General features: G+C 40.9%; 5 protein-coding genes across 9 annotated transcripts in view; 4 read left to right on the forward strand and 1 right to left on the reverse strand.

Annotated features, from left to right (window-relative positions):
* The window catches only part of smpx (small muscle protein X-linked), a 13,830-nt gene extending 11,370 nt beyond the window's left edge, over positions 1-2,460 (reverse strand). The window contains exon 1 of one of the 4 annotated variants that reach the window (XM_070853217.1): positions 2,348-2,460. The gene's annotated coding sequence lies outside the window, so the exon portion shown is untranslated. Of the gene's footprint in view, positions 1-1,459; positions 1,629-2,347 lie in introns of those variants that run through there. The other 3 variants (XM_070853214.1, XM_070853215.1, XM_070853216.1) reach the window with 3 other exon arrangements.
* A 2,674-nt stretch (positions 2,461-5,134) lies between these two features.
* mbtps2 (membrane-bound transcription factor peptidase, site 2) lies at positions 5,135-19,289 on the forward strand. 2 transcript variants are annotated; one of them, XM_070853212.1, is made up of 11 exons: positions 5,135-5,416; positions 7,054-7,202; positions 7,783-7,921; positions 9,473-9,576; positions 10,398-10,525; positions 14,023-14,141; positions 14,576-14,756; positions 15,743-15,849; positions 16,780-16,984; positions 17,378-17,453; positions 18,251-19,289. In XM_070853212.1, exons 1-11 carry the CDS (start codon positions 5,342-5,344, stop codon positions 18,471-18,473), a joined length of 1,506 nt encoding a protein of 501 aa, XP_070709313.1. In that variant the 5' UTR covers positions 5,135-5,341; the 3' UTR covers positions 18,474-19,289. The 2 variants fall into 2 exon arrangements, with proteins under 2 accessions (XP_070709313.1, XP_070709314.1); XM_070853213.1 differs by having other exon boundaries at positions 16,786-16,984.
* Positions 19,290-22,990: 3,701 nt separating this feature from the next.
* Positions 22,991-39,722, forward strand: phex (phosphate regulating endopeptidase homolog, X-linked). Its single transcript, XM_070853308.1, has 22 exons — positions 22,991-23,332; positions 27,011-27,067; positions 27,220-27,381; positions 28,032-28,115; positions 29,341-29,567; positions 31,020-31,088; positions 32,101-32,217; positions 32,418-32,501; positions 33,237-33,379; positions 33,564-33,657; positions 34,839-34,967; positions 35,275-35,376; positions 35,974-36,051; positions 36,206-36,309; positions 36,386-36,444; positions 36,875-36,929; positions 37,813-37,880; positions 37,968-38,098; positions 38,320-38,385; positions 38,615-38,719; positions 38,978-39,054; positions 39,235-39,722. Exons 1-22 carry the CDS (start codon positions 23,209-23,211, stop codon positions 39,335-39,337), a joined length of 2,238 nt encoding a protein of 745 aa, XP_070709409.1. The 5' UTR covers positions 22,991-23,208; the 3' UTR covers positions 39,338-39,722.
* A 9,030-nt stretch (positions 39,723-48,752) lies between these two features.
* ptchd1 (patched domain containing 1) lies at positions 48,753-60,229 on the forward strand. Its single transcript, XM_070853307.1, has 4 exons — positions 48,753-49,166; positions 51,903-52,617; positions 57,707-58,431; positions 58,972-60,229. The coding sequence occupies exons 1-4, from the start codon at positions 48,753-48,755 to the stop codon at positions 60,070-60,072; spliced, it is 2,955 nt and encodes a 984-aa protein (XP_070709408.1). The 3' UTR covers positions 60,073-60,229.
* A 4,427-nt stretch (positions 60,230-64,656) lies between these two features.
* adgrg2a (adhesion G protein-coupled receptor G2a) lies at positions 64,657-85,567 on the forward strand. The gene is made up of 41 exons (XM_070853357.1): positions 64,657-64,692; positions 64,852-64,931; positions 66,857-66,954; positions 67,192-67,517; positions 68,247-68,505; positions 68,843-68,893; positions 69,249-69,290; positions 69,412-69,495; positions 69,786-69,833; positions 69,917-69,990; positions 71,963-72,000; positions 72,083-72,222; positions 73,271-73,382; positions 73,463-73,521; positions 73,603-73,650; positions 73,826-73,893; positions 74,367-74,401; positions 74,685-74,803; positions 74,903-75,020; positions 75,518-76,146; positions 76,591-76,821; positions 76,936-77,033; positions 77,268-77,417; positions 77,562-77,621; positions 77,730-77,900; positions 78,045-78,104; positions 78,357-79,843; positions 80,187-80,262; positions 80,616-80,752; positions 80,850-81,006; positions 81,605-81,760; positions 82,000-82,128; positions 82,398-82,440; positions 82,520-82,623; positions 82,820-82,944; positions 83,039-83,307; positions 83,472-83,571; positions 84,042-84,328; positions 84,435-84,536; positions 84,835-84,954; positions 85,038-85,567. Exons 1-41 carry the CDS (start codon positions 64,657-64,659, stop codon positions 85,124-85,126), a joined length of 6,615 nt encoding a protein of 2,204 aa, XP_070709458.1. The 3' UTR covers positions 85,127-85,567.
* The last annotated feature ends 58,612 nt before the right edge of the window (positions 85,568-144,179 follow it).

A 144,179-nucleotide genomic window follows, 5' to 3' on the forward strand; every position in this document is an offset into this window, starting at 1 on the left:
CAACCACCAACCAACCAACCATTATTTCCTCTATATAAATTGATAAATAAATACATTCAAATCTCCAAACATTGAAACCCTGTAAACAAAAAGGCTCTTTGAGGTGTGTAAGATGTTATCACTGTACCTCTGGAATAACAATAGGGCTTATTTAGAGAGCAGCACGAACAGCAGCATGAATGAATGACTTATGACTTATTGTCTCATATGACTTTTCTTTTCTTTATCAGTAATGATAAGGTTGGCAATATTTTGTATTTACTGTATTTTACACTAGTGGCACAGCTCTAAGGATGTCAGCCTGACGGTCGGCCCATCACTTTGACCCAGACTGAAATATCTAAAATTATTTAGACTTTCATGGTCCACAGAGGATGAAGTCGGCTTACTGACTCTGGTGATCCCATATGTGTAGTGCAGAGTGAAGTATTGCAGTGAAATTTACTACAGACATTTACAGTCCCCAGAGGATTGATTGTAATGACTTTGAACTATAAACGTTTCATTTACAACAACCATCAGTTCAAAGTTTCAGTTATGTTAACCTATACATTAACTGTACTGCTTATCCTCAGAGGATCAGGGTGTTGGAGCCAGCCCCAGCTGACACTAGGTGAGAGGCGGAGTTCATCACAGGGCTGACACATGTAGGCAGACAGCCATCCCACGCACACATTTAGAGTAACCAAATAACCTAACTGGACTGTGAGAGAAGGTCGGAGTACCTGAAGAGAACCCACACAAGACTTGACCTGCCCAGCATCACCAGTACTATTTAGGTTTTAGTGCTAATTAGCAAATGTTGATGATGAAAAGATTGATAACAATGTCAGATCTGTATGGTAAAAATGTAGCTACAGCCAGCAGGCGATTAGCCTAGCTTAGCAGAAAGACTGGGATCAGGGGAAACAGCAAGCTGGGCTCTGACCAAAGGTAACAAGATCGGACCAACCAGCTCCTCTAAGTATTAAGTTCGCTAACTAACATATTATAATCCTTTGTTGGTTCTATTCAAACGTTTTACACTAAAGTGTAAAACCAAGTTAGCTAAGCTAAGCTAAGCTAAGCTAATCATCTCCAAGCTCTAGCTTCATATTTAAACTACTAACAAGAAAGCACATGAGCGTTAAACTTTTCCTTTAAAGCTGTACACTTAAGTAGGAACCAATGAGCATTGGGCCTGAATGCCACAGTCAGGGAATGTAAAAGAACTGAAAGTCAAAATAAGAGTTGTTGGCAATAAGGAAAATATAGAACATTGTGAACTATACAAAGTTACATTTTGCACAAATAAGACCAAATCAATGCTTTTTTTTTTGTTAAATCAGACCTAAATAATGAGTTCAACCGCTAAACACTGAGCGTTCCTGCAGGTTCATGGAAATTTCAAGGCTACCCCTTTAAGTACAGTGATCTGTTATTCAAACACACTCATATAAACACAGCAGTTGTAACTTACCTGCCGATGACGCAACACAGAACTGTGTAATGCTTGGTTTTATTCACGCTTGGACTTCTCTCACGTTACTGACACTTTCTAGCCATCCCTCACACACACGCTTCTTCTCTGATCTCCATCTCTTTTTCTTTCTCTTTTCTTCCTCTCTCCACCCTCTCTTTTTCTCTCTCGCTCTCTCTCTCTCTCGCCTCGTAAGTGGTAGAAGGATTCCTCTCATATCTGGGATTTGTTCTCACTATAAATAGAAGAGTGATACACAGAAGGGACCTGCTTTCTATCCACACACACACACACACACACACTCTTAGACACACATGGACACACACAGTGACGGACCAAAACATTGTCAAACAGCAGCACAGAGCACTAGACTTCTTTAATTTCAACATCTTTAAGTTTTTTTTAACTATAATTACAGTAAAATGTTTCTATGTCACTTGCTGGACGAAACTTTATTCAAAAAAATTAGCATTTAAGCATGAAACACCACATAACTGTCCAGTTAAATGGAACATATACAAAATGGAACATATAAGCATGAAACACTCAAACACAAAAATGTCTGCTTATATGGAAGTCACAAATGTTTATAGTGTCAAGCATGGTCATTTTTTGTTGCATCCTCCTCAAACCTGACACTTGAGTCCTCAAAACACTCCTCCTAATCTTAGTGACTAAAATGGCATTGCCCTATTTCTGCTCTGACACTCACTCAAACACACTCATACACACACACACACAGAAGTTGTTATGCTGGTATATCTACATTTTTAGCTGATGCACATCCACAGAGGGAAACTGCAATCCAACAGTTAAAGGTGTGTGTGTGTCTGTGTGTGTGTGTGTGTGTGTGTGTGTGTGTGTGTGAATGTGTGTGTGCTCTCTTACCTCCTGCCGTGCGTGGCTGCTCTACCCTGCCTGCGCTCTCTCTGAGGTCCTCTTCGGCTACCTGACCTGTTTCCGCTCGTCCTGATTGGCTCAGAGACACATCAAACTCCTCCCCAAGCGGAACCCGACCCATCATGAGAGAAGTAGAATGAGTTTTCAGCCTGCGTGTGTGTTTCTGTCTTTTGATGTATTTCCTCATTTACATACGACATTACGTGTGTGTGTATGTGTGTGTGTGTGTGTGTGTGTGTTTCCACCCACCGTTCTCTAAGGCAAGTAGTCTGGTTTTCCTCATATAAAGTTATCCACCATCATTGCATCAAACGACTGTGGTGCTCTTCAGCCTCACCTGTGAAACTAATCCACTGTGTTCCCAGGTAGTAAAATGAAGAGGCTTAGACTGTAGGCATGCTATACACTTTAGACTATGCAAATACATCCCCCCCACAGACACACACACACCGGCCCTACCTGTTGGTAAGGACAGCCCTTACCTGTTACCGATGAACCTTCATCACTGAATCTTTTTAATCTATTTAAAGTGTTACAGCTGCTATTGCAGGAGTTGAAGCAGTAAACTGGACCAATCTTCATTAAGAAAATATCAACATATGAAGGCAGAGGGTGCTTTTAAAGTGCAGCAGTCTAAAGCTGCTCTGTGAGCAGTTCTGTGGGTCTTCTAGCTTGAGATAAAATGGGGGATCTTTTATTGCACATTTCTTCAAAATGCACCAGTATGGACGGTGTTTTCACATCTTTTGGTTTATACAGAAGACGAACAGCAAACCTAGAGGAGGATAAATATAATAGGCAAAATATAATGAAGCTCGTATGTGCAGTCTGTACACTGTACATGATGGGGTACATCTGCAATTCTCAGAGGCTGAGAGAAAAGGGGAGGTAGGAGGGTGAGGATGAAAAAAATTATAATTTTAATCAGAAAATTATCAATAATTATGTCAATTATCTAAAAATGTCCACTGTTTGTTTTTATTTCTATTTTTTTTTCTAATTGTTTATCAAATTTATTTCTATTTTATTTTTTATATTTTTACTCTATTTTATTATTTCTTCTCTTCATTTCTCTTTTTTTTCACAATTTCTTTTATTTATTTATTTTCTACATTTTATACCGTCCTTCTACAATACAAGCACAGCTACTGATTTATTGTATTTGACTGTTCTGTTTCTCTGTATTCTTGTTTTATGCTGCAGCAGTTCAAATGGTATGAAGAACAGTTGCATGCACCCCCTCTACAGGCTACATGTGAGTGTAGATTTTTGTGAGCCAGGCTCCACTTTTTTAAACAGCTTTTAAGCTTTAAGTCGGAGACTTCAGTTGAAGTTTGGAGCAGCTCAATTAGGGTTTGAGGAAATTTAATTAGAATTTAATTGATGATAGTCAAGGTTAAATTGCAGCCAGCTGAATGGTCTGATGTGTGACTGTTTTCATCAGAGATTAGATAATAGTTTTCACTGTCTGACACTTCGTCCCTGTTGTCCGCAGTCAGCTGTTTAGTTGGCAGGAAATGTGGACGTTTGAGGCCACGTGTACATGAGGGCATCTGTCCTGTTCGTCTGGTCGAGCTGCCCATGTTGTTCCAACGGCACCAGAGAAAAGCCACAAATATTTCACTTTCATTGTGAACAACTGACAGTGAGTTAGCAGGTGTTTCGTCACGTCTACATTCTGACAAGCTGGAGGTTCTGTGTGACACTGGACTGTGCTAATATCAATGTTAAAGGCATCAACACACCAGGTTATAGCCACGAGCAGTTTTATGTTCCCTTGGTCGCATTTATGGTTTAATGAGTCAGACAGGGAGCTTGTTTCCTCGTCGCATCTGAGTCAGACCATTAACATTTATTGGTGTCCTTTTACCCCCCCTCCCCTGACCTTTGAGTAAGATGAAATCCAATATCCGGACTCACACTTTCATTTTTTATTGCTGCAGCTCAGCCAAAGTAACTCCAAAAACCCTGATTGATTATTCTGTGCTCCACTTTTAGGAGCTAGTGCTGCCCTCAGGTGCCTTTGGTAAAGTCAAGTTGCAAAGATATGTCCTTTCTTTCTTTCGTTCTTTCTTTCTTTCTCCTAAATTTGACATTTCTCTTATTTTAGAAACAAAACATACAGCAAGGCTGCAGCAAGGTGAAAATATGCCTTAGTCAGCAACAAAAAACAACAATGCATTCAAAGGAAGCATAAACAGAGAGCAATTAAATGAATATACTTTAAAATAAAACATATCAAACACTAACATTAAAATACATCATTTACCGTTTCCTTTTAGTATTAATATTTGACACAGCTTGCTGGTTGAAACAGATAAAAAAGTGCTGTTACCAATTATACTGGACATCTAATGCTGTACAGAGGACATTATAATGTAGAAGAATACAAAATAAAGAAATAACCTCACATTTTTCAGTTTTCATAATTTTCATATTGATCAGATTTGGCCAACTGAATACATAATTATTTGGCTTGCAGATAATAATGGCACATTTCCCATTGCACTTAAAAGCAGCTTATTTCACAGCTCCTCTATAGCTGAATATGCATAACATGTAACATAAAAGTGGGACAAGTAAGAATTTATATTTATAAGATGGGAAAGCAGCCCAGGGAGTGTCATTTTTAAACATTTTCTTTATATAAAGGCAGTTCTCAGGTATAACACGTGGTGGCGGTAGTGCCCCATTTAGTTGATCTTCAAAAAATAAGAAGAAGAAGGAGAAGAAGAAGAACCAGAAGAAGAAGAAGAGGCACAACCCGGAAGTTTGTCGCACAGTGCTGACGGTTCGTTGCATCCAGAGCATCTCTGAAACAACCCTGTCCTCCCTTTATATTTCATACTATAATGTTAAGAGTTTTATGCCGTGTTAAACATGTGTAACCGCGGATAGCTGCACGATAAAGAGCGGGCGGACTGAGTGATGGAGACGGCGCAGTTTGGCTTAATCTATCCTCGGAGAGTCCTCTGATGCACCATGATCCCTGTGTCTCTGCTGGTGTGTGTGATGGCAGGCTGGTGTGCTGTCTATCTCGCCGACACACTGCTGAAGGTGAGCTTATGTTTATGTTGTGTCTTTTGGTGTTAAATGAGATGTCAGCTAGCTTACAGCGAGAAATTAGGCCGTCAACATTAGCTAACGCTTGTCTTAACGTACCACAATACATCTATATTTGTTTTGATTGAGGAGCTGTGACTTCCATGTTTTCTAGCCAGGAGGAACAATTTTCTCCTATTATTATGGTTCTTTTCATCATAGTGACCCTTTTGAATGTAGTAATAAATGTGGTTAGTGACAGCCACAGAAGTAGACAAAAAACCATTATGTTGATTTCAAAACATGGGATATTATAAACAAAAGTTAGACATAATGTATTGTAGTATAAACCATTAACCTATTGTAGTATAAACCATTAACCTATTGTAGTATAAACTATTAACTACAAATGGCCAATTTGTCACACTGACCAACATTACAGACGAAATACAAGAAGATACCCCAAGAAGTATCACCAGTGAAAGATTACATTTTAAAAATCCAATTAACATACACCTCTAGTCCATAAAAACAAAGCCTTAATGATTACTAACAATGTTGTGTTAGCAACACAGTAGCCTCAAACAGCTAGCATAAATGCTATCATGGTTAGCAAAAACACTAAATTAAATTAAATTCAATTAAATTAATAGATAAAAATGTTAAACCCAAAACAGCTGCGCTAAAACAGTACTCACAGGTGACGGTCTGAAAGGATATTAGGAGCAGATAAAAGATTTCTGTCCATGTTTGCTTGGCCACATATTTGACAAAATGCTAGATGTGCCGTTATCGCCGTCAGTTAGAACTCCAGTGGAACGTTGCCAGGGGTGGTTGCCACAGCAACAGAACGTTCCGGCGCGGGTTCCAGCTGAAACTTCCTCCATTCTGATGCTGATGTCATCAGTGAAATTCATTAGACTGAAAACTCTTCAGCTAACTCGTGAATTTGTGTTGTGTAATGGACAATAACCCATTTTGGGATTGCAGAAATATTCCCAAGTGTGTGCTGGTCTTTAAATACCAAAACAATTCTTACTGCATCATTATGTAATGTAGTAACAGTGAGTGGGTGGGAGTCCCCTTCCATTGGCTGTTGTCTATTTTTTGTTGCCCTTTGGTGATGTAGCCGCTACATTAAAGGCTTTTTAGCTACTACAATCAAGGTTTTTATTAATCCCTTCCTTGTTTTTAGATTTTTATATTTGGAGCATCTGGATTGTCTACTTGTTTGTAGCACTTTTCCCTGTTTTTTTTTTTTTATCTTTGTTTGATGACACAGCACCCAGTCATCTCCTTTTCCTATATATTTGAGGTAATTTGAATCACTCAGTTTATAGAGAAGACTGACAGACTTATTTTTTCAATTGTAAAAATGTCCCACTCATTATATATCTGGGTAACGATTCATCAGTGACTGAATTTAAAGGATCCCTCACCAAAAATGTGTGCTCATATAAAAAATGGATATTGGACAATATATCATTAACTACCCTACCAAATAGCAATACTATATTGTATTTGCATCAAAAATCCAGTATTGGCTGGGCTCTCATCCCATCACTTATGACAAATGAAAACTTCAGGACTGCACTGAGTGAGTTATTGCACTCTTTGATAACTTTTTCCACTTTTCCATCGACTCCCACCAGTCGTCAGTGACACATCGGATCAGCTACGAGTCATGGCTGGCGAGTCGAGGGCTGATGTTGTCTCCTTTCCATGTGAGATGGCAAACCACCATGTTCAACCGGCTGTTTGCGTACTGCGCTCGCATCAACCCCCGAGCCCTCTACCTGTGGTGAGAACTACTGTTTATTTAATAAACTACACTTAACTGGAACGCTCCCTGCTTTTGTACTTTTTATGATACACTTTTACTAACAGAAATGAAACCATTACAGACGTCAAACAGATCTGACTTTCTGCATTGACATAAGAAAAGGTTATTGATGTAAGTACATGTTTTGGAACCAGTATGACTGCCAAAGTAGATGTATTTGCATTATTTGATTGGTACCCAGCCATATATAAATTAATTTCCATGTCAAAGCTACAACACTTGCTGAAGTATCACTCAGGGTTGCTTACCATTTGCCTACAGAGCTGCTAAAAACTGCAATCTTCTTACTCATGACATTGTTAGTGTCCAACTGTCACCATCACTCAACATAAGTGCTACAGTGACGATTTTCTCATTAGTTAAGGAACAAGTGGGCCAGTCTGCTAAAATCTTGATATTGCCTTTTCTGGACTTGCTTGCCAGCTTATATTTTATTTTCAGATGGATCTGTCACAATTATAGGGTTACACAAAAATTCAATCAAATTGCATCACTTGAAGAGACTGTTGTGTTGTGTTTATATTTTTACCACTCCCAGGTTCAACAGTGGTCTGGTGTTTGGTATAGTTGCCATGCTGGGATCAGTGGTGCTGCTGACAAAGACGCTGCAACAGACGCTGGCTCAGATGACCACAGACAACCCTCGGATAGGAGGTCAGCAAGCCCTGCAGGTGGTGGTAGGTACACACTGAACTGGATCTTTACAAGCTTTTATAAGTAAGTCACAATATGTGAATTAAGGAATAACTCTGGCTACTGACAGGCTCAGATTGTTATTTGAAGTGTCTGGCAACATTACAGAAAGGATGTGTACCAGTAAGATCCTTTTTGCTTAACCAGAAACAGCCATTTATCTCGATGATTAAAACCCACCAGATTCCATTTATTAAAAACTGTAATTTTATCTCGCAGAGCACAGGAGTTGCTGCGCCAATGGTGCCTTGATCTGCATGTTTGTTTGTGTTATTCTCTGTTACACAAACATTGTGTTTGATCCGAACTAACCCTTTAAAACACCAAAGGCACACAATTGCGAAAACAAAGTAGCCAATCGAGACAGTGGTTGACCAGCAGCTCCTGTGTAAAATGACTGTTTTTGTCAATGGAGTCTGGTGGCTTTGAATCGAGCAATAAACAGCTATTTCTGGTCAGACAAAAAACAATCTTACAGGTCTATAAATGCAGGGATCCATTCTGTAATGTTGTCAGACACTTTGAATAACAATGTTAGGTTGTCAGAGGCAAACAAGCTCTTTTAGTGGACATACTCTGATCTGGTGCAATTGCCCTAAAGGATTACATTATAGCCATTGTAGCTCAGTTGCCACCCATTCTCATTTGTCAGCTGAAATGATCTACTGGACCTATTCCAAAAGTTTCTATACCTAGTAGTCATTTCTAACCCAAAATATGTTAGAATACGGCCCAGGTTTATAAATAACAGAGCTATCCTTCGTTAAGTTTAAATACAGTAAACAGAAATATGATGAATTGTCTGCAAGTTTCAGTGTCTTTAAACAACATGAAAATGTTCCAGGCTGCTGTTGTGAAACATCGAGACAGCCATGATTTTCTTTCGAGATTTGTAAAACATTGTGTGTTTTTTCAGCGTACATGGTCGGAGATTTACTGGAGTTCGGAGCATAAATGTCCTTGAACTTCATACAAAGCCTGTAATATTCAAATGAGGAGGCGAGAAGTGCCCCCAATAATGAGAAGGGCTTTTATTTAGCATTTTCCTCCTCTTCACTTTCTATTCATTTAGGTGTCAAATAGCCATGCATTAATGTGAGCGCTATCCCCAGTGGACCACTGCAGATGATTCATGGGAAGCTATTAGTGGGCCATTTATAAGTATTCAGTGCGCGGCACAAAAAGCACCGCACAGCCAGTGGAGGAGGAAAATGCTGACCACACAGAAAACCACAGCATCAGCAAAACATAGGACAATTAATTTGAGGAAGGGAGCAAAAAAGAGTGGGATGGAAGTTTTAAATACACCTTGGTAATACAAATGTTGTGTTTATCTGCTAAATGTCCAGTGCAAATATATTATTTCGTAGTTTAGTAAAATTTTCTCCAACAAATACTCATAAAAATCATGGCAAAGAGGAAAAAAAACATCCATGAAACAAGTTGATATTTCACCCCGCAGATGACTGATGTTGTGTTTCGGTATCTCACTTGTGTGTTGCTCTTCTTCTTTTTTTGGTCTCGGGTGTCTTTAGGTCCCTGGTGTCAATCTGCCCACCAGTCAGCTGGCCTACTTCTTCATCGCCCTGCTGCTCAGCGGAGTTATACATGAGCTGGGCCATGCCGTGGCAGCATTGAGGTAGAACACACACACACGCGTTTTCACTACATATCTATTACCATGACAACCAGCAGAGAGAAGAGCTCCCAAAGGCCATTAAGACTGGGAGGTGACCAATGTGACTAATCTCTACATCTCATCCCACCCCTCCTATTCACTTGTGCTTAGGCTCATTATTTTCTGATTTTACTCGTCAAAACTACATCATTGTGTTAAAAAAAATCACAGAATTGACAAAAACAGTGGATTGAACAATGTCAGCTGCTATTCATCTTATGCATTTCACGACAAGGAAGAGCTTTTTGTCTTTTAACTTAATGTTTTAGCGTGTCTTAGCGTTTTGGAGTTATACAAATGCTGCTTGTGATCACCATGCGTCTTGGCAAATATTTGCCCGGTCTTAGTCTTATAATGTAAAGTACAGCATTAAGGGCTGCCTGACAAGTTGTTGACTGAGTAGTACATTTTAGTACTGCGCATGACGTATTATATAGATGGGTGAAAAGTTATATTTATATACATAATTCATATTCATAAATCATCGTCCAGACCAGGTTTAGTGATCATTTGTGGCTTCAGTTTACTGTTGCCAAACGGGAGCAACAGGAAGTTAAAAGACAAAACAAGTTTTCTTGTAAATTGTGATCTTTTTCAAGCTGGTTTGGTGTGATCCTGTTCTGTTCATGTTGTGCTCTGAACACTTGCAGCAGAGAATAGTGTGCTGGTGTTGGATCCTATGACTCATATTAAGTGGCTGATTTAGAAAATAAGTTTTCAAGGCCTTTTTAATATGCTCTCTTATTCTTTTGTGCCTCTTTTGATTTTTCTTCCTGCGGCAGGGAGCAAGTCCGAGTGAATGGCTTCGGCATGTTTATGTTTGTGGTGTATCCCGGTGCGTTTGTGGACCTCTTCACCACCCACCTCAACCTCATATCACCCACCCAGCAGCTCCGCATCTTCTGTGCCGGTAAGTTTTTCTTTTCTTTTTTTTTTTTTACCCAGCGATCACTTCCGCTGGCAGAGATGATAATCCTGATTATTTTTCCAGCTAATGTGATCACAGCTATTAATCACAATTATTTCAAGCATTTGGTTAAATACTCATTTCTGTTTTGCTAGTGAAGGTCACTCTGAGGTCTTTCATTTCTGAACACCAGACAGCTGCTTCACATCAAATCATTTTCACTCTGCAATTAAGAAAATTAGATTTTAATGAATGGATTGGTACAGCTGGCAATTATTCACGCATGAATGCGACAGATCTTCCCCATAGGCCACCGTAAGGGACGTCAGTGGGAGCCACTTAAAGAGTGATTATTTTCAATGCAGTTTGGTCAAGAAGAATATTTAAGTTTTTTGATTAGACAGCAGCCAAGAGGGCAACTTCAAGCAGCAGAAAATGATTATATGATACAAATTGCTGCCAAAACAACATTATATGAACCCAACAATCAAGAGTGAAAAGATCAGCTAGAGAAAAGGGACAGTTCCCTCTTTTTCTGACAGATTCTTGCAAAAGAATAGAACTAGGTGCCGTAGAAATCCAATATATCCGATCCATAGTCTCACTTTGAACCACATAGTCTGTCGTCATTATGAATTGTTCTGTAGGTTTGTTGATTAAGTATAGTTGATAATTAAACATATGATTAATGTTTACAATTTGAATATCTCTTTAATATTGTGAGTTGTGTTTGCTGTGTTAGCTCATATGAAGGTTTATAAAGGTTTTGTGCAGATTTCTGTCAGTTTTACTGTTGCTGATGACTTAAAGTGCTGAGAGCAGGATCCAATGCACATTTCATGGGAGCAGGCGGTTTGAATTTTGCTGCCGGCAGCAGTGGGTGGTCAAGAAATAAGCAGGATTAAGCAGACTGCAGGATGTCTGCAGGATGAAAATTACAGAAATGAGTTATTTTATGTGGATGGATTCAATGATCTTGAAATAACCCCTGGTTAATTAAGAGTAAACACCACAAGAACAGATTGGATATTAAACAAGTCCCCTTACATGACTGTGAACAAGACTGAACCTGAGTGCGTTCAATGATGTTGCCGTGGATACACATAGAAGGTACGGTGGCTCATAATGACCAAACAGGGCAAGTGGGTGGTTTGTCTGTCTTTGGAGCAGTTTAGCTGACTGATTGTTTGGGTTGGCTGATGCTCTCTGGGTTACCAAGGTCACTGTAGATAGAAGATAGCTGTGCTGTGCTACAGACGTCACAAGATAGACTGTCACGAGTTGATGGTGACCTGGAGATCCATATAACGTGATCAGGGGTGACGTGAATGGACATAGTTCATAGAGAGCCATTGGAGTAGTCACATATATTTGTGGTGCATGTAGAATGACCACATTTGGGTATGGAGTAATTTTGACATGCTGAGCAGGGGCTAAAAGGACGATCACCTGAAGCAGCCTCCAGAACTGAGGTGGCATCATTTGATGTTCATACTCTGTTGCTACTGTTTCTGTTCTCCTCCGCGGAGCATCAATAAACATTGCTGCGTAAGATATCAAGGTCTCCTCACAGTCAGAGCTAACCAGGGTCAGACTCCATCACATGTCTCACTAACCAGAGAATAACTATAAATGAGCTTTCATCTATTCAGGAACAGTCATCATTTCACTTAATGTGACCTTCTCTAAACCTTTGAATGCACATGTCCAACTGTTCAGTGTCTCAGTACTTTCTGCACCAGCTGCTGTTCTCTAACAAGAAGCTTAACAGCAACATTCACAACAGGTTTGATCCATGAATCCACCAATACATTTCCTGCTTCAGTTAGAATTGGTATTTAAACAGTCCTCCTCATCCTGCTGTTCACATTCTGACATCATGAGACCAAGACGACACCTAACAGTTGATCAGCAGCACCTCAACACTGGAGGCTTCAAACAGGAAGTCCTCAGACGGAGGTGTTCACTGAGCTTAGAGGGTCACAGAGTGTCATCAGGAGGTTGGAACAGTGATACAGAGACTGGAAGAGTCACAGAAAGGAGAGGAGTGGACGTCCTTTGGCCACATCCCAATTTATTGAGACACTGAACATGTTTTGTTGTGGTATACCTACCACTGTTGGTAGATTTTCTTCAAATAAATTGTTTAAGATGAATAAAACTACGATTGCATGCTTCTACTTAAATGCCCTACTTTCATGATATAATATCACTGTAGCATTCACTTTTTACATTTTCCATATATTTCACCTGAAAGTCGAATATCCCTAACTTTTTGTGAGTAGTGTATATGTTTTAAGCTGCATGTTCTCTGTCTGTCTCTCTGTCAGAGAAATGCATTGGTTATCCTGCAAAAACAGGGAAATGGATGGCGGGATGATTTGGTGGTTTGAGACTCTAAGTGAGAGCATGCCTCTTAATAACAATGCAGAGTTACTAACTGGCACTTCCTCTGTGCTGTGAGGAGCCTTTAGAGGGCAGCGAAGAGCTTCTGCAAAATCATCTGTCTTTTACCAGATCGGAGCTCCTCCAGGCTTATCCTCTGCCTAATGTGACGTGAAAATAACTGGGGTGGTTTACTGCAGGCACCACACCGAGACGTCCACTCCGGTCATATGACAAACCAGAGAGAGAGGGAGAGAAAGATGCTGTTCCCATCAGGGAGTGGTGACATAACAGCATGCTGTGTTTATTTATCTGCGTCTGTCTCACCTCACAGCAGAGATTGCTCTGTACGCAGGGGGGGGCTTTCTCACATAACATGTTTATTATTTAGTCCTGCACAGATTGGTGACGCAACTTTAATAGTTTGTTTATTGTATAGAGTCAATATTTAGGCCTGAATTTAAAATCTTCTGAAGCATCTGAGATTTTTCCACTGTAGATTTTTTTTCCACTGTAATTTGGATGTGGAAAGCAGCGATTCTTGCATATTTCCGAGATGTTTTTTTCCCAGGAGAAAAGAATTTCCTCAAACTACCTTCAGCTGTTCATTTCCTCCTGCTGCTCGATGCTGCTGCCACCACAGTTTGAAGGATGGCTTTGCATGTTTTTGATGTTTGAGGAAAATACGACTCCAAACTTGTGCCTTCACCTCAGCCCCTTGTGTGGTTTTGGCAGACTGTGGCGTCTTGCATAATTAAGATAGTATAGAGGGTTATTTTTAGTGGGCAGTGGTTTCTGCTTTGCCGCGACATCCTACAGTCTGAATATATCTGAGAACATGGTTGTTACAACAGCGTACATACAGTAGAGTATCCAGGGCCTAGTATTCAATTCTGGTATTACTGTTTCCTTCCCAGTAGCTTAAATCTTCTTCTTATTTGTTATATTCATTTGATGCATCCAAGTCATTCATATCAATTTGAAATCAAATTTTTCAAAGTTGATTTCAGATCTTAAGCATAAAACTAAACTCACCTGAGCCCAAACTAAGAAAATGTATAAATCTAAACTAGAACGGACAATTTAGAGTAAATGTTTCTGTTTTCTTTCTCCAGGAGTGTGGCACAACTTTGTTCTGTGTGTGGCAGCGTTAGCCTTCCTCTTCCTGTTGCCCCTCTTTCTGTTCCCCATGTACTTCACCGGAGCCGGGGCACTGGTCACCGAGGTTGTCCAGGTCAGTGAAGCAGCTTTCCCCATGTGAATCATTATCTTATTTACTTCTGCCTAAATATTTACCCTAGTAAGGTACACTGTGAGGAGGAGTTTGTTTCCAGGCTAACCTTTATGCAACAATATGATGTAATAACCCTTGATGTGTAGCATCACCATCAAAGGTGTCGCTGGTTTACCACTGCAGAATGTTTTCCAATGTGACAGTCATCAATAACCTTTATTTATCTGTGTCAGGTTGGTGGGGCGTGGATTATTCTTTCCATTATTGCCCCCTGCACATTCACACAGAGAGTAACTCACACAGCCACAGTTGGTCGCTCAAGTAGTTTGACGTATTGGCAATAGTTGTCAGGGGAAAGTGTATTTGTTAATCCCTGTCCGATTCCTCCCTAAAGCTGCAGGATTCAATCTTTCACGTGACTTTCTTTGGAGCAGGGCTCTGCGGCTGACGGTCCCAGGGGTCTGTCAGTCGGGGACATAGTGACGGGGCTGGAGGACTGTCCTGTCAGGGGAGTGGAGGAGTGGAGCAGCTGCCTGTCTCACCTCTCTCACACCCCGCAGACTGGATACTGTGTCCCTGTCGCCAGCCTGCAGCCCAGCTGGGCCCACGGACGACGTGAGTGCGCCGCTCTTACGGTGTGATTATAAACAAGTGGAAACAAAACCTTAGTTATAGTGCTAGTACTACCAGTAAGAGAGAAGTTAGTTTCATTGTAGTAGCAAATTTTTCCTTTTGTACTTTTTTTTACTGTTCAATTATAATCAGTTCATATCAATCCAAATGTTTTTTATTGTGTGATCACTTCAGCGTGAGGTCAAACCCACAGAGCAGCAGTGGGGGCTGTGATTGGCCAGCTGTAAGTCATGTGTGTGAGGTCAGAGAGCAACAGTTGGCCAGTCACAGATCCTGTTGCTCCTCTGTAGTCTTACAGTATTACAGACAAAATCAGACCTCATAGTTAAAGGATCATTTCTTTATCAAAATGCCGTAATATCCCCCAGAGCAGTGATGAGCGGACGAGCCAGTCCTCAGAACATTAGTGTAAAATGACTTCCAGCTTCTCACAAGTGAGGATTTACTGTTTTTCTTTTACATATATAACAATGAATTAAACATCTTTAGGTGTTGTTTGGTTAATCTGACAAGACAAGCAAATTAAATGAATCACTGTGGACGTAAAGGTATTTGTCACTATTATTTAACATAGAATAACTCATAAGAAGATGATTTTGGTTGAAGCCCTGATTTCATTTTATCCTAAAGATCTTCCCTCCATTGTGCCATCGTATGAAACATTTTCTTTTTCACCACAGGAAGTGTTAAATTTACATCCTTTCTGTTTCTACGTTTTGAATCTGCTGCTGTGTGATGATGAAGATGATGAAGATTCAGGATTTGCTGCAGACTGACTGTATTTGTGTATGAGAAAAAAAACAAAAAACCTCAGTGACATCTATTTTTGTGTGTGTTATGATGTGATGTGTTTTTTTTCAGCCTAACACACACACACACACACACACACACACACACACACACACACACACACAAATCTAATCAGTCTGTCCGTCTCTCCCCCACTTATTTCTTTTCTTCTCTCTCAGCTTACAAGCGTCTGGATGGAACGATGGACTGCTGCAGCAACAACAGCCTGACAGACCTCTGTTTCTCATACATGAAAACACCGGGCAGGAACAGCAGAGAGAGAGAGGTGACACACACACACACACACACACACACTTTTTATGACTTGCTTCATCATATGAGCAGGTTTCCAACCCTTTTAGACAGTCAGTAGTATTTATATTTCTTCCTTTATTAGATTCAGTTCCCCTTTATTCCCATTCCGTGCTACTTGCAGCTGCATGAGTTCAGAACAGCTATGAATGTAAAATAAACTCATTCAACAATATTTCCTCTTGATTTACTTACGTTTTGCTGTATGTTGGCTGCAAAATATCACACATTTTGTGTGGCGGTGTTGCAAACGTGCTTTAAAAAAGGGCAGACCAGTGCCATAAATGAACATATGACTAGGAAGTACAAGATTAAAAGTGGTCTGTCTATATGAAGATACTGTGGTGTGCAATTATCTTTATTATTTTGAAACTGTAACAAATTTGAATAAAGAGTAATCTTTGCTTTAAATTTAAAGAAATGTGTCATTTTTAACTTTGTCTTGTGTAGAGGTAAATTAGTTTAGGTTTATAAAATGTCAGAAAACGGTGGAAAATCAGATCGGTGTTTCCCAAAGCCAAAGATGACGTCCCAAAGACAATCAGTCTACTGTCATAGAGGAGAAAATAAACCAGGAATATTCACATTTAAGAAGCTGGAATCAGTGAATTTAAGTTTATTTCTTTAAAAAAATCACTCAAACTGATAAATCGATTATCAAAACAGTTGGCGATTATCGTAATAGTTGACAAATGCAGCTCACTGAGGGGTGTTCAAACTGTGCACACCACTGTATATGAAAAGGAAAACAATGCAGCTCACATTGCCCACGGCGATGTATGCACAAGAAAGCCAGCATCAGGAAAAGTTCAACTCTTTAAGTCAAAAATCGTGCTCTCCTTCCTGTTAATTCCCGCTGACTCGTCATATTTCTTGTATTTGCATTCCCTCTGTAACCCTGCAGCTGCAGTATGCCTGCATGCCGGTACGTAAGATGGTGACGGGGACGCGAGTGTGTCGCACCGACGACGACTGCACCGCACACTCCCACACCGCCAGCGTTTGCGTCACTCCCTCTCTGGAGAACCAGACTCGCTTCATCCGTGTCACACATCCGCCCAACACGCACATGCTGTTCGTGGGGTATCCGCCGCACCTCCAGTACTCTGGTACGTACAGTGTGTTCCCCTCCCTTCTTCCTGTTTAGTTAATGATTTCACACACGAGTTTAAACGCCCAGAGAGCATCTTAAACTTCTCATTTGTAACTTTACAGGAAAAAGTTATTCCTCTTTTTTACATATTGAAGCAAAATGTGTTTGTAATTTGAGTGCAGACATTGAGACGAGGTGGGAGGAGTTTGTACCTGTGATATTCATATAATTGGTGTTTATGAAGTAGCTGTAGAGCTGACTCTCCTCAGCCCTAAATGAGCCCCAATGAGTGTCAATAGAGGCTTGTTGTCTCGCCTCATCTAACGTGTTGAAAACTGTACAGCCACAGTGTTTGTATAGAGTCCTGCAGAGTGATTTGTCACTCCTCCCGTGTCCTGTCTTTCCCCAGTGAGTCTGACCAACTTCGTCCCCCGCTTTGGTTTCCTCCACCTGGATCTGCCCGTCTTCTTGGAGACCTTCTGCAAGTATCCTCTCATGTTTAAAAAAACCAGCGGTCGTATTTAGATGATAGATGTATGAGGAGCTGACTTCAGAAAGGTGAACTCCACCTCTTTTAAAAGATAGACGGATGATATAAGTCTTTGTTTGACAAAGCACTGTCTGCCCTCTCAAATGGTTCTATATTTGCAAGACTGAGTGGCCTGTAGTAATATTCAAAGTTCTAACATTTTCCTCCACAATCAAGAGGCCTGATGCACTTCACATGTCTGACGCCTGCTAGTCGGAGCATGAATGGCTGATTCAGGTTTAATTTAAATCTTTCTCTGTGAACAAAAGAAGTGCTTGAAAGGTCAAAATTTTGAAATTGTTGTCGTAATCACTTGTAATTTTTCTGCTCTGTACAGCGAAAATGTTTCACTCTAGATGTTTTAAAATGACTGATTTAGCTTTGAAGCTGCTGTAATTTATGATTTTCTCACTTATTTCTGTTCACATTCTGTGACTCAGCTCAGAGCATGCAGTTGGCAGCAAGTGTCAGAGTGGGTAATATACCTGTGAAACATCAGTGTCTCACCACTGGGTCTGTTCAGAAGCTGCTTTAGGTCCTATCACATCATCTTCAAACTAACATCGACTACAAATCCTTTCAGTCCCCAGAAAGTAAGTGAAATTCGAATGTCTGCTATTCTACAACAACAGGTCAAGCTCCGCTTGCTGATGAAGAAAATGTGAAGTGACTGAAAGCTCAAGAACAGGTAGTAAACAGCAGGCAGAGTGTATTTAGCACAGTCGTATTATCCTTAACCCTCCTGTCTCTCAGATATGTGGTGTCCCTCTCTGGTGCGTTAGCAGTAGTAAACTCTGTGCCGTGCTTCGCTCTCGACGGTCAGTGGATGCTGAACGCCCTGCTGGAGGCCACGCTGGTAACTGTGGTAACAGACCATCAAAAGCGCGAGCTGATTGGTTTCTTCCTGCTGCTGGCGGGCAGCGCCCTGCTGGCAGCCAACGTGGCTCTGGGCCTGTGGATGGTCACGGCGCGGTAGCCACAGCGGTTAGCCACACCAGGCAAGACAAGAACTAAACGAATAAATCCTCATGTGGACTGAGAGTTGTTCTCTCAGGATGCATTTCGACACGTGTGGACCATTAAACTGTGAACATACAGGGAACAGGCTGCATTACCCAGCAGTGCTGCCCAGTTTCTGGAGACTGTTGATTATTACACTGCCTTTAAGGCTTTACTGGACCGCCAGGGAAAACAATAACTTCCACCTTGTTGCCACCATATACACAAAAGCACATTTACAAATGCATAATGCACTTGCTGAGAAGCACTGTCCCATGTGACTGTTTACAAAGACTGCACAATCTTTCCACATGTTAATACCTGTAATGTGTCTGAAGTTTTGAGAGAAAACAGTTTTTGAAGGGTTTGATTCCAAAATGCCATATTTGCCATATGTGAAACAACAGGGAGGTTTGTCGTCTTGGCTTCATTTTGTTGCAGAGAACAAAATTATTCCGAGACAAAAGAAGTTAGACTTTTATCAGCAAATGCATGGCAGTACCTTAAGTTTTGACTGCATATCACTGTTGGAAGAACTTAGCTACCTAATACTCATGTTTTAAAAGAACTGCCTCCTCACAGGAAAATACAAGGATTAGTTAATTCAATGTAAGGACTCCTATACAAGGTGCGTACAAGTGTCTTTCTCCTCCTTGGGCATTGCGGTGGAAAAACGTTTTTCTCAATGAACTTTTTTTTCCCCACTTCTTCTGGAAGTTTCATTTTTATTCTCTTGGCCTGTCACTGTCTGTGCTCTGCTTTGTGAAAACTGTGGAATAAAAGACTAATTTTATTTAAGAGCTTTTTTTTTTTTTACAAGCTGTCACTTGATTTAATAAGATGATTTGTTCTGTTTCAGCAACTGCATTTTCATATTTTGGTATTTTATGCCACTCTACTGAAGTACTGTCTTTGTCAAATGTGCCATTGGTGTGATTTGGAGGAAACCCTTTGGCAGACTCTTTACACCTGACGTAAACGTTTGTTCACCCATATATCCATCTGACTTACAGCTATGTGAGCCTGTGTTCAATCAGTGGGGCACACTGAAGTTGGGAAGTGTTAAGTATTGGAAGGAAAGTTGAAATGCTATTTCTTCAGAGTCATTTAAAAGTTGGAGCTTTTGTATTTGACAAGATTAGATCAGATTCGGCTTTAATTTGTCATTAAACGAGTGCAGTGTAACCTGACGCACCAGATGGTTTGTTGCAGAGAACTGTCTGTAGAAACAGTTTGTATAAAGAGGCAGGCACGCTTAAAAAAAAAACAAAAAAAAACTGGCAGGTGATTGTCTACCTACCTATCTACCTCTCAAACATCAACCAATCACAACGTGATATAATGTAGTAAAAAGCCAATTGAGACGAAGAAGTGCTGTTCTTTGCTTTTCTTTCAATGAAGAAATCCTCTCCAGTCCAGAAACAACTGATAGTTTAGCAGCATCTGTGCAAACCTACTTAGGCCTGAGCGAGCGAACAGATTTAAACCCTGCTTGTAGCTTAACGCCGATTGGTCTGAACCACTGCGGTTCGGCCACAAGCAAATAACTTGGAGCCTGGCAAGACGGATAGTGACGTGATCTTGTGAAAGGATCTTGTAGCATCTAACCAGAAAGACAAAACAGTCGAAAGTTCCTCAAACGGTTCTTAGTGATAATTTGTTTTTGTAAAGTGTGAAGTTAAATCTTTCTTTATGTCACATAGTTAATCCGTATTAACTTCATGGCCCTTATTAGTTTACTTGTCCTTTTTTATATTGCCCATTAACAGTAACAGTAACTGTTTCACTTGAAGAACGTCTCAATAAGGTCTTAAAATTGCCTCTGAAACATGCAGGTAGCCTGATGTGCCTCTCAGCAGACCACACCTTTCTAATTTTGTTCCCAACGTATTCTCAGCATGTTGGCTCATTGACTTCCTCAGACACTGAAACAAAAGCACACATGCTCCACATTTAGTAACAGCTCCAGACAGCAGTGTTAATTTAGTGTTTTCAGGGAGTCATGCAGTGATCATGTTTCCAGAGTGTGTGAGCGTGAGAGATGACACATGGCAATTTGGATGGGTGTTTCCCACAGACACATAAACACTGAACAGCCTTCAGCGTAGCCACTGAGGTGTGTTTACCAAAGATGAGCAGACACCCCTGTCAGCACGTTCAAAATTGGTGCCTTTTGGAGACCTTATCATTGAATAATTGGGGAAGTACATGGGAGGACTGGACCCTGTTGCGTGGAGGAGTTGGCACCCTTTGTGTGTGCATGTTTGTGTAGAGATAAGACGAGTCAAAAGCTGATTTTCTTCACTTTATCTATGTGAAAACATTGCTAATGGGTCTTGTGCAATCTTGTGCATATGGAGGGGTGTTTGGGTCAACAGACATGGGAGGATGATGAAGAGGCGGGGGTCTGTCTGCTTCATATTGAGGGATGGCCCCTTGAAGTAACTCTGACCTCCTCCATGTTCACAGGACTAAGAGTCGACAGACATACCAGTGGCCCTGTGTGGCTGTAAAGGTCACACAGGCTCTCTGACATGTTGAACGTTGACCATGTTCACCTTCTTATTTTACAAGGTTAGCATGCTGCCATTGGCTAACTAGCCGTAACCGCAAATTGTAGCTGAGGCTGATGGGAATAACAATTATTTGGTTGTAAGCCGAAGTTAATTGAAAAGTCAGAGGCTTAAAGTGATTGCAATTAATCCTCTGGGGACCATGAATGTCTGTAGGGAATTTCATGGCAATCCAACCAATATTTGTAGAGAGATTTCAATATAAATAGTAATAGGTAGATAGTTCTTCCTCATTAAATTGGTCCTTTAGTCATTGTTCGACTTGTTCAAGTGATTGGATAATGCTAACACTAAATCTAGGAAAACATCCCTTAGTTTTTGTGCTGCATACACTTGGAGCAGGCCCTGTGGTTGACCGGCGACCGGTCCAGGGTGTCAGCTGTGATTGGCTCCAGCCCCCCATGACCCTTAAGTATAAGATAGTGGATACACACACTACATTTTATAATGCGCGTTAAAACTTAAAATTGCACCCATTGGTCAATTTAAAACCTAATTACAAACTAGTTTGCTCTTCAATGTAACTGTTTTAACTGTGTCCTGTTGTCTGTTTTCTCATTAATTTTGTGTGAATTCATTCTGTTTTGATTGTGCTCTGGACATCTTTGAAAATGAGGGCATTCTCTCAATGGTTCATTGAGATTTAAATAAAAGTTGAATGAATTAATGAAAAAGATAAATGTTAACTTTATGTTGGCATGAAAGGAAAAGTCAAGGGCTCACCAAAGACAGCAGGAGTTATCCTAGAATTCCTACTTAAGGAAGAGTCATCATCTGGGAACCATGAATGCTACTACAAACGTTCTAGCCAATCCATGCAGTGAAAGACGAGATATTTCTCTGAATATCTGATCAATTTGACCTGCCGGCGGCTCTAGAGGCAAAGTCAGGGGATCACCATAGACAGGAGGATTCATCCTCTGGAAACCATGAATGTCTGTACAAGTTTATTACAATCCATTCAGCAGATGTTGAGATATTTCAGTTTGGATTTAAGTGGTGGACCTTTCCGTACTTGGAGCCATACTAAAAATTAGATGCTAAAAGAGGAGCAGAGTAAATCAAGACGAGAGCGAAGGGTCTCAGTTGAGATGTTAAACAATAAGGAAAAAACAGGACACAAGTGATTGCGATTCACAATAGTGAACAATAGCTCTGTGGTTGATGTGTCCGCTTGATGAATGGGTGTTTCTAACAGCACAGGAAGTCACGTCTATATAGGGACGCTGTGCCCAGCGCCCCAAACCCTAATGAGCACGTGTGGGAAGCGTTCTCACCACAGTGTGAGGGGTGAGGGGGGGTGGTGGTGGCTGAGGACCAACCAGGAGCGGTGGTGTCATTGTCATCACCGCCTCTGTCTGTCTGCTCGAAGAAACTATTGATGCCTTCTGACAAAAAACACTGATGTGTTTTTACAGGCGCCGACGTCACTATCATCATCAGATTAATCGATTGTAATCAGAGTCCAGTGTGTGCGTGTGGGAGTCTAATTTTGTTCTGGTCTACTGACTGTCTGATCTGATAAGTGTTTCGAGCAGAGCACCCTGCTGTTTTGCACATTAAATTAGACTCACACACACACACACACACACACACACATGTATATGTGTACATGTAAGGGTAACAGGGTCTGCACCCTCTAAATGCTACCCAGTAACACACAGATAATAATGTTCTGGCTTTAGTTAATGATTTTATTAAATGATGTGCGTTAATCAGTGGGAAGCCTGGTCCCCTCTGTCCTGAAGGGAGGGAGGGATGGGAGGAGAGGAGAGGAGAGGAGGAGTGATGAAGGGAGGGAGGAAGGGAGGGACAGTTTGAAGAACCAGGGTGAAGTTAGAGTAGGTACAGATAGACAGACAGCAGCAGAGAGAGACAGAAAGTAAATAAAGTCTGTGTTGTTCAATTGGGAAAGAGAACAGAAGACATAGAGAAAGTCTGTCAATTCAGAAAGATGTTACTATAACATTTTGGATTTAATTTACCCTTAAACTAGATTTTTTTTTTTTTTAATTCCGCCAGAGATTTTTGCTTTCTGGTGTGTTTTTACTTATTTGTCCACTCATTGCTTCATTGCTTTGAAAGTTGGCAAACGTGGGCGTGAGTGTGTATTTTTATGTGTGTGTGATATAGCAAGAAATGGAGCTGGAGCGTTTAGGTGGTGGCGGGGTTAAACCCGAGAGGGGCAACAGTCAACTCTACAGGATAGCTCTGGCCATGTGTGTGTGTGTCTGTGCCGCTCTGCTGCTTGCACTCATACTGGGTAAGTCCAAAACACACACACACACACACACAAAGAGATCACACACATTTTTCTTCAACCTGCACTTTAATTAGTAAGGAATTCAGTGGAAATGTATCATACAGTGCGCACGCTGTCCTCAGATTATAGTACATGCAGACTGTAAACAACACACACAAGCGCACTGGTGGGAGCAAAGGTCTTTGTGCAGCGCTCACGGGTAACTCGTGTCAAACTATATTTGGTTCATATAAGGTTTCAAACACGCCCACATGCACATGCAAAACCTCAGGCTGCAAAATGCACTGTGGGAGTCAAATTGGGCTCTGGGTAAGAGGAAAGAATGTGTATGTTGACACTTTGTGGGAAATGTTTCCTGCAGAATGTGAAATTAATTAACAGGGAATTGTGTGGCAGAGTGATGTGTAGGGTGTGTATGTGTTTATTTACAGGGAGCCGTGCACATTAATAAACAGTGATGAGAGAAACCAGTGATTTCCAGCTAAGAACAGGTGAAAAAATATGAAGTTATGGTAAAACTGATGACTGGCTTCAACAGGGACGACATATATTAAACACCATAGGAAAACAATGTGGAACGAAGCACATTTTAGGGATTTAACCATAATTCAAGTTTGGCTTGTCAAGTGCTACATAGTGCAGTGTAGTTAAGTACTTCCATAGGTGGACAATTCAGATGTTTGCTGCTGTCATAGGAAAGGCAGATTTCTCCATCTTACTGCCTCTGAATGGAACAGTGCAGTAGCTGCTGGCAGCAAAGAGCATAACACCCAAAGTATTAACAGAAAGATGCATGTGTAATTTTGACTGAGAGCGCAAATGTGACACTTTTAACAAGTTTTACAACATAAAAGTTACAAAAACAATTAAATTACAACTAGACTTATGGTTCAGGACAACTAGAAATAAGTGAAAACAGCTACTCTAGTTCTTTCAAAAGGTAACACACACACACACACAAACAGCCTACCAGCACCACTAAAGCTCACTAACTGACATGTCTTAAGTTTAAAAGTTACAATATGTGGTTTTACAGGGGTTATATATGGTGTCACTGTCAATCACAACCTCCAGATAAACCACAGCTTGTCATTTTTTATACAGATTAAACAAACAAGCTCTAACTTGTAGTTGAGTGATCTTTAGTGGTGCTGGTAGGTGTTTTTTTGGACTAAACTATTTCCGCCCTGTGTCTTTGTGCTTAGAGCAGCTAACCAGCCTCTGGCTGCAGCATCATCTAACGGACAGATGTGAGAGTGGCGTTGATCTGATTATCTAACTACAGCAAGAAAGCTAATAAAGGTGTTTCCCAAAATGTCGAACTCTTCCTTTAGTTTTCAGTCTGTATGTCGACTGTTTTAGTAGTGAAGTGGTTTCAGTAGTATGTGGTTGTGAGGATGGTCGTGGTTGGGAGGGGTGCATGTGTGTCTCTGGGGGTGGGGTAAGTATTGTTTTTTTTATTATTGAGGGAAGCCAACATTCTTGTGGTGGTACTGAAGTGTAATTATGTTATGTGCCTATGTATGCAGTGTACCACACACCCACTCTAATGGAAGCCCTCCTCTGCTCTCCAGCCATGCGAATGTCCAGACACAGGAATGTCAAGTGGTCGTTTGATGTTTAACTTTTCATTTCTAATGAAAATGCTTGTTTGTGTTGGCGGCCTGTTTGGTGACTCAGTTATGAGCATGAGTTTGGTATTAGCAGTGACACTGGAGACATCTGTGTGTATGTTTAAACCCCTGTGTGCGTGTTTCTGACGGAGCGGTCAGAGGGGGTTGTCGAGGTTGTTCCAGGCCGGCCGGGTCGTGCAGGGTTGAAGTTGTGAGTGTGCGCATTTCTGCTAGAAGAAGGCGCGACATTAAGCAGCTCTCACAAGCAGCTCTAACCAGACAACAAGACCCACCGACCGCAGAGGTCAGACATTGTGGCGCAGCTCCGTAACGCTCCACTCATCCGTTCACAATGGGGATTTGGTTTCTAAATCTGTCTGCTCAGTTCATGGGCTTGTCCTGCCTCTATTTGCCCTCAGAGCCACATCACATAACAGTGGTTTCTGCCAAGAGGTCAGAGAAGCAGGCTTTCATTCACCTTCTAGGAAGGGAAGTGGATGGGTAAACCTGTGGGCGCGCTGAGAGGAGCGTAAACAATGAGAGGCTCTCTTCTGTCTTCTTGTGGCATTCTGACTGCCCTCATTAGAAATAATTACAGCTGACAGTCAAGTTTAAATTAAAAATCTGATTTGAGGTATGACTGTATAAAGAAGGATGATGCGGCAGGGTCGTGTGATATCACACAGCTAGGAGTTGCGTGGCTTTTGTTGGTGGTGACTTTCCGTGGTGCAGGCGGGCACAAGGTTAAAAATTGCAACCACAAATTGTTTACTCTGTCTTACTGCTCTCCAGCTGTATCAACAGCACCATACAGGTCTGTATTTGTCCCATTTTGATAAAGAGTGGATTGTGGGAATGTTTCTTATTGACTTCCCCCTGATAACCAATAGAAATGTTCAGCTGTATGTAAGTAAGCTGACACTTTCAGTTCTCTCGTATTATAATGAGAGATGGAAAATTACCGATGTTTCGGCCTTTTCAAGAATACTACTAATACAAGAATTAAATATTGTTCAGCAAAGCTCCTTGATAAAAGTACAATTCAACACTTCTTACATCTCATATTGTAAAAGTCTGTTGATACGCAGTCACATCTTATTGCTGATTTATTTTACACTTGAAGGTAAGTTTGTTTCCATTTTGTTCTTTCCACGCTAAACTGTAATTCATTAAACATAATCTCATCGTTTTGTCAAAGGAAAACTTAACGTGAGGCCCATTCTCTTTTTCCTGAGCTTTCAGCTGCATTTCATGGCCTTCATCAAAGGCACACTGGCAGCCATTATCAATATATCAAATGTAAAATTCCCTGACTTTACCGTGACTAAAAAAAACCCCACTGTAAACACTCTTTAGATGAGGGATCTCAGACTCCTTAGCAAACCTGTTGTCTGCTCGTCCTTGTTATTATTATCACTTTGTAACCAAAGCTTCTGATTCACACTTTCCTGGCATGTTTGTAGACTTTGACCTCCGTCAAAGGCCTCGGTTTTTCATTGATTCGATGGGCAGAAGACAGCCAGTGAGTGAGGAGGAGAAATGAGAGCTAAACTTTTGTATAACCATAACCATCAGAATGAGTGTAACAACCTGAAGAAGAAAATCACTAATAGTAAAAATATATATTGGTTTGGTGAATAAACAGCTTTATTAATTTATGCAATTACTTCTCTTTAAATTAGACTGACAAAATTCCCTGATTTTCCATGACCACCCCTGTCCGGAATAAACTTTTCTTATTGAGCACCCTGGAGAAAACTTTTTTTTGGTGATGTGGTTTGTTTACCTCCACATCAAGCTTCTCAGCTCTACTAATGCATTCACAATTCTGGTAATTTATTAATTATGTCAGTGTTTACTCAAAAACTACTTGGATGTTCTATTGAGTGAAGCAATTGAGATTCCAGCGCTGCTCAACGGTCACAGAGCAGTAGGGGACTATTTGTATACAGATGTGAAGTGGGTCAGGACTGAAAAAGAGCATGGATGCAACTAAAATGTCTCAGAGTGCGATTTTACATGTCAGTTGTCCAGCTTCATCCTTAACTTTTTTCTTCTCCTTCAGTCTCTCAAAAATCTAGTCAGGAGGAGTTCTGTCTGAACCCAGAATGCATTGAAGCAGGTGAGGAGTCACTTTACCCACATTTGCTCTGAGAATCCACTATTGTTTGCATGATAACAGGCCGACCATGAGATATTTTAGCTGTAACTTGAATGTCCGATGCTCAAACGTCATTATTTGGACTCACTTGGTTATGTTTCTATCTTTTGCAGCGGGGTCTGTTCTGAGTAAAATGGATCAGTCTGTTAATCCCTGTGAAGACTTCTATACTTACGCCTGTGGTGGTTGGTTAAAGGACAACCCCATCCCTGAGGACTCTTCCTCGTATGGCATCTACCCCTGGCTGCGGCAGCACGTAGACATCCGACTCAAAGGTCCCGTCCACCTTCATGAAAGTACATTTGACTTAATAAGGCATTGAAAGTTGTATCAAAAGTAGGTAAGAACTCGTTTAGTACACACACGAGAAGAAAGTGAGCTCTTTGGAAATAGAAATGTCACTATATTCTTTATTTTAAACAGAAATATCTATAAAATGTATAAATATAAACAGACACATCCTCTTTTTTATTCCATGCATTTTTCCTCTTTCCTGCCTTACTTGTCAAAACCTAGTGCCTACATTACCCACAATGCAAGTCGGGCGTTGGTGGTTGGGTTGGAGACTTGGATGTGTTGTGCCAATAGCAGCTAATGAAGCCTCAAGCAGAGATGAGAAGTGGGCAACAGAGACTAGTCGACTTGTAGTCTTTAATTGATGCAGTTTATCGCACTTCAAGTAGCTCCCTCTGGAGCCACAACAGGCGTTCTACAACTTTTATTTACACATGCAGGAGTACTGCTTAACGCACGTGAACAGACTTTTATAAAATCAGTGGAGTTCCCCTTTAAAGTTACTCCTAAATTATCATTATCACTCACTCACAAGGTAAGACTGAACTGTGACCAGTTTATTACCAAAAAACAGGTTTTAGGTTAATTGCTGGAGCTGTGAGTTATGACACAGATTGTTTTTCTCTGTCAGAGTTACTAGAAGCCCCTCCGGACCGTGATGAACTGGAGGCAGTGACCAAGGCTAAGATCCTCTACCGCTCCTGTATGAATGAGAGTGAGTCTGACACACACACACACACTTAACAGAACGTTGAATTACCATACACGTCTACATGCCTAACACCAACTCTTACCCTTATCCTGAACTATAACCTAACCCAAAATGGGAAGTGAATCCCCATGATGTGATGTTTTATGTTTTTTTACATAATGCCGTCTTAAGGCCCTAACCCAGTCTCAAAGCAGAACACTGGTATTTTTAAACCTGTGCCCCATTTGTAAATATTTTGGTGTCTAAATGACTAGTAGGTATAAAAAGTTTTGGAATAGATCCAGCAGCCAGCTGCTGCGAAACTGGCTGCAGTGACTGCAGTGTAATCCTTTGGGGCAACTGCACCCAGTCAAAGTAAGTATGTTTTTGCTACTGACAGGCTCAGATTGTTATTTAAAGTCTGTGACAACATAGTTGAAAAGATCCCTACAGAGACGGGCTTGTTTAACCAGAAACAGCTGTTGTAATGCTCTCTTCAAATCCACCAGACTCCATTGCCAAAATTTTTTAATTTGACCTCACGTGAGAGTTGCTGCCGCAGGTGCTTACTTTCTTTGTGTTGTAGACAATGACAAACCCACACACATAAAGTCACAACGTCTTGTGTTCTTCAGGGTAAAATTACTGTTTCAGTGGAATCTGGTGGCTTCGAAGAGCAATACACAAAGAGGACTGAGACCAAAATGACGGTCTGTCTCTGTAGGGGTCCTTTCCATAATGTTGCCAGATGCTTAGAATAACAATCTGAGCCTGTCAGTGGTAAAAACAGTCACTTTTAATGTTCCAGCCATTGCAGCCCGTTTCGCTGCTGTCAGGCGAGGCTGTTAGTCTTGTTCACACCGAAATATATACAATTATGGTTCAGGTTTAAGAATTCTGGAGATCTCCTTGAATTAACCCAACTACATGCCTGACCCCAAGCTAGTTTCAATCTTAACCCAATTCTAACATTACCAGTAAAACTAAATCTTGCCAAAATGTCCTCACAATTCAAAAATGTCCCCATCCCCCATGTCTACAGACAGATCCTAACAAGTCAAGAGTACACACACACAGTGAGTGTGTAAAATAGGACAAGATGATCTTTTATTGATCCCCATGGCTGATCTAGGCCAATGTGAGAGCAAAAGCTATATCAGATGAAAAAATGAAATAGCATCTCAAGACAATGGCAGCAATACTTTTCTTAAGTTTTCTTAAGTTTCTTAATTTCTCTGCGCTTACACAGCTATTCTGGAACAGATGGACACCAAACCAATGCTGAAAACACTTAAGCAGCCTGAGTTTCGGTGGCCTGTGGTGGGGGATGGGCTCGGCGGGGAGTACCAGTGGTCAGAGGGGCAGTGGAACCTCCTGAAGACTCTGGCTCAGATGAGGAACCAGCACAGTAAGAGCGTCCTGATTCGCCTGTACGTCTCCCCGGATGACAAAAACTCCTCACACTACATCATCAAGGTCAGACATCCACAGTTCACCGCTGTCACCTTTTATGCATGAATGTTTTTCAGTGTGACGTTTAGGAAAAGTTGTCAATTTGTCCAACACACAACATTTTTACACTTTGATGTATATATAGATGAAACAAAATACAATGTATTGTGTTGACTAGTGAGATTTAGATGTGCTGTTCGATATGGTGGCTGTGCCCCGTTTCCAGTTTTTACAATATGTTTGTCCCAAGCGAAGGACTGATGGTTGTAACTTTATATTCAACTGACCATAGGCAAGATATATGATAAGATGATATGATAGGTTGGTGGATTTTTAGCCACCGCAGTACATATTGTGAATACCAGCAGACCACTATCTAAAACACCTTGCTGACAGCTGCTGGTTTGTGTTGATGCCAGATGTGATCCATCACAGTAAGCATTTGCTGCCTTCATTTTTATTGATTACATTAATTAATTGTATGACAATCCAGCCTCGGCCTGGGGAACCCGGGTTCGACTCCCTCCAGGTCCCGGCTACCAAAACTGGGCGAGGGTTGCATCAGGAAGGGCATCCGGTGTAAAAAACTAACGCCAAAATCTATGAGCGGACTGAGCCAGAAAAAGGGCAACAACAACATTGTATGACAATGCAGGTGCAAGAAGGGACTATTGAAACTTGTCCTATTAGTGCTTTCAATGAAATAATAAACAATAAAAACAATTTCTTTGAGAAAGTATGAAAATACTGTGATGTATTATTTGCTTCTAACGTCCACATCTTATATCAGTGCATGGTATCACCATCAGCGTACGATTGTTTTCTTTATAAAATGTCAGAAAATGGTGAAAATCAGTGTGTCAAAGCCCAAGGTCTCATTCTCAAAAGTATTGTTTTGTCCAGAACCCAAAGAACCCAAGTATTAATATCTAAGGGGATAAGAGAATTTTTACTTTTATGCTTCAGAAATTACTCAAACCAATTAACTGTTTATAAAATAGCTAACAATGAATTTAATAGCTGACAATTAATCAGCTAATCGTTTTATCGTTACAGCTCTAGTGCCATTTCCAACATGTAGTTGAAAGAACAATCCAGTTTTGGTACTAAGTGTACTCATACATACACTTGATACTAATTCAAATCTATGATCTCAGGGCCATTTTAAACACACAAGGAAAAGTTTCAAAACAAAGAGAACTTCCCTGGGATGGATTTCTTAATATATATCTATCTTTAAATAATGTGATTTTCATACCGTAGTGGAAATGATGTCATGGTTGCCTGTGTGGAGAAAAGCATCTCTAACGTAACACAATCAGTCTTAAAAAGATGCAAAAGCCCGAGCCTGGACATGGAGGCTGGTACAGATTGAGTGCCTTGCTCAGTTAGTTTTATTGCTGCGGCAAAAGTTACAAGATAAACGAGCCCGAAAAACCCAGCAGAGACTAACCTGTGCTCTGCGTCTCTCTGTAGCTCGATCAGGCGTCCTTGTCTCTGCCCTCCAGGGAAGACTACATCACCAACACTTCCTCTGCTCGGGCGGTGAGTCTCTGCTTCATCTTTCACCTCTTTTTACCTGTCATCTAAAAACTCCTCTTCCTGCAGGAGCTATTTCCTTCCTGCTTGAGTGATGAATTGTAGCAGAAAAGAATTTCAACCACTTGAAGTTTCAGCGGCTAATGTTGGGTTTTTATATCAGCAAGCTTCCTTCCAGACGCAACATATTCACAAATGCCAGACAGTCATAATGAAGAAAATGAATTGTAGACGGGGGCCCGCTGATATTGATTGCCCCACTAATAGCTGCCTCATTTGGCCAGAATAAAAAAAAATATGCAGTGAGTAATTTTTCTCTACTGGAAAAACTCCCAGTCTTGTTATTACATCATACACACTGTCATTATCAGTAGTGAAAACATACTTTAATTTGAATTTATTAAAATATATATTTAACAATCTGTAGAGCTGTTTTATATTACTGTTTTCATTTTATAATGTATTGCCTACTGTGTTGTTCTCATGTTCTTAAACTTAAGAAAACCAAATATATTTAAATATTACGAAGTAAAATTCACTCCTTTTTGAAATTTCTGATTTTTACCTACCATAATGGCACTTTTATTACTATTCATTACTTTATATAATTTCATACTTTTTATTCTATGTATTTTTGTATAGTTGTATGAATGTATTTTCATATTAGATTTACCTGTACAATATTTATATTTCTCCTACGTCCATTTGGACATAAGTGTTTGAACTTAGCTTAGGCTACAAATGGTATTGGACATGATTTTATTCTAATGATTATTTTCTGCTGTTGTGTATCTGTCCCTTAAAACAGATAATGATAAAAAAAATAAATAAATGTAACTGAAAAACCACTGATATACAGCAGTACAATAGCATGTGAGTGTGGAAGTAGTCCTTGATTGATGTCTTATGGCGCCTGATGTTTGGTAGTATTAGTGGTAGTGACAGCAGCTTTCAGCAATGAAAGAATAAATGACGTGTGCCTTTTTCTGCCTCTCTCTCTCCGTCCCTCTCTCCCCAGTATCGAGCGGCCCTGCTGAGTTTGATGGTAGATACAGCCGTCATGCTGGGCGCTCCAGAGAAAGCAGCACTGACCCAGATGGAAAAGGCTCTGGCCTTTGAGACCAAAGTGGCTCATGTAAAGACATCATGTCGCATGAATATAATCCCACTTAATGTATGGGAGGGATTTGATCGCCCTCAGTGGCTCTGGAGCTAATTAAAAACTCAGCAGCATTAACTGTAAAATATGTACATGGTTCACAGACTTCCCCAGCAGTGTAATGTGGAATTATTCTATGTTTAAATGTATGATCAGTCATGTCACTGTGTCCTCAGATCCTGATTCCCTATGAAAACCGCATCAGTGAGAACATGTACAACAAACAGACACTCTCTCGTCTGCAGCGCTCCATACCACAGGTACTAAGAATACTCACCAAATAACAATCACCAAATCCATGAATATCTCCCCTCAAAACCATAGCACCTCTTCATGCTTTCTCATGCATGTTCATTTTTGTAACGTGGCCTGCAGACAAGCCGCCAGAAGTCTTATACTTCTCTGTCTTGTCTTACACTTATAGACATATCAAGCTAAATGCTAATGCTAGAATGCTAACATGGTCACACTCTGGCTTATGTTCACCAACCCAGTTTAACGTGTTAGCATGCTAACATCAGTTCAGGATTCTGGTTATAACCTAAAGTATTGGTCTAATCTTGACCTGATGAAGGCACTAGAGGAAAGTTTCATCCTGCAGGGTGCATGGATGTCTATACTACACATATTATTAAAGTAATTCTGATTCTGATTCTGATAATCTGATAATGGCAATCCATCCAACATTTGTGGAGATGTTTCTGTTTGACCACAAGTACGAAATCAACCTCACAGGCGGCTCGAGGAAAAGCCTGGATTCCTGTACCAAATCTCATGGTAATCCATCCAAACCCATCTGGACCAAAGCGAGTCAACTGCATAAAGATATTTTTAATTTTAAACCCCAAATCCAGATTAGATATATCCTTTAAAACAATATGTTTTTGTTAAAAATCCCAAATATCAACACATTTGCTCGTAACTACAGTTTTTTATTTCTACTTAATACATAAAAAACCTCTACGGTGCGTATGTCCTCGTCCATGTGTCTGCAGTTTGATTGGCTGAGTTTTGTTAAAGCTGTTGTGGAGTCTAAAGTCGACCCGGTTCGGTCCATCTCCTCCTCTGAGCACGTCATCGTACGAGCGCCGCAGTACTTCAAGGACCTTGTCAAGCTCATTAATGCCACAGATCCCAGGTACACACACACACACACACACACACACACACACACATGAACAGCCAGACAGAAAACACACACAGACTGATGATCACACACTGGGGCTGGAGGGCTTCTGCCTCTCATTATAAGTATATTATAGAGCATAATGAGATTATATGTAGACATTTTATTAATGTCCCTCCTCTCTCTCTCTCTCCAGGACTGTAGCTAACTACGTACAATGGAGGACAGTTTTTTCCAGGATCACCACTCTGAGCCGCCGTTTCCTTTACAGATACCTGGACTTTGCTCGGGTTCGTACAGAAAGAATCTTCCCAAATGTATTGGTCCATATTTGGTGATTTTTAAGTTCTTGATAATTAAACGCCCCTTTATGGGTTGAGGGGCAAAAACACTCTCCATTGAAACCTGATATTTTGTACATTCATGTTTTTATATGATTTAAAAGTGGTTTAAATTACACAAATACCTGCTGTCAGATGAATATATTTCTTGCTTATTATGACTCCAATTTTAACTCTCACACTGCAAGATTTACATTTAATTAATCCTGAAATCCTCGGTTATTTAACAAAGTATAAATCAAACCCATAATTAAACATTTCCTAAATGTAACCACAGACGACTCTCATGAACCGAAGCCAACTAATATAATGCAACAGTAGTAACTGAGTATACTGATTTTCAGATTATTGTGCTTTTTTCAGTTATTATACAAGAAATTCATGTACTTGCATGTAAGCTTGTATGACCAACCTGGAGGAGTTTGATGGATGTTTTATAGGCTGATCCCAGTATTTCTTTCACTTGGTGTGTTGTAATTTGCCACGACTCATAAGCCAAACTTTTCAAACCCAAAGTGTTTTACAGTTACGAAAAAGAAGATAAAGAGAGTTTGAATAAATATATAAATGAAAGAGTGAATATATAGAATAAGAACAAATCGTGGCAAGGTGGCTTTTGAGAATAAACACGTCTTGAGATGAGATTTAAAACACCCGAGCTCTTATAGCCAGGCCATTTTTTATGCAACTAGTGTGCATATTGTGTCACTTCAACTACTTTAACCTCATATATTTACATACTGTTTTTTCATCCTTGTCAATATTAAAACTTTTAAGGAGTAAAGCCCAAAAACTTTCAAAGTAGAAGTAGCAAGCTCACACTGAGGTTTCTTAACTTGTGTCAATCTGTGTTTTTATGTCAGTTTTCATGACAGTAATTAGAGAGCTGAGAGAGTTATGTGATTTTGAGTACTATGTTTTTCTATTTTTGAGACCTTAAGCGAGCTCAATATGGACTTTATGGGATGTCATAAACACAAATGATGATATATTTAAAAGAATTTGTTATACTTGAAGATCCCAGTGTGTCAGTTCCTAAGATTTCCCAGGTTGAGAAACGGTGTAAGCTGATACCATGTGGAGTAAAAGGCAAAGTCACCTTGCATCTCTGTTTCTCACACCCCCACCAGGTAACCACGGGAACCACCTCTCTGACTCCGCGCTGGGATAAGTGTGTAAACTACGTTGAAAACTCGCTTGTTTATGCCACCGGGCGCCTCTTTGTCAACACACACTTCCAGGAGGACAAGAAACACATGGTGCGTCTGTGTTTTATGTGTGTGTGTTGATGTAGCAGTTACATCACGTCCTGAATTATGGATCAAGTGTCTGTATATGTTTAGGTGTGTAACGGATTGTGTGTATTGAGTGTGTTTGGTCTGTGTGTCACCTGGAGATGATGTCAGACATTTCCTGATGTGCCTTTTGCGTCAGTGTGGGCGTGTGTGTTTATGTGGCAACGATTTGATATCATTTTGTAATCTTCCTGTGGAAGTTACATCACACATTTAATCCTTTGTCAGCTACCTATTAATTTGAGTGTGTGTGTGTGTGTGTGTTTCTCAGATGGAGGAGCTGATCGAGGGCGTTCGCTGGGCGTTCATCGACATGCTAGAGAAGGAGAATGACTGGATGGATGAACCAACGAAGAAGAGAGCCATAGAGAAGGTTGCATGCTTGTCCACATTTCAAGATTCAAGAGGCTTAATGTCACTCCAGTTGTACCAGTACACTTGTGTGAAACTCTGTTACAGTATAAAAATTAGAATATAAAATGAATCATTTTTGCAGCTTTAAACCAGAATATTGACCGACTTGTAATGAGGATCTAACTTTGACATCTGTGGATTCTGCTTCATCTCATTTCTCCATGAGTACTCATACATGTCTGGTTTCCTTTGACAAAGCACCTGCTGTCCTTGAGTTTACCGTCTTTGTAAGAGGAGGACCGTTGACTTTTAAAATGTTCTTTGTTCTTTTCATGGATTTTTTTTTTTCTCCTTGAACCAAACTATTCATCATCCACCATCTTTGCTACGACACCAATATTGAAAACATTCTTTATTTCCTAGGTAGCATTAATAAAACCATTGTTGGGTCTCTGGAACAGTTTTTCATCAGGGCACCTTGACTCAAAACCCTCAAAAGAGTTTAATCTCATTCAGTGTTTGCACTCACTGTCAGCTGCTCCAAAGAGTGTCTGATAAAACTATTTGTGATTACGTGAAAACCTCTTTGAACTCTTGTTTTTCTCACTCTCTCAAGGCTCATGCAGTCCTGGCAAAGGTTGGATACCCAGAGTTTATTCTGAATGACACCTACCTCAATGAGGACTTAATGCAGGTTTGTACAGCACTATTATACACTAGTGCTTTAGCGTAGCAGTGGTGCAACATGGGATCAGAAATTAGCAATGGCTCATCACTTTAAGATAAAAAATAACACATACTGAAAAGTGCAGTATTTAACAGTGTATTTGCATTTGTGTGCATTTCAGCTAGAGTTCAGTGAGAAAGACTACTACGGGAATGTGTTGCAGACGTTGAAGTACATCGCCCAGTCTGATATCGCCTGGCTCCGAAAGAGCGTCCCACGTACAGAGTGAGTGACAGGACGACTTGTGCTTGTGTTTTACTTCTCGTTGATGTGCCATAATGTGTGTGTGTTTGTGTTGCAGGTGGTTTACAAACCCTACAACTGTCAACGCCTTCTACAGCTCATCCACAAATCAAATCAGTAAGATATAATATATGATTGATTACTGAAACACTTTGTAGTTAATTATTCAGAAGTTCTTGGGGTCTGAAGGTCTGTCCAGACAGGATCACGCTACACTGCACCTCAGTGATTTCAGTTAAGTAACTGAATTAGATAATTATTCCCCTAAAATGGCTGAGCAGGCATTTTAGTGTCAGAAATAATTTGGACTTTGCATTAAAAACCAACTAAAACTGACAGGGAAGACATGAGTGCTTTATAAAACAGGTAAAAATGTGATCTGTGTTTATAATAGTTACCCCTAATAGAAATCACAAATATCTACTTCACACAGGCTGAAAAAGAAAAAAAGTCTTTTAAATCTTATGAGACCTTCTGCAGGAAATGAATCCTGTTTCTCCACAGCGAAAGACACACAAACAAAGATTCTTTCGGTTTTCTCATTTAGGATTTCCTGCGGGAGAACTTCAAAAACCCTTCTTTTGGGGAGGAGAGTATCCAAGGTGAGATTAAAGAAATGTGACGCGCTCTACTAACAGACCAAAGCAATGCTTTACCCAGGAGCAGCACAGAGATCTGAAGTCATTTTTCTGACATGAACCTCCTAACTCAAAACTACAGAGAACTGTGGTGGTGAGGCCTGTGGATAAACAGCATAATTCAGCACATGGTGCTGCAAACATCATGAAAACAAAGGGTGTTAGCACCTTTGTAATATGCGGTTATAGAAACTGGGTGACTTATAGACTTAAAGAGAGTTACCAGTGACAAACACATGCTACAATGACGTCATAGATTAATTGTGGACATTTATTGCTATTTGTAAATAGAAGTACTAACCGGGAAACTGTTGAAATACTGTTAAAAGGCAAATTTGTATTCGCCACATGTCCTTTATCTTTTATTTTCAAAACACTCGATACCTGGAGAGAACATGTTAGCAGTAACATGCGTTAGCCCTGCGTTTGTTCTCAGTATAGCAGATAATTTCATTCAATAAAGAAAGAAATAGCGAGCTAGCTAACTGTTAGAATGTTTGTTAGCTTGGCTGCTAACAGAAGGTCGCGAGGTTTATTCAAAAGATGAATTCGTACCATCGACTCCCTAATCCCTGAAGCCTAACCCTCTCTGACAACCATTTCATTCATCCCGCAGGGAGATCTTTTAAATTAAATGATTGTGTCATGAAATTTCACTATGCCATTGTTCAGGTGACCTATTATTCCGAAAAGCAACAGTCTGGAAAATGGCATTTTTAGGACCGTTGGGGTTTCGTAATTATGGGTGATCGGAACAATGAGCAGTCCCCGTGAGCGAGGTGTAACTCGTTCTACTCAGAGAGGGAACCGCATGACCAGACTTCATCTCCTTGATGTCTGTTTCCAGATCTTTGAGTTATGGCGCCATCGGGGTGATCGTAGGACATGAGTTAACGCACGGCTTTGACAATAACGGTAAAGACTGATCACCACGAATGACCTCCACAACACATCCACAATGTCACAGGAAGAGATTTCTGACACAGTGGATTTTTTCCACAGGTCGCAAGTATGACAAAAACGGCAACCTTGACCAGTGGTGGAGCAACTTGTCTGTAACAGCCTTCAATGAGAAGACCCAGTGTATGATTGACCAGTACAATGGCTACCTCTGGCAGCAGGCGGGCCTAAATGTAAGAACATTCCTACATAAAGTCAGGTTGACACTTTAAAGGATGTTCTGAGGATGAAAACAAGTGATGTGCATGTAGTCTTTAACTTTAATGTGCGTCCATAGTAAGAGGTGTGAAGCTCAGAGCCAGTACGCCCTGAACCAGAATGAACTGTGATGATCATCAGCTTTGTTAATACTTGCTGAAGGAATAACGTGCTTTGTGGATGTTTTGTTCTGCAGGTGCGGGGCAAGAGGACTCTGGCAGAGAACATAGCAGACAATGGAGGAATAAGAGAGGCTTTTAGGGTACGATCTGTTTTTTCCACATGATAATACTCTCTTGGATTGTAGAAGAAACAACATTTTAGCCTGTCGAATGGAAAATTACAGGTTTAACTAACAGTGATTTTATCATTAGCTTCTTGTATTTCACAACTCAAAATGTCTTTTGTGTGAAAGGAGTATTTATAAAACTTCCAAGATGCCATGTTAAGAAATCCAGGTGAGAGAACCCTGTCTTTATATTTGTGTGCAGGCGTACAGGCGGTGGGTGGATGAGAGCAGAGGTGGTGTGGAGGAGCCTCGGCTGCCTGGAATCGGACTGAACAACAACCAACTGTTCTTCTTGAGCTATGCACATGTGAGGACAAGCATACACAACTATTTCTGACAGCACTTCATCCAGTTAAGAGCATTTCTGTGCATTTCTGTTCTCCTGCTGGGATTCAGTAGCTACTTAGCAAACACTGATTGTTGTTGAAGTGTAGGTCTTGAATTGGTGATTAGCTAAAGACTTTAAAACAGTTAAAACAGTGCCGGTGTAGTTGAAATATACATGTTTAGTAACGTTACGCACAGACAATGAAATCATCCGTTGCAATGTGCTTGCACTCTGCAGGTGAGGTGTAACTCATACAGACCAGAAGCAGCCAGAGATCAGATCCAGAGCGGAGCTCACAGTCCACCGAAATACAGGCGAGCACGCACACACACACACACACACACACACACACACACACACACACACACACACACACACACACACACACACACACACGCACACGCGCACACACACACACACACACACACACGTACACTGATGAGGGTACACACGATCCTTACGACCTGACCTTTACCATCACTGTTGCCCTGCAGAGTTATCGGAGCGATGAGTAACTATGAAGAGTTTCGGAAAGTGTTCGGCTGCCCGGAGGCGTCGGTTATGAACCGAGGCACGAAGTCCTGCCGGGTGTGGTGACCTTAGACCTCAGCGTGACCCCAAAACAGGCCGTAGCTGTCAGCAGGATATCTGTTCAAAAGATAACGCTGGACTTAGCCAATTGCATCACGTGGGAACAAAAGAAGAGGCGTTCTCACCCTCACGCATAAACATGTTGAGGGTAGGAGTGGATGATTTTATAGACTGAAGCTGTTTTTAATGGGCTGTTGTATTTTGTTCCTGCAACAAATCTCTAACTTCTTCCACTGGTATATTTAATGCACATGTTGCAGGTGCAGTGCAAATTATAACTAAAGCCATTTGTTAAGGACCACAGTTTATGGATTATAGAAATGAAAGACGACAACAGATCTAAATGTACTGTAAGTGTGACTTAATTAAGCTAGACCTATTCTTATGTGAATAAAAAATGTATATATTAAAGTAAAGGTACGAGGACTATTTTTATTTCTTTTGCACAAACCTATATAACAAATATTTCATTAACTGTCAGTAGAAATATATCACATTAATATCTGCATATATTCATTAGTCGCCTTGTTGATGAATTCCCCAACACTCCAAACCAAGGATTAATTCATTTGAGCAAAACAGAATTCAAAAAATATTCAGGTTAGATATTTACAGTCCAGTTATTTCCACATTAAGTCTAAAACCTTATTTTTCTTTTTAAATAATTGTTAAAGTTTGTATTATCATTTTGTACCTACAGAGCTATGTAGAACTACGTAAGATGGAGTGTGTGTGTGTGTGTGTGTGTGTGTGTGTGTGTGGGCTTTCCTTTGATAAGTCTCAGTTGAGTTTTTGTTTCTTTTTTGGTCTTCAATCTTTGTGTCAGACATTTATCTTCATTCTGCTGCAGCGCAGCCTGAGGCAAATGAACTCACAGAATTACAAGCACTCAAACTACAAGATGCCCTCTCTCCATTTGTCTTTCTGTCTCCGTTCCTGAGCTGCACGGCTGACGTGCACTCACTCATCAGCTCCATTGTAGTATTAGGAGTTGCTCCCGAATGAGGGGAGTATTTTTACACGGCAGGTCTCACAAATGTAGTCAGAAAATGTGAAGGATATATCACCTAAAACTACCGTTTATCACAAGTTATCATTAAAAGACAGGACTGTTATTCCTAAATGTCCAGGTTTTGTTTTATAGATTAAAATAACTGTCACCAAAAATGCTCATTGAATCTGTTTCACTTTTTTTCCCCACTTTTATCAGACTGACTCTTATTCTGCTTTTTCACATACTCTCCTACTGTTGACACAAACTGATTCCTTTCATGTTTTATTAAAATTAGGAGGACATTTCTGAAATAATATCCTACACAGACAATAAATATTAAATCGAACACAATGTCAACACTATTGACGGATAATTTTTGAGAGTCATGATTGCGTTTCATGAGCTATTGACAAAGTAACAGTTATTTTCATCAATGATTGAGCTTTCAGTACAATTAACGTCAGAATATACAGAAAATAGACCTTCATAATTTGCTAGACCCCTTTGTGATCCAAAGATATTAAATTCACAATGATAAAAACAGCAAATCTGGCATTTTTAGAAGCTGAAAATATGGTGAATATTGGTGAGCTGCACCCTCATAGATGACTTTAACCAATTAACTAAATAATGAGAATAAGAATTAAGTGTATTACCAAATAGGTTTTTACATTACAAGGATATGGAAAGGGTATATTGGTGTATGAAACACAATTATAAAATATGAAACAGGGATAATTACAATACAGATTATGAGAAAAACATTATAAAGATGTGCACTACATGAACTGAAACCCCTGTATGTAATGAAATTATATGTTATTTAGTTATGTTTTAATATCAGCATCTTACTGCTTTCCATCGGTGTAGTAAATATGTAAATATGTGTCTGTGGTTCACTGTGTTCGGTGGTGCTCCTGTCTGTCAGCCTCTAATAAAACTCTGAGACTTTTCACTGTTTCTTCACCTTGTAACTTTGCTGTGATTGATTAGGTGTGTCGGGAAATGTGTGTGTGTGGATGGAGGGTGCTGATGGATGGAGGACAAAAGACATAAAGAGATTGGGATTGCATCTGAAAGCATGTCCATTTATTGATCTTCCTCCAGACCTGCTATTACACACACACACACACACACACACCATCTGCATCGTCATATCTCATTCATTTCTGTCAGCTGTTCCCATGGCAACTTATTCTGTGTTCTTACAGGAGGATGTTGAGTCTGTCACTGTGTGTATGTGTGTGTGTGTGTGTGTTTCTTTCAGTGCCAGGCGGGGGGTAACATTAATGACTTGTATCAGCGGCAACACCGGCGGCAGTCTCATTAATACACACCAATTATTAGTGTGTGTGTTGCAGTGATTAAGAGACAAAGAGAGAGTCAGTGAGATGGATGATAATGAGCAGAGATCCCCTTTGTGTAAGCAGCATCATGCATCAGGCCTATGGCAGCCATTGTTGCGCTCATTTCATTACCAATGGCAGACTGGACTACTAAATGCACATAACTAATAGATGAGACACTGTTGATCCCCTCTTTTCTTTGGTTACTTTGATTTCTCTCACTGTCACTCTACTACACTTTCCTCCGACACTCAGGCTAAACATTTGAGTCTGAACTGTTCATTTTGTAAATTACATGTTTGGTCGTAACAGCATTCAGAATAGTGACTTATAATCTAAAAAAAATATGAATACAGGGAAAAGATGAATTAGCACGATAAAATAAAATTTCGCACAAAATTACATCACAAAATATTGTAAAATAAAGTTTAATAACAAAAAAAGTTGGCCCCGCTGATCAGAGACCAGCGTGAGGCCCTACAGCTACCTCGATCCTCCGTGTTAGTGGAGCACTTAACAATGAGCTACTGCCTGACTTTGTGCCATGACTTCATTGAATTGTCATAAATCTGCTTTAGTGGCCAGAGTAAAAATGGCAGCTAAGGTGATTAAAGCACTGATTTGTCAGCTGGGTCCAGCCCTGTTGAACAAAGCCACACCAATCAGCACACATTAGTAAATCATTCCATACAAGGGCAAGGATGGACCCAACAATCACTAAACAAAATGTGCTGGAGGCGATTAGTGGCGTCTGGAAACAGACTACTGTAGAAGATTTTCATCTTCAGCTACTGAGTCTTGCAGATATAAGGATTGTTATCACACAGTTTGTGTATTTTGGGTATTTAGCATGCATAATCCCCAAGGGGGGGTAACAGCTTGTCATAATAGCTCACTAGGCTTCCTACAGCCCTCGAGTGTTGTAGAAACTGCACTTTTTTACGGTTTTCCCAATGTTTGTGCAGTATTTCCTTCCTTTTCATTACTTCTGGTACTGATATCCTGTTTGCCGTTGAATCATCCTCAGTTTTGGGGGTACATTATATCTGCAGAGTTTCCTGTGTATTTTGGACCAGATGTGCTCTATTTGATGTCATTATAACATGTGGGACTTCCCTTTGTCAAACATTTGCCCCCATGAAGGTCAACTAACCGAAAGCTGGGCTTTATTATTTTATACTTGCATTGGATGTTGGTGTGCAAAGACTTTTTTTTTGCCATATTTGATTAGTCTTGAATCAAAATCCCAATTCTTTCTCATAAAACATCTAGTCACCGACTCACCCTGCACTCAGAGGTGTGACACAAACAATCTGTCCAACACAATGCAACCCTATGAGAGCCAATTATTCCCATCTATGGCTGGAAATTAGGACGATATAGTAACTTCAAGAGTATTTGATTTATTATGTACTATCCCACTAGATTAGCCAAAATACACAAATAAATCTGGTTATTCTATCTAAAAGCTGTTTAGATGATGTGATATGAGAGGATTATATCGATGGTGGCCAGCCCTATCCCTCAAAATATAAAAATCTGCAGGTTTGTTAAATTTAGCGGTAAGTGGCTGATGATTGGATGTCAGTTTGATACATCAGCTCAAAAAGCAGCAGCTATTTCTGCTGTCAGGGACTTGAAAAGCAAAAAATGCAGAATCTTTTGTGTCCTCCAAGTTCTCCTTAAGTGGAGGTGATGGCATGAATGAATGATCCCAACAGTAGCTGCCAGTGGCCAGAAACGCATCAAATCACCGTGTCTTTAAGACTTGCTGTCAAGGAAACTACACTCAATACACACATACACACACACACACACACACACACACACACACACACACACACACACACACACACACTAGTCATGAAGTTCAGTTTCTGTCCAATAGGGGGCAGGGAACACATGCCTTCAGGGGCCTTTTTGAGGTGGCGCAAAGATTACAGATGGGCCCTGGAATCACACAGATTAAATTTAGCTTTCTGAGAGGTGAAGATGGCTCTTCTCAGATGTCACACTCTGACCCTTCAGCAAATAGGGTTTTCCCCAGGCACCGCTGAGGTCAGCGGGCCTCTCCCAGTTTTCTTTGTCAAGCTTGTGTCTCTCAGCCGCCTCACTCTTTATCTTTTTCTGGCTCCTTCTCCTGCGATTGTGCACGTGGAGGAGAAGCGGAGTGAGCATGTGAAAGGCTTTTTATCTGCATCCGTCTGCATCTATCTTCTCTGTTTCTGGCCTGTAACTGTAATCAGATCTCTGAGTCTCCGAGAGGCCATGAAGACGACTTTACCGTATTTCTCATCCCATGCCCCTCCTCGTGACCTCCCTCTTCCATCACCCCCCACTAACAGCATCCTTCCTGGCCTCATGAGCTAATGTACAAATGACATTTAGAAATTATGAATGCTGCTGACCACCAGGGCGACGCAGAGAACAGATAGACGGAAATAGCAGAGGAAAATAAAGATGGATAAATGGATAGATAAGAGGAGGTGGACATGCTCAAACTTTGTGGGAATAATTCTGGGCTAAGAGCAGACAAGACTGTCTTTGATAGGCACTCAGTGAACTTTTGATAATAATAATAATAATAATACATTTTATTTTTAGGGCGCCTTTCAAAGCTCACAAGGTCGCCGTACAGAATACAAATAAAACATACAATATAATAGATAAAACAGGTGTCTTTTATGTTTTCCAGGTCAGGAATATGCTTGAATTCAAATACATTCCTTGAAAATGTTTGATTTTTCATCATAGTTCGGTCTTTGGTCTTCATCTACACAATCACAGATGTAAACCAGGAGTATTTAAAATGAAATGGTCCCGTCTCACACCAGATTATAATCATGATCAAAACATATAATCAAACTGCCCCAAAGCCCCAAAGTGGTCAAAACAATCAACAGTTGGACTTATTTGATAATGTTTGATTTGATTAATATAATATCTTTCCAATCAAGCTTTAAACTTACCAGTTCTGTGAGGTTGTACATCCTAAACCAAACTAAGAGTGGAAAAGGGGAATGACATAAAAATCAACTATGTTTGGCCCATTTTAATGAACAATATTTGGGCTAAATGTCTGAAAGGTAGAGATTTGCCACTTAAATGGGCTCTATTATTGTAGCACTTACTCAAATATCTGTGAAGATGCTTCTTGAAATTTTAATGTGATAAATTAATTACAGCAAATTCACTTAATTTACATTAGAGGAGCTGCCAGGCAGGGTCCGTCACAGCTGTTAATGTGGTATTTTAAGTGGTTTACATAAAGTTTCCAGTATTCTGGTTGAGATTTAGCTCATATTCAATGATGAACTTCAGAGGGTTCATTCGTTTTCATATTAGGAACAGAATTTGTGGGTATGAGGTTTGGATAAAATGAAGTTTTCATCAAGTTTTTCTCAGTTTTGATCCTTGAAGAAGGTGGATCTTCAACCATATATGCTCCCCATAACTGTGGATAGATGGGTAAATAAATAATACAGAAGGAGGGGAAATAGAAATGAGAGGACAGACTCTTTATTAATGGATGGCCTCCACCAAAACAGATGGACTGGGGGATGGGAGGGGTGGAAGACAAGGAGGATGGGCGGGTTCTGAAGAGTAGGAGCCATAAGAGAGGAGCCTTATTTATGAATATCGGATCTGTCCATATAGCTGAAGTATTAATAATGGAGGGAAGATGTCCCGCTGGTGGACAAACACGACAGCAATTGAAATATGGAGCCCAGATATGGACTCTGACAAAATGACAGCCTGTCGAAAAGTAAAGTCGTAAGGGGTGTTGTGGTCTTTGCTGCCTATGCTATTTCCTCTCATCTGTCCATCTTGTACGTGTGTGTGTGTGTGTGTGTGTGTGTGTGTGTGGGTGAAAGTGTGTAAGTGTATTTGTTGGCTGCAGTTTTCAACCCCTGGAGGATTTTCCTTCTCTTTTTGCCCTCCCTCGACTCTGTAGGTGCAGAAAATAGCCTGGCATGCCTTCAAAGGGCTCCATTCATTCTCTCCACCCTCTTCACACATACACACACACACACACACACACTATTCTGATTTCTATAAATCCTTTAGCGACACTAATTAGTACTTTTGTTATCAGAAACTGCCCCGAGCCCCCCTATATCTCTGCAGTCTTTCATTTTCTATTCTGCTCTTCCTTCCTCCCCAGGGAGACACTTACTCATTCATTCCTTCAGCACTCGTCTCTCACTGGACTGGTAATGGGGATTAAAGGCTAATTGAGGCTTAATTGAATAATGGATTAGAACATGCATAAGCACATGCGCGCAGGTTTTTTTTTCAGTCTTTATCTAACTTTGTCGAGGAAGTATTCGTCATGTTGTTTGTCCCAGCAGGCTGATTAGCCCTCTGTTGAATGTTCACACCTTGGCTGAGCATTTGTGGGTCAAGCGCTTTGCTTCTCGACAGTATTTCTTATGAGCACAACTTGCTTCTTTTCCACCCTTTGAGCGGTCTGTTGTTTGGACTGAACGGCGATATGCTCTTTGGAGTGAGGAGTGAAATGTGTTGACCATTTGTTTTCCATTTAACATCTCGGTTTTCATGATTCTGCTTTCAAATAGAAAGTAGCACATGCTGTCTGTGCTTTTATCTGCCAGTGGGAGAGTCTGACGTCCAGGACTTCCATCTTGGCTGCTGGAAAATGTCACATTGACTATACCATCACCAGTAAATCAAAAATTCTCAGCAGCCCGGGAAGAAAACAACAAAGGCAAGCAGACATCTTGCTACATGACAAGATAATTAAATTATCTTTATTAAATAGGTTTGTTTTATTGGCTAATTTGCAGCGGATAATAAAGATGCATGACTCAAAACCTGTATTTTTCTGTCATGTTCAGAACATTTAAGCTTCTTGCTGCTTAAATGGCTCTAAAACTGAAGAAAAACCAAGTTTTTTATTGACTTATTGCTTTAAAAGTTAAATTAAAATGTCATGGGAAATGTCTAAATGCATTTTTTTTTTTTTAAATGGTAGCATGTGGGTGGGTTGTTAGTCCTCACAGGCAAAACAGATGGACAAAGAAATATTTTCTAACACACAGTTACATTAACCTGCTGAGATAAAACTATTTTTCAGTCTTTCATTGTGTACGACGCTGACTGGTTTAAAAGAGACGACAGCTTAACTGTGAAACATTTTCTTTTTTATGAATCTGCTTGTACTGTCATGCAGAGGGAATAAGGGGAAAGTTTGTGTGTGTCTTAAGTCCAAACAGCCTTTAATGCATAATATCTGGGGAGAGGACGGAGCCATTAGTTGGTCCAGTGCAGACAGACCAAAGGCTGTTTTGTTATTTGATTTCATGGGTCTAAATACACACACACAGACAGGCAGTCAGACAGACAGACAGGTAGACAGGCAGACAGACAGACAGGGAGTGTGATCTCGGTCTGTCTGCACTCATTATCATCTCCACATCTCTCTCTCTGTCTCTGTCTCTTTTGCTTTTAATGCCACTGTGTCAAACACCTCCACACCATAAGCAGATTGGGAGTCAGCAGGTGTGTGTTTGTTTGTGTGCGAGTGTGTGTGACAGATCTTTTTGTGTGTGCGTGCGTGCGTGTGCATGCGCGTGCGGAGGGTGGGGGGGTGGCATCACCATTGCCATGGGAACCAGGGCTTGTAAAAAAAAGAGAAGTAATTTGTCTGGTTTCCATGACAACGCGCTACACAACAGCAGACCTTAAGAGATGCTCAACGCATTTGCAACGAGGCTGAGGGACACTTCATATTATGAAACAACTGCACGGAAGATGTCACAGAATAAAACATATTTATCCTGCAGGAAAAAGGCACGAATACGTTTTTATAGTGCCATCTGGTTTTCATATATAAACTCTAATATGAGCTGTTATTTAAAAAATCTAACTTTTTAGTGTCTTTAAACACTAAATATAGGCTTCACACACCTACAACCCTGATCCAGTGAGTTAATTCAGATTAAACAGATCATTCTTTACTGAGACGTCATTGAGAATTTGCTTAAAGCAGCATCAGTGTTAGATTAATGCTAAATCACACACTCGCTGCCACTCACTCAGGATGGACCGATGACTGTTTGTTTCTCTGCATTGGAGCGGCGCGGAGCGGCGAGAGGCGGGGCAGAGAAGGGGGCTGAGAGCGGGTCGTGAGGGCGGTGCAAGAGGAAAAAAAAAAAAAGGTAGAGAGAGAGAAATGGTCCCCGGTTTGAAAGCCGGTAATTAGTGACGTGCCTTCCCACCGAGGAGAGCAGCCGCTGCTGGGAGAGCAGCCCGGTGGAGGACGATCCGGGGCTCCGTCAAACCACCGGGGCGATGAGGAGAGGAGAGGACGGACGACAGGGAGCCTTCTGCCGCAGAGGAAACCCACATTAGGCTGATCTGACAAACAGCTCCACCGGCATCCCCGGTGCGTGCACACCGCGTCACCTATCCTGCGACTCCCACCTATAAGCCACCCTGCCACCCACCACATCGACCACCCATCGGTTTGTGCGGTGACTCGGTGATGAAGGGTGGAGCTGGACGCGCGGACAACCGGCAGGATAACATCTCGCTCTGAATGCGTCTCAGATGATCTCCGTCATCACCTTCCCCTGTTAAGGTATGTACAGCCTGGCTTCACTTCAACTACGGCGGCTCTTCCCTGCAACCTGTCCGAGTGCACAAACACAACTACTGAAATCATTAGTCAGTTTCAGGAGGAAGCTTCACACAAGTGTAATTATCAGACCACTTTGGCGCTGCGATTTTTCTGTTGCGCACAGAGCCATGCAGCTCGCAGGAGGCACTCAACGCAGCAGGGTTGTGGCTATTAAATGTAAAGTAGGCTATCAATATGCTTTGTAACCGCACAGCAGAGAAACGCTGGCTCATTTGGCAGCTTTTTGTGCTTTGAGCTATTCCAGCGGATGAGCGTGCCCCGGGGAAAGCAGCGCACCTGTGACCGGAGGAGGGTTGGATTGTCCCCGGCTGGTGACCTCTTGCTCCGGGGGACAAATCCTCCCACCACCCGGCGGCGTCTCCTCTCCTCCACCGGACCGAGAGCGACGGAGCCCACCGATGCGTCCGGCAGCCCCTGATGCTCGGCAGTGCTCCGGGGCTTTCCGGTCGGTGGGAGAGGCTCGAGCCGCGGCCGCGCGCTAGGATGCTGCGCCAGGTGTTGCACGCGGGCCTGAGGACCTCCTTCCACGCGCTGGGCCGGTTCGTGGCGAGCCACCCGGTGTTCTTCGCCTCGGCGCCCGTGCTCCTCTCCATCCTGCTGGGGGCCAGCTTCAGCCGGTACCGCGTGGAGGAGGACGTGGAGAGCCTGCTCGCGCCCAAGCACAGCCTGGCCAAGATCGAGGGCAACCTGGTGGACAGCCTGTTCCCCGTCAACCGCTCCAAGCACGCGCTCTACTCGGACCTGCAAACGCCGGGCCGCTACGGGCGCGTGATCGTCACCACCCGAAAGGGGAGCGTGCTGGACCCGGTTCACCTGGACACCATACTAAAGGTACGCACGCGCACGCGCACACGCACTCTAAACACATTTGTAAAAAGTCAGTTTATTCCAACGGGCGCTGGTCCTCACAAACACACTGATACTAAGAAAGTGCTTTTAAATAGCACCACGAATGTGAAGCACAGTTTATAAAGATGATGGTTAAAAATGTGCACACAGAAAGAAAAATGGCCCTCAAACAGGATAAATTCTCATCATAATGGACACAACTTGAACATCTTTCACAGCTCTCTCATAAGCGTCTTGGCACACATCAATATTTGACAATTTAGCCTCTGCTCCTTTTAATTTAGGGCACATGCGTTGTAAAATGAGGCTGCAATGCTTCTCCAGAGTCCAAGTTAAAAAAAAAACAACCAAATCCCTTCAGCGGTCACACTCAGAAACACACAGATGTAAAGGTCAGTGTCTGCAGGAAGGAGCATAAATGCAAGCTGTCTTCTTCCCCACTTTCACTGATTGATAGTCATTAAACAGCACAACACAGTCCCATTTAAAAAAAAAAAAAAAAAAAAAACCTCGTCAACCTTTGCAGTTCTGAAGCAGAGCCGTTTAATTACAAAGTGGAGTTAGCTGGAGCTCCGAGGCCTCTGTCTCTGAGTTGGTATTCCTAAATGGATTTATGAGTATTAGCCTGACACCCCCTGGAGCAATTAGCCAAATGATTTCATGAAGTTATGCGGTTGTAACTAGAGCTTACAGACTAATAGGCCTGAGGCACCGAGCTCTGTTGTGTAGGCATGTGTTTGTGTGTGTGTGTTAGTACATACCCCTTCCATGCATGCCTCTGTGTATCTGTTTGTCAAATATGGTTATTGTGACCCACTTTACATATACTCAGAACACGCCGTTGGTCCGCAGAGGACTGCCACAGTTACAGACAGGCTAGTTTAGAGCCGTGCATCATTTACGGCAAACAGGCTGCGAGGGAGACACATGTTTGCTCGTAACAGAGTGCTGTGAAAGGAGAAGAAAAATCACTGTTACATAATCTTACACCATATCATCTGTGAGGTTTAAAACTGTCATCTTTCCTCTTTTGTGTCTCAGCCTGCTCCCAGCCTGCCCCACCTACTTGTGCGTCGTTTTGTGAGCTCTTAAGTTGCCTGAAATGCACTTGAACCACTCTGTGAGAATGGGTCTGAATTTGTTGCATGGGAGAGTGACAGCCAGTAACAGACAGGATCTCCACCTGCAGCAACAGTGAGAGTTGTTAGTCACACCCAGTGGCTGGAATGAGTCCAGGTCTATTTAAACTTCTGTCAGAGAAGGAATCGTTAACGCGTCCTTTTCTGTGATGGATAGCCTTCTTCATAAAATTAAGTAGTGTGTGTCCAAAACATGCTCTTGCTGTCTCTGTGGATGACTCTCGGCCCGTCGGTCGGTCGGTCAGTACTGAAACATCTCAACAACATTAGATGGATTATCATTAAGTTTTGTACAAACATTCATGGTCCCCAGAGGAGGAAGCTTATTGACTTTCATGAGCGACTGACTTTTCTAGCGCCACCAGCGGGTCAAAGGTTTCCCCGTAAAATGCCACATAGATTGGCTCAAAACATGCAACAGAGATTCATGGTCCCCAGACGATTAACACTGACCTTTTATCACAGCTACATTTTTACGTGTAACCAAATACCTGCGAAACTAAGAGCATTCCCATCCACCTCAGCTGTTACCATCGGACCTGGTAAACATCAGCATGTTAATGCTGTCATTGTGACAATGTTAGCATGCCGCTGGGATCCAAATATCAACAATGGGGCTGTTTCAACAATGAAATTAAAAACGCATAATTAAAACCCTCATAAGACATGAATTAACCCTCTAAACATGAAGTGAATCTATGATATCAGTCTTTTCTGATTAATAAATCAGAACATTATCTTCAATTATAATCAGTTAAGAATCACAAAATGCTTGTGCATGTAATTAGAAATCTAGATTCAATTATGTATGCAAGTATATCTGCAATTTATGTGCTCCAAAAATGACTGATAAAGGGCCTATAAAGTTAATGTAGTGATTGGAAACGCTTAGATTAGAATCTTAATAACAACAGGAAATAGCTAATATAATAATGACAGATTGGCATAGCCATAAAAACTGACAATAATCAAATGGAGACTTTCCTAAATCTCACAGCATGATGTTGATGGAAAGGAACTTTCAAAACAAAATCAATTTTCAAGAGACATTCCTACACACACACACACACACACACACACACACACACACACACCCTCCCTCCCTCTCTGAAGTCAATGCAGCCCTCTGAGGCGGGGGACAGCTCTCACCATATTCGCTGTGGCAGAGACTGGCATCAGGCCTGTTGCTTAGTAACCAGCACCAAGGATGCTGGCACTGTTGTTCTCTCGCCATAGAAACGGAGGAGGATTCAGGGACCACTATTGTTACTCTGTCGAGTAAGACACACACACGCACGCGCACACACACACACACACACACACACACACACACTCCTCCACAAATCTCTTCTTCTTGTTATTCACACAAACAAACAGCTTTAAGTAGAAGCACACAAGGCAGGTGAAGGAGCCACACTTTTGACTTTTGTTTTGCTGCACAGCAGAAAACTTTGATGGACTTTCTTTTACTCCTGCCACAGTTTATTCCAGCAAAAATGGGCCAATGGAGAGCTTACTTCTCTTGTGTGTGTGTGTGTGTGTGTGTGTGTGTGTGTGTGTGTGTGTGTTTTCTTTGTAGCTCCACAGGCGGATCTACCAGATGCAGGTGACGGTCCCCGCCACAGGCTTCAACAGCTTCAACTACTCCTTCTCTTACCTCTGTCTCCCTGATGACAAGAACGTCTGCATCATCGATGACATCATCCGCGCCATGGAGGAGATCCAGTCAGCTCGCACCACCAACCGTTCCGTCCCAATCCTGCGGTACCCGATCACGCAGCTGGCAGATGGACGGCAGGCGTACATCGGCCACCAGCTGGGCGGCGTGCAGGGCTGGGGTCCCAGTGGGGCGGTGCGTGGTCCGGGGACAGGAGCCAGGGGAGAGGGTGTACGTTCAGCCAGGGCATTGCAGCTCACCTACTACCTCCAAGCCCGCGGCGGCCTGATGGACCGGGTGGCCAGCCAATGGGAAAAGGCCTTCTGTGCTGAGTTACAGCACTTTGCAGCGTTGCACCCTAAGCTGGGGCTGTACCCTTCCACCTCCTCTTCCCTCAGGACAGACTTCCAGTTCTCTTCGGTTCTGGCACGTCGCCCCTTGTTGGCCAGCTTGGGGGCTTGCAGTGTGCTGGCTGTCCTCTGCTGCTCTATGAGGGACTGTGTGAGGTCTAAACCTTGGTTGGGACTGTTGGCTCTGCTGTCAATCACACTGTCAGGCCTCACTGCTGCTGGGATACTCAACCTGACAGGGGCAACATACAACTCAACGTACCTGGGCATCCCTTTCGTCATGCTTGGTAGGTTTGAATCTAATACTTTTGATGGTATAAAAACACGTAAGATGCATTTGACCTTTTGAGTCTTTATAATTCTCTATGTCATGTCTTCATCCCCCATTTGTCTGGACATTTTTTGATGTTCACCTTTTGAGAATGCCGGGAAGTCTTAGCAGAAAACCCCAGCAAAACACAGCGGATTAAAGCACAGAGAAATCAAAGAAAAGTGAAGCTAACACATGGCAAGTGGGAGCCACTGTGAATGTTGCTTTTATATCACAGGCTGCCTGTGTTCACCGTCTGCTTCTTCAGTACCTGTGACAGGTTCTGCAGATGCCAGCCTCAGGCTGACTGCCATTTGAAAGGAGACAGATCATCAAAATGACTGACAAGTGGCAGGGCATGAACTTGACTCGCTGAGGGGGAGGATGACGGTACTAACAATACGTTTTTTCTGACTGCGGGCAGATACTTTATCCAAAGGTTCTGAGAAAGTAAGTTGCTAAGTTCAAGTTCTTGAACTGAAGTCTGGATCAAACCTGGAGCTGGAACCAGAAGGTTTCACTCTATTTTACATGTAGAAGTGCCCAAACTGAGGCGCCAGCAAGAAGGTTCCAGGTTCGATTCTGCCAGCAGGCTGGTTTGCAGCATGTCAATGTGCATGAGTGGGTTTTCTCTGGGCACTTCCTCCCACAGTCCAAAGATATGCAGGTTAATTGGTGATTGCCCGTAGTTGTGAGTGTGAGCTGGTGACCAGTCCAGGATGTACGCCATCTTTTGCCCAATGGGATTGGCACGAGCCCCCCCGCAACCCCTTAAGGATAGGCGATATAGACAATGGATGGATGGATGAATGGAAGTGCCCAAATTGGATTCTAGACTATTCGAATAAAAGGACACTTTTAAGGGATTGGTATGCTTTAAACTGAACCGCTCCCCCTGCACATTTCCAACGTCAAGATTTAGGGGCTGCATTTCACAATATTAATAATTTTTCCGAAACCAGCAGTCTGACAGTTACGCTCACTTCATACAGTGATCAGGTGTGCAGAGGTTTAGAGAGGAGACGGGGCTTGAACTCTCTCAAACTCTTTTGTTTTCTTTACACAGTTACTCAAATTAGCGCAATGACATGAACTTCTTTGGGGAAAGACTGTCTGAAAATGGGCCTATTTCCAGACATGGTCGGACAACACACCATATGAACCGTGAACCACGCTTCATAACAGTAGTGCTGACTTGAGACACGACACAAAGTGTATGACCAAAGTAGGGATGATCCAGTCCAACTAATTCTCTCCCCACACTAAGTCTAATGCCTCAGTACAGTGTATTTGCTGATACCAAGTTCCAATCTTTTTCTCGAATTTAAAACGTATATACCTTACTGTGTGAAACTTAATGGATTCATTTCTCTGTAATGTAGCATAAGGCCATGGATTGATGTGGCATTAAAACTCGCTTCAGTGGGCCAAAAATGACTCAAAGGATGTAAATTATAGCAGAAACACGGAATTTTATTTAGCAATGAAGAAACTTCATTTAATGTGGATCCATCACATCATGGCCCAGTGCCCTGTCTGCTCAATAAGGCCAGTGTCCTCAGTTCACATGGGATGCAGACTTCAGCGGACCATAAGTCAAAGGAACATTGCAGACGTGATGTCACAGCACTAATGACCAAAGTCCTTAAGGTGCTGCAAATCTGTAGTTTGGATGTTTTCAGTTTATTGTAGGGAATGAAATACTTTGATGAGGAAGTCATACAGACCGCAGCAGTGTTGTAAAAGAACAGATACACATTCATTGGTGATGAAAGGCAGACATTATGTCTTTTTGTTTTCAGAGACATTGACTGTGGTTTGGGAATGAACTTAGCTGTTGTCAGAAATCTGCTTACAGCAAGACAGCAGGTTAACAAACCAGCTCTGCTTTTGAAGCTACGGTGATTGTTTCAGCAGTTCAGTGTGACTGACTCTGCAATCCTAATTACGCAGCAGCTTGCATGTCGAATTAGTTTATTTTGTTAAGTCATAATATAAAGACAAGGGAACAGAAAGAGCAATAATATGTTTACAGTAAACATAGTAAATAAGGAAAGTAAAATGGAGTCAAATGAAAATGCATGCCGTGTGTGTGAAGGCGTACTTGCAGGTTTTACAGACTAAATACCGTAGGCTGTACTGTACATAACCACTCACACACATGTAGTCTATACCATCATTACTGTAATGTGGAGGAGGAAAGGCTGCTGTTAGCTGTCGTGTGCTTAAAATAACTGTTGAGAGAGCAGAAGAGATGGGGGAATAGAGACTGAGAGGGGGCACGATGAAATATAACTCCAGATGGGGGTCGAGGGAAGGGTTCTCTTAGCAGACAATGAAGTTAAAGTGTGGTTATGCAGAAGGAAGGCAGGCAGGGAGGGTTTTTCAGAATCAAGTGGGCAGACAGGAAAAGGTGGGAGGAAGTGTGAGGAGAGAAAGGAGGATGTGATTACACAGTAGAGAGAGAGATTTAGTTTTTGGGGTTTTTTTCCTAAGTTTTGGGACAAAATTTTGTATTTAATCTCATTTTTTCTCACATTTGTGCATTCATTTAGTTACAATTTTCACAATATTTAGATTGACAGAGATCCAAGTTTTGTGGTAATGAGCCACAAAACCTCCATCAAGTGTGGAAAACTGGCATCAAATACTGGTTGAAATAATAAAACAATCGATTAGTCTATTGACAGAAATTTACTCTGCAACTTTTCATGGTTTTCTAGTGTTGTCAGTTGATCATCTTTGGGTTTTGGACTGTTGGTTGGACAAAACAAGACATTTGATGATGACTCCTTTAGAAATTATAGTTGATATTTTTCATTTCTTTTTGACATCTTATAAAACAAAGGATTCACCATTTAAAGCTTAGCTCACTTTACAACTGTATTTCTCTCGGTCAAGTTCCTTTACAGCCCCTGAAGTGAACTGTGTATGCATTTGAGAAAAGAGAGCTTTAGCTCACTTTGTTGAATAGAAAAAGATTTATAAAATGTTTCTATTCCTCCATGTGAGGTGCTGAAAAATACTAATGTTTTGGTCTTGGTACACAAACATTCATCATAGTGGTATCGTACAGTATTGAAACTATACTGAGTCCCTGTCTTTGCACGTCTGCACGTCTGTTTGTGAGTTTTCAGTACTTGAAATCCATTTCATGACTCAACAGTAATATTAAGGGACTGAAAGAGCTCTGGCAAAAGAACACATCCTCATCTAGTGGATATTTTCTTAAGTATTAGTACCTGAATGTGTGTGTGTGTGTCCTCGTGTGTGTGTGTGTGTGTCAATGAATGCAGATTAGCTTTTCTCAAGCTCTGAAAAATATCAGGATCCTTGGGCAAGTGCTGTCCTCATCCTCTCATCTTCTCTCTGCAACATTAACCTCTCCACCTCTTTCACTGTCATTCACTGTCTAATTCCCTCTTTCAAAACACACACACACACATACACACAAACGCACAAATCCCCAGACTTTCTCGGTTCACCCACGCCTGAAGTGTCGGTACGTTATGGCACTGCTAAGGTGTTAAGTGTTTCGCCATGGTGAGGTCACTGGAGAGAGGGAGAGGGAGGGGGGTGTGTGACTCATGGGTGCCATGGCAACCAAGGAAGAGGAAACCATTAAAAACCATCTGCTGCCTGATTTAAACATGTATGTGCATGCACATGAGACTGGACATGCACATGGAGGTTGCACATGTAGTGGACAGTGACCACTATTTTAATTTTTTTTGCCCTTATTCTTAAAAAGACAATATTCCAACCAAGCTGTTTACATGACAATGTAAATTGATGTAGATGTAAATGTAATGAAAATGGATATTCCACTAATATTCCCGTTTAAATGCAGCCGTGTATACCCCGATGAACTGCCCTCATGATGCATGTACTAATTCTTACAGCAAACATGTTCACATCCAAGTCACTCAAAATCTTTAAAAGGTGTTTTTTTCCTTCTGCACTGTAAACATGTCCAAAGAATGCTCCTAAAAGCAGAGTGATATCGATAAATCCCACACATCTCTATTGGAAAATGCTGCATTTGAAAGAATTAAGGTTAATTTGTGCTCTGTTTACACAACCCGTATCAAATTTTGAATATTGTCACATTTAGAATAATAGTGGAATATTAGTGTGCATGTTAACGTAGCCACCATCAAACATTTAAGAAACCTTATTCATGATGATAGTATTGATTTTTGCATCTATCAGTCATCTGATTATTTTTAGATTGTTCTATTCACAAAATATTAAAAATTTCTCTTGCTATCCTGCTGCAATGTTCCAATTTCTAAACTGGGATTGTTAAAGTCACAAGAAAACTGCATTTCCACGGTGTCTCACATTTGTCATTTCACATATTTCCAGTTCAAACAGGATTGTGGTGGAACTTCATGCAGAGAGAACTGTTCAAAAGCAGACAGGCTGAGTTATTACACTTCCCTGTACAGTACTGTGATTCCTCAATAAGAATAGATTGAAGCCAGCTGTGAAGCAAAACATCCAAGGGAAAGGAAACAGGTCGCAGTGATGTTAAAGGGAAAACTTTGTTTTTGAGGAATTGTAATTTTTCTCTGTTTAGTCACATAATTCAAATATGTGAGCTTTGTGTCTGTGTGCAGTTGGGAGGTATGTTAAGCAGTGAGGTTAGCGTAGCTTAGCTTAAGTTCTCTGATGTCTGTGGGATCAGTGACATTAGCAGCTACTCTCTAAAGTAGGGAAATATATCGTTAAACCACTTCAAAGGTGAAGAGTTGCTCAAATTGTAACTTAATGCCGAATTCATTCAGTTTTTGTGAAGCAGAATGAGCTGGAAAACCGACAGTCCCACAAACTAAGAGCAACATTAGCATTCATTTGTAGTCGGGTTTCTGCCCACCTGACGAATGCAAGTCTGATATTCAATCTTCATTTGGCTCTGTTTCAGTTTATATTAACTCCTGGTATTGGTTGTTAACTTAAAATATCAATTAGTGCATCTTTAAGTATTCAAAAGTCACTCTTAAGTTATTTTGTTGGAGTAAATATGATATTTGATGTAGTATAACTATTCTGTTTCCCATCAGGTCACGGGCTCTTCGGCTCCTTCGAGATGCTGTCATCGTGGAGGCGAACCCGCGAGGACCAGCATGTGAAGGAGCGCGTGGCGAGCGTCTTCGAGGACGTGATGCTGCGTTTTTCCGGCTCCACCATGCTCCACCTGATGACCCTGGGCCTGGCCGCCTCGCCGCTCACCAACATGGAGGCTGTGCGGCTCTTCTGCCGCACGGCTGCCTTGGCCGTCACCATCAGCTATGTTTACACGCTGTCCTTCTACAGTTCCTGTCTGGTGTTCACTGGATACTTAGAGACCGGGTACAGACATGGCTGCTTCTGCCGCAGAGTCCCCAAACCGGACCGGCTGGACTCTAAGCCGGCCTGGTACAGGTGTCTGATGTACACTCGCTACCAGGACGAGACGCAAACAACCAACCCGCCACATGGGGTGGATCACGGTCACGGTCACACGGCAAACCCTAACCTGACTCACACACATGTGCACACGCACCCACACACGGCGAACAACCCTACCGCGCACGAACACGGCCACGTGGCTAACTCCACACATGCACATCCACACCCGCACACACATTCCACGGCTAACACGGACCTTCACCCTCAGGACTCTCACCTTTTGCTGGGGTGTGTGAGGCGTTGCTATGGAGACTGGATCACCAACACCTATGTCAAACCCTTTGTGGTCCTGCTGTATCTGGTTTACATCTCCTTTGGATTGATGGGCTTCTTACAGGTACAACAACACAACAAACAAAAATAAAACACACTGTCATTTTGTTGTTCATGTGAAAGTGCATAAGCAGACCACCAAGCATTCAGAAGGAGAAAAGACAAATAAAACAGCTGCTTCAAAAGAGAGTGATAAAGTATCCAGACTGCTGCAGTCAGGCTAGCATCAGTCTCACCTAATACCCCATATGTCTGATACATTTCTTGTTTTGCTGTGACCTATTATCTGGTAAATCATCTGCTGTCTTTAAGATTTGTTTTTTTTTTTTCAGTGTGATATTTGTTTGTTTTCCTCAGTTTGTTTGGTTACTATTTGGTGGTTGAGGGGATTGAACAACTTCAGTTGAACAAGAGATACCAGAGCGTATAAATCATTTTTGGCGCACACACACACACACACACACACACACACACACACACACACACACACACACACACACACACACACACACACACACACACACACACACACACACACACACACACACACACACACACACACACACAGTTTAACCTGTAACAAATGTGTCTCTGTTGTCCACAGGTGACCCAGGGTTCAGACCCTAGTGCCCTGGTTGCCATGGACACAGCGACAGTATTGTACACCCGCGCCCAGCAGCGTTACTTCAGCTCATACTCCCCCGTCATTGGATTTTACATCTATGAAAGCGCCCCCTACTGGAATGCCTCTGTGCAGCGGGATCTGCTGGAATACGCCAAAGGCTTCCAGCGAATCAGCTGGCTGGAAGCCTACCTGAACTTCCTGTCAGATCGCAACCAGTCCACCAGCCAGCCGCGGGAAAACTTCACCCGCACTCTCCGCCAATCCTTCCTCCGCGAGCCGCAGTTTGCCCACTTTGCCGACGACATCATCTTTGCAGAGCGTGGTCAGGGCGAGGAGCCCGATGTGGCAGCGTCTCGAATCTTTCTGGTGGCCAAGACGACGGAGAACAAGCGCGAGGAGATGTCAGTGCTGCTGGACACGCTGAGACGCCTGTCACTGACCTCACGCGTCCGCTTCCTCATCTTCAACCCCTCCTTCGTCTACCTGGACCGCTACGCCGCAGCGGTCAGCTCCCCCCTCAGACACTCACTGCTGGCGGTGCTCTTCTTGTTGGGCTTGTCTTCTCTGGCCGTCGTGGAGCCGCTGGTCTCCGTGTGGTTGGGCCTCACCCTGCTCTCCGTCCAGTTTGGGGTGCTGGGCTTCATGACCTTATGGGGTGTGGAGCTGGACTGCATGTCTGTGTTGTGTCTGATCTCAGCCTTGGGGCACTCAGCAGACTGCAGCGGCCCCCTCCTCTGTGGTTTCGCCTCAGGTCGGGGCGACAGCAGGACTCGCTGGGTGAGAGTGGCGCTGGAGAGACACGGGGTTCCTTCTCTACAGACGCTCATCTGCTACAGCGCTGCTCTGGTGCCTGTTGGCTCCGTACGCTCCAACCTCACACGCACACTGTTTCGTTGCCTCACCCTCACGGCCGGCTGCTCGGCCCTGCACACGCTCGCGTTCCTGCCCACCCTCCTCACCTTCCTGCCGCCCTCCAAGAGCCGGGGACACCGCCCTGAAGGAGAGGGGCAGAGACAGGAGGTGGAGTGCGTCGAAATGAACGACAGCACTCGGGTGGTCGACCAGATCACCACAGTCTGAGCTCGGGATGATGTTGTGTTTTTTTTTTGGCCCCTCAGTTGCCATGGCGACCGAGGGCTGGGAATTGGCTCATTGTAGTCCGAGCAGCCGCTATGCATGCTGCATACAGGAGCGCTGATCCTTGTGAAGAAAGGAAGAAAAAGGAGTGTCACTGAGAGGGGGATAGGAAGAAAAATAGGGTCAAGAGGAAACAGATTTCAAGTAGGAGAGAAAGACGGGTTTCCGATGCAGCGTGTCCATGGTTACCTGCTTGTTGCTAGTGCTGCGTGGCATGTGAATGAAAGTTAAGGATCAGCTGAGGTCAGGCCTGTATGTGACGTTATCACAGAGGAAGTGCCACATTATTCACGTCTCCAAATCCTGCTTTAGATCTGATCACATTGTTTGGCTACTGCTATCTGTTGCACAAATACAGCTACAATGACATGAGGCAATCATCTGTATGACTCGAGTGTTTCTACTTTAATGCTGGAAAAATAAAGTCAAATCAAGAAAACATGCTCTTTAGTGTTTTTGGCTTTGATGCAACTTCGAAGTATAATATGATATAATACATGGAACAGTGGTTTAGGATAATAATCACGACCAAACCTTTGCATTTAGGAGATGTCACATCAGAAACTAAAATGAAGGGTACAGCTACTTTGACACATACTGTGATATATATGTTTTCAATGCAAGGGGGAAACAATAAATCACATTTCTTTTCATGAATTATGAAAATGTTAAACAGTTGCTCATTAAAAATGAACCTCATTAATTGCCTCTGGTATTAGCCATGCAGTGTCCCAGTTACTCCTAGTAAACCGCAGAGCACAGTGTCAACAGTTTTAATTGGACCTACTTTCCACAGAAGAAATAGCCTCTTATGAAAACTCTTGACAGTTGATTCTACACCTGTTGTACTCATTACCCATAATGCTCAAATCAATGCTGCCAAACACACACCAGTCTTCAAGCTGTCTGCATATTCTCCCTACCCAACTGTTTAAGATCTTCTCTCTCTTTTCTTGGACAGAAAGTCAAGTAACAACATTCCCAGTCTGAACCTGAAGCCCATCAAATCTCTCTGTGTTCAGAACAATAGTGTGATTCATTGTCTGTTCTGTATTCAGCGGGCCTTACTGTCATGATTAGATAGTGGATGTTCCAACCACCACAAACGTCTCCACAATAAAAATCTTTCTTTTTAAAAAAAAAAACACAATTATGTAAAACACATTACTATAAAAATTCCCCCTGCCTGCCACATGCATGATTGTAGTTTTTATATTTTAACAAATCTGGATTCAAATCATCCAGATCACCCAGAAAGCTTCTTCTTCTTCTGTTTCTCCATCTGTCTCTCTGATCTGTAAATCAGTTTGAATGAAAGTATTGTGTTCTTTCACCCTCCTGTGATTCTCCCCCTGAGGGGAAAGAGGGCTGTTGCCTTTTTCCTCTTTTATTCCTGGATTCATCTCCGTGCTCGAAGGTGTGGGCGCGCTTCCTATTGTTAATCCATGCTCCTCTCAGGCGCTTGAATGAAGTATTGTTCAGGCTGTGTGTAGGCGCCACAATCAGCAGTAAGACAAGGGCGTGATCCCCCACCACCTTCCCACTGACAGCTGGTTTTCTTTAGAGTCCATGGGTGACCTCCAGGCTGCAGGTACCTCCAACTGTGGGCTGCGCCATCTTTTGTAAAATACGGCATTTGCACGATTACAGGGCTCGATACGATTCTTTCTAAATATAACTCACACACACAATTGTAAACATCCAGTGCAGCTTCAGTCTAATTGTCCAACCAATAAAGTTAATGAAACAATCCCAAATCTCTACATTACTTTACACACTCGCTGCTTGTGGACAAAGCATTTGGACTGCTAATCCGAATGCAGTTTGCGGCTGCTTCCACTGCACCATGTAGAGAGTAGATCAGTTACAGCTGCTGGAGCTTCATTAGGCTGAGAACCAGACAAATTTGTGAGCTCATATTTCAGACAGATTTCCATTTGGCCTGGCCGAGGTCGGGTCAGTCATAACCGTTCACCTACTATGGGGGGGTGGGCCTGATATGTTGCGACGCTGATGCTCTTTAGCAAACTACCAAGATGGCTGTTGCAGATGATCAACTAGCACGTCGGTATGAAATGAACTGGAGGATATATTTTCTCTAGAAGGACAAACGACTGCATTCAAAGCTTTCGTTGATCAAAAAGATGCCGTACTTCCAACACTCAGCACTACGTCACATGTTTCATCGCTCTAATTGGTTGTTGGTCTGTCCAATTGCATCCAGAGGCATTTTGGTTTCTGTTTTTGAATGTATTCTTTCCTCTAATCTTTCAGCTTCTTGGATGCTTCTTAGGTTTTTCTATACTTACCATACTTCTAGGTTCTGTAGCAAACTCTGTTGTCACAGTTTCTCCCCCCTGGTCCAGCATGGGAATGTCACCACAGACACCAGATTTAATACGCTACAGAGAGATTTACCTGGTGGTGATGGGCTTATTCAACATTCGCTGAGCTTCTTTTTGCTGAGGGATTGATAGTATTTGATGTGTATTTATGTGTAAAAGTCCAGCTTTAAGTTCTGTCTACCTTAGAAAGCATTAATATAATGCCTTTTATTTTCAGTTTGAGTTAACATGCTGCTGGCCCCTGAGATGTTGGGCCTCCACCATGACTTCTTCTTGTTTGGGGTCTTCACCACTGTCCTGTTATATTCATTCAAATAGTCAGTGTCTTCCACTCCCCACTATCTCTGTACACTAACATACTTGTTATGCTGATCCTAAGCTCTGTCACTGTGTTTTCTGTCTAAAGGACATCAGCGATGCAGTGAGCAGTGTTAAATGTCTGCACCTGGGCCTTGGACTGTTCCAAACACCTGCTACAGCAAAGGAGGGCCTTTTATGGGGAGACTCTGTTTGTTTGTGTGCTTTGCTAGTTTTGCTTGTTTACTTTAGAATTTTTTTTTTTTTTCATAGTTCACGTTGAGTTAGCAGCAAACTGTCTGTCCAGTGTTAGTTTGTGCTTAGAGTTTCGTCCACCCCTCGTTTGTTTGGTTGGTTTGGCCAGCTGGTATGAATGTTCTCTGTTTGTTGTTGGGGGACTTCAGTTTGGTCTTTGTTAGTGTCAGATGAGTCACTAAGTCCCGTTGCAGTTCAGTTTGCTGTATTTTTAGTTCAGTTCTATTTTGCTGACCTCTTTTGGGGCCCAATTTAGTTTTAATCCTGCTGCTCAATTCCCTTACAGGCACAAGTGAAAATCTTAATCTGATCATTATTTTTTTCAGTTAATGAAGTGGACACGAATGTCTTCACCAATTGTTTATGTCCATACTTCCCTTCATTCTTGTTATATTTCACCAAAAATGTCTCTTTGTGGAGCTACAGGAAATATCAGAGGATCACCAAGGTCAGGATTCATCCTCTCAGGACCATGAATGTCAAAATGTCATAACATCTGAAACATTTACAAAGGGGCAAAATACTGAAGAAAACACCACAGAACTTCAACGTTTTTGTTGAAAAGAGAGGAGGGAGAAAAGCTTGCTGGTGGCATTTTCATCTGTGCTCACACGCGCACACACACACACACACACACACACACACACACACACACACACACACTGACAGCTAACTCACCCAAAAGTGCTGTGTCACTGAAGTGGAGCAGTAACATGCTGCAGTCCTGCTCCGCTCCACTGATCAGATAATGTTTAGTTACCCCACAGTAAAAATGAACTAAGGCTGACACTTGATCTCCAGTGGAAAAACATGCAGTAGTCTTTATTGCCCCCTTGTGGTCAATGTCAACTACTTAATTATCTAGATGCCAACACTCTCTCTCTCTCTCACACACACACACACACACACACACACACACACACACACTGACTGCTGGGCGGTGAATTTGAGGAATGGCTTCTGACGTAAGACGTAAAATGAATCCAAACAAGACAAGAGCAGCCTCAGGGCTCAGTGTGTCTTTACATGTCTGCAGTGTGTGTGTGTGTGTGTGTGTGTGTGTGTGTGTGTGTGTGTGTGTGTGTGTGTGTGAGAGAGAGCGAGAGAGAGGGAAGGTGTTTGACCAGTTTGTCAACCTGAATCCAGAATTTCATACGAGAGTCTCCTGTATAATTTCACATAGACACATACTCATGCATACACACACACATGCACACTAACACGCACACTAACACACACACACACACACACACACACACCAGATAAAGGCTAATACTCTGTCCAGGAACTGTCTGGACCTGCATCCTGTAATACCAGCTGCTGCCCTCCAGTCATACTGAGATAGAAAAAACACACATACTCAATAGATTTATACACCAAAAGACAGACAGGCAGACAGACAGGCAGGCAGATAGACAGACAGACAGACAGACAGACAACACTGTTCGTGATTGTTTATTATCTCTACTGGTATGTCTCTTCCCTCCTCCCTCTCTGTGGGGGTGTGCCATTATTTGGTTTTCTGTCTCCCGCAGGCTGACCTCACATTACATTTCAGAAATTCTGATTTCCTGAACACACTTTGGCCGCCTCACGCACACACAAGCTCACGCACCTGACGCCACAGACGATGCTCTTGTGTAAGAGACAGGTGGATACTGGAGGGGTGAGCGAGAGCAACTGAGGACAGAGCAGAGGAAAGACGAGAGGAGCAAAGACTAGAGAAGACAACGCTGAGACAAGTTGGGAAAGATACTTCAGACTTGGACTTCTGAAGGACGGAGAAGACGGGAATGATGGGGAGACATGTGCACTGTGTGACCAGAGTGAAGAGGACAAGTCCTCCTCCATAGGACTCACACTTAAACCCACAAAGACTCTGCAGGTGCTTTTGAAAAGCATCAGGTAAGAAGTTTTAAGATTCCTTAAAAACTTTTAACTCCAATAGTTCAGATAATCTGCTAAATCTGGACACCACACATGAGAGTAGAGCAGAATGATTTTAAAACTTTGTGGGATGTGAAAGGTTGTGGATATTACATGCAAATAGGTTGGATACTTGAAAGTAAAGTTAAAAGACAGTGGAGGGTCAGGAAGGAGTCACAGTTCTTGAAATGTCTCGGCGCTGCGTTGAGTTCAAAGAGTGAGCGTGAGACTGTGGGAACTGGAGGTAAAGAGCGACAACAGCAGCACAGCTTCTGTGTAGCCTGGAGGCTTCAGCAGCTACTGTTTCTTTTTCTGACGTGATACACAATACCTACGACAATAACATCCTAACGGCTACGTACAAATGCTGTTTCACATGTGTGATCTGATGGTTTAGGCACAATTTGAGTTTAAGTACACTTAAACATTACCCAGATTATTAATATTTGTTTCTCATGGATCAAAGTAAACTATTTATCTTATCTATAATCTCCGGCTCAGATACAGAACTTTAATCCATCTTCTATCGAAGCTTTCAGATAAGTGTTGATCAGATTAGTCTGGGAACAAAAAGATACTGGGGTGGAGTGAAGAATGATGCAGGTCAACATTATTATAAAGCGTGATGATAATTAGTATCTGTGTGTGTATAATGTGATAGAATGACACTACTGCCACCTACTCCAACCCTGTAGATCTACATTTTTTTTACTGTGTAATTGCAAACACTCCCTTTATTACAACACACTGCAGATACTGTGACTTTTATGTCTATAAATGTGTGCGTGCACATGTGGTAATTAGTATTACTTAATGTGCAGGACTGAGGTGAAGGTAAAAATAGGGCTAACGGAAAAGTATGTCTGAACAAATAGTGAAAGCATCTCCTGCCAGTCAAAACATACATATGAGAATAAAGGAGGATTTTCTAATCTAAAAAAATTGTTTCATACCTTTGTTTTTAGGTGGTCAACCATTTGACTTAGCATTAGTATTTTACATTCCTATTATGCCTTCTCATGTTTTATCTTATAGTTAAAAAAAAATGTCTTTGCCAGTGTTACACCTGTGCTAACCAATATTTTTAAATAATCAATGGATCAAAATACAGTGTAATGTGAAAGGAATCCCTCAGCAGCTATTGTCATGCAACTCTGTATAGGTTGCATGACAATCGGCTAAAGGTTTCCAGGGTTTCCTATGATATAATATAATATAATATAATATAATAAAAACAGACAAATATAATGGAAATTATGAATGTATAAATAAGAGCCTTGTAAGTTATTATAATGACAAAGTTTCTTAAAATAACGACTTAGTACCTCAAATCATTATTAAAATTAGTTTTCTCACTATAATGGCATACAGGATCTTTTTCCCATCACAGTGGTAGAAAAGGGCTTCTATATAAAACAGAGAAGCAAAAAGTGAAATAAGTGAGGTTAGTATTTTCTTCCTTCCTCATCTGTGCCTTTTGGAGCCTTCATGTTAAACCGTACTTGATGTAATGTGGTGTACTGTAAGATCTACTTTTTACGAGCATAAACTGAGATGTATCAACGACAAAAAGAAACCTGCAACAATAACCTGTAAGTTATGAAGGTGTGAAAGCAGTGAACTGCAACCCAATCTACTGTGTCCACCCCTGCCCTGCAGCCAATCCGCCAGTGTGGACAAAGCAAAGGGATAAGATTAGATCGTTTTAGTTTACTGGCTGTAAAGGAGAAATTCTGTGTAATCCCACGAATGACACAATGATACCCTGTGATCATATCAACACCTAAAAACACAGCCTGCATTGGAAGGGATATATTTTGAATATTTGAGACAGCCACAAATGAGTGATAGAGGAGAGGAAGGTGTGTAGCTTCTTTTGAACTTCAGTCACCTTGTGTTTGCAGGAGGATGCGTGGCCTTTGCTTTGCAGGACATTGGAGGTGGACACATCATTTCCTTTTAGTCATCTGGCTTTCGCTGCTGGCAGCCGCTCCACCTAAAGGTATAAAAACGATCATTTCAGCATAAGGTGATAATACGTCAGTGCTATCTTTAAACCCTAAGAAGCAGCAAGTTCTCCCTTTCTTCCCCTTTGTGTTTTTCTTTAAGTATAGCAAGAAAAGTTCTTTGGCTCATTGGTTTAACACAACCATTGAGACTATTCCTGCTTTCATTGCAGCTCTGCTGTGAAAACCTTTCACATTTGTTCTTTTTTCAAATATTTTTTCACCCATTCCAGCGCTCGGCTATTTCCTGGGAGACACTAAAGCAGTTTTAAATGGCTGTGAGGACCACTGGACCCTGCAGGGCAGGGCCGCCCTGCCGCTGCTTCTTCAGATGACTGTGTGTGTCGACATCCGTGTGGTCGTCCCCGGAGCCTGGGTGGCCTTTTCTTACAGCACGGCCCACGCACCCAGACCTGATCTGGGACTGGAGGGAGATGATGAGGCGCTGTATGGGTGGTTGCTGAGGGTCAGACACCGATTTCCTCTCCGGCTGTTCCCAACACACTGGCACAGGGTGTGTCTGAGGAGGGATGTACAAGGCAACTCCTTTAGCCTGGAGGTAATTCATGTGGCCTACTAGTGTGCCCAGTGGTGGAGGAAGTGTTCAGATGCTTTAATTATGTAAAAACAATAACCACACTTTAAAAATACTCAATTATAAGTAATGCCTATATCAGCAAAATGTAAAGCATTAAACATAAAGGAACACTGTGATTGTTCTAGTATTAAATATGTCATATCATTACCTAAATAGTCTGTAATGATGTTTCATATTCAATAAGCTCATCATGTTAATTGAATCTGTCAAATAAATGCAAAGGAGGAATAGAACAATCAATAATAAAATGTAAATACTCAAATTAAGTACAAGTACCCCATATTTGTAACTTTAGGACTTGAATAAATGTATTTAGTTGCTTTAAACTATTGATTCTGCCATGAGGTCGACACAACGCAACTGTGTCTGCAAAATTAGTTTGTTTACGCAGTTCAGGAAGTTTTTCTTGCTAAAATACCTCACATTGTGGGTGAGGTTTGGAGTGACAGACAAACAGGCACAGAGTGCAGTGTGCAGTTAACCTGAATAGACTGAACAGACCATACATGAAAATCACTGCTGTCCTGCACTTATTCTGTCGCTACTCTAAGCGGAAAAATGCTAATCGACTATTTATGTGGACTTAACAATAGATAAATGTATAACCTTTACAATTTGGGCAAAGTGGGACTTCTACTTAATCAACATACTGTTTATCTGTCAGCAACACAAGCTGTGTGAATGTTTCAGGTGAACGGGATGATGGTGGCGGAGAGGACGGTCATCGCTCAGGCCATCCCCCCCTCTGGCTCTCTGTGGCTGGGCTGCCGTCCCCGAGACCGACCCCCAGGACCCACGCTCGGACAAGTGGAGCTGTACCTGTTCCGCATGTGGGGGGACCTGAGAGACCACGGCCTCTGTGAGGACGGCTCTGTGATTGGCTGGAACGCTCAGTACTGGGGCCTGACCAGTCCCAGGGCCAGACAGAGAGACCCCAACCTTCTGTGCAGTAAGACCGATGTGCCTGAGCTCACCTGTGAGCTAGATGTAGAAGTTCTGACTTTGTTCGAGCTGGGCTCTTCTGCATGAATGTCTTTCCTAACTAGTCATTAATCACATTTGTATCAGAATGTTTCCACCTTTTCATCATGGAATTCATGTAAAGTGACTTTTTATGCATGATTTAGCACTCATGAGATCATTTCTTGTGGCTCCTGGGAGCTGTAGAGAAAACTAAAATACTGTTCTAGATTTACATAAACCCTCGTCTACACACGTTCTGTAGCTGTGCATGTTCATAGAGCATGTTGCATGGTGAATGTTGCATGTCTTCATGTGTCTTGTAGACCACAGACGGTTCAGACGTGTGGCACCTACTTACAGAAGCACTACTGATGGTGTGTATTCAGTTGATTTCCACATTTACATGCATGTTGCGTGTGACTGTCCTGTTCATTTGCATGTCTGCATATTAGCAGATAGCCCAGAGGAGGGGATGGATAGAAGTTCACACAAAGAGAATAGAATGATTTTATAATCCATTCAAGACTGTAAAAATGTGTTTGTGCTCATCTAAACAAAATAGGAAGATTAAAAGCTGTGACAGTTACCATAAGGCTACTAATATAAAGGCTTTTGAGCGACACAGTGGCACAAAAAGTCAGTGTAACAGATTATGTGTAGCACCAAGAGAGAGAGAAGGAGAGATTTGAAAGTGTACACCACACTCTTAACTTACATCCATTGTTTCAGCAATCACAACTGGGTTTGGGCGGTTGTTCTCACCTCCAACTGGTAAGCAGCACTTACAGACAATAATAACCATTAAAAATATATCTCTAATTAATCTAATCTCTAATTCGGTGCTTCCTCCTCATTCTTATATGACACCCGTTCTCCTCTTTCTCTTTACCAGAAGTGGCATCAACTACAACTACCTCAAGTCCCGTCATAGCAACACCTGTCACTCCCATGAGTAACCAGACCTCCGAGGTCACAGGTGAGTCATGCTGACAGTAGCTGCATCCCAAATCTAAATACACTCATTCTGCACAGTGTGTACTACTTCACCATTTTGTACTAATAGGAAATGATACAATATGTGTGTCACTGCCAACTAAACACCACAAAGACATCAAAATGTTTTCCTGCGGTTTGCTTTAAGGCGGTTAATTACATAATTTGTTGTAATATCTAATTATAACCAAACACATCTGGAGGATCAAGCACACTGTTCCACTTAGAGACAAGCAATAACCAAAGTTAATGCCTTAATTGTCTTCCTTGTAGGGTCATCACTAGTCAATTGTAACATCAGCCAACTCTGTTCCAACAAAAGTAAGACGTGTCCACCTTTTGTCCAATCAGAGTGTTTTTATTAAGGCATGTTTGTGGGATTACAACTTCATTTCTGTCTGCAGACGCTTACTTTTGGATGTCCATAAGTGTGGAGGCCACAGGGGGCAATAAGACCGAACAAGATGTCTACAACTTGGTGAGACTGAACATTTCTCCTGGACTAAATGTCACTTTGTCACAAACAAGTCTTCCCAGCGAGGGATTAGTTTGAAGGAGCAGCACATTCCAACCCTGTGATGCACCTGAAATTAATTTTGTTTTGGACTGCCAGCCATTCATTGGTGTATAACACAGTGAAGTTAAGAAACCTGGGTCATGTGTCAGCAATGCTACCTCACTGACCTTTCACAGTCCGGCCCTCCGTCTTCGCTTCCAGTATAAAAGCTGTGAATCATATCAGTGTGTGTACATTCAGTTCACTCACCAAGTAGGTCAGAAACACAGGCTCTAAAATCATACAATGGGTTTTTGGCTGTAACTGCTGAGTTTCAGCTTTAAAGGATATTGAAAGTGTTTAAATTCATAATGGATGAGCTACATGGGAATTATGGCCCATTTTATACACAGTCCCTCCAATTTATTGATAGAATAGAAGCACAATGAGACAAAATGCAGACAACACAGTTAAACACATTTTAGGGCTAAACTACAGGTGGAAATGTGGTGGTTCCAATTGTTTTGGACTGTAACTAACTAATATTTTCTTTCTTTCTTTTCTTATAATAATATTTACCAGTTATTTTCTTTACCAGTCAATTGATTGTTCTGTCTATAGATTGCAAGAAAACAGCTAAATATGTCACAATTTCTCACAGTCCAAAGAGACCTCTCCAGATGTCTTATGTTGTCCAACCAAGAGTCCAAAAGCTGACGTTTTTCACAAAATGACTCAAAACAATTATTAGAAGGACTAAAAATGAATCAACTGATCATTGTAGCCATATTACTTTATAATGATATGAGTTAATTTTTAAGATAAGTGATATTATTACTGTGTCTATGCAATAAAAACAATAATTCTACTACTAATAATAATAACAACAACAACAACAATAATGATGACTAATACTAATGATAATAATTCTAATAATTATAATACTTTTTTCAACATTTTGGCCACTTTTGACTATTAATTTTTTTTTTAATCATGAGTACATCATCTGCCCTTTTTTAGTTTACTTCAAATAGAGAATACCATAAAGTGACCTTATCATTGTGATATTAAAGTGCTGCTTCTGGCTGTTTTCAGATCAGACTCTGACTCCAGTCAGTTGCTGCTCTGAACTGTTTTGGTCAGTTCAGGACAAATCTAGGCCGACATAACCACTGTCGTTAAAATTAAAACAAGTTTTACTTTCAGGAAGCTTCAAACCAGAAAGTAACATATTGTGCACGCCACCTGAGCTGACTATGTCATTCATCAGTAAGAGGAACTCCATCAGTAAGAGGAACTCCATCAGTAAGAGGAACTTCAATTCAAAGAGCTATTGTGAATGATTCTGAATACTCAATTCAGCAGGAGGATTTGGTTTTAACATTCAGGAGACATACCAAGCCTCTCCAAATTATTCAGTATTACGACCATATTTAAAGACATTATGTGTAGAATTTCCTAATAAGAGAGGATGAATGTCTGAAATACATACGGTCTATAGAACATCGACAGCACCAAGTCCACCTGGTGTTGTCTCTTTTTTATACAAACAAAACAAGACATCTACAAGTTAAAACTGAAAGTCAGAACTTCAGAACCTCAATCGCTGTTTCATTCATACAAATCCCAAAGGGATGGAGCAGAGGGCAAACACAAGAAATCGTTTGTCACAGTCCTGATAGTTCAACTGCATGTGTGCAGCTCCCATCACCTCCTACACAGTGTCACCATCTGTCTGCCTCTGTCTCTACATCTTTCACTCAGGTGTCAAATGCGTTTGGTTGCAACAATAACAGAAGTGATGCAGGAGATGCTTTCTGTGGGAATAATAGACAACTTCAGGTTAGTCTGTCCCAGAAAAGGGCAACATTCTTTCACTTTTCACAATAAAATCCCTCTTAGAAGGCATGCAAATGAATGCAACTTCTCTCCCTCCCTCTCTGTCTCATTGCAGTCTGTAAAAGTGAACTGCCTTGCAAAAACGAACATCAGGTAACAGCATGTCAGTAGGTATTCTGTATGCATATACTTCCGTTTGTACTTTCTCACAGTGGCATGACTACTTTGTTTCCAGAGAAACAACCTGTGATGTGCTGTTGCAGCTCAGCGTTAGCCTCTCAGCGTGCACACTGCAGAGTGCTGGAGTCTCTGCACTGCAGCAAGCTGGAGACAAACAAATACAAGCGAAAATTATAGGAGAGGTGGAGAGAGTCGGTGAGCATGTGTCTACCCTACTGATACTTCACATAGTACTGTTTACTCAAAATGATAAGCCTGCATTATTGTAAACAAAACCTAAACTGCACCAGAAAAATATTAAAACTTTGAGTTCAGTGTTAGTTTGTGTTTTTAAAATAACCATCAGTTTTGGGTGCCACCATGTTCTACATGTATGCTCACATGTATGTTTCCTTTAACACCGTGGACCTAAGATTTTATGCATATGTGCATATTTTGCAAACATGCAAAAGGTGCCCACGCTTGGATTTAATAAACAAATTCATACAAATACAGACTTACTTGTATATATATATGTACAAAACACCAAGAGGAACACTTGACACCTACATATTGTGCATAGACATGCAGACAGGTCTAACTGTGTGTGTATGTGTTTGTCTTTGTATAGTTATGTGAACAAATGTTGGTTTTATAGCAGTGTTGCAGGCACATTTCTGCATTGTGAGGACATTTTGCCTGGTCCTCTCAACTTCAAGGGGCCATCTGAGGGTTGAGACTAGGCCTTAAGGTTAGAAATAGGTGAAAGTCAGGGTTAGGGTAAGGTTTGGGGTTAGGCATTTAGGTGTGATGGTTAAGGTTAGGGTAAAGGGCATGGAAGTTTTTTTTTTTTTACATCAGTCAGTGTCCTCACAACACAAATGTGTGTGTGTGTCTATTTGTGCAACCTCAACTTAAATCTAAATGATGTCCTGACTTTCAAAAAATGCCCCTAATTTCAAGGTAAAAAACTAAATTAAAGAAAAGTCTCTCAACAGAGGCTTTGATAGAAGTGCACAAACACACAAACATCACTGACATAGATTCTCTAGCCCTGAACCCCCGACTCATAACTGCATCCCTAACTCTAACCCCAACATAAACCTAATTGTAACTTCAACCCAGACTCCACATCTAAACCCTCATAAAGCTCTTTGAGGAAGTAAAGATATCCAGAAATATCCTCACTCACTAAACAAATATCGCCGTATAAAGCACACGCACTGTATTATTTGCTCACTTATGTTCATTTTGTTCGCATCAGGTCGAAATCTGTGTGAGGATGTGAAGCCATCCAGTGGCGGGTTTGTAAGATGCACATCCACGTCTCCCCTGGATGATATTTGTCAGGCAAACAACCGTTCTAAGCTTACATGGTGAGCGGCACCTTTGTTTTCCTATCAGTGTATATTTGTACATGTGCACACTCTGTATCTTATCTGTGTTTATTCACAAGCTCCCTCATAGAGCCCAACTCCAGCCCAGCTTCACAAACTAACTCTGACTCCTGCAGCGGTGAGTGTCAAAAACACGGATTAAATTCATCATAATTCCCTCTTGCTTGTGCTGCTGTAACCATGTTTGTCTGTTCGTCAGGTGAAACGCCTCGCTTTTGTGACTGCACTGCTTTTTGTAATTCTGCAAGTAAGGGCACAGCCACAGTGTTGCTATCCTGTCTGTCTGTGTACTTTTGTACCACAGTGTCATGCAGAAATTAGTTATGCATCCCCACAATATTCAATTATTTTTTAAACTGTAAACATAGTCTCAGAACATGGATGTTTTATTACTTCAGCTTTGTTTTTTTTTCACTCCTCAGGCCAGTTTTTTGCCATAAGAATTAATATCAACAGAGCTTCTGTTAGAATTAAATCCCTAAAACAAATGGTATGTATAGCACAGTTTGACTGATGCATGTTTCCTATTCTATACATGCTATGTACTGACGCTCTACACTTATTTGACAGTTGTCACAACTTAGTTTATCCCGAATGTGTGATACAAGGCCAAGGTAAGTCTCTATCTACTTTGAATCAATTACAGTTCATGTAGACCATATTAAAGTTGCTAGTGTTACTGGATTGTGTTTTAATTATCTAAACAATCCTGAGTAGACCAGATGAACACTAATTCTGTAGCAAAATAAAATTTATGCAGAATATTGACGATTTTTTTTTGTGGTGATAATCCACACATGGACAATTCTCTGTTTCCAGGTCAGAGTGCAAAGCTTCAGAGGTTTCAAGGCACTACCGGGTAAATCTTGGAGCACATAACACTTTGTTGCTAAACCAACATGTTCCAAAATCACATTGAGCTAGAGCTGTTAATCATGTTTCATAATTATTGCCCTTCTCTAGAGTGCTCATCTGGAATGCCATAGGAAACGACAGAGGTAGACATATTATACTTCCTGTTGTCTATAATGTGCACATTATCTTTTCCGCACAACAAACAGCCTTTAAAAGAAACTAACAGATACCAATCTATAAAGCCCATTTTGAAAGAGGAAGTACACACACACACACACACACACAGTAGCACACTGTTCATATTGAATCATAAAATCTAAATCCAGGAATGCACTATTGATGGTTATGTATTTGCTGATAAATACTAAAAGGTGTCTAAAAGGTGTATTTTTAACCCCATTTGCTGTTGGTCTGTAGGTTGCACAGCTGCATGGTGATACTGGAGATGTCTGGACCTGTGGATGGTTGTGTCCTGAATAAACTTGTGCAACAAATGATAAACAGTACCCCCGGCATAACAGGAAACAGGCCACTCGCTCACATGGGTTAGTCTGCAGCTTTAGGTTTTCTTCTGTTATAAAACCTCTCTTATATATGAATCTATTTCTATAAGTTATTATTGACGGTACTATGTGTGTCCTCAGTGGTTTGTGGTCCTCCTGGTGTGCCTGTCAATACTCTGTTGACATCCAACCTGACCTGGGTTTCCAGTGACCTGCAGACCTCTGATATCTGCCAACCTGAACCCACTCTGCTTAAATGGTACATTTATGAATCATTCCTATGGTGGTGGCTTTAGAAAAGAGTCCGGGTTTACTGTCATCCATGTTGTGTACACCGATGTACTTAGAGAGGACACTGATATTGAAGTAGGATGGCTGTTTTTGTTTTTCCCCCTTTTTCAAGTCTTTGTGCTAAGCTAAGCTAAGCTTAGCTAAAGTTAAGCTAAGTGAACTAAAATAACTGGCTTCCACACAGACTAAAGAGTGTCGTCCATCTTCACATGTAATCAGCAAGAAAGCATCATTTCCAAAATGTTTTACTGTTCATTTAAAATGGTTTGCTGTCAGTTATTTTATCTGTGAGACCATTTCCCTCCCCATTATGGTGATGAGGTTTATCCCAATTTATATGTTTATTAGTAAAATTAGTGGAAAGTAAGGACACACTATTATATGCCATACGACTTATTGATAATACTATATATAACTATTTCATTTAATATGAGCTATACAATATTTTTCTTTGTCTTTTCTTAGTGATGCAAATGAGACGCTTGCTGTGCTTCTGACAAACAGCTGCCCTTTGGAGCCTCCCACCACCAAGCAAAGCACAACACGGCCTTCCACTCTGACCAACAGCAACATTACTACAGCTTCTGAAGCATTTCCACCATCTGCGACCAACACTACTGAGCAAACTTACACAACAGCTGAAAATACTCCAGCAGTTCATCACACAAATGCATCACAAGGAACTACTCCACTCACAGCAATCAACAGGACACAGTTCTCAGCAGCACAAACAGCACAACCTGTCCCCCAAACCAGCTCACTAAACATGACTATGACCGCTTCTGATAGTCCTACTGCACAAAACACAATGTTGTCTGATAATGCAACACTGTTGAGACCCACTGGAAATACAACACTGCAAAACCCAACCACACCACACTACAAAACAACAAACATTAAAACATCCTCTGTCAGCTCTACATTACAAATCACTCCAACTACCCTCAGTGAGTCAACACTTCAGACAGCTACACTGTCTCCCAATCACACAAAAGACTACAACATAAATACAGCTGTTACAGTTACGCCTTCTCCAGATGATACGACATTGCACAATATAACAGCAGTGAATAACATCAGAAACCAACACAATGGTACAATTACAACAATTAACACAACAATTAGCACATTTACAACTTCTCCCAGTCACACAACAGAGCACAATATAATTACAGCTGGCAGCTATGGAAAACAACCCAATAGTACAATTACAACTACCAGCACAACAGTTAGCACATTTTCACCATCTCCCAATCACACAACAGTGTACAATTCTCCAAATCACACAATGGTTAATAATGTCACTACAGTCTCTAACAATTACACAGCAGCTGAGAATATAACCACAACTACTGTATCTCAAAACAAAACAGCCACAGACAATGTGACGACTGCAGCCAGTAAGGAAACACAACAGAGCACAACTGCCCCTTATAGCAACACAACAATGTTGACTGCTGCTACACAAGTTAACAAAACTATTAACAATGCAACAGCATCCATTAAAAACTCAACTGTGGACCACAATGAAACTACAGGAATCAGCTTCAACCTGAGCTCAACTGCCAGCACTTCAACCGCTGTCTTCAACCTGACAACTAAAGCACCAGGGGTCAATTTAACAACTACAACCACCAACACTTCCTTCGAACATAATGCTACAGCTTCAACCACAACAGCGTTCAATATAACAACTGTCAACAATCACACAACAGCCTCTAACAATTACACAACAGCCTCTAACAATCACACAACAGCCTCTAACAATCACACAACAACCTCTAACAATCACACAACAGCCTCTAACAATCAAACAACAGCCTCTAACAATCACACAACAGACTTTAACAATCAAACAACAGCCTCTAACAATCACACAACAGACTCTAACAACCACACAACGGACTCTAACAATCACACAACAGCCTCTAACAATCACACAACAGCCTCTAACAACCACACAACAGCCTCTAACAATCACACAACAGCCTCTAACAATCACACAACAGACTTTAACAATCAAACAACAGCCTCTAACAATCACACAACAGCCTCTAACAACCACACAACAGCCTCTAACAATCACACAACGGACTCTAACAATCACACAACAGCCTCTAACAATCACACAACAGCCTCTAACAATCACACAACAGCCTCTAACAATCACACAACGGACTCTAACAATCGCACAACAGCCTCTAACAATCACACAACAGCCTCTAACAACCGCACAACAGCCTCTAACAACCACACAACAGCCTCTAACAATCACACAACGGACTCTAACAATCAAACAACAGCCTCTAACAATCGCACAACAGCCTCTAACAACCGCACAACGGACTCTAACAACCACACAACAGCCTCTAACAATCACACAACGGACTCTAACAATCAAACAACAGCCTCTAACAATCACACAACAGACTTTAACAATCAAACAACAGCCTCTAACAATCACACAACAGACTCTAACAATCACACAACGGACTCTAACAATCACACAACAGCCTCTAACAATCACACAACAGCCTCTAACAACCACACAACAGCCTCTAACAATCACACAACAGCCTCTAACAATCACACAACAGACTTTAACAATCAAACAACAGCCTCTAACAATCACACAACGGACTCTAACAATCACACAACAGCCTCTAACAATCACACAACAGCCTCTAACAATCACACAACAGCCTCTAACAACCGCACAACAGCCTCTAACAACCACACAACAGCCTCTAACAATCACACAACGGACTCTAACAATCAAACAACAGCCTCTAACAATCGCACAACAGCCTCTAACAACCGCACAACGGACTCTAACAACCACACAACAGCCTCTAACAATCACACAACGGACTCTAACAATCAAACAACAGCCTCTAACAATCACACAACAGACTTTAACAATCAAACAACAGCCTCTAACAATCACACAACAGACTCTAACAATCACACAACGGACTCTAACAATCACACAACAGCCTCTAACAATCACACAACAGCCTCTAACAACCACACAACAGCCTCTAACAATCACACAACAGCCTCTAACAATCACACAACAGACTTTAACAATCAAACAACAGCCTCTAACAATCACACAACGGACTCTAACAATCACACAACAGCCTCTAACAATCACACAACAGCCTCTAACAATCACACAACGGACTCTAACAATCAAACAACAGCCTCTAACAATTACACAACAGCCTCTAACAATCACACAACAGCCTCTAACAATCAAACAACAGCCTCTAACAATTACACAACAGCCTCTAGCAATCACACAACAGCCTCTAACAATCAAACAACAGCCTCTAACAATCACACAACAGCCTCTAACAATCACACAACAGCCTCTAACAATCAAACAACAGCCTTTAACAATTACACAACACCCACAAACAATTATACAACAGAGTATAATATAACTACAGCTCAAAGCAATAGGGACTTACACACTAGCACTCTAACAACTACTAACACGACAGCTAGCACATTTACAACTTCTCCCAGTCCCACAGCAATGTACAATGTAACTACAGCACTTAACAATAACACAACACCCGTTAACAATTATACAACAGACTACAATACAACTACAGCTGACAGCAGTATGAACATACATAATGGTACAATAACAACAAGTAATGCAACAATAAGAATGTTTACATCTTTGTCCAATCACACAACACTGTATAATTTAACTACAGCCTCAAACAATTACACAGCACAGTACAACATAACTATACCTGAGACTGATAAGAATTTAGACAATGGTACAATTACAGCAAGTAACACAACAGCTAGCGCATTTACACTTTCTCCCAACCACACAATGGTGAACAATGTAACTACAGCTGCCAACAACCACACAGCAGGGTATAGTGTCACTAAAGCAAACAACAGGACATTACACAACATTTCCATTACGAGTACGGTTCACACATTTACACCTTCTCCCAGTTACAATGTAACTACAGCCGACACATTTACAACATCTCCCAATCACACAGCAGTGTACAATGTAACTACAGCAACTAACAATTACACAACAGAGTACAATGCAAGTACTGTGGACAACAACAATAACCTACACAATGGTACAATTACAACACATAATGCAACAGTTAGAACATTTACAGCTTCTCCCAGTCACACAATGATGAACAATGCATCTACAGGCTCTAGCAATTACACAACAGCTGATAATATAACCACAACTACTGTATCTCAAAACAAAACAGCCACAGACACAGTGACAACTGCATCCATTAATAAAACACAGCAGAACACAACTGCTCCTTATGAAAACACAACAATGTCTACTGCTGCTAGACAAGTTACTGAAACTATTAAGAATTCAACGGCATCCACAAAAAACTCAACTGTGGAAAATATGACATCTGTGGTCGACAACGCCACTAAACCCACTGTAGCTCCACTGAACTCCACCACAGCCTCCACTGGCATCAGTCCCATTATTGACCACAGTGAAACTACGGGAATCAGCTTTAACCTGAGCTCAACTGCCAGCATATCAACCGCTGACTTCAGCCTGACAACCAATGCACCAGAAGTCACTTTAACAACTACAGCAGCTAACACTGTAGTAACCACAACAACTACACCTATGCATCCTCCACCTGTGGCCCAGATTAACATCACTACTGCAAAGGTTTCCTTGACTCCATCTACAACAACTCTCCAAACCAAAACCCCCACCATCACAACCACAGCAAAACCTGGTATGTACAGTTACACTTTAAGACAGCAAATAAAGCTTTTTGGTTTGGTGGATTAAATTGGCTGGAATAGTTTGGTTCTCTGGTGCAGACTATGGACCCAGTGATAAATGCATCATAGCAATAGGTCTACTACTGGTTTAGTTTCTTAAGGTGCATGGATGGATTGCCTTTCTCTGCAGCAGCTCCAACTGAAGATCTAATAGGAGGAGTTCTTGGTTAACTTTATCCTTTGCTATGATGATTAATTTTTACCAATAGGATGACCACAATGCTCAAATAATTCATTTATATGACATGACAATTTGTTATTCTCCTTGCCAAGGTGCTGGAATTACCCCCACAACTATTGCCGAGACAAGAACTACTAGCCAAGAGACAGAGGAGGAACAAGCAAATGAGCTGCTGGATCAAACACAGAATGCCTCTCAGCTGAACTCCTCTCAGGTGAGGCTACTCATCTATCAAAGAATGCATTGTTAGAAAACTTGTTAATGTTCGTGACAACTTTGTGATAAAAGCCATTTGAATATGTTGCTGTCTGTAGCAACATATCTGTAGGAAATACTATCTTCAAGTGGAAATCAACAACAAAATCCTTGAACCTGATCGATCAATAATACTCAGACTACAAACAGAAACCAGAATCCTTCTGATGCAGAAATCTTGCCAACACATTCTGCATTTATAGGCAGATATCTGTTTATAGAGATGTAGTTTGGGTTCATCATGAACCTTTTAAATGCAAGTTTTACTCAACCATTGTGCCACTGGAGTTTATAATCTGATGGATGTTGTAGGTGGCTCAGTTGGCGGAGCAGTTAGAGAAGCTTCTGGAGGGCCCTACTGTCTCTCAGGCTATGGGGCAGAAGGCCATCAACGTCATCAGCAACCTGATGGAGGGCAACTCAGAGGCCCTCTCTACATCTGCCAACAGGTACAACACGCACGGCCCCTCGCCCCCCCACCCCCAGACAAATGTTCATACACATTTGATTTTTCCTAAAATGTTTCGTTCTCTCTCCTGTTGACAGGCTGATCCGAGTTGTAGATGATCTGGGTCTTAAGCTGGTTGTCACTGGCGACAGAGGGGTCCTCACTTCAAATTTGTTGATCCTGGCAGTGAGGACAGTTGATGGGACCAACTTTCCAGCAACGTCTGTTGACATTTTCAACACTGATAATGTCCAGGTAGCCCAGATTTGAATTCATACATCTGGTCTCATTGCATTTTACATAACATGTGCCTCATCCATGAAACACCACCACCAATAGTATTTCCACCAGCAGAACTTGAAGCTCCTTGGTATGAAATTTAGCTGTTCAATATTATATAATTTCTTTGTGAATGAAACACCCCCAGAGGTAGCAGGTAGCCTGACATGGCAATTTAGATGATACTGATAATCAAATCTTGCAAAAGTGCACCCACTCAGGCTGGAAAGAAAACTTTAATTCAGGTTTGGTGAATCCGATTTGTGACACTTGTATAAGTGAACCCAGACAAAAAAAACAAAATGCAAATACTGTCACCAAGTGACAAAAATGTTTTCTTTGAAATGATGTCATCCTTTATGTTAATATCAGTGGCCTGTTTGATGCAGGTAATTGATGATTTATACGGTAACTTATCTTTTTGGCATGTTTTTATTGTTGTATATGTACTATAAGGTTAAATGAATAAGATAAATTTAAAAATGCCTGAATTTAAATAGATAAGGGACAAGACTGAAATCAGGAAGTACCAGACTGATCCCTTAGCCATATGCTAACTTTTTGTTTCGTCCAGCTCCGTGGCCTCAGCAGATCCCGGTCCAAGAGGTCAGCGTCTCCTCTGGGGTCGGTATTCTTGCCCTCCTCCCTCACTACGGGACTCAGTCCTGAGGAGCAGCAGCAGGCCAGCAGGGTCCAGTTCACCTTCTACACCAAATCTGCCCTCTTCCAGGTACATTACAGAGGATTTACCTGTGTTCATTCAATGATTTATATGTAGCATTTTTTAAATTGTTCCAATGGATTAAATTAACATTGGTTTTTAATTCTAAGCCAGGTCTGGATCAATAGAAAATGAAACAGCTGTGACATGTGTGATATCAGACCAGTAACTGTGATGACATAAAACACAAACCTTACTGTAATATCACCTTCCTTTAAAATGCCTCCATCTGTCTCCTTGCTTTGCAGGATGCAGCATTAGATAATCAAACCCTTGTCAGTCCAGTCCTGGGCTCCAGTGTGGCCAATCTGTCGATAAGCAACCTGACTGAGAACATTCAGTTTACCATCCGAAACATCAACCCCATACATCTGAGTGTAATTTTCTTTTTCTTTATCATGAACCCCTATATCCAGAAAAGAATCAACATTACATGGTTGGACAAAAAAATGTTAGCCTTTAATTGTTTGCTATTTACTGTAAGGATATAAAATACAGAATAATTAAAAGCCACAATAGGACAATAAGAGCTATAACTCATTTGTAAACATAAGAAACTCATTTTTCACTGAACGTTTCAAAATGAAAGGTTATTTAAAGTTCCCATGTGACGCTTTCGTTATTTTATTTTATTTTTTTTTTGCAGGCAAACTACGTGACCTGCGCATTTTGGGACCTAACTCAGAACGGTGAGTGCATTCATGCCAAATTGAGTTGGTTAAGAGCCAAGATGTTAATATTCCTGATGGTTGTTTTTCTGTTGTTCAGGTGGCGGAGGAGGATGGAGCTCTGCCGGCTGCTTTGTTGTCAACGCCACACCAGAAGACACCACCTGCAGCTGCAACCACCTCACGTCCTTCGCAATACTGCTGGTCTGTGTGTTTGTGTGCATGTCTGTTTGGTATTTTATTCTGACAGTAACAGTATCAATTACAGCATGTATATAGGAACTTATATGAACAACTAGAATCTCACCACGGTTAAAGTGGAAACAGAAATTATAGGACTTTGTCTTAATGTTATTGCTGTTAACTTTATTTGTGTGTGTGTGCTCTGTCCTAAATGCAGGATTTGTCCGGACAGGGAATAACTGACCGTCAGCAGGCACAAATTCTCACTTTCATCACCTACATTGGCTGTGGGATCTCTGCCATCTTTCTCGCTGTCACTTTACTGACATATCTTTCATTTGAGTAAGAATCTGTCTTTGCCAAGCCAAGACTACTTAAATCAGAGCTTTATTCAAGGAACCTAAAGTTCTTTCACTAACAAAATGTCTCTGAACAGAAAACTGCTCCGGGACATTCCAGCTAAGATCCTGGTTCAGCTCTGCCTGTCCCTCCTCCTCCTCAACCTGGTCTTCTTGCTGGACGGCTGGCTGGCGCTCTACCCAGCGATCGGCCTGTGCATCAGCACCGCCTTCTTCCTGCACTACTTCCTGCTGACATCGTTCACCTGGGCGGGACTTGAGGCCCTGCACATGTACCTGAGCATCATCCAGGTGTTCACTCCTTACCTCAGCAGATACATGCTCAAATTCACACTGATGGGCTGGGGTGAGTAAACACTGACATGTCAAAACGTTTGACTGAGGAGTTTATAAAGTGTTGTCTTTAATTTTATTCACCACAAATGTATGAATTATTATTTACATTTACACCATTGCTTGTTTCTTGTCTTATTGAATCTATTGAGATGGTTCTGGTCCTGGTCTTTGCAGGTATCCCTCTCATTGTGGTGATCATTGTAATATCAGTGGACAAAGACAACTATGGTGTGGTCACATATGGAAAATACACAGACGGCACGTCAGACGACTTGTAAGTTCCTCCCAAATCTTAATATCGTTTGAAAACACAGGTTCGTTTTTTTAATCACTAATCACTCCATAATAGATCAGCAGTACAAGACATTCCCTGTAGCCTGGCTGAATGTGTGTTATCATGGACATATCTGCAGATATACTACATCTTTTCATAGCAGTGGTACAATGTGAAATGTATTAGTTCAACATCCTTTTCATTGACAATAAATCAAAGAAAAAAACCCCCATAAGAGTCAGATTTTGCTAATATTTTTCCCCAAACTGTTTTGCAGGAGCATTTAAATTGTAAAACTTCTTTTAGTTTACTCCTGTCGTTAACATATTTGGCCACTAGGGGGCCACCTGCTGGACTATGCACTTTCTATGTTGCTGAAACATTTAAACAAAGCCTTTTCTCCTCCTGCTTGAGTAAATGGAACAGAGATATCCAGAATTTTCACTTAAACCCTTTTCTGTCCTCCTCAGCTGTTGGCTGCGTAATGACATCGCCTTCTACGTGGGTGTGGTGGCCTACTTCCTCCTGATCTTTGTTCTGTGCCTGCTGGTCTTCATCGTCGTCATGGTCCAGCTGTCCCGGATCAAGAAGCAGAACCCCCAGAACCAGTCTCCGAACAGGGGAGTGATGACAGACCTGCGCAGCATCGCCGGCCTCATCATCCTGCTCGGTCTCACCTGGGGGTTCGCCCTGTTCGCCTGGGGGCCCCTCTACTTACCCTTTGTTTACCTTTTCTCTATATTCAACTCTCTGCAAGGTGACTTTCTGCTCCAAACTACGACACCAACATTGTATGAGATTATCAGCCATATACAGATGTATCCAAAAGGCTATTTTCTTACTATTTAACTTGTCCTCTGTAGGGTTCCTTGTCTTTGTTTTCCACTGTGCTGTAAAAGAAAATGTTCGCAGGCAGTGGAGAACTTACTTATGCTGTGGGAGGCTTCGATTGGCTGAAAACTCAGGTGTGTTCTTATACCTCCGATAATAATAAAAATACTACATACTACTGGCTTATTCAGCAAACTTTTAATAGTCCCTATTTGCCAAAAAGTAAACTAATGTAGGCTAAAATAAAAGGTGTAACATTGTAACGCATAAAACTAATAACATATCCATTAATATGAAGTGTTTTCATGTTAATATTAATGTGAAATAATACAATAACAATTAAAATGTTAATACAGGAATCTGGCAAATTATGAAAGCCTGTTTTTTAGTGAACAAACTGACATTAACTTGGTCATATACACTTCTTTGCAGAATGGAGTCGGACGGCCACCCAGAACAACAGGAATATGTCGGATACCACAGCAAACACCTCAGCACGTCACTTCACCTCTCGCAGCTCCTCTGTCATCAGCGATGGCACCAGCAGTAGCGGTATGTTCACAATGTCTGACCTGCATTTTTATACAATTTCCTACTGCATACAATCGTAATAAAAGTGTTTTGGTCCCCTGCAGGGTCTGTCTTTGTGGACAGCGGAATATCTGACAGCTCCAACAGCGATGTTGTCCTCAACGAGCTTCACAGACGAAATCTGTCACTGTAAGGAGAGGCCTGACAACCGCGTCAAGCGTTCATTTGCAATTACAATTATCTACAGTAAGAGAGCTGCGAGGACGGTCAGAGATTAGTGCTCTCCTGCAGCTCAAGAAAACAATGAAACCAATCAGAGGACTAGATGCTCACAGGGTCTCAAGAAATCCCATGTGTTACACAAGATGAAGAAGGCCTGGAGAAGTGAGACTGAAGTGTGTTTGGCAAGGAGGAGATCAGTATGATGCTTGAATGCAACAAATGAAAAGTGTGACTTGACTTATAATAGTGGGAGGTGTACAAAAGGTTTGTTTCTGACTGAAGAATTAAATTATTTCACCGTTACAGGGCTGACTCAGTGTTTTGAGAGCTTGTTTCCGGGCTCTTAGAAGTACCGTCAACATTAAATATGATGACAACATCATTTTGAGTCTGTGAGACGGGTTGTTGCATATTTAAGATCCAAAACTGCATTTATTTAGTAGCCTGTTAACGCTGTTAACATTGTATAGATTATTGTGAGGCTACTTTGCTCTCTTTTTGTTCACAAACATAAACTGTAAAAAAAAAAAAAAGGAGATATTCTCAGTGTGATTTGCCTGTTGCCAGACTCTCTTCCTTTAGTAGAGACAAGGCGGATTTAAGGAAATTTACCAAAACGTAACCGCTAGATCTTAATACGACTTAATTTATTACAAGTTGATCATATCTATCTCTGTAAGAGTATTCCTCCTTTAATGGGAGGTGCTGCTTTATTTTGCTGCAGTACAGTGTTGATGTTAGGCTTAGAGATGTTAGCTACTCATATACTGTAAATTAGATGTTTTTTTAAGCATGAAATAAATGAAGTTTCTTGCAGGATACTGGAGCATGATCAAGAGTGACAATTTATTTCCTGCTAAGTGTCCTTGTGCAAGAACATGTGCATGCCATGAAAGAGGAGATAATAAAACTTCAACTCATTACGTGTCCAGTTTGTCTTGTCTGTTTTTTTGGAGTTTCACATCTACATGACATCTTTACGTCTTCAATCAAAGCTCCACAACGGCAGAACCCAACATTTATGATCCCAGCAGACTCACCTCACTTCACAGTGCGGTGTAACCTTCAGCAGAGTGGCTCACATCCACCCAGCGCCTGTTCAATCGCAGCCTGTGAAGGTCGGCCTCAGAGGTTGGCAGCAGTTAGCTATTAAAAGTTTTACATGAGTTCAAATCTCGGAACGACGTGACCTCTAACGTGAACCAAATAAGTAGCTTCCTACTGCATAACATTTCCAAATTTTATGAAAATTGCTCATAAAAATGGTTTCTACAGTTTTGGTCCCATACAAGTTGTGTCGCTGTGTAGGATAACATCTTTATTGGATCTCTTCATGAATTCTGCCTTGTTGAATAAAATGATAGATAAATGTGTCAGCCATCCAGGTGTCTGATACAACTTGTTTTGGGCATGTATGAATAGTGGCATTAATGACAGAGGGATAATTCGGCTCAAACACCGTGAACTCTGCAAGCTCTAACATCTTCCACCAGATGTCAGTGTAAGCCCACACCTTTTTTTATCTCCATCACGCCAGCTCCTGTTCATACATTACTGATCACCCTGCTTGTCAAGTGAAACCTTGTTCGCCGACCCACTGAGCAGCTTGACTGCAGCAAGTTCAGGGTTACTGCCACTTCGTATAAACCAAGACAATCAATGAAACACAAAAATGATGGTGGGACGAGCGGAAAACTACCAAAAACAGTCCTTAAATCTTAATTTTCTTGTAGATTATTCATACATGCATATGAATCCTTTTTGCCTGGCTCTTGTAATCCTGTGACATGCACAGCTCCATGACAAGCAGTATGGATGCAGAATAATTGTGGCTGTCTGGTTCACTTGACTAATTTGCTCGCAGATCTTACAAACTAATCACACATCAATCAAGGCTGGAGCTTTTTTTTCGTGTCTGGAGTTTTAATTAAATTTGAAGGTTAACTTTTAGTGCAGCTGTACCAGCGTGGCCTGCATGCTTCAACAACCTCACTTATGATGGAAGAGAGGGATGGAAGAAAGAAGAAATGCGTAGATGCATTAAAATCGATTAACATTTCATTCCTAAATGGATGTTTTACGAGTCATCTCAGACCCTGGGAAAACACGCATAAATAAATCCCCCTCTTGAAGTTATAACAAAGGATCGAATCCGTCTCACTGCGACACAGACATTTGTGCTCTATCCTCTATTATCGCAGGTCATCAATATTTAATCCAGGTCAGAGGAAAGGTCTGTCTCTCCCTGGGGGTTGCTTCTGTGGCTTAACACCTGACCAGCATTTTCATGCAAGTCACACCGGCAGCCTTTCATTTCATTTGAAGAAAAGCATATAAAAGCCTACCAGAGTTCACAGATTTGAAGGATCTGATGTATTTTCCCCGCGATGTGCTTGATTTATTTATGAAGTTTTAAAGTTTAACAGCACAGACAACCTGCTTGTAGTTACAGTTGAAACGTATTGATTATTAGCACTTGAGCAGCTGTTTGCTGCTGAGCACTGGCTTCTTCAATCATCACCCCCGTTCTGATTTCCCTGCTGGTCTGAACGTTCACTCACAGAACTTCACATTACAGCCCAGCACACCACACTGCTTTATACCATGTGCTTTTAAGGTAAATGTCCTAAAGTAAAGGCGTAATCCGAGCCCAGTGATGCAGTGGGGGAAAAAAAGACATTCTTGCATGTCCTTTACATTAAATATGCATTTAAATAGGAGAGGGGAAGCTCAGATGTGGGAAATGTGCTATCAGTTCTGTTTTGTTGGCTTTTAGCTGAACTCACATCACTAATTCTGAGATATTGCAGCCTGCAGCCCTCAGATTGCAAAATATCTCAGCTTACATCACACCGCTCACTCGACACACTGAGATATGGAGATATTACATCTATTTATTTCCAGCTAACATGAAATATTACTGCCAGTCCGCCCTAATAAGAAGAACACATCTGATTTTAGAAAATATCTACCTGTTATCTAAATCTCACATATAATGTCATGAGTATTATTGTAAAAAAAAGGCTCATTTGCAGCTGAATTTTTACACAGTTGCAACCGAAAAGAGTTAAAAAGTAGTCTAGTGATTTAGCTTTGCACTGCTTGATTGCAATGGACAGTAGAACCAGACATATCTATATTTATCATTTGAATTCTTATCCCATGCATTCTTTGTCCTTGTTAAAACCCAATGCCTGCATTACCCACAATGCTACTTGAAAGCCAACAGCTCGTTAGGAAATTCATGTGCGGTATGCTAGTAGTGCCTCATATATCCTTGAGCTGCTAGCTTCACAGATGAGGAGCTACAGAGGTGTACAGAATGAATAAGTAACGGGATACTATAGACATAAGGAGTGAACCTAACCAAAACAAAGAAAACAATATTCAAATTGTAAAGCAGCTTTGATATGTCAGTATGTAACTATGACATTGTACAGTATCAGAAACTAATAAATAGTAGAGCATCTGAACTAGCATATATAACATAATACACTTCTTTGTTACTGAAAGCTCTGCAGACACTGAGATGATGATGGTAAGTAGTCCTATAGTGATGTTATGACAAAGGTCAAAATCGCCTCCAGTAAGGAGTTATTTTTTAATGTCTGTCTCCAGAGCATGGCTTATTATCACTGCTGTGGAAGCAGGATAATAAAGAAACTGTGCCTGAATGTATTAACTTAAGTGGCAATGGAGGGCAGTAAAACACAAGGAATCTGAGCTCAGACGCAGAAGCTTTCACATCTGTGTGTGTGTCCATAAATATTTTCTATTTTACATACATGTTCTTAGCATGTCAAAGAACTCCATGCCTGAACTCTCTGTTCCCTTTTGTCCTCGATAAAGTACACATTGATGATGTAATCAGCGTTTCTCTATTTCTACCAATTATCAATATAAAGGCTGTAAACTCCAGTCCAGCCTGCATGAATAGTGGCGCATTATTCGAAACCAAACAGAATGGCTAATAACACATGCACTCCTCTGCATCAGCAGAAATAAAAGTCTCCTCCGGGAGCCATCAGATCAATGAGGCAAACCCCTCAATCAAATGTTGATTGAGGGGATTCACTGAATCAGCAGGATCTTTATTGTGTGGCAAATTGGGAATTTAAAGTCGTGCTCATGAGCTTGTTGTCCTCCAGCTATTACAGACCTTTTCAATTCACAGAGGTGTAAAACATCTGTTTACATGTGTTTGGTTGCATTTAAGGTTCACTGACGAGACAATCAGATGCCACGCTAAGCATGGCGCGTTGATTCTCAACTCGCTCATTTATTGCAGCTTTGAGAAAACGGGGGTTAATAGACTAATTGAGCAGAACAGTTCAGTGTGTTACAACAAACGAATGCACATAAGAAGCCCTCCATTTCAAAACGGAGACTTGTTGTAGTTTTGCTGTATTCTTTGTGCCGCTAAGCATCACAGACTGTTTAGTAAATGTGTGCTGGTATGATAAATGGTGAGGGAACTACAGATGATTACATGCAGGGTGGGATATGTGTATGCACTGGACGTGTTAGCAGTTAGCATTAATAGCTCGCAGACTAACATCAATGTTAGCTAAAGTGTTAGTGGTTTTTTAAAGTTGGGTAAACTGTTAGTTAATTATAAGTGGTTTTGCGAATCCAACCATTTAAGCCTAAATGATACATCTATGTTGAACGTTATATGTCTGCGGTTCAATCTAGGCACGGTTAGGGTTAACCACATTCCCTGCACCATAGATCGATGTAACCACGTCGCAGTGACTCAGAGCGCAACAACTGTGATTGGTGCACTTAGTAGCCAATGCATTTTCTTATCCATATCTGTCAGTGGCCAGACAGAAAATATTGACAGACAATTCACCGTCTGTTTGCCTCAACCGGTTCAATGATCACACACACCATCTCCTCTGATGTCCTCTCTCTTCTCTCTCAATCTCACTAAAATGAACTGTTGTTCAACATGTATAAGCTCCATTTCCATCTCCCAACTCTAACCCTAACCCAAGAAATCAGTTCCAGTTCTGTTGTTGTGTCATCGTTTAAAGAAACCAGGTGGTGTCATTGCCACCTGTGGAAAAAAAGAATTACTGGTGTGATCCACCCTCCAGCCTCAGGGAGCAGTAAGGAGCCCTTTAACACCAGCCACAGCACAGTGAGGTGAAGAAGACTCTGGATGAGAAAAAGTACAAGTGACACAAAGGTGAGATTTATACTTTATCTGAAGCACAGCCACCCCCCTGACTTTCCCCATGTGGTGTCCATGAACGTTTTCCTGTGACCTGTAATCAGTGGTTTGTGTATTTGAGCCTGAAAAATGGAAGAACGTTGCTCGTAGACAGGCAGTGAGCTAGCAGAGCTGAGCCCTGCACCTGTAAGTCAACTAGTAATTGCAGTCTAATTTATGGGTGACATGAGGTGTTGCTGACTGTTGTCATTAATATGTTTTGCACAGGTAATTAAATGTTTCCTTCTGGGCGTGTAACACCTGTTTGGAGACTTTAAAAGTCAAGGAGGGGAACACATGAGCATCTTCTTGTTGCAGTTTTTCCATTATGAGTAACAGTGTTCTCACAGTGTGGTGAAGAAGAGGAGAGAGGGGGAGAGGAAGAAAAACACAGTTCGACGATACATTACAAGACAAGAGAAGTGTTGCCTGGACCCAGGGGAGGTCTTATTCAATACCTATTTGTCCGGCTTACATCTGGTGAGGGGAGGATGGGCATCACCACGGAGTTCCACATAATGCTCTTGTTCCTTTGACTCATGAAATATGTGCCGTTAACAAGCTGATGTGATCAGGGCAACACACACACACAGATATGTGCAGTGTGTGTCTGCTGCGTCCACAGTGAAGGAGGAGAAGTGAATGTAAAGTCCAGCCCTGCAAAGATGGGATTTATTTCATGGAATGAAATTATAATAATAATTCGGACTGTAGTGGCAAAGTGTGTGTCTGAATGGCTCGATCAGTGGACGCTTCCATCCCACAGGTCTGTGAGGCCGACTGATGCATAAACATGCAGTCAGATTGCATTCGCGCACGTGACTGATTTCTTTTTAATATCTGCATTACAAATGTCTCTTTATCAGCCTGCCAACAGTGTTTCATACCCTCTGCAGAATGTCTCATTGTTAATCGTTGTTAATCATTCATAACTCTACAGTCTAGAAGATATCTCAGACAAATACTTTACATTTTGACACTAAATATGGAAGTAAATGTCTTGTCTTTTCAGGCAAGTTGACAACAGATCAAATAATTTTCACAAGAATAAAGTAGCTTATTGTTCTGGTGAGCCACAGTGTTTTATTAACTGTCCTTCTGTACTTCATGTTGTAAAGAAACACATTTTTGTCTTTAAGAGCAGCTAATGAAAGGAACTCAGAGCTACTTTGCCTGGACATCTTCAAGACAAGCTGTTGGAATTTGTAGCACACACTTCACGTTTGGTCAGAGTGTAAAAGATCAAACTATGTTTTCTGCAATAAGCGTGACAGCAAAACTTCCAGCCAAGCAGGCATTAAATATCCCTTCCACTAACAGTGAGGACGATGGTAGATTGCCACTCTTCCCCTGTGAGGACGCAACACTTTGCAATCAGAGGATGATATTTAAATCAAGTAAAATACACTCAGCAGGAGATGTGATGAATAAACTTACAAGGAAGACATGGCTCAAAGGCAGAAACCTTGGCACTAAATACAGGAGATAAAACTTGGACTAACAGGCACTCATTTGTAACTGAACCACCACTCCCAGAGACGCCTCCCTTACCTCTAATCTGCACTTTTAATGAGCAGAGAGTCACTAGACATCATGCAGTTCTAAGGTCACAAGCTGCTTCTGCGAGGGGAATAACTTTGCTGCAAATGATCAGGTAATTCATTAAAATGAACCACTGCAGCTCGTCTTTATTCTCAGCTGGAGAAACTGTGTCTTTCTTGCTGCCTCTTAAAGTTTAAATCAGCGAACAATCTATGATAAAGAAAACACTTAATTTAGAAGTCAAAGGTTATGCATGATCGTGCTTTCATACCAGACTACACTGTAATACCAAAATGAATGTTGTTATCATAGTTTGGGTACAAAACTATGCCTCGGTGTGCAGTCAGACTGGATTTCAGCAGGTGAAATGTGGCTGATGCCCCCTTCAGCTTAGGTCCACGCTATGCCCGGCGATATGTTATATGTTGTGAGCATGCCGTTGCTAGTCAATGCTGCTGTGCAACATGGACCCCAGAAGACTCTTTAATATAACATGTGGCTTTGTGGTAATTGCTTATAGCTAAAAAGGTCTTACTGTCATTGACTGTACAAAAGATGGACGTAGCTGTTAGTGAATCCAGTGCAGAAAAGGCTTAACGCTGCGTTCTTTCTAATGGCCGACATTGGGGCAATTCTGCTGGTTCCTATTGATCATTTGATTTATTACCTCAGTAAACACGTTCCTAATGAGTTAATGGTCTCAGTTGCTAGTTTTAAGTCTTATTCAACACAGCATGATGAACATTTGGTAAGTTATGGTCCCATTAGAGTAAAACAGACAATAAAGCAGGGTATGCCTTGTATAGTCCAGTGTATAGGGCTGCATAGTACCAAGCTAATGAGGGGCAGTCTTAAACACAACCACATTAAGGCACCATGAAACCGGACAGGACAGGACAGGACAGGACAGGACAGGACACTTGTGAGGTACACAGCATTTTGTTAAACATTTTACAGTCATTAATCTCACTGTCACCGTCCTCACACTCACTGCAGCCAAGCAGACGACTCTACCCACAATAGTTACCTTCCCTGTCTGCCTTTCGACTCGGTGACTAATATGGACACCAAACTGTCTTCCTTCCCTAAACCCTGGATTATTTCCAGGACTTCCCAGACCCTGCAGTTCCTCATCTTTCCACCGGTTGTCTCACTTGAGTCTCTAACCTCCTCCCTCCTGCACACCCGTCCTTCATTACCTCATCGAGCCTCACCTGTCCCTCACTAAGCCCAGTGGAGAAATATCAGCAAGCTTTCTGCTCCACGTCAGGTTGCTGATGATGAGCACTGACCATCGTCTGCTTTCCTGCCTTTTCACAATCAGATGTGTTTGGCTTTTGTTTTTTAGATGCTGACTGTGTACTGACCACAGTTCATTCAGCCTCCACATGTTATTTTATGTTACTTTGTGCTTTATTTTATTTTGTTTCAGGTTGAATATACAACATACTCAAAACACAGCTTGAATTACTATAAAGCTCATAACTAGGACCCGCATTAGTCTTGTTGTACCCTTTTCATTACCAGAAACTGAATTCAGTTTTAATACATACTGTATCTGGAAAGAAGTATCATTTTAAATAAGCAAGCTCTATTTAATACTTTGACATTTAAGAGAACTCTAAACATTTTTCTCCCTTTTAATAGATACATTTAAAAATGTCTAGTTCTCTGTCAACTGGCTCATTTAAACTCTTAAACAGGGGAAATTACATCCTCCCTAATGCTGGCTGTCAGCCGTGCTACGGTGGGTATGAACACTGTTGGCAGGGTGATAAAGAGACATTTGAAATGCAGATATTAAAACGACATCAGTCGTGTGTGCAAATGCAATCTGACTGCATGTTTGTGCATTAATCAGCCTCACAGATCTGTGGGGTGGTTGCGTCCACTGATAGAGCCATTTTAACACAGTGGGGACACGCTTTTGCCACTACTGTCTGAATGCTGCTCTGTAAACAGAACCAGTGGGGTTCCATGCAGACAAAATTAAGGCTGAGAAGCTACAGAGAAAGTGATAAACTACCAGTGAAATGTCCAGTAGCTGTAGCTCTCCTAAAATCCTAGGAACAGTAACTAGGGTATTGAGTTAGCTTTGAATAGATTTTAATGAAACATGCAGAGCAGCCTCAGGTGAGGAAAATAACTGGTGTAAAGTTTCATGCTGCATGCATTAAAGCACAAGATTATCCTCATACAGTGTGTCATGTGTTCAAAAACCTTATTTCTCCTGAGGATGCATTAGATGAATTGTGTGCTAATATGTTCAGAGCCACGTGGACCACCTCACATCACAGCTGATCTGAAACAGAGCACTTAGTAGTGACTGGACTATGGTCATGCCTCTTTTTGCTTCTATCTAACTACATTTAGCAAGGGAATATTTGGAAATATTTGACTTTAATTAAGAAAATAATTGGCAGATTAATGATGAAAAAATACTTTCCTGATTATATCCACATACTTTTACCTAAATAACGTTTTCAATGCAGTGTAATGGAGTATTTTGTAATTTTATGATATTAGTACCTAAGCAAAGGATCTGAATGTTTTTTTTTTGTCCACCATTGACAAATATTCATTGCTGTGATGGTAAATCTGTCAGTGTTCCTCTCTCCAGCAGCTTTTGCATCCCCACTCAGATGGAAGAGCCTCCTCTGACATCTCAGCCCTGCTACGAAGGCTTATGAATATTTGACCTGCTCCTCCGGACACCCAACATGGTCTCTTAGAAGGTCGTATGAGAGACAACAAAGAAAGAAAGAAGAAAGTTTGACTGCAAATCTGTACACTGTGAGTACAAAGTTTATCAGGATGAGTTTTCCCACTAGCAAAAGTCCTCGGGTGACTCCAGACTTTGGTGATAACACATAATGAGCTTAAGTTTCATGGCAGTGTGTAATTTATTTCCATATTAGTGAGGACACACCTGGGGCCATGGGAAAATTAACCCGTTTATAAAATCATATAATTAAAAGTTTTCAAAATCTTCCAGTCCATTGTGAAACTGATTAAAAAGCAAATCAATGCAATATCTCATAATAATTTCCAGTATCCAATAATTTGAAGGAAATACAAAAGACTGAACTGTGCACACAACTCTGCATCGTTCAACATTTAGAAAACCAAAAATGTGCCTCCTATTTGAGAACTGTAAATGGACATAGTTACTTATTTGGAGGCTTATTTTGTATGTATGCTTCAAAGCTGGAATGTTTGAAAATAAGGAAATCAATAATTCTAAAAAAAATTAAAAGTATATGCATGTGTGGACCAGTGTCTTGGAACACCGACTATATTGACTTTGAAATAAAAAAAAAAAACAGCAAGAAGCTTTGCGGTTCTGTGTGGCCGTCTATCCCGAGTCAAAGTTCAACTCTGACTCAAGAAGTCTAAAATAGATAAATAAATAGCTGCGGAAATCTCTCCTATAGGAAACAGTCACATTATCTGGCCCATGGAAAGCAGTACCTTCAGGCCAGGCTTTTATAAATGGACTCTGCCCCCCCCCCCCTCCCTTTGCGCTTTGCTGTCAGGATAAAAATAACCCATCAATTTGACATGCTCACCATGTCAGTTAGCAGCAGACGTCTTACTTTTTAAGAGCGACAGACAGGAGAGAGGAGGGGGAGTTTGCAGTGAAACTTTCAATGAGTAAGGATGACGTATAAAACGCCTCATCGTACTTTATGTCTAAACCGAATACACCTTTTTGTAACGACGCTAAAATATTCTTACAGTTTTGAGTTACAAAGGTGCTTAAGATGCGTATGCTCATTATTTTTCAAAGAACACACCACAATATGACAGACTAAAACACTTTCCGTGGATGATGCAAAAGTTTCATTCTCCACCACCGCTTCTTATGCCGTATTGTGATCTACTTGGTTGCCCCTGACAACCTTGAGCACCATCCTGAAAATCGAGGCACATTGACTTATTCTGTTCAGTAAGCTCTATCTGTGCCAAAAATAATGGGGAGCTGTTTCTTTATGGGGTTTGTAACATTTTTAATTAAAGTGTGAATCAATGTTAACAGTCAGATTCATAATTATAACTAATGGCACTTTCAGAACACAGGAAAGGGCACCATTGCAGGCAAGCGTCGCCTCGATAAAATCCACACCTGTGAGAAATTTTCAATCAATGTTGAATACAGTAATGAATATATAATTTCCTGGAGTCCAATTGATTAAGACCAATTTCTCTATAGCCGCAAGCTAATTAAAACATTTCATTAAATCTTGTGGTACATTGCTGTAGTTTCCAAGGTGCCGAACCGAAGCTGTCATTATACGACGTATAAGGCATTAAGGTAATCATGATCTTTTGTTCCCTGGAGCAGCTCTTGCAACATTAGCAGGATGTTTTGATGGCGCAGAGCCAGTGATGTGCAGACATGTCACAGCTCTGCCTGTAGAAAACGTCTAAATGTCATCCTCTCAAGTAGATGAGCAGAATCACTCTACATTCCAAAGGGTGGTTTGACAACACTTTATCATACAGTCCGTGGTTTACAGTGTAATTTTATCATGTATATCTAATAAAATATTTACCAGTTTCTATTGGTACTTAAATGCAGGTACAGTGGAAGATAGTAAAATTATGGAGAACATTTGAGGAACAGTCATGTAATTTAGTAGTTAGAACTAGAGGTGCTAATGTCTAACCTTCTATGCAGATGACAGCTTTGTTTTTGTTTTAGAAGACATGACTAAGTGGCTTTAATCTTGGACCTTAACAAAAGTCGTCAGATCAGGCAATGTTAGAAGTTTGTTGGGAAATATGCTTTAATACGAAGCCACAACTGGCAGCTGGTTATCTTAGCTTAGCGTAAAGACTATAGGAGCAGAAACAGTTCTTTGTAAAGCCACAAAATGAAATGTTACGTGTTAATCAGTGAGTTTTGGATGCTGACAGGTGGATTTTGTTTCCTCTCCTACCTTTGTTACCCTCCAAATCTTTATGCTAAGCTAAGCTAAATGGCTTCTGGTTGTAGCTATTTAAGTCGTCCTGACTCTTGCCTGCTAGGAACAAAGGATTAGAAAGTGCTCAGAGGGAGGAGGGCTGTGTGGATGGATGGGTCATCAAAATATTGGACTTTAGGGGCCTGTTTCCACAGTCAGTCTTTTTTTTTGTATTTATTAGACAGATGAGTGTAGTATCGAAGAAAGGAAATAATATATATTTTAAAAAAATGTCGAACAATGTCCTCTGATCCCATGTTACTCGTCACTGGTAGGCTATGAGTTACTACATACTGTATGTACAGTATGTGTCCTTTGTGCTCCATTTACAGAGGGGTCTAGTGCTCCAAACACAGGGTGGGCCCCTCAGGCCCCTGACTTAAAACCCTCAGGGGCCTCATTAAAGTTAAGACTAGTGCTTCCCCTCCATGTTGGCAGTGGAAATGTCTTTTTCTGGCCAAGGCTGGGAAAAGGAGACTAAGTGAGAGTGAAATAGACAGATAGTGGAGTGTTTCTACAGCGAGACTATCCATTAATGTCTATTCGCATTTCAGCTTGTCTTTACAAGACAACCAAGGTCAGCAGATTGCCAAGTTCAATGCTGGCACTTCCTTTCGTCCTCTTTCTCCGTCTGCCCTGCAAGCTTTCATTTTTGGCCTGTCATGCTTGTTATGCAAACTTTTCAGATTTCCCTGGGCCAGAAATACTGTCGATAAGAGATGGTACGATAAAAACACGTGTGCTTTGTGATAAGGGGCTCATCAGTTGCACAACATGAAACATATCACAACTCCTGATCTGATGTTTAAAAAAAAAAAAAAAAAGCTGTACAGATGCTTTGAATGTGTGTGATGGTTTTCCCAGGAAAGTAAATTAGGTCAAGAAACTGTTTATTAGGAGGAAGTAATTACCTCATCACTGGTTGATTATGGCACATCGTATTTGTTGTTTTGCTGTCACAGGGTTCATTAGCAACTCATTATCTGTCTTTGGGTATGTCCTCCAATACTAAAAACAACAATATACTGTCTCATTTAGTGTGACATCTGTCCAAAAACATCTACATTTGTCATGTTGCTGAGACGACACCTTTGTCTCTACACCTTCTTACCAAATAAGACGATCCAGCATTAACTAAAAACACCTCACAGTAAATTTTCACCACACAGTTATTATTATAATGTTAGTTCTATGAACGTAGATGGAGTTCTCCTAACTAAGGTGAGCAGCTATATCTGTTGGCATTTTTAGAATTAATCAAGGGAAGGTCTGTTGAATACTCTGTACCTATTCCTATCTACAACTATGAGCCACTGATTCTCAGTTTAATTTAGTCCTTTCAATTAAAAGGACATGGTTTGGGCTGTTTTAAAGTGTGCAACAAAAGATAAAAGTACTATAACTGTGTACTCCAGACCTCATTAATCTTGATCCTGGCTCATTTACAAGTAACCTTAGTTACCGTTGCTACTCATGTCAATTCACAGGAATTTTTAATTGTGTTCTTCAGAGAGATTCTAACAAAAGACAGCTTCTGGCTGACGAATGATGATTAGATCAGAAAAACACATTGTTCCATCCATTACTCCACTTTTCCATTTTCCAATCCATTACTTACACTTTTGCTCTAATCTTTTATTTTGAAAGGTGATAAAAAAAAAGACCACCCTTTGAATTCATTTTTTGCATTTGCTCATGAGTACAACCCAGTTTGGGTTACATCATAGCTAATTTAGTTGCACAACTAAGAGCTTGCATTCCTCGTCAGACTATTTACTCAAACATTTTCAGGAGGGAAATAGATCAGCTGTGTGATCTGATCACTGGAAAATGAACGCACTTCTTTTTGGCTTTGAGAAGGTCCACTGAGGAAGTTATAGTACCTTGCTCAAGAAAAACACATGGCTGCTGTGTGATGACTATTTCTCATTTCCATCATCTTGTTGTCATGGATAGTGACTTCATGCACTTTCCAGTGAGGCAGATACGATAAATGCTTTGTTCCACACTGGCTCCTATTCAGTTCCCAGTTCTGCAAAGTACACGTTCACCTTCTCTTTCTGCCCCTTTCGTCACAACACAGCACACATTTTCTTTTATTTGTAGCCTCAAATCCCTTTTGAGAGTTGCCAAGCATTGCTGTCTGCTCTGCCTTTTTAATCTGCAGTAACAAAACATTGTGCCCCACGGCAGAGAGGAGAAACCAATAAAGGCCTGCTATCGATTAGACTGCAAACAGTCGTTGTCTGTGCTATCTCTGTCGCATGTTCAATAACAATGGAGCGTTTCAAATGTGATCCCAAGGTCATCCGCATAGCTCTATGTGAAGCTCAAAGTCTGTCTCATGTTACTTTGATTTGGTGTCAGGTTACAACCTGAGATCTATATGACCTCGAATGGCTCTCAGTCCTAATCTGATCAGCACTATCTCAAATATTTCAAAGCATGTTCAAAGGGTCTGTGCAACTTTGTTCTCCGAATCCTTCACCAACGGTGTCCTTTCTGTGGAGGGCATGTTAGCTATGTCCTCAATCAGATCATTTATCTACAGTGTAGCAATGGCGGAAGAGAGATTCAGATCTTTTACTGAAGTAAATGTAGCTACCAGAGTGAAGAAGTACAAAAGTATCAGCACCAAAATATACTACAAAAGTAAAAGAAGTCATTACCCACAGTGGCACATTTAAAAATCTCCTTCATGGACTATAATTATCGATACATTAGTGTGCTCACTGTAAAGGTGAAGCTAATTTTAATCATCTTGTTTACTGCCGTGTAGCTGAAAGGGATAATTCGGATGTCTTGAAGTCAAAAAGCTTATAAAACATATTTTAGCAACGTTGGCAACAGAAAAAAAAAAGTCCCACGTGAATAGTTCTGCAGACGATAAATCATCTTGACTTAGTGATGCCCTGATTTTTCATCAAGTGCCACACTGAGATTGACATTTTTGTTTTTCAGTAAAATATGTTCACAACTGTTGAATGGATTCTTATTAAAATTTGGTTTGCAGAGGACGATTTGATTTCTTGTGCCATCTTGAGTTCAAAAGTTCTTTTATCCAATACTTTGGATTATGACCAAATACCTGCACAGCTAATAACACTCCTAATACCCTCAAATACACTTCATGTTTATCCCTAATATATTCTTTGCATGCCGAGGGTGAAAACTAAGATTTCTAACATAGCTAGTGTTATTATTCTGAGCATGTTCGCATGCCGACATTAAAAGCATGCTGTCCTTTAGCCACTAGTGTGGCTACAGACTCTTGTTTGACTCTTGGATATAACAAAACTGTATTTCATGATTCTGGAGCAGCTGCCCTCTGTAGAGGTGTAGATTTTCAAACATTTTTTAAATCAAATTGCTACAAAGCAGATAACATATGGTGAATGTCTGTCAGAGTTTTATACGCTAGCTCCAGGAACCAGTGAACAGTGGGAAGAGTTTGAGGAACACTCAAAAGTCCAAATGGCCATGACGGGAATAATGTCTAGTGTGTGTGTGTGTGTGTGTGTGTGCATAATGTACAGTGTCTGCATCGTGAATGTGCATGAACAGACGGGTGTTTGGTGGACTGAATACGTGCTGCTCCTTTTATATCAATAGCTGTGTACATGTCAGCTCCATCAGCTCATTGCTCAAGGGATGAAACAAGCTGATTCTGTACCTGCAGCACTACATGTATGTCTCCACTGAAGGCACCATTCCACAAAACTGTTAACCCATGACCATGAAACCATGGTCCATTCTTTTTCTCCAGGTGATAAATCTCTCCATCTGCATTTCACGGTGTGAGTGAGGTTTACTTTAAGTGGTTGTGTTTCCCTTCTGTTGATTTAACACCTCCTGTGGTTGCCCTCTAAAAACCACTGACACACTTATGGGAGATTGTTGTGAAGGTTCCTTTAATTTTCCTTGTCAGCAGTGGAAGTAAGGTTTTTTTTTTTACCGTATTATGAGTTTACTTTGTTACATCTGTACATCTGTCTCGCTTTGACCCACCACCCTCCCTCAAAATGTCATGTTTTTTGTAGGTAATTTCAGGTAATTTGAAATGATGGGCAACATTTTACAGAAACCATGCTGACTTAAGTATCTCCAAAGGCACATTTTAGGTTAATTACAATTAATGAAGCCAAATGTACTAATCATATAGACCTTGCCATTGGCTATAATTTCATTTTCATTTTGCATGCGCAAACAGCCAAATTATTTATTGTTTCCTTTGTGCTTTCATCCACTGTGTCCTGGAGGTGAGACAATCAAGACTTTTCCAAAACCTGCTCTGTTTGCCTGTTATTTGGAGTGCCTCTTGTATAATACATAAGTATTAATGGATTCATCTCCTGGAGGAGCACTTGACCTGCAATTTGAAGAGGAAGCATGTTTGAGTCAGGAAAACTTACAGGTTCTCATTTATTGACAGTTGATTCTTGGTGCTTTTCTTCAAATTGCTTAGGAAACAGCTTTCCTTTGCAGAATAATAAAATATATTCATTTAAAACACAGTTGAAGATATGCGCAGTGTTTGGGTAATACATAATGGAGTTATTATTACCTGACTGCCGCTCCACAAAGTGGCGCACTATGTTTTTTTTTAATCTCTAATCAGGTTTGGGTTCTTTTATTTCTTTAGTTAGTATTTCTTTCTTTAGTTTTTGCGTCTCAACACTTTTTCTAGATTGGTTATTTTCTGTCTGTAGGGAGTAAGTCCTCCTCTTTAGCCGCTACTTTCTGCTTCTGTTGAATCATTTCGACATGTTCTCTGTAAAAAATGGTCTTAAGTCCAATACTTTATACTTTAATGCCTTTATTCTACTAATTTCCATACTTCGAATGTCCATAACTTCCTACGAGGCTTCAATATAAAGTTAGTTGTAAAGGGCATAAACTTTAATACCACCCTTGGCCTTCATACACCTGTTGGGGCCTGGGGGGAACATTACACTTAACACAATCAACTATGTGGCTCCTATATCGCCTAATTATTTGAAGGTATGGAGTGATGTAGAATGTAGAGTAGAATAAGCCACAGGCCACATTGTCCCCAAAAAATATCATGTTAGGTTGTGATGATCAAGGATTTATAACTTGCAGCTCACAGAGAGAGTTGATTTTATATCTGCAGTCACGTACTCACCTGTTCTCATCTGTTGTCTGGCTTTTATCATCTGGCTTCATTTTTTCCCTTTTATTTGAATGGGTGCTTTTTATAAGTGCCTAGATATTAAGTAGATGCTGTTTTTATCTCTTTCCATTCCATTTATCTCAGTTTTTATCACTATCTCTTTACATGTCTGTCTGTCTGTCTGTCTCTTTGTGGCCTATACACTGTTGATGACTGAGAAAGGACATATAACAGTGTTGAGTAAGAGCTATGATGAACTGTGTACTCTCTCTGTACCTTGTATGAGATCTGTTGGAGACCATTTGAGGGTAACACAGCATCACGTTCGTCTCATCAGGCATGATGATCTCTGAGAGAGGCTGCAGGTGAAGGCCAGAGGACTGAGAGGATGATGTGAATGAGTGCTAGATGTGTGTGTGTGTGTGTGTGTGTGCTCTATTCAGCAAACCTGAACTGTAAGCTGCTAAAAAAGAAACAGAACAATGTGGAAACAGAGGTTGTATTAACAGAATCTTAAATTCAGATAACATATTTTATTTATACTTTTATCTAAGCCTACTGCCAACATATAGTGCTTTGTTTGCCAACCTCAGATCTCCCTGCCATCCTTTTGCAATCTGTTATTTTGGTGCAGGAGTCCCTGCTACAGTCATTTTTATACAGGCCAACTTGGATAGAAATCCAAAAGTACTTCTGATTCAATTTAAACTTTGAAGGAATAGTTTGACATGTTGGAAGACGTACTTATTTGCTTTCTTGCTGAGAGTTAGATGAGAAGATTGACTCCTCTCTAAGCCAATAATCTTAGTTTAGCAGAAAGACTGGTATTAGTGGTGAACTACTAGCCTGGTGCTCTCCTAATGTAAAGAAAATTACATCTACAACCACCTTGTAATCTCACTAATTAGCATTAGTCATTTCTTGTTTGGTATCTGTTGGCTGCCGAGCAGACATCACAGTGACTGCAAGACTCCAGGAAGTCACTGCACTAGGCCAATAAATAATCCAGCACATAACCTCAGTAAAACCACAACTTCTTGTTTTTACACTTTTAAAATTGTAAAAATGGACAAGATATAAAGTTTTAATCAGTGAGCTCTGATGGTGCTGTAGGCAGTTTTCCTTTGGACAGAGCCGTGATCTTAGCTTCTCAGCCGTCTCCTGTCTTTATGCTAAGACACACTGTGAGCCTGCTAGCAGTAACTTCATATATAATGTACAGACATGAGAGTGGTATCGATCTTCTCATCTAACTTTCAGCAAAAAATTAGACAAGCTTGTTTACCAAAATGGTGGACTACTTCCCTTAATACTCCAAGACTGTAAAACAAGAGGAAAAAGTACAACGTCTGCCTTGTTGAAGCCTCACAAGACAGAGGTGCCTTGAAGTACTTTTTGTTTGGAAAAAGACTGAAAATGTTTTTACAAATGTTCGCAGTACCGCTCACACACACACACACACACACACACACACACACACACACTTTTTCTTGATTCGTGTTTTCCTCAAGAACCCACCATTCACGGTTGACTTGCCTCATTTTGTCGACTCAGCAAGCCTGAAATCCAATGACTGTCAACAAGATTCCCGGAGAAGGCTCGCCACTGGCATCTTTTAACACAGGAGGGAAGCCAAAGTACGTTGCTCATGAATAAAGAAATGTGTAAGTCCTTCTAAAATGGCATCAACTAAGATGAAACGCTGAGTGTTTCTCTCTGAGTGTAGCCCTCCTGCAGGGAAAGGTCTTCTTTGATGCATCTCTTTGACTGACAGTTTAACCTCTCCAATTTGCAGTGCTGCGTAATGGTATGCAAATGAAAAAAAAAAAGGTTTCTAATCTAACATCGGGGGAAAACGCTGTCAGGCCAAATGGTGGGATGATTGATGACAGCTTACGTGACTGCAGTCGGCCATTAACATCCATTTGCACTCAGCTGTACATGGAGACGTGAAGCCACAAGCAGTTCAATTTCATACTAAAACCACTAGGAACTAAATAACTTTTAATAGCTATGTATATCAAGCATTTTCAGACTATACTTGTTTAAAATCATGGCAACTTTTAACAAGCTTTAAGCTCTACCCAGGGCTACAGTAATTCACCCTGCAGAAATTCATGTTCTAAAGGGCAGCAATGGATGCTGGTGTAGGATATTAGAATTGGTTTGATCTTGCATCCATAATATCAAATTCAGGAAGACACTTCTTTTTAAAGCAAGCTGACATAAACAGATGGATCTATAGGAGCTGTAGCTCATCTATTATTCATGGCCTTTCCATAGGTCTCAGACCAAAGGCTCAACCATACATATTTTATCATGCTCTTTCTGATTTCTTCTTTCTATCTCAGCATGGACAAAGTCCCCCTCATCAATGGGTTGTTTTGCACTAGACATTAGACAACATTGTGCAGGTGATCATAGCATTTTTCAGAGAAATCCCACAAAATGACTGCACTTTTGCAGCAGACCTGTGGGGTAAAGCTGCTGTGTGAAACCTATAAATCTGTCCTCAGAGAGGTAGAGTAGGATTAATGGCCAGTGTTTGGTTGTAAGGTCACTGACCCTGAGATTTTACACCATCCCTGGTTCAGCTACAGTAAGTCACCAAACAACAGAGACCCAGGTCAGGATTTTTCCCAAGTTGGAAGATGTTACAACAAATTGTTCTGGAAGTACAGAGTGAAAACAGCCTTAAACCTTGAGGGGAACTCTTTCATTCTTTGTGCAAAAATTCTGTTTAAAGCCTGGAGTTTTGAACTAAAGCTAAAAGTTTGGAACACACTACATGACAGAAATGTTGATTATAACTCCAATTTCAGCATGATTGAATTTTAAGCTTGAGGAGAGTCTGTGCTGGTCGATGGAAAGTAGAGCAGGACATTTCTTAACCTTTTTGTTTTACAAAAGTGATCTCAAAGGGAAAGGTTGGCAAAGACTTGATCAGAAGCCAAATAATATTCCTTCACACGTTGTGGTTTGGTGGTTTAATCTTCTGTGTGTCGTCTTTGTCAGTGAACACCTTTTTTTTTGTACCACAACAAGATACAACAGACAAAAGACAAGACATGAGGTATGAGGAAAAAGTAATCAGACACAATAGAAAACACAGCAAGGACAAAAGAGAGGAGACAATTTAAAGACAAAAAACAGGGAACAAGACGAGACTACAGATATGAGATAAGACAACAGACGAAAGTCAAGCAAAGAGACAAGAGAGAAGACAAAACACAAATTGCTTTAGTCAGACAGTCGAAATGAGTACGAGACTAAAAACAACAAACAAGACACAACAGACAAAAGACAAAATACAACTGTAAATCTATAGTATGAAACAAACCAGAATAGAATCTCTGAAACCATCGGCTAGTGTCTGATGAGGATTTAGCCTCTGGGGGCAAAGGCCAATATTTCTGGGCTTCAGAGTAGCCAACCCTAACAGGATAATGGATGATGAATACCCGTAACAGACGACGGGACATTTCGGTTAATCTCTATAAACAGATGATGGCCTGTGGCTTCTGAGATTTTGGTCAGTGTGTTTCGCCTTTTTTCCTCTTCACGTGGATTGTTGCTCAAATGTGATTTGTCAATACAAAAAAAAAAAAAAAAAACAGATCACTTCTGATAGCAGAAATCTTGTCCCTACAGATTCTGTATTCACATGCACTTATCGGTTAATAGGGATTAGATGAAAATATAAAAAAGAATAGGAGACTATGGTAAACATGGGTTATTAAACATACATTAATAAAACTAACTCCAGTGACTTCTGCCATGAATAATAATTTTTGACAGCCCTGACTCTGCTTTGTATGCTGTGTAATCTATCTATCTATCTGTCTATCTATCTATCTGTCTATCTGTCTGTCTGTCTGTCTGTCTGTCTGGTTGACTCAGCTGATTGCCTATGACATAATGCCCTTTTAGGTCATCAGAGCCCTAAATTGGTTGGTCCAACATGCTCTATATGGATGTTAGATGATAAACCACCAGTATGGTGGGTCACTGCTGGGTTAAAAATATTTAGAATTTATAGAACAATCTAGTAAATCTGGTACATGCATTCATGCTTCCTGCTGTATGAATTGGTTAACTTTGTTTATGATGTGATAAAGTCTTGACTTACTGATTGTTATGCTTGTACCATCTTACCTTGTGAGGCTTGTGAGGATTTGTGAGATCGCAGTACTTCGAGTTCTGCGCTCGTGGCTGTGTTCAAAACCTCTGTGGTTTGGATGAGTATAAACTACGGGTGGAGTTTAGGTGTGACGACAGTGAGGATGTTCGATGGAAAACAACAATGGTTGTATAGAGGTTAATGTAGATGCTGCTGTAGCATCAGTTTCATGTGAACTGGGGAGTATTTCTTCATTGAAAGAAGATCAGAGAACGGCACTGGAGCCTTTTCTCAATGGAGAAGATGTTTTCGCTCTTCTGCCGACTGGCTCAGTAAGAGTTGTAACTACAGCATGTTGTTCGTTGGTCTGGCTGAAGTTAGCCCATGATAGACGGTGATAGACAGATGGTTCATCCATTCACCTGCCAAGTGTTTTTTGAAATCGCCTACTCTTTTCCAGACAATTTCTAAGGACGACTTCCCAGATGGTTCTGTGTAACAAACCATCTGGCATGTCAGGTTACCATCCTCATGTAATCACACAAAAAAGTAGTTTGAGCTACCAAGGAGCTTTACTCCTACACCACCTTCAAATCAGTTTTATTTTCTTCACCACCACTGCAAGGATGAAAATATACTTTGGACCTCAATTTTTATCCATCTCTCATTTTATTTTATTCTATATGAGCATTACAGCGTCGCAGAGCACTGGAGGGTTAGTTTTGTTTTTCTTTTTTCAGTTAAGTTGGGTATCATTAGTTTTGCATGAGTTACGTCATAAACCAGAGTATTAGACATATTGAAACTTTGATCAACTTATGGCACTAGATGAAAAAAACAAAGCATCTCCAAAGCCAAAGGTTTCATCCCCTGGGGGCTGTGAATCTCTGTAAAGAAAAAAAAAAAAAAAATCATGGTAATCCTTCCAGCATATTCTGAGATACTCCAGTCTGGTGGTTTGATGTCAGACTGACATTGTTGTACATAGAGAATTGATAATCACACAAGTTCCACATTCATTTCATAGTTAACAGTTAAATGTGGTGATTTTAGGACCAAATTCCTGGATACAGTTGGAAACATTTTAATGAAATATTGTGTAAGTGTAGCGTTTATAGTAAATGAATGTGACTTATTTGATTAGTTAATTATGAGAAGTTAATAATGGAAGTTGACACATTTCCAAAAGCAAACAGAGGTCACATCCGTAAACTACCACACGGCTTTGTGTCGGTGTTTCATGAGAAAATTTTAGGGGAAATTCAGTTTTGAACCTGTATGAGTGGAAACTGCTATCTGATTCCATGACATGCTCTTGTTTTCCATCCTATCTTGCTAATTTTATTTCTCGTGCATAATCCATTTCTAAAGTGGGCTAATTGAATTTTCATGAGATTATAGCTTCCTTCCCAAGTGAGCTTAATTCCTTGATATTCCATTCTCTGTGTACTGTTTGCAAATGTGCCTTGTGCCATCACTCGTTTCTTATTAATGCCTATTAAGATGGTAATCACAGGCCTCATTATCAGTAAAAAAAACAGCGCCTGGTTCCAAAGTGGCTCAGCAGAGTCTGCCGGTAAACAGCAGATCACAGCTTGAACCAATATTTGACCAATCAAAGCAGTTTCACTTACACTGAATGATAAACGGGTCAAACATGTTGGAAATACATTTACATAATAGCTTCCTAAGAAAAAAAAAAAACTGACAAGGTCTTTTGAATGGCAGTTGTAGTGTTCAATGTGTAATTCATGAGGAAAGTTTCTAGTCGATGAATAGCTGGAAGCTCTGCAGCTAATATTACTAGAGGACAAAAATTCAGCTAGAACTGCTGTTTTAAACATTTGGTACTTTTATAATGTTAGTGGTGAGTTACTGAACTTTTCTGGGTGGCTTTCTGTGGCATTTTCAGAATTAATGAAGCAGAACTTAAAGTGTGTTGAAATGACTGCACATGGTGTTGATTCTGATGGTGATCATTTTAGGATGTCTACGTGATATAATGCAAGCGCTGTGCACTACTGGTGTAGTTTGGTGCAGGTCATTGCAGATACATTTGAGATTGATATAATTATATTCATGCCATTTCAGGCAATTTTAGGCTTAATAAAGTCATGCAACCTACATTTCACTCCATGTCAGTGATGGGAGCTGAGTTGGTTAGCACAACAGAATCATTTTGGATTACCTTTGTCCTGACCATCTTTTAAAACTTTCTTTTTCAAACCAGCAATCAGATACATCTTCATCTGTGCATCTGGCAGAAGTAGAGCTCAGTGGGCGGCTGATTAATAGATGAACAATCACAACATCTTTGATTCTTGGAAATATCAACAACATCATCAGATCTAAACAACAAAAATGATGCTTTTGCCTGATTTGCCATCTATGGTTTTGGTTTTGCTTGCAACTTAAACTACTTAGTTAAAGGAATAGTTTGATACTTTGAGTTTGAAGTTCACCTGTTAACATGTTTTGTGTGTTTAATCCATACAAAAGCACAGTTTATAAATGACAAGTTGTAGTTTTGTGGGACTATTTCTTGGCTGGGTACAGTGTCTTTTTTTGGAGATGAGACTTTAACCTTCCAAATCGAAACTTTGCTAAACGAACCATCTAACCCCATTTTCCTGCAAAATCTGTTGCTTTTCTTGTAAGGACAGTCTGAAAGTTAGACCAGTGCTACGTGTACTTATTAGAAGATAGAAAACACCAAGGTTGAAAACACCAAACATTTATAGATCTCACAGTAGGATACTGGCAAGTAGCACACTGGCAGGCATCAATTTCTTAAGTCCACATTATGCACTTAAGTTCGCCCAAGGGAATTTGATGCTCCAGCTAAATTTCTCCAGGATCACAGACCCTCCAGCTGAAACCCGGGTGAGGTGCAGTGAAAAGCGAAGCAATATAAATAGCCTGGGAGTTTCCATATAATGGTGTTGTAAGTAAGAATGTGCCAGTGAAGCCACCTCTGGTACCATAAAGAAGTCAGACCTGCCCTCCTGTAGAAAAGCAGTTGAAAGCAGCAATGAGAGCTCCTTTTCTGAGAAGAGAAAAGGAAATACATCGAATTGAACTCTGAAACTTTGGTTCACTCCCCTGCTGAAGTGCCCTCCTACGTGATTTTTTTTCCACACATGATCAGTTTACAATAGTGTGAGTAATGTAATTGCTGCTTTCCTGGCTCAGGTTTCCACCGCAATGCTCCATTCTCCACTGCAGCAGCGAGACAGGAAACGACATTTGCATTTCCTGCGGTATGGATTAGTAAATGAGCAGCGTCTAGTGGTATAAAAGCTGAGCATTTTCCGATACATCAAGCTGAAGCCGTTTAATTACTGAGACCACTATTATCTTTGGCTTCTATGGGTTTCCTCTTTTGTTTTAAATAAAGTATGCTGCCTCAGGCTCTGAGCTGAGGGTGCAGCAGCAGCATTAGACACAGTTCATCTGGAGGTTTCTGTGTTCTCATGCAAACACTCTGATTTCCTTATTTACATACAGCATTACGTTTGTGCTACATGTCAACACATGTAGGATATTTACAGTAAGCATGTGTATTGCATGATAACATTTGGACCTGTACAACTGATGACACTTGGCCTGGACCTTTTTGTTAGTTATCATGGCACCACTACAATAGGATTAGGCCTTAACAATGCAGTGACTGACTGCAGGGTTGCCAGTGTGTACTGTCCTGGACACCATTGTATACTTCTTCAGTTGCCATGGTTAGCTGTGTGTGCATTTCAGCCTCCTGTCAGGGGAGGAGGTTTGGAGACAGAACTTAAACGCAGTGGAGAGGGAGGAAGAGGGAGGAAGAGGGAGGAAGAGGGAGCTGAAGTTGTTAAATTCTTAAGTCCACCCTCTTCTCAATCCTACCCAATCCTTACTGCTGCTTTAAACCTCAGAGCTCAGTCAAAAAGCTTTATTTGGCCAGATGCACACACCAAGGCTTTGGCACTATTCCTTACCTTGATGGTGATGTGCTTTACATTTTACAATAAAGTTCCTTTTTGTTGTAACTCATTTGTAAGATAAATTAGTAGTAAGCATAAGCTTGATCTTAATAAACAGTGCGTCTGCAATGATGCATGAAAACTGTTGTAACTTGTTTGTAATTGTTCATTAATGATTTACAACTAATAACTTAATTAGAAAACCATTTTTAAATCCTTTATAAGGGTAGTCTCATTGTAAAGTGGTGTCGTTATCCTTGTTATCCTGCAGCACAGTCAGGTCACCCTCATGGCTCTGTGGAGGACATTGTTGGCTACTTTAGTCCTGACTTAAATATCTCAACAGCCGTCAGATGGATTGTAATGACATTTGGTGGAGACACTTATGATCCCATGATTTGATCATCCCATGACTTCTCCTCTGGTGCGCCAGCCACCCTGAACCCCTTATAGACAATGGATGGATGGATGGTTGGATGTTTTCCCATTGGTATAGTGTGAAAATAAAATGGAAAAGCTTATAAAAATAAATACAAATTTGTTTCATGTGTCAAAGACTTTTCTTTTTCATGTGCAGGCGCTTCATCTGTCCCTCTTATTTATCAGTGATCTGTAAAAATGAAAGTTATATAGAGGTTAAAAGTCATATTTAGGGTCTTAATACGTAGATATTTGCAATGTTTTAATAGTAATACTTTTCTTTTTTGCAATTTTGAATTTCTTGCTTTTCTCTAAGGGAGGTGTCTTGGCATTACCTAGCAAAATCCTCCTACTTAAGATATTTCTTTATAAAGAATAAATCATAGTCATTGAGACGTCCAGGCATCCTCTTATTCTACAGGGAAGTAGCAAGGCAATATAGTCACTTTGTCTCCATGTCACTTATTTAGTGAGTAACTTCATTTATGCGTTACAGACTGCTGTACAACACCAATATATGCATCCTCCACTATCGCTAACCCAGGAGATTTCACAGTAGCTGTGAGGAAATTTGTCTGAGTAAACTAAACCTCATCCGAGAGCTGTGAACGTTGGCTCTCCTAAATTAGATTTAAAAAGGCATCTGCTTCGCTGGAAACACTAAGCAGGATGACGCCACCAGCTGTCACACATCTGTTTGAGGTCTTACAAACTATTGTGCATTTTTATGGGGAGAAAGTGTCAACGCAGCCCCAAGCAATGAATGAAATATTAGTCTGAGGAATTTAGAGTGTAACTAAAATTCAGGGAGAAAAAAGCTGGTTTTGATTAACCAAAACAAGCTTTCAGTGATAATGACACTTTCAGATTTCATATCTTGTATCTCAGAGGAAATGGTTATTTACTGATATCAGACTAAGATATGTTAATGTCATGCGTTTCAGCAGTAAGAGCTGTGAAAGGACTTAATCTATCCAGAAAATACTGTTTACTCCTCTAATGATCTGAGCATTTCTCCTACTGCGTGTGAGCTTCATATTGGTTTGTGAAATTTAAATCAGGGCCTGACATGTGTGTTAGGATAAATAAAAACCAGAAGCTGGAAAACATTTTCTCTTAAATATAAATTGTGCTCCCTTCAAGCTGCACTGAAGACACCACAATGTGCAGTTTTAAGTATTAAGTATCTGCTAATTTTCAACGTGCCATGCTGTGAATATTCGCACCGTATGATTGCTGCTCTGTGACAATGCTGCCAAAACATCCTTGGTTTCCTTGTTGCCTCTGTTTCCCCCATAGAGAGAGTAGGATTGAGAGGATTGGACAAATGTGATCAGCTCGTGCAATATAGCATCCATTTCTGGCAATTCCAACTCTTAAACAACTCAAGGCAACATAGTGCTGCTGTAGCTTGAAACACACTTAGGAAGGTCACTATAAAAGTGGCAGTTGTTTCTGTGTGGGTGGGGTGGTGGCTCACAGAGGTCAATAAGTTAAACGTCAATACTTTAAAATTGATTCCATTTTTGTATATTTATAGTTATTGTAATTATATTTTAATCTTTTAATAACTAGGTATATATTTCTTGGCCTATTATTTTTTTTCCTGCTAAGCCTCTTCTACAACTTTCAGGTTTTTCACAGTTTCTTTTGGCAGATATTTTTACTTCTCATAGAAAAAGCAGGTGTAACTAATAACATTATTGTCAGCTCTGTTTCTGTGTGTCCCAGGAAACCATGACAGTCCACCGGCATGCACACTTTTCTCACTGACATATGGACGTAGAAGGGAAAGTGTAACAAATAACATCACTGATGACGGCGGATCTATCCAATTTAAGAGTTCTAGGGATGGCATGACACTAAGCAAGCATGTATAACAATGCCAAAGCCCTGAAACTGACACACATAATGAAATGCAGCCACTATTAATGCTAATGCTATTACACCTGTGTGTGGCACGCCAAACTGTACGGTGTGAGAAATGTATGACATTCCTCTTGAATGGACACCTTGTACCTTGAAAATAACCCCTTCAGAGGCAAAGAAGCCTGTGAGTTTATGAACGTATGAACATGTTACATTAGACTACATTCGTTTGTGCAAAGCGACTTATACTGTATATTATATATCCAGGGACTCGCTCAAGTTGACAGCAGTGTGCAGTTCTGCATTTTTTTTCACTTCCAATACCAAATATATTCAAATTCCTCCTTTCTATTGTCTCTCACATATCAACTACTGTATGGATACATTTAGGGAAATATTGTGCTTATGGGAAATAAATGATTGGTTATGGTTTGAGAAAACCAGCTAAAACAATCTTGTGATGAGAGGGAAGCTCCTCACTTTTCCCATCGCTACATACAGTGTAGGCCACATTTCCTCCTGCAATGCCACTCAACAATGACATCACTCAACAATGACATCACTCAACAATCGACATCGGACGTGCACAATCGTCCACTACAGCATGTCTGTACGTGACAGTGGGCTGTTTGATCATCCATTTTTCAAACCCTACGTTTAATGGCCAACCTGCTCCACCACCTGAGCTACAGCTAAACTCCAGCATTCAACAAAAAGATGAAGATCATCGAGGTTGGAGTAACAAGGTTTTACATCACGACAATCATTTCTGCATTTCTTTTAAACGTTGTGCCGTTCGCTTCACTTAACTTCCTCCACTTTGTGCTTTTTTTGTGTGTGATGAGAGTACTGCTAAGGTTGTCCACTTGAAGCCAAGTGCTGTAAAGTTCATCTTAAAACCAGTTGCAGTGTTGTTCACTGCTGATGTAACTGTCCAACCTAATAAAGCTGTCTGGAAATGAACATCAGCTTTGGCCCTCAGTGGCACACTTCACTGTTGTGCACAGTCTGCCAAAGTGAGAATAATCTTGAATTTTCACAGTTTTGGTGGGTTTTTTTAAGGATTCATAGTAGTGTGTGGCCTGCTAATCTGTTGTCAATAATATTTCTGTATGCACATTGTAACGTGCCCACAGGAAGGGTTAGAGTGAGGCCAAGTCAGTTCAAGGCTCATACACCCACACAGACACAGAGAAAATTGCTGTAAAATATAATATTTCCCAGCTTTGGTGTGAACTGAAACATGAGCACAGACCAAATCTATGATTATTTGATCATTGTCTGAGGGCTCTAATGTCTTGAGTGCTCTTCATTGGTGGTTTAGGAAAGAGATGGTTAGATGTGCAATGTACAGAATGGCAGCTGAAGGGGGGGTCTTGTATGGCCAGCACATACACCTCAGGGAACTGACATCCATTCACCCTCTTCTCAATGTAGGTCACACTGTTTTCTTTGGGATGTTGGCTCCACAATGGTGTTTAGCTGAGGGGGTTAGTGAGCAGGAACATGGCCACAAAAGCCCTAAAGAATATGGTATGCACTTGGTACACCAAAGCTACTTTTATATGAGGGAAGAAAACATAAGCTTAGTTTTAAACCAGGACATCTTGTGAAAATAGGCACACAGTTTATATCTCTTTCTCTGAAATGCAAATACCCCTTCGTCTTGCAATCGTAAGACTTTTCTTTGGATTTTCTCTGCTTTGTTATCAGCTTTTAATGGTTTTCTCCAGGTATTTTCAAGCTTCCTAACATACCTCACTGTAGAGTTTTATTTGGATTGAGGCACATGCAGCCGATTTTCCACAAAATAATTAAGCAAGACTTCAATACAATAATACCTACACTGTATTAAGACTGGCTGACATCCAGTGTCCAATTACCCATTGCTTCACAGGTGTATATTCCAGAAATATGTATATTAACTAACATTAGCTCATTGGTGTGATATTCAACAATACATGTAACACAGCTAAAGCAGCAGTGTTGGACTGTAACTAAGTACATTTACTCATTACTTGAATATTTCCATTTTATGCTACTTTATATTTCTACTCCACTACATTTCAGAATGAAAAATATTCAACAATTTACTTCACAGCATCTATTTGACACCTTTAGTTACTTTTATATTAAAACCATATGATATTCATTTACATGATGCAATCCTCTATTATTAATCTACCTGGTAGCATACAAGGTATTTAAAACTTGCTCCATGTTGGCAAACTACAACATTAAAATGTCTTTGAATAAGATATTCGATAACACTTTTAAAGGAGCATTCTGTCTAATTGTACTTTCAATATTTTTGTTGCTAGTGTACATTTTGCCTGTAATACTTAAGTAACATTTTGAATTCAGGACTTTTACTTGTAATGGTGGTATTTTAAGATTTGAGAACTTTTCTTTAAGGATCTGAGTACTTCTTTCTCCTCTGAGTTCAGAGAGAAGACTTGAGGTGTAAGAATATGCGTTGGGTCACTGTTACAGACACAAACAAGAGCTCTAATGTGTCCTGTGTAACAGCTATATTGATTAAATAAACAGATTAAAATAAGTATAGAAATATGTGTTCTGTCAGATTATCAACCAAAAATGTGACTGGGGTGCCTCCGGTGTTGACAATGATGGGTGTGGGCAGGATGAGATCATTTGTCATTGTTTTGCTAGATTTGAGCAACAGAACTACTTAAAAAAAGAGTGAGTAGGAAGCTGGAAACGAGCAGAGGTCTCCTTGAAAAAATGTCCCCCTATTTTGCATATAACTTTCAACAAACACCTGGTGAGAAAACAACTAAACAACTTATTTTTTCCTTTAGAGAGCAGAGTCCCAAGATGATGTTTGCATTCATAAATACATGACGTTAGATGTATGAACTCCATGTAAACATGGAAAGAATACTTCCAGGCTCACAAAGAGAAAGTCAGTTTCTCTGTTTCTTCTGATTAGACATTTAGGCTGCAGCAGCATGCAGAGTAAACCAAGTAAACCAAATATTTGAGCAACTGAAATAAACAGGTTGTTTCATTAATGATTTTGCAGTCATATCTGTTGGATGATGAGATTGAATTCTGAATATTTATTAGAATAAATGCAAAGTGAGTGTAATTGTGTTCAAATAACTTGTTTCATCAGAATCAGAAGTTGTGGTGTGAAAACCTCAGGAATGGCAGACCACACTGAAATGAGCTGGATCTATCCTTTAAATATTTAGCCTCAAACATTTACTTTGGGCCAGCCTCTGGCTAATGAGTGGGGTTTGAATACTAATGAATACTAAATGAGCCATGTCTACGCACATTGGCTTCACAGCAAGATTCCTGCAATAATTGGACATTTGGCTTAACTGGCTCGCTTGAAAATATCATAGACAATGACCACTGATGGGTCTCTTAAACAGAAACAACCACTGAAAGCAGTTTTTAACTTCTCCAATTTGGCTAATTTGGAATCCTCCCCAACCTTCACAATGAAGATGCTGATGAAAGAAAACAGATTTAATCAGAGGTTTTTGTCCCTGAATCTGTGATATCTTATTTTCACAGGCCAGCATGTGTAACTTCCAGACCGTCCCTCTGACTTTAGTTTACCGAGCAAACTTTGCAAGCTGACTGCTCTTAATATAGCCTCAAACTGACACCATACAAATAAGAATAAAAAATTACTCATATCCACCGCTGGCAGATCCCTAACATTGTCTGCAGTCTGGGAAGAATAAAGTGTGTGAAAGAAATCAAAGATGTTTCTGCATGGATAAAAATACACCGTTATCTGACTTCTCAGTTGCAGTCTTTGACCTGTGGGATATTTACACTTCAAACGTGTCTACCTTCCAACAGCCGTTGTTCCTGGTGGGGTTTGAGTCCTCTGAGCACAGGTTAGACCCTTCAAGAAAATAAGGCGGAACTGTTTGGATCATCCGCCTCCCTCCGGATTTTCTGTGCTGCCAAACAGCCCATCCAAGGTGGGAAAAGGGATACAGAAGGTACTTGGAAAGGATAATTAGAGCAGCTGACGGCCTATTACTTAATACTTACTTAAGCCAACACTTTCAGCAGCAGATTGAAGGAAAATCATTTCTATGACCTACCCTGCGCCATGTGTGTTTTTGCTCTGCAGATATCTTGTTCAGATAGCAGCATAAAGTATCACTTTAGTTTCCATAAGTAAAAAAAGAGACGAGAGTATTAGCAGTTGACTGCCTGTCTCAGATGCCATTATGGCTCTCAGAGGAGCCATTACTGGAAGAGGAGAGAGAAACAGCAACGGAGAGCAAGAATGTCATTACTCACCTTGAACAGCAGTAAGTGAGGAACATCAATTACACTGACAGGGGTTCAGTTGTCTCAATGTAATTCAAATAGGTGGGTAACAGGGGCGAATTGTAATCCTATTTGAGACTATTAATGGTGATGAGCTTCACCTCACAAGTGGCTAAATATGAAGAGGCGCATTTCATTGTATTCTCCCGAGCTCTTTGTTTTCCCTGTGTGCCATATCCATGTGGAAAGCCATTAAGCCAGCTATTAAGGTTTTTTTTTTGTTCATTATTCATTCATAAAACAGTTCTCAGTTTCATCAGGGACACTAGCCTAGAAATTTGAAGTATGGGAGTGCTTGTGACAAGTAGTTTGGCAGTTTGAATCCCAAACCGGCTGTTTAATTTGAATTTGAAGCACTCTGACGGCCCTTAAAATGCACTCTGTAACTTATTTTTCAGTCATTAATTCTGTGAATATGGATTTGTGTCACAGTCTACTTTTGCAGAAAAGTTGTTGAAGTCGTTTGGAAAAGTTTTCAGCTTCGTCTCGAGTTAATTGTTGGTTGTGGGTGTCAGGGGATCCCCAAGCTCTGGTGTCCCTGGCGTCACGGTGCAGAGGCGAGAAAGGAGCCACGGCTTTAACTGCTCTCTCTCCAGCTCTCTTTTTTCATTTCTGACATGAATATATCTGTTACTTTTCATGTCAAAAACCACATGCAACTCTATGAATGTCTTCCAGAAGAAACTCTCTTCCCATCCCCCTCTCTGTGAGAGCCGTCTCTTCCAGTGTGGCCGTTTGGAACAACTATAAGCACATTTGATATCTGAACTAAACTAATTCTGATCGAGTACTCCCCAGACTTTACTTGTTCGACAGCTGAAGCCTGAGGGTTTCCTGGCAGCTCCCAGGAGTTTGCAACTGTGTAAGCTGGCTCACCGCATAAGCATCAAAAACTGTGCAGAGGTTAATGACGCTGCATAAGAGCTGGCTTCAAAGGTGAAACTATAGAATCTCATAGGAGTTTAGCTTCTCGGCAGGAGTTTGAACCATACAGTGATTTACTTTCCTTGACAAGCTGCTTTTAGTCTAATGTGTTTCCTGGTGCTTAGTTTTGGAGATCCTAAAGCCTCCAGGCTCTTCCTCTGTGTAGCACCCAAGGGACTGCTTCTAACTCTAATGGATGTTGCCACAAAAAAAGGCTGCAGCAGATCCACTGTGGTTACAGTTAATGAGTATATCTCTGTCTAGTCTACAGCAGGTACAGAAACTCCCACATCAATAACACACCCCAAGAAAGATCGGGCATGGAGGGGCCATGTTTTTGTTTTAAAATCTGCCCTCTCACTGCACTGGCGGTGAGAACAAAAGGTTGGCTTTGGGAAGATATTTGTCACAAGTGCTCTGTTGGGACTGTAGGCAAAATCTTTCATCCCTACACGAGGGAGTCACACCGTGAGTGTCAACAGAGGTGAAAACTCACAAGGGAAATAAGAAACCAAGGGGATCTCAAAACTGTACTCAACACTGTGCAATATTGTGCGGTCCACATCGGAGACATCCACAGAGTGAACTTGTAACTCGCAAGGCTCTCAAATCAAAAGATGCTTTGATATCACCTCCAGCTGCATGCGTTTGTCTTCATGTCTTGTGTTTCTGTGTGCATGTGGGAGGTGAATCTTATCTTTGATACTGAAAGGATTTGAGAGCAAGAACCTTGAATGCCACTCCCCTGTCGTCTGCAGAGCAGAAGATCCTTGACATTATCACATCACTCACATTCAAGTCATCATCATCACAACGAAATGTCAAATTGGGAAAAGCAACAATCTCTATAAAACGTGTAACCTTTCTGCTGTGTCCTCACTGAGCCTTTTTTCTGCAGTCATTCGGTCACAGAGGCCCCGTCTTGCCAATTTTCCTGACATTTTATGAAACACGATTAGGTGTGATTTTTGCCATCCGTGACAAACATCTCATACCTCTGAATCACATTATGCACGACACAGTAAACAAGCTTCCACGCTAGAACTGAAGATTAGCGTTGGAAAAGAACACTGATACATTTTGATGGCCACATCATGCCTGGTAGAGTGACAATGAAGCTTGAGCCTCTGTTCCATGGTTGCCTACAGTAAACAAATCTATATCTCTGTGAGGTGTTCACACCTTACACTCCTGCTGATCTTAGAGTCAAAGAGACACGATATCAAAGGCCAACAAAAACTGGGGTGCACCGGAGCTTTAAAAAAAAAAAAAAAGACTTGAAAACAACTTCTAGGCATAAGGTTCAAAGACAGTACTGAAGATGTTCGTTATTTTTTTCCTGAAAAGAGCTCTCTCCAACTTTACCCCGCCATAGTTGAGATTCCTATATTTAGACAGCTCCTGCCATTGCTAATTAAGAGATGTGTCGAGGGTGGCTTTTTGTGCCAATTTAAAGCAAGTCAAAAGAAATCAGATCATGAAGGAAGCACAATCCATTTAGAGCAAGGCAACAGCAGCTCGATCCCCCCCCCCCACAAACAGGATCACCAGTGACACGTAAATTGATGAATAAATAAATGAATGACAAAAATAAAGTAATTAGCGCAGGTGATGACAGGTTTCCCTTTTTGTGTTCTATGCAAGACTAGCAGAGCATCACAGCGTGGAGACGAAAGCTTAATTGGCATCCAGATGTGTATTGGCATTGTTTTCCCCTGTGAACCATGTTATTGATAGAGACTGCACGTAAGCCGCTGATTCACCGATCAATGGGCTCCCAGATGGGCTAATTAGAAGTGGCTTTTATTCATGTCTATACTTCTATAGATACCAGATTAATCCAGAATGAGACAAAAGTTAAATATAGACGTGTCTTCCGTGACCCTTTGTATCGTAGTACGACGGTCACAGCTTTTGTTTCCAGTGTGACATGCATATTCTATTTGTATATGTTTTAGAGAGATGTGTGGAAAAAAATGTCACATGTTCTTCAAAATACATTTAAGACACAAATAACTTCACATTCCATGTACAGTACATGGAGTCTTGGTCCATCTTAACAAGTAATGAGGATATTTCAAAGCCCAAAAGGGAATCATCATGTCCCATGTTCCATAAAAACACTATGGCTACGGTGCCATCGTGATTAAAGATTGTATAGAGCAGCATGAAGGGATTGCTTATACCCTTACATTTGCACTATTTAATACTTTTACTCAAACAATGGCTCACTTATCTCCATGCAATGTGAAAAAGGTTGCCAGCGATGATGAACACACACAGAATTATCACCCAGCTCTGTAAATATGTAAAAATACTTTTAGAGTGTTTACAAAAACAACAACTCAAAATGGCACCTTCTGAAGCAAATATAAGTTTGCATGATGTTACAGCACCACAAAAAACCCCTTCGGCTGGAGGCTCTCAGACGGTGAGTGTCTGACGAGTAACCAGGCAGCAGTGGTTTCCTCTAAACGTGACCACATCGTTCCCTTTTCTTAACAAACCTCAGTCATGGAGGTGGCAAATGATAAACTGGCCATGTGAAGCTCATTGCTGCCAGATCTTATTACTGATGCACCCAGTCTCATCCTTAAGGTAATAAAGGACGGTCTGGCTTCTCCTTCCTCTCCTGTTTAGTCCTCCCTATGAAATCATGGTGTCTCTGTGAACCAGAGTGTTTGATTCATTCCTGTATCTGTTGTAGCTGGGAAACACTGCAAAACTCAGGCTCATCATGTCTGCAGCTGAGCTGGAAATAATAATTGACTCTCTCCTCTCGACTGTTGTGAGTCCCTCTTCACCTGCGTCAGCAAAACATCCCTTTGACCAACATTTTCTATTTGCTCTTAATTCAAATGTATTTCTATTTTATGGTGTTTTAGTCTGTATTCTGTATTCAGGGCGGTTGCCATCTTTCTTTTTCGAGGTACTTTGTGAGGTGCTATAAATGAAGTTTCTTCTTACTACCAGATCTTTCTGATTTTGACAGACAGCCAACTGTACATGAAATGACTCTCTGTGTATTAAACGCTCCCAAATCCTCATGCCTAAAGTGATTACAAAACATCAAGTAATGATCTTTTATTTATGCATTTAAAACCATGAGCAGGGAGACTCGGGGGGAACACTGTCTCCTTAACAATATCTGTCTCAACGCAGCAAGTGGTGACATGGTTAAGTATCCTGGTTGTTTGCTTTTAGAACATAACAGCGATAGCCTCCGAGCAGTGTTCTTGTGGATCCTATATATAAAATATGCTTGATTTTTTTTTTTTTTCCTTTTTTTTTTTTTGTCCGCCACTGAGAGAACCCACACAGCCCCATGAATATATTCCATTTGATATTTTCTGGGCTGCTTGATCTTGATCCTCTTCCTGCTTTCCTGTGCTATGAATATATTACAAGGACACAAAAAAAATTGTTTTATTTGGGAGGGGAAAATACAGGGCTGGGTGACAACGGAGGGGTGGATAAGGATAGCTGAGGAAGGCCGTGGTATTATCAAACAGTACTTTTCATAAGCAGTTTTTGGGGAAAAAAAAGTGAAAGTAGGACACAGTTTTATCGTTCTGTCCCAAGGCTGGCAGCTGTGACGGTGGTTACCAGTCGTCATGAAGCCACTGGCAACTCACTGGATTGTATGTAACATTCTGGCACGTTCTCGCTGCTGTTTGTACGCCGCCAACGCCCACAGGAAGAGGGTATCGTCTTTGATCACGTGTCCATGAGGAGGTGTATGAGGTATCTGTGTAAACATTTCATTTAAGCCCCCTCATGTCATTTCAGAAGCATCTCACGCACACAGAAATACATTATGTAAAATAGAGTTTTCCACATTCCTGCCCACAGCTGTGCGCTAATCCTATCAAAGTGAGTGTGACAGAGGATGTTTTCACGGTGATTGAGACCATATGAACACTGGAGCTGTGTACAGTCGCTCAGAGGGACAGTAAGAAGCCAGTATGTCATTACAGTAGTAACTAAGTCAATTTCTATCCATTATTATGCTATTTTAATATTTCTCTTTGTAAAAAGTGAGAAAAAAAGACAGTTTGGTGAGTTATTTTGTTCCAGATGTAACCTGTTATTGGAAGATTTTACTGACGTTTTTGCCATTGGGAATAATCAACGTAAGGTATTATCTTAAATAAGGATTAACATGGTTTGAAGTTGTGGAATTTTGCTAATGACCTACTTTATCTGACAATCAAATTCCTCTCGTCTGATATTTACATATTTAGAAAAACAATGTCTAATGAGTTACAGATTGAGCAAAAGTTGCCAGTTTACCACAAAATGTTCCATTTTTGTTGAACATAATTTAAACATAACATAAATTAAAGTTGAAGCGTTGGTCCAACTTTATGTTCACTCTGACGGCTGAAGCTTGTGGTGCTGTTGCGTTTCTATTGTGTTATTCTAAGATGCGTTGTGTAGCAGCATTTTGCTCTTACGATCCATCTACGTGTGCTCTGTGCTTGTAAGGACTCGTGCATGTAGCAAGCTGTTCCTTACCTGCTAAACCTTATAACCAGCTGTGGATACATGTGAATATCATAATTTCCTCTGATACAACAGATCAGGCTCAGGTGCCTGCTTTTCTCCTGTAATTAACAGGTTACCGTGACACTGAAACATCTTATTTGTTTCCGTTGCCATCTGTGTGCACACCTAGTCACACAGTGTGATGACTACTTTTCACTTGCAGCAGGAAGCAGGACAATTTGTTTCCCCTCAATTTAAAAGTAAGGTTATTGTCAAAGAGCAAACAGGAACTTTCTGAAAATACAGATTCAGTCACAAACAAACAACAGGACAAGACTATAACCTTGCCTGGTTTCATCAGCAGAGCCGCAAAACAAAATGTTCTGTCCAAATTGTGTCAGACACAACACAGTGTTTCACTATAGAGCAGATTCAGGTGGTTCTCTGGAGGTTCATCATCATGAGTGACCCTTTTCACAGCGTCACATTTTCATTTCACACATTGTTATTGTAATATCTTACATCTTTAAACATGTATTTGGCATGCACCAAGACCAGTGATCAACTGGTATCAACATACGTCTAATTACATGCAGATGAAATAACACTTCTCAGATTAGCTGGGAACGGCACAGTACGGCTTGATAGAAGAGCCAAATGAGATGAATTGCCAAGTGGGTCATGAAAAGTTCCCACGTGGGTGGACGGAAAAGCAATAAAGCAAGTTCCACACTCTCAGAGGTAATCTGCCAAGAGGATAAACTCTGGGATTGATGGTATCACTTGACATAATTTCACTTCACTGCACACAGACAGACAACAGAAAGGAAATCTTTATGGGAAACATAATTTCAGAAATGTAGAGACAAATATGTCTTTGGCGTTTCTCTCGGTGATCTCTCCTGAGCTGTCTTCATATTAGCATGTGAGCCCAGAGATGCATATTCAGGTTCATCATTATGATTTGCCAATAAAGTGGTCTCCATGGTAACAACTCTGCTGCAGCCAGTGGCTATTCATCTTCCTGGCAATGCTGTTTAATTTAACCCCTCGTTTGGCGGAGCTCTTCCGAGCGCAATCCATCACTGTTGCAGTGCAGATGACACCGTGACGTGATTTCTCATCAATATCATACATGAGAACTGCTGAGCCATTGAAACGCCATGATAGGAGATACCATAGCTGAAGGGGTGAGGGTGGCGGGGGAAGCGAGGGGTAGAGGACGAGCGCTGTCTTTATCTTAAGAAAGACCCCATTTCAGGCACTGATAAAAGGCTGTTTTGATTTCCGAACTGAGTGCTATCAAATCCTGTAAAGCTTTCTGCAGCTTTGTTACTTCAAAATAGAACAAATCCTCAGTCTGTGTGGTCAGAAATATATCATGTTATTTGTTTTGTATAAATTCTTACCATTTGGAAGTAATTTGCTCTCTGAGATATCTCAAAAATTTAGTTTTCTTTTTTATCTTTCAAGCAATGTGGAATAAGGCAGACACACTTTTATGTCCTCTCATGCTCACAACTCTCTTTACATCTGTCCTCAAGAGTTCTTCTGGCACATCTCTGCTAATTCAGACTGCAGGAGAAAAGCCTTTACCACAGTCAAGGACCACAAGAATTTCAGTGTCATTACATGTGTTGTCACTCAGGTCAAAAGCTGATGTTTTGAAGGTCACATCATTTTATCCTTTCATGAGTTTCCTGTGTAAAGCTGTGGCTTTATTTCTATAAGCAGTCATTAAAACACATTTTGAGCATTTTGAACATGCTTTTGGCCTTTTTCAGACCTGAGAGTGATCACTTTTTAACTTTTCATTTGAAGTGCTGAATTGTTCACTTCAACACACCACAATACTGTTCGGTAAAGAAACTTCTTTACTACTAAACATGAATACAATTTGGAGGTATTTCTACTGCACTTCCACTATATTTCAGAGGGAAATAGTCAGTATTATTTTATTTCCGGGTTACAGATTAAACAACATACTATATATGAAAGGTATATGATGTCATCATATCAATAAAACTGTATTGATCCCCAAAGGGAACTATAGAAGCTATATAAAGTAATATGTATATATACAAAATATTAATAAATAGATACACATTTTCCCGATGTGTACATTTTGTGAAGATACATCTTTTGAATAGACTGAATTTATCGTCCTGTTAACAAAAGATTTACAATAGTGAGAACGAAATACCAGAACAAATAAACAGCACAGTGTTAAGAAAATAGAACTGTAGCATTCTAGCATGCTAGCTACATTAGGGGATGGGCTTCATTTCTATTCACTTATATTCATTAATAAACTCTTGATAACGTTTCGTTCCATGATGGACTAAGTGATGCTACATATGATAAACGTTGACATCGGTTATTGAGTTTACAAAAAAAGCAATAATGCTTGTTTGTTTTCTGAGTTAGTTCTTCAAATGTGTGCCATTGCAGCTGTGAAGGGAATATTTGTTTGAGAAGTGAACTGTACTTTTTGGGAAAAAGAAGATACACAGGGTGTTTTGCCAGTAGTTCCTTGTCTTTCTTTTTTTGCTTTTAACCACATGCTGTTTGATCCCTTTGTTTCTCACAGGAGAGGTGTTACAGAGAAACCTCAAACCAAAAGCTTTTTCTCCCTTTGAATTATTTTCCACCTACAATACATACAACACACATAGATGCCTCCACCACACATAATAGCCACCCCACACAATCCATTTACCCCTCACAAAAAAAGAGATCAGGACTTCCTCCACACTGACATGACTGTCAGTGATAGCAGATGATGAATTATGTTTTGTTAAATGAAGCACGGATGCATCGTCTAAATGCCTGCAGGCCTTTTAACTTCAATATTAAACCACAAAACAAATTAGGAGTCACATACAACTAGTCAAGGTACTTGTCACAAGTTGCACTGTAAATTACTTTTAAACCCAAGTTTTGTTAACTCATTTGTCATTTGTAACTCATTTTAACTCACTTGTGTGTGCATCCTTGAGCTCAGGCACATGAGGGCAATGCAAAAGCTACTTTAAGTAACCTTCAATGGAGATAACTGTTTTCATGACTGCACACTAGTGATAGCATAGCCGTGGACAGAGGCGTTATGTTTTCAGGTTGGATTTTGGTGGTAAAAGGCAAAAGGTCAAAGGTCACTGTGACCTCACTAAATATGTTTTTTGGCCATAATCAAGAATTCATTCACTAATTATTACACAATTTCACACAAATCTCTAATGAGATGAAACGATGAAGTGATGTCCAAAAGTTTCTCTGTGAAATTATAATGTTCTGCAAAAAACGTATCTGCCAGTTATTCAGGGCTCACTGAGGAGCAGAGCAGGAGACGGATGGTGTTGTGTTGATATTGCATTTGATTGGATGCTGAATATTCTTGGGTCTGTATGTAAGCTGCAACTCGACTGGTTGGCGGAGGCGCACAATCATGTAGTAATTGTAGTTAGTTTTAGTGTTGTTTAAGTGAAAGTTCTGAAAACTTCTTCCAGTTGAAACATGCTGTACCTGATTTTACTATATTTATGCATGAATTTATGATGTGGCTGAATAGATTGAAAGCAAAATGGAAAGAATGAGAACAAATTTAATAAAAGAAGGCATGTAAACATGCAGATCGATGTGCAGAACAGGATGTTTCATGCATAAACATCTTTGCAATCAGTGGTGACATGATACTAATGATAATACTGAAGAGTACGACGATGATAGATTGAGAAACCTAAACTCGACTGAATAGCTGTTCTGAAGAATTTGCTGTTCTTCACTCCTGATGGCTAAACAGTCACCATATGGTACAATAACTGACTCAACAGTGTCTTGACTTTGCAAAGCCATTAATGATCTGTGTGATGGCTCTGTAAGAATCTCATTTGTTTCAGTGTTTTTCTCTCCCTTTTCTTTCCGTCTGCCAGCTGGCAAAGTCACTGATGAAGCGGAGACACAGGAGGCCCGACAGCTCGGCTGATGTCAGGGTGCTGGTTAAAGTGCATTGCAAGTGCAAAGCAAACTGCAGAAAGACACATCAGTGCTGTTACTGCCTCTGCTGGGACGTCATGATGACATCTCTGTTTCTCTTTGTCTTGACACATTCTTGTGAATAAATCAAAAACACATGATAGATAATTCATACTTGCACCACAGGTGCTCCTCCGCAGAGAGGATGATTTGAATTACAGATTTTTGTTGAAATCTCAAACTGGCAACAAATCTCGCGCATTGCTTGCGGATAAGAAGCCTTGTTTGTATTTTGTAACTTTTAGATAAAATTTAAACATCAAGCAAAAGTTGAAGAATTCTGAAAGCGACGTATGGAGAATATTCACAACGTCACGCACTGCATAATTACACATGGTACCATCCCAAACACATTTCATACGCTGGAAATGTAATGACTCTCCCCACACTACTTCTCACATGCCTACAAAATGACCTGAATACTGAAGTCTGAGCTGTGTGAGACAAACTGAGGCTTTCATTAATCACACAAGAAAATAAATGTGACCTCGAAAAGAAACACTTTTTATGCAAATTATAAAACTGGATTAGCTCTCAGTGAAATGGCACATGCTTCTAGGCGCACATATCATACCCTCATGTCCACATACAATGGCACCGACCACAGGCAACTGATGAAAAGCTTAACCCAGATTTATCACATCTCACATCACCGTGGAATCTAAAATGGAGGCAGCCTCCGTCTGTCTGTCCAGTTTATCCGATTGACTTCACACTCTGCGAGTGTTTGGCTGAGGACCCAAGGACGTGCAGTGTCAAGTGCGATCTCTTGAGATCTACGGGACGTGTATAATGATGTGCTGATATAACTGGACGTGCACATTATGAAGTGTGTCGAGAGGGGACTCGTACTGACTGTTGCACAGCCAAACAGCATGCTGGGTAAGGCTCGCTCTCACTCGTTCCAAACAGGCACCCGTCTGGGTCAATATTAGACCCTCAGAGCACCTGCTTCACTTTAAGTGGTCATCATTGTCGTTACCAGAGGTGTGGACTCGAGTCACATGACTTGGACTCGAGTCAGACTCGAGTCATGAATTTGATGACTTTAGACTCGACTTGACAAAAGATTACGGACGGAGACGCAACAACTTCCAACTTTGTTCGACATTTGAAGCTGCACAAAGAACGGTAAGTTAAGCTAACACTAGCTTATAGGCTATATAAGCTGCAAACACGGTATGTGCATCCACAGCGGGTTAGGCTGACTCGAAAGGACTTGAAACTCAAATGGTAGGACTTGGGACTTGACTTGAGACTCGAGGGCAAAGACTTGAGACTTATTTGTGACTTGCAAAACAATGACTTGGTCCCACCTCTGGTCATTACCACATTGGTTAACATTGCTGCAGGTTTACTGGACCTTCATTGTCATCTCTCTGGAAAATACTTGGCTGTGTTCAGTCACTCTGGTTACTTGGGTCAAAATGTCAAAGTGTTCTGTCCACCCAACCAGCCGTTCACCTCCATGTGTGCTTTAATACTGGAGCCCAAATAATTCTGTTCTGTTCTGTTTTGAACGATACTGCACGAGTTCAAAAAGTATATTTAAAAACAAATATATTTTAAAGGGTTTTTATTTAAACTGTTGAGTGATTATTTCAATTTATTGCAACTGTAATACAGTAGAAAGTTATACTGTGGATTTTCCACCATTAAACGTTCTGTTTAAAGTGTGAGCTTGTAGGCTGCAAATTGAAATCATTAGTTTCTCTTCCGACTGAATTAGAAATAATTTTAGCTCCTTGTCTGGGACTGTTATTCGTTTTCCTCTCTCAAGTCAATCAATACTCTATTTCAAAGCTTCCATCCCTGTCTTGATCTAATCTTAAATCCCAAAGCACTACATCTTCCCTGTGAGTCAGTTCTGGGAATTTCTTACAATTGTTGGGCATCAGTTGCCACTGTGGACTGATGTAATAAGGAATTCATCTCAGTTCTCCTTTTTAGATTTCAGCTTCCACCTCCCTCACATCTCACAAATCAAGAATGTGTCTGATCCTCATGTCTGACCCTCGCTGTCTGCACGTTAGAGCTCAGTGTATGGAAGAGAAGAGAAGAGAAGAGCGCCATAAGTGGCCATTTCTGCCCGATGACAAGTTTGAAATGTAATATCAGCTTCTATTTATTAAGCATCACGTTTTTACCAAAGCCAAAACCTACTAATGAATTTAAAAGTGAACTCCATCAATTTTTAAATGTTTTAATCTTAGCTTGGTGATGTTTAAACAGAAAGTCTGTGTTTGACAAAAAGGGTTTTGAAGTTCTCTTGCATTATGAGAAGTGCAGAATCTAGTGTTAGGATGTCTTGGCCTCTACTTTAAGTATATTTCAGACCTTTTTTTAATCAGGATTTTAGCTGTTACAGGATGCGTCCCATTTCTTCCAATCAAATTTGCTATTCACTTTTTGCCGTAAGCATGAAAGTGAAACAAAGTAACTGCACAGGAAAGCACCTGTTATATTCCTTCATAATGAATAGCTTGCTTAGCTAAACCTGGAGTTGTTCATCTATTTTAAACCAGACAGAAAAGCAAAAAAACAAAACACAAAACTCCAGACATGACTCTGCCTGTTAATAGTGTGGCATTTTAGCATAGAGCAGGAAAATGATTAGAAAGTATGTTTTCATGGCCTTTACATACTCAAGCATACTGTGTGATATAATATGCAAAGGCAGATGCTGCAGCCCATCCATCCTCATGTCATACCACTCTGTCAACCACTCAAGGGTGAAGGTGGTTATCACCAATAATGTGCCTGCGTGTGTTGACGAGTCACGAGATGTTCCATCAGTGGAAGTGAAAAGGCTGACTGATCTGAAGTAATAACTAGCCTCTTGTAGGAACGCTGCAGATTGATGGTGCTGATATCAGAGCGTCACGAAGTGGAAAAGCAAATTATGACTCTCAGCACATTGGGTGAAATTGGGAAATGTGCACCTGGATGAGGGTGTTGTGTGATAATGACAGGAGCTCGCTCGGAAAAGAGATGCAGTCGATAGCACTCTTGTTAACAACTTCATCTTAACATGCTAACAGCTCCGCTCTCGTGTGCTTCTGTTATCGCTGGTGTGCATCTAACTGTTCTAATCATTTTCCATCCTGTTGCATCAACCTGTCTTGGAGTCATGATGGAGGAATGATTGACCTGATTGTGTCTGCATTGATCTGTAGGCAGTGGTAGTTTATAAAAATAGAGAAACAGCTCAGACAGTAAAATGTGATCTACTGTTTATCACAACTACTTCAATTATTTCCTTCACTGAACAATCTGAGACTTTGTTCTATTCTAATGAAGCCCAAAACAGCAGGGCACACTGCTGGGTGTCTAAGAAAGAAAATCTATAATTATTTCTCTAAGACACTGAAACGAGAGGAGAGGTAAGTAACAAAATAAAACAGGAAATGAAGAATACATGAAACAGAAAACATGAACTAGGAAACACAGAGTGACACAAAATGTCCTCATTTGTTGGAAGAAAGCCAAACCTCCTTCTTATGTTGTTTATATGAAGCCAAACTATTTTGTTTCCTACTTGTTTTCAGCATTTTTCTTGGGATTGTGATGTTGGTCATGGTTTGCTATTTCGCCCACATACCAAATGTCCACAGATGATGAGTCCTACTGACTTTGGTGATCCCCTGACTTTCATCTAGTGCCACCAGCAGGTCAAATTATTTACTTGTCCTATGAAATATGTGAAGATATACTTCATTCCCCCAAAATGTTGTACAGACATCAATGGCTCTTGACGATGACTTTGGTGATCCTCTGCCTTTCCCTCTAATGATTATTTATGGGTTTTAGTGAAACGTCTTGATAACTGTGGATGGATTGCCATGAAATTTGCCATGATCCCCTCTGGACTGAATTGCAGTAACGTTGAGGATTGCCTGATTTTTGTCATCAGATCAGAATTTCAACTGTTCCACTACTTTGGTTCATGATTAAATGCTTGCAAAAACTAATGACTTTTTCATCCGGCTCTGCTGTACTTAGTGTTTAGTACTAATTATCAAATGGTAGCTTTGTGCGCACTGTGATCCCACATTTCCATGTTTGGACTCTGTTCTCCAGCACTGCACCAACACACACAGCCACAGAGACAAATCCTATTTGGGGAGGAATCAGTAGAAATTTTACCTCGAATAATGAATGAATAAAGAGAAAAATAAGACTGAATGGTGAAGACACCCCAACTACATTAACAGTAAACAAAAAGGAGTCTGAAACAGGTTCACATTAGCAAAATGTCCAAATAGTGTTAACCTCAAAATGGTGCAGACTAAAAGAATATAAGTGCTTTATGTGGAGCATCAGGCGTATCTCATTACACTATGTGAGAGCTCCATAAAGCAGTGATCAGCTGATGGAGGAATAAGTTTAGAAACAGAGACATTACACTCTCTTGTGCACAACTATGTGTCTGCATTAGCTTTAAATCTGTGCTACTTTAATCTATTTATTTTAACCATTTAATCATCAATCATAAAATGGCTTTTTTGGCCATGACCCTTTTTCAAAACACTCCTCAGGTCATATGTGAAGTGCTACATATAGTCTACATACATACAGCTACATATAGTTACACATAGTTTAAACTATCAATTTATATTATACCTCTAAGAAAACACTAGTGAAAACAATAGTTGCACATTGTGGAGCAGTTCCTAGCAGATGCCAGAACAACAAAGTCTAAAACTATGCCCTTAAACATCATCATCATTTATTAGACTCTTTGGAACTAAAGTGAATGTGCGTCTCTTTGCTCCCGACAAACAGCCATCAGCGAGCATTTGCAGCGCACTCATAATGACGAGTAATAACCTGTAAACTGAATTATTTTGGACGCTGTTATGCTGCAAATCAACTACTCCCTCATTGGAAATAGCAGTCAAATAGCTTTTCCCACCTGAGTGAATGGGGTCGTCTCCTCTCGCATGCTGGGACCATGATACAAATGAGATCACACAGCTCATTTCCATATGTTATAGCGGAGAGGCCCTGCGCTCCAAATCCCTCCCCTCTCTGTTCGCCTTCCACAGACGCAGCTTTAAATACTCTTTCATGACAATGTGACACTGACATAGATTATATTTCCTGTAACTACAGAGATATATCCAGCAAAGATGTAGGTTTTCCTGGTCAGACACTATTCTCAGAAGCCATCTATACAAATATGCTTTACAATGACATTTGATACGACCAGATGAGATTGAATTTCCTCTATCGATGTGTATTACTCTAGGAGAATTTAGGAAACCTGAACAGCAATCAGCCATTAAAATTTTAATTAGTGCTGTTCTTGTTTACAAGATGGTTGCATATCAATTACACACTGTAGGTGCTCTGAAGCACTGCTCATAGCACTGCATGCCGTTGTTATTAGTTTGCTACTTATGAAGATGTCGACTCAAAGCACAAAATGGCTGATAATAGAAACACAGAAACCAATCTCAATGTTCTACACGGCAGGAAACCTAATGAGGGCACTCCCAGAAACTCATTTGTCTGAGAGGTTTAACATGCAGGTGTTTTAACGTACAATTTTGAATTAACATACAATTTTGAAGCTTTGATTCCCTCGTCAACTGGTTCCTAAACTTACTGTAATGGATGCAGTTCGTGAGCTTTCATCTCCATCCTGCATTTGAAAACAAACTTAAGGCCACTTAAGGCAACTAACAGGTTAAAGGTGAATAGGTTAGCATTTTTAACTAACACATATCACCGTCAAACTTGTCCAGTTCATTACTTACATTATGAAAACTATTTTCTGTATCACACATTTTCTGAATTTTTATGTGCAAATATACAAATGAGTCATTAGCTAATTAAATATTTGCTCGTTTGCATGTATATCCAGAACAGACATCTGAACTTTGGATAAAGCCAGGTTCAAAGTTCCTGTTTCTTTTTGTTGACAATTTAGAACCAAAGGTTTTACAGAACAACTTCAACAGCTATAGAAAACGCCTTCGCCATGTCCTTAAGAATAAAATGTTATATCAATCAAGCTATGAACGATATCAGAATAAACCCCTCTGTAAAGGCCTTCAGAATGTAGACAGAAAGAAAACAGAAAGTTTGGTGTATGTACGTGCTACTGAAGCGGCTCAGAGAAGGAGAGAAAACACATTTTGAGAAAATGGGAACCAAAGATGTTTTTATGCGTCACCAGGTCCTTGTTTTGTTATGGACAAACCGCCCAGCTCAGTGATTCAGATTTTAGCGTACAAACAGAAAGCAAAGAAAACATTTGAGACATGTCCTTGTAGATTTGAGGTGTGGAAAACCTGTTGCGTGCAGACTACTTAACTGATTAATTGGCATCTGATGTGTTGCTGAGGAGCCCGAGGTGTGTTAGCAGGCAGGACGGCAGGCAGCAGATGTGGCCTGGGATTCACCCAGCAGCTGCTCTAATCTTTAAATCAACGGAATGACCTTTTCCTCCTCTGTAATCATTTCAAAGTCAAAATCAGAGACTATGAACATCAAAACACAACTTTTTCGACTGAATTTCAGTGCATCTTTCAGTGATGCTGCTGACCTATTTTTTAATCAGCCGCGGTATCTTTTTCTCGTAAATGTTATGTGCTTGTCTTAAACGTCTTACTTTAAACAGATATTTGGTGCAGCAGTGGTTTAGTGTTGAGAAAAAACCCAACACAGCAAATAGAGATGCTTTCAGGAACTGGTCACCATGACTTGCATCCATTAGTCAGAGCAAAACTGAAAGAAACATCAATTTACTGCACATTTTATTATTTAAAGATGATTCTTGTTGCATTTTAATGCTTTATTTGACAGGACCGCTGAGAGTGACAGGAAATACATGTCTGAGAGAGACGGGGGTGACGTACAGCAAAGGGCCACAGGCTGCGAACAGAAGTCGCTGCAGTAAGAACAAATCCTCACCGTCGACCAGGTGAGCCACTGTGACATCCTGTGTGTGTGAAATAAATGTGATTATTGCTTCAAAGCTGAAATGTTCTGCATAATTTTCAGATAATCACCTCATTATTGTGTACAAACAGAATGAAAACACTTGGCCAAGCAGGGAACGTGTCAAATTGTGTGCTATTTGCTAAATTACACACTGAAGTAACATGGTACGATCTTCATTTTGTGTATGAAAGTAATTTTACACGACTTAAAGGTAGCAAGCCGATACCAAGCCGCAAATTAACATCCACTGGATATTAAATGCTTGAGTTTTAACGGTGTAACATGTACAATGTACAAAAAAATATGACACTGCAACACAGAGATGTGCTGGATTTCAGCACTTAGGCAACTTTGAAGGAACATAAAGTGAAACAAGTGAATTATTAAATTTGGTGACAAAGTCATTCACAATGAAATGCCCAGATCTCAGAAACTCTTCGCCCGGTTCCTCTGCTTGTCATATTTCAAAGTGGATGGGCTGTAATTTAAGCTAAGAGGAGTTGGCCTCTGTCACTCTTTGGGATTTGATCTTTTTTCTCTCTTTGGTTATCCTATGATGTAATTGAATTTCACATGACTGGTGTGTTCAAGGCCAAGTTTCCGGGTTTAAAAGCCACCCATCATCTGCTTACACTCACAGAACTCACTGCCACGAGCACAAACTGCTGTTTTGGGAGACACAGATGCACATAACTTAGCCAAAATATGTAAAATTAGGACAACAGGGGTGTTTTGAATTTCTAAGTCACTGTCTGGGTTAGGCTGAGATTTAGCACAAACACACTGCTATTTTAGATATGGTGAATTATTTCCTGCTCTCTCTCTCTCTCTCTCTCTCTCTCTCTCTCTCTCTCTCTCTCTCTCTCTCTCTCTCATGTGTGTATGTGTGTGTAGGGACACCCACTGTGGAGTTCCTGCAGCCGCCCTGTCATCTCTCCTGGCTGACTTTATGGATCTGTCAGCTAATTTTCTGCCAAGTAATGAATAACAACTACTTTGGGTAACGACGGGCAAGGTGCTAGTGTTGAAGTTAAAGGGAAATGCTGCAAAATAATACAAAACAAAAACACAAATAGAACACATATGTACTTAGATATTTTGGCTCATTGATTTATGGGAGGAAATATCAGTTGCACACTCTCCAGCATCATGGAAATAACTAAATCTTCAAGTTCAAAAAGCAGCTTTAATTTAAAGCCTAATATGCAAAATGATATGTCAAAAACCAAAAATCTGCCCTACATAATATAAATATGCCATTATTGTGGCATAAACTTATTTGATCTTGTTCCTCTTTGAAGCATCTGTGAAACTATTATTGCACAAAGTTTGGAGAACCTGAAAAAGCGTCTTTAATAACATTAGGATGCTATCAGGGGAAAAAAACTGCAGCTTCCAAGATGAGATTATCCCCAGCGAACATTATTTTGCATAAGTCCATTATCGTGTTACAGCAACACAGAAAGCGGCGCCCCACATTAACATTCACAATATACAGTAGGTGTGAGGAGCGCTGACATAAATATCTGAGGACCTGCACACCAAAAGGTTATCGCATGAAGATAATCTCTATCATGTTGATGCAGAGGCTTTGGAGAAAGAGGATTCCCGTATTAAAGCCATCCACCCATTTATTAAAGCCACACACTGAATTTTACCTCTTGGCATTTAAAACTTTTTGAAACAGTTACCACTCGAGAGGTTTTTTTGCAGCATCGCTATAAACCAAAGCCACAGTAGCGGTAGCTCTCGACTCATGTGAGATGTGTTGCTTATTCCTAAAGAGAGGCTTATTTTCCCTCGTCACTGCTCAGACTTCTGATTCAGACTTTGCTTCAAACAGCTGGGCTGTTTGAATCAGAAGTCTGCTTTGTTTGTCAAGTATGTGCACACACACAAGGAATTTGACTCAGTTTTTTCCATCATGTGCTTATGCAGAATAGACAGACATTAAAACGGGCACAAAGCTGAACAAGAGATTAGACATTTTAACTACTTTTCAAAGCGTATATGTAAAAAAAGATCAACTATGAAAACTGTAAACAGGAAGACAGTGGTGCAATGATGCAGAGATGATGATGTACAGGTTACTTTACTTTATTTCTCCAGTTTTGTGATGTCTTGATCAGATGTTTCTCAGCCTTAAAATGCATCAATAAACTCATTAATGTACACTTAAAGGACCTACAGCTAATGAGGGGCTTATGGTGTTCCTGGCAGGAAGTTAATTGAAAAGCTGAATTGTTCATGAAAAACTCTGAAGGTAAAGGGAAGTGATTTTTTGCCCTTTTTGATTTAAGTTGGAATCCTGTAGCTTTTTTTTTTCCAGTTTGTCTTTATTTAAAGGCCAATGTACCAACTGTACAGACTGGAATGGGAAGACATCTCTTCATGGCCACGATGGACAGAAAAATTAACCACAGCAAGAAAAACCATTTCAGTGTTCAGGTTGAGCACCTGACTAGAGATTTAAGGCAAGCTGTAATGCAAAGATACATGTAAATGCCTCTGTGAATCTTTTTAGAGGAGGGTATCATGGGTGCCTGTTGGCTGATCCAGCTCCTGTGGGATGGCAGGTTTAAAAAGGAAGTAGAAATAACGTCAACAACCTCATGAGAGTGTCCTTCTGACCAGCGCTCATGTTCACCTGCGTGCAGCCAGAATGTGTTTCACCAGCCAGACTGACCAGAAAACACATCTCTCTCTTATTGTCCTGCAGCTTCCCTCCCATCATCCTGAGTACCTCTACATTCACGAAGTAGAGTCCTGCAATTTTCCAATAATTACAATGTTTACCCTCAATTTTAAACTTTTCAACCCACAAAAGCTCCTGGCTTCCGAGCCCACCACCAACTTTCCATTGACCTTTGATGCAGCCATTCAACATTTGTGTCAGGTTTAGTCTGAAAGCTCCTTGAAAGCAACACTTGCAGCAATCGTCTTTGAAAGCTGAGTGTGTTCATGGTGGCCACACAGCATCGCTGGAGTGACAAAAGGTATTTTTAAACCCTGAAAACCTCCACAGGTCCAAACTTCTGAGTCTCTGGACAACCAATAACTGCTTTTTATTCTAATGTGTCTCTGCTCCTACCTGTGAGTGCCTGAAGATTAAAGTCTCCAACCCCTTAATTCTTCAAGAGCACCAGCATGCAATTTACCTTTTCAGTGCACCATTGTTCTTTTGACTTGCTACGTTTTGCTTCTACATTCGCAATTTGAACACAGCTCTATACTACTACTCTAACACTTTAAATTAAATAACCCTATAGAGTATACTACTACCCTACTCTATAGGGTTATTTAATTTAAACTTTCTTCAAAGCCTCTATGATAGGAATACACTTCAGTGCATGCAGGTTTCCATGAGCAGATTGACCCTTAATTAAATGCAGTGGCTCCATGAGGCACCTGCTGATTTCACACTAAAATCTGCACACAGGAAAACATCATAAGCTCTGCAATCAATAAAGCTGTAATGGAGGTTCACATTCACTGTAGAGAACAGGAATACCAAGCAGCAAAGCACTGTAAGTCAGCAGTTGTGCTCAATGGAGCCTAAAGACAGCGAAACACAAGAAAAGTGCAGCTCCTCAATATGGCGTCAAGTTGAACTTCGGCGAAAATCTTTTAATCATGTATCATTTAGTTAACCCCGTGGTTTGTGTCTCTCTGCCTGAGAGAAAGATGTAGCTGGTGGTGCAATGAATCAACGTGAAGGGGAGGACTCCCTCTGAGACGGTCTGCAGGTCAGTGCTAACCTTGGAAGTGACAGCGAGGCTCAAGTGTAGAGAAGATCCTGAGTCTCAGATGTCCTTACCTATCAGTGTGGGTCAGCGCTGTCCACACACTGACAACGGGACTTTCACACTGACTGATGGCCTGCTGATAGATCCTGTCAACAGGCTGATTTAAAGGGGAGCGAGACGTCCTGCAACCAGAAGAACGGAGATCTGAGTTCCCTGAAACAGTCGAGGTCTGTCAGCAGCCACGTATCCCATTGATGTGTCCTTGAGCAAGATGGTGAAAGCTGGCCTGCTCATGTTTCCCATCGTTAAAAATATATCCACTGGGCTATAAAACATAAGGCTGCATTTTATGATGATAAATAGGTTTCCTATTGAGTTTTGGTTGTATAAAAGCTTCATGAATGACAGATAATGATTATATTTTTTTCTAAATATGAAAGAAACAAATTCAACTGTAACAGAGAGATGATAGATATTTCTGTAGGTTACTGGGGTTCTATCATTAAAGGAAAACATTTTTCTATTTTAAAAAGCAAACTGCTGCACCATACGTCCTCATACCTTCATGTATTTGCGAGCTTGTTTACAATATAATGCACATTATGTGTATTTTCTTTGGCTCCTTTATATATATGCATATATCTTAGGTGTACTCTTGGCTATTCCTGTGAATATAATCATGGAGCATAGAAGAAATAAACATAATTATCTAATATCTTAGTGTTTGAATGCTGTTGGTTTATGTCTATAATGGTTATGGGATGCTGAGTAGCAGGGGGACGAGGCTGAGAGGAATTGGTCGGCTGCACTGGTAGAATTTTTACTATTTGTTAACTTTGTGTCAGTTTTTTGTGTTTTTCTGTTTGTACACTGCTGTGGTCCATCGTGTTAGGGGTTAGTGGGTGAGCATGCAGTGGGTCACTTTCATGACTGCGGTGGTGCTTCCCCCGTCCTTATACACACAATAAATAATTGATCACAAAAAAAAACAACAGGTCCTCCTATATAAATGCATGCAGTACTGTCCCAGGCTCCCATCTAAGCACAGAGCATAAGCACACCGTAGAAGGCAGCTTCATTATATTTAAGCACAGGGAGCCAGAAACAAACTGAGACTCCTACGCTCGGAGCACCATCTGCCCTCAGGTTTTCTGTATGTCAGTCACTGTGTGGTGATTTAATGAAATATATTCTTATTTAGGAAAAAGCCCCGTGTGAGCAAAACTAAAATAATGAAGTTGTCTGAGCGAGAGGAGTTTGACACAATATTATGACTCTGGCTGATATTGTTTTAGTGGTGCAAGTTCCCACACAAATGTGCATGAAATGACAAAAAAGCAACTTAGGGACTCTGAGGGCCCTGAGGGTCTAAAGCCCAGTGGGAGCTCCTCCCTTCAGCCGGTTGGTAACCAAGCTTGGCCTAAACAGCAAATCAGGCTTTCATTGGATCCCAAAAGCCCCATATGAACATTTGGATGATCCGACAGGGTGAAGATACTGATACAGCCCAGCAGAAATATTATAGGCTTCAGGAAACTAACTGCTTGGTAAACCTTAGAGAAAGTCACCCATCCAGGCTGTGTGAAGGTAAAGGGGTGAAAAAAAGACAGCAACAGCAGAGCACAGAAAGTTCTGATGCATCTATGGGGAAACGGTTCCAAACCCTGGTTATTATGTGACTCAGATTTAAAGTATAACAGTAACTATTTACAATACAGCACACAAACCTGAGGCAGTTATGACGGAGCGAGCGAGGAAGGAAAAACCAACTGCTCCATACTGAGTGTAAACAAATCCCTGATTAATTAATCAATTCTTCTGCTTACTTCATCCCACATCACTCAGTAACTACCAAGTCTGATGTACCACTTCACTAGGGGAGCACACAAAGAGTAGAGAGGGGGAGAGCGGCTGATTCATAGTCAGGCAAAAAACAAGTAGCTACTCAGGAGCTACTCATGAAGAAAGTGGTCAGTAACTCTCTTCAAAGATATTTATGAACTAATCATGAACTTATGGCCTGTCCAGTCTTTCATTCAGAGGGGTAATCATTAATGATTCATCGTTGTCCCTCACTCATTCCTTAGCAGTTGTCTGTCATATTGAAAAGTGTTACCAATCTAACTATTACACCCTATTATAAAAAACTTTTAACTTTTAACCCTTTGGAGGCACCTGCTGTAGAGGCGGCCTAATCCTTCAGCCTTCAGGACACCCTACAGGACACTTTATCACATTTTATCAGAGGAGCATCCAAGAGAGCACGTTCACTGTGTGTGTGTGTTTTTTTTTTAACATGGACTCCCTAACACCGATACCAACCCTCCTGCTGAGTCCACCAGTGGATCCATCCACTCTTTGACATGGTATTACAACATCAAGTTACTTCAAACAACCGGCGCTGTCAGTTTTCACAGTGTGGACCGTCTGGAGTCTTTTTTCTTGAGGTAATGCTTTGTTGGAGGTTTGCCGTCATGATTTGCGTTTCATTTGTTCTGAGTTGCATGAAGGAATATATAACAGAATATGTCTTTTGATCTTTCATTAATGCGTGTGTGGACAGATACTGTCTTAGCATAACTGACAGCGAGATTGAAGGCAGAACCTAACAAACGATGCATGCTTCCACACAGGGTGTGAGGGCCGCGGCGTGGTTCGATGAACAAGAAAATAATGGGAATCACATGCTCTCGACCTTCACAGTTATCAGATCCCCGCTGAACGCAGAGAGATGTGTTACACAGAGCTCTGCATCAAAACACAGACTGAGGGGATATCTTTTGTGAAAATGATATTCATTCCTCCAGCTGAGTTACACAGATTTGGAGAATCTGAACCAAGGAGCCGTGGAGCTCTTTCTGGAGGTTCGGGGTGGCCAAAAGCCTCATTGAGACACTTTCTGTTTGTTTTTTCTTGAATCTGTCAGACACCTGTATGCATGAAAAGCATTTCAGTGAGCCACGTAATCTCTAATTGTAGATTCCCACTGCAGCCCTTCCTGAGAGTGAGTGACAGCAGCTTCATCACAGCCCAGCACCACCCTGTCCACCTAATTGTCACACTTGAGTGGAAGCTTGCCCTCCTAACATCCATTTCATTATAAGTGAAACCAAACGAACGCACTTCCTCATGTTGACATAATGATCATGGAGTGTCACAAGCAGTTTGTCACTTGCACTTGTTGATGTCAGTCATCTTATGGCCACTGTGTGTTGGTGTCGAGCTACATTCAAAAAGAACGACACAAATCAACCTGCTCAGGTGTTTTTATTGGATCAGAAAGTAGAAAAAATAAATTATATAATATAATATAATTTTTTTCTTCTTTTCCTAATGATACCTTATTATTATTATTATTATCATCATTATTATTATTAGTGTACCTTGCAGTCCCTGTTGCTGTTTCCTGCTCTGCAGTGGGAGAGCTATGTTGACAGGCGCCTTCTTAGGCGTCCTGCACTCAAGCTGTCAGATGAGATGCGCTTGCGCAATTGCTGCGCTCACACACAAACATTTGTCTCTGCCAGCGTGAGCAGGTCAGTGTTCAAACATTCGCCTGCAAGTGCGTGAATCGAAATGAGATAATTCATGTCAGCAATCACAGCAAGTGCGGTAGAAACTGTCAGTTTGAGCGGTTTGATTTGGTGGAAAAGTTCTCATCGGATTTGCAGTTTGACTTCGTGACGATCAGCGGCACTTTGCGTGCTACAACAAACAGGAGATCTCGTTAAATCCTCTGGACTACATCTGAGAAAATATTAGACAATTTAACGCATCTCTGAACTCCAAACAAGCTCTTTGCTCGCCGATAACGAGGAGCGACCGCGAAGGTTCCCAGCGCGCCAGGTAAGCCAACACACACACACACACACACACACACACACACACACACACACACACAGCAGCTGTGTGTGTCTGAATGTGACTCCAACTTTGAGACCGAGCGGGAAAAAAATTGATTAATTAGTTTGCTTTTTTTTTTTTTTAATCGCAGAAGTTTTCGATATGAACCAAACGGCAGGAGCCACAAATGCGTACCGCAGATGCTCCAAGGGAGGAAAGGTAAGACATAGTGATTCAGAGAAGTTGAGGTTTGGACTGAACACGCTGCTGCAGCTCATCACAGGCATGCAGGAGGTTCGCAAGCTGCAAGTTTGTGGACGTTTATTTTCAGCATTTTGAGTTTTTTGCGCGTCTGTGCGCATTGGAGATGTTGTTTTTTTATTATTCTGTACAAGCTGCTGGCTGCAATAATCAACTTCATCTAAGTGAAATGTGTTAAGAGGCCAGTTTGCACAACACAACACAACCCAGCGGAAGATTTGGGGCAAGAGGAGCCTCTTTGTGTAGTCCACACTGCAAAGAAAGCTCTTTTTTTTTTGGCTTAAAGCGATGAAAACAGGTGCAGGTTTTCAAATCTTGAGGTAATTTCCTACTCAAACATCTTCATCAGTTACTTAATAGTTGAATAATCCCAAGATGATGACGCAGTACCACACCTGCACTGTTTTACCAAGCCTGTGACCCACATTACCAGGCTGCTGCATGCTGCTGTGTGGATGTGCAGTCAACAGGGAGAGGGGGGGGGGGGGGCAGAGGACGAGAGTGGGAGAGTGGATGTGGGATGAAAGGGATGTGAGGGGTGGAGAGCTGGAGAATGTTGGAGGGAAGAAGGTGAGGAGAACTGCATGATAGAGTCTTTCCAGTGAAGCCATTAGAGGAGAAACAGACTCTGGCGTGTGTGTGTGTGTGTGTGTGTGTGTGTGTGTGTGTGTGTGTGTCCCAACACATCTGGCTCTGTCAACATCAGTGCAGCTGAAGTGTGAGAGCTTATTTATCACCGGCAGTTATGACACATGGAATATCCACAGATGTCCTGCTGTTTACCAATATTGATTTCTGGGCTACAAATATTTGGAGTTGAGGTGCATCGATCGGAGAGGTGCTTGTTCACTCGAGGGGGTGTTTAGAATGATCTGGTAAATGAGTCCTGATGGGTGTGTATGTTCATTAACACACACTGATGGTTGATGTTGGTTTACACTCTCAGTGAAATTGACACAGACAGTTGTGATGGTCGTCACAGGGAACCCAGGGAGTGAAGCGCTCGCGGTCATGAGTTAAAAGTGTGCAGAAAGGCTTTGCTGTGTTTGCTCTTATATGTGCATGTAGGTCTGTTTGTGCATCTGTGATGGTGACTGTTGCTATTTGCATTGTGCAAGTAGATATAATATTGGAAAAACTAATTAAAAAGATTTAGAAATGATTTAAAAGAAAAGAACATGCAGAGAGGCTGTAGGGTGAGCAACTGTTGTAAGTCCCGTTCTAAATGTATAAAATGGAACATGAATGCCAAAAGATGACAAGAGTTGTGTTATAAATGGAAAAGAAAAGTTTCAAAGCTTTTATTTGCACAGCCAGAACTACAGCCGTAAAGATTTCTAACCCATAAAAGTGATTTCTAATCTTGAGTAGCAGGCAACTTGTAACTTCACCCCAGGAGGGGAAACATGTAGCTCAACTAGTTTTTGAACAAATAGAGATTCTGATTTGATTTTAAATAATCCACCTGTTGATTCAGTTAAGGGCAGCATGGTGGTGCTGTGGTTAGCACTGTTGCCTCACAGCAAGAAGGTCTCGGGTTCAAATCCTGGTTTGAACTCGGGGTCTTTCTGTGTGGAGTTTGCATGTTCTCCCCATGCTAGCGTGGGTTCTCTCCGGGTACTCCGGCTTCCTCCCACATGCACATTAGGTTAACTGGTAACTCTAAATTGCCCGTAGGTGTGAGTGTGAGAGTGAGTAGTTGTCTGTCTGTCTGTCTGTCTGTATGTATGTAGCCCTGCGATTGGCTGGCGACCAGTTCAGGGTGTACCCCGCCTCTCGCCCGAAGTCCAGCTCCCCCCGCGACCCTGATGGATAAGCGGTATAGAAAATGGATGCATGGATGAATCAGTTAACCCAAAGTAATGGATAAATGACTGAAACAACCAGTGTACAAACTTGACTGAAGTGGGTGGTGGTGGTGGTGGTGAAGCCTACTTGAGCTCTTCTGACAGGACTGCAGGGGTTCATGGGACCAAAAGGTCAGAAACCACTGCCGTCATGAAGAAAAGGGACAGGCTGACACATGCACTGTGCTGCTCTGAGAGGAGCTGAGTCCACTGAGAAAACAGTAGAATATCTTTGGTGGAAATTTGTCTGTAAGCAAATAAGCAAATATTCTATCAGCGTCCACACAAAGTGCTCAAAGCTGCAAAGACTGACAATTACATTTATTTGTCTTTTTAATCAAGTATTGCTGACAGAATTGATAATTTTATATCAACTGTTGTTGTAGACTTGTGTCTTTGCAGTCCCTCTGTAGTGCTCCCTTTGTTTATTCGTATGTTCACACTTTAATATCTGCGAGTGATTTCACTCACTGCTTGTTCTAATTCTGGCCTGTTTCATCTCCTCTTACGCATCAACTTAGAGACAGAAAATAGACTCAGACTAAACACCTCTTCAGACACTTTTGTCTCCAGACAGCAGTGTCCGTTTCATTATCTGTCCCGTGGCCACTTTTAGCCCGCTGGCAGGATTGTTTGCAATATCAAACTGTTTGGCTTTTTTTTTTTTTTTTATTTGTGCCTGTTTAAAGCTTCAGTGCTGCAGAGAATTTCTCTTTGATAAGTCGCCTCTCTCTCTGTGGAGCTTCTATTTCCAGTCATGTTGACAGTCGGCCACAGAGACATTTCATCGTGGATTAATGACACTCTGATTAGGTCTGCATGTGTTCTGCAGGCCTCCCGACACGATAAGCCTCACATGGTCATGGTCATCAGCTCGTGACGAGCTTTGACAGGTTTATAAACACCTGAAATGAGAGGAGAGCAAGTGTGCTGGGAGAATATTTCAGGGCCCTTGAGAATTTCATGTGAAGCACTTTGCATTCCTTGTTTTTAGAAGGAGAAACTGACCCAGAAACATTATTTTAAAGAAGCTGTTGGCCACGTAACCAGCATTCCTGCACCCATGCTGTGGTTTGGTGGTGCATTTCGGTCATTCCCATGGCTAACTGGTTTTTAATGTCCCAGTTATATGCATCACCATCAACAGTTTGTCTTTGTTTGTCAGCCTCTAAAGACCATCATGCAGTGCAGCAGCACCTTAGAGCTTTGTGCTGGCAATAAAGCTGCTCCCTCTAGCAGCTTTGTAGTCATTTGAACGGTCACATCGTTACCATAGTGCTCACACAGCGCAGGGGGGGAGGCACCTTTCTGGGGGTTGTCCAAAGGTTTCTGCTCTTAACCTGTAATATGTGAAGACATTTCTTTTCCTTCAAG

Source organism: Pempheris klunzingeri, chromosome 21 (assembly GCF_042242105.1).
Source record: "Pempheris klunzingeri isolate RE-2024b chromosome 21, fPemKlu1.hap1, whole genome shotgun sequence".
Classification (NCBI taxonomy): Eukaryota; Metazoa; Chordata; class Actinopteri; order Acropomatiformes; family Pempheridae; genus Pempheris; species Pempheris klunzingeri.

What these genes read in the sequence shown, in the direction of transcription:
- mbtps2 (XM_070853212.1), top strand. Translation starts at nt 5,342, where the DNA reads ATGATCCCTGTGTCTCTGCTGGTGTGTGTGATGGCAGGCTGGTGTGCT. An exon ending in CATGCCGTGGCAGCATTGAG is followed by an intron (nt 9,577 to 10,397) that starts GTAGAACACACA and finishes TTCCTGCGGCAG; the next exon opens with GGAGCAAGTCCGAGTGAATG. An exon ending in GGAACAGCAGAGAGAGAGAG is followed by an intron (nt 15,850 to 16,779) that starts GTGACACACACA and finishes GTAACCCTGCAG; the next exon opens with CTGCAGTATGCCTGCATGCC.
- phex (XM_070853308.1), top strand. Translation starts at nt 23,209, where the DNA reads ATGGAGCTGGAGCGTTTAGGTGGTGGCGGGGTTAAACCCGAGAGGGGC. An exon ending in ATTAATGCCACAGATCCCAG is followed by an intron (nt 33,380 to 33,563) that starts GTACACACACAC and finishes CTCTCTCTCCAG; the next exon opens with GACTGTAGCTAACTACGTAC. An exon ending in TCAATGAGGACTTAATGCAG is followed by an intron (nt 36,052 to 36,205) that starts GTTTGTACAGCA and finishes TGTGCATTTCAG; the next exon opens with CTAGAGTTCAGTGAGAAAGA.
- ptchd1 (XM_070853307.1), top strand. Translation starts at nt 48,753, where the DNA reads ATGCTCGGCAGTGCTCCGGGGCTTTCCGGTCGGTGGGAGAGGCTCGAG. An exon ending in ACCTGGACACCATACTAAAG is followed by an intron (nt 49,167 to 51,902) that starts GTACGCACGCGC and finishes TTTTCTTTGTAG; the next exon opens with CTCCACAGGCGGATCTACCA. An exon ending in GATTGATGGGCTTCTTACAG is followed by an intron (nt 58,432 to 58,971) that starts GTACAACAACAC and finishes TGTTGTCCACAG; the next exon opens with GTGACCCAGGGTTCAGACCC.
- adgrg2a (XM_070853357.1), top strand. Translation starts at nt 64,657, where the DNA reads ATGCTCTTGTGTAAGAGACAGGTGGATACTGGAGGG. An exon ending in CAGGCCACTCGCTCACATGG is followed by an intron (nt 74,804 to 74,902) that starts GTTAGTCTGCAG and finishes GTGTGTCCTCAG; the next exon opens with TGGTTTGTGGTCCTCCTGGT. An exon ending in TACAGTTACACTTTAAGACA is followed by an intron (nt 79,844 to 80,186) that starts GCAAATAAAGCT and finishes AAGAACTACTAG; the next exon opens with CCAAGAGACAGAGGAGGAAC.